Here is a 113,825-nt window from a genome sequence, read left to right as displayed (position 1 = left end):
TTGAGGGTGAGTAAATGATGACAAAATGATTGGGTGAACTATCCCTATACTTTTCCCCCTACTTTGTTGTATTGAGAATATTTCTTCCATATTATAGCAATAGGTTTCCGTATTGAATAAAGGAAACTGCTGCTGAAGTCATAATGAAAGCAGGTCCATACTAAAGACACTTACTGTAAGAGACATCCCCTATAAGGAACAAGAATATTCGTTTCATAATCTCTCACTATAAAGTTTTGTTTCAGAATGAATTGTGTTTTTTTTTTTTGACCATTTATCAACATGTCACAGAGGCTTTCACATTATTAACAGAAACCACAAATGAACCACGTAGGCTACAAATCATGATAGGTTTGCAAACAGCAGAGAATGAGGAAACAACACGATTCACACAAACACTGTGTGAGTCTGAATCATAAGCTAAATTAAATTCAACATTCAACACTTTAACAAAAGGAGAATATAGAAAATAATATAGAGTTTGGCCTCCTGCCAGCATGTTGCTGACAAACTCATTACTGTGAGAGATAAAATAGAGCTAGACTGACACTGTCACTGCGCTTCCGCCCGCGTCAGACCCTGAAACCGAACCTCAGCACTTTCATATCGTCCTACAGCCCCAGACTGCACGCGGCTCAGTCTGTCTCTATCTCAAACACACACACAGTCACATGGTGCCCATTGGTGTACAGGTGGGCTACTGGATCTCTGGCCATTACATAACCATTCGAGTCACATCTGAAGATCCACTGAGGCTTATTGTTCTTAGCAAAGCCTGCATGTGTCCTGCTGTCTTGTTTCCGAGTGCATCTGTATTAGAGCTGCACGATTCTGGATAACGATTTTCTCGTCTAAAATAGAGATTCTCACATGATTCTGAATAGACAAAAAAAATATATATATATATAGAGGTTCCGACAAAATTTTAATTGCTATAAAAAATAAATGGTTTAATTAATTTGAATTATTATTATTTTTAAATCGGGTTGAATGAATGATTCAATGACTTCCCTTGTTTCATTACTGGATAAATCAAGAGTTTTTGAATGAATCTCTTGAATGAATGATTCAATGACATTTTTAACAGTCGCTTGTTGCCACTAACTGCTGTAACAATATAATTAATACAATCTATATTTGAAGCGCAAAGTTACTTTTAAAAAGTGATTTACTCTATTTTGATCACTGCCATTTCAGTGTTTACATCTGAACTATAGACTTTTATCCCAGTACTCCTGTGATAGAAATAATGATACTGTGTGGTTGAAAAGACTGTGTGTGAAGCTGTTTTATAACTATACATGACAACTGTACTTGTCAAAGTATAGCCGAATCGTTGTCATTAAGGAATAAGATTGCGATCTTTAATGATTAATCTTGCAGCTCTAAATCTAATCTGCATCATATTAAACAATGTAGGTTCAAAGTATTGTTGATTTCACACACACTCGATTCCAAACCTGTACGAGTTTCTTTCTTCTGCTGAACACGAAAGAAGACATTTTGAAAAATATGGGTGACCAAACAGTTGATGTGCCACACTGACATCCATAGTATGAAAGAAAAATAAAATAAATTACTATGGAAGTCAATGGGGTCCATAAACTGTTTGGTTACTGACATTCTTAAAAATATCTTCTTTTGTGTTCAGCAGAAGAATGAAATTCATACAGGTTTGGAACAACTTGAGGGTGAGTAAATGATGACAGAATTGATATTTTTGGGTGAACTATCCCTTTAATGAAATCTCTTTAAGCTGTGAGCTGTCTGTGTGGAGCAGGTGGTTGTGTTTGTTCATGTACCATTCTTGCTAAGAAGCAGGCTGTCTGTTCTCCAGCTCGCCTCATCCTGTTGTGTCCTCATAGAAGTCAACATCTCATGTAACGTATACATTATCATGAATGCACTGTACAAAGATTCAAGAGTCGAGACAAAACATGACTAACACCAGCAGGCCACATTCACACTCACTGACTATTGTGTGAGGTTGGCTGGTGCAAAAGAAAGTTCCTGTGAAACTAAAGACTCGATTTTATCCGTTTGTGAGAGTCACGTGGAGGTTTACGGTAAAAAAGGAGAACCCAAAAAATTCAGAAAAAACAAGACAAGAAAGACTGGAATTAAACGTCTGTTTGGTGAGGCAAAAGAAGAAATGAAACTGAAGTCATTCTGTGCATTCCTTGCTTTACACTAGTTGGAGAAGTGCTACCAAAACTCCCAACATAGCCTATATTACAGTTACAACGAATTCATGAAATACTGTAAAGTTCAAGATGAACTATAGTACGCTCTATATTTAGAAAGGAGTTGAGGAAGCCACACATAGAGACTCAGCCAAGTCAACAAAGCAGACGAGGAAGGACAAAACCTTTCCTCAATAAAAAAAGGACATTACGTACATGTAATGTATTTGGATAACTTTGCCCCCCTAAATACGTAAATATGATATATTTAGGATAAATTACGTTCATGTAAATATACAAAGGTACATAGACTAAATATTTAATATTATATACATATTTATATTTAAATTGAAGCTTTTTGCGTCCTGCCTAGTTCAAATTTAATCACTAAAACAAGTTAATCACTATAATTGATTTATATACACACACACACACACACACACACACACACACACACACACACACACACAAAGGTCATTACATAAATGTAATAACATGACTAAATATGTATACATACACACACACACACCTGTCATGTAAACATTTAATATATGCCAAGTTCAATAGTAACTACTAAAACATAAATAAAATCGCCAATGTTTAAAACAACTAGTTTATTCACTATTTATTTATTTATTTGTGTCGCATTACTGCACTTAAAGAAAGGTCTAGCCTACAGTAAAACAAAACAATGTTGATCAGTGGCCTGGGATATGTCCTGATATCAATCACACAATGATCCCAAAACACTTGGTCAACATCATAACATCACTGTATTCTGGAATCATACAGCACAAAATGACTCTAAAAGGATTGTAAAGCGTAACCATGACGACAGATCTGTTGGGCACTTACCGTTCAGATGGATCTGATAGTATTGGAAGCAACTGAAGCAGAATAGGGCGGTACGCAGTGAGCTTCGGTGCTACTGTACACCATGTACATTCAACCAACTGTCCTGTAAATCTGACAAATATCACCCTAGTGCTATCCGCTACAACATTCCCCGAACATCAGCCCGAGGGGAGGATGTCAGTCCTTTTTTGCTGCCCTGTCCGCGATATTGCTCAGATTATGTCCGCAGCTTGATTCTCTTTTCCATTCACGTCACCGAGGAAAGCCCCAGCGTGTGACGACATTCGCATTTCGAGAAGGAAACCCCGCCCACCGACGTCGCTCGAAACGGAAATGACTGCGTGTCACAACGTTTTGACTGTTTAATAAGTCAAGTCTTTTAAACGTATTTTTTTTAAATATTTTGTGTATTATTAGTACAGTTCAGTGTGCAAACACGGAGAATATTTTTAAATAAAGTGATGCAAAACAGTGGTTCTCTCAACCAGGAGCCCATTAGGCCGCTCAGCGAACTTCGAGGGGAGAACAATAACCTTAAAATCTTAATTGCTAAAATAAAATAAAAGTAAAGATGTACTGCATTAAACTGACATCATTTTTTTAGTTCGTCATTATTTCATCATAAGTACCAATGGTCAAATTAGCTTAGACAGGAAGGCCTTTGAACAGCTGGGGGCTTTTGGATTTCTCCTAATACAAACAAAATATGTAAAAAATGCATATGCTTGAAATAGTTTTAATAGTAAGGATCTCACATTTTTGACCAAACGATTATTAATTTCAGTGAATACATCATTTTAATAATGAAATTACAATTACTTTTCCGGCTGTCTGTATTATAGTGCACACATTTTAAAAATGTTTTTGATATGGACATTTCACTGAATCATTGAAACCAGTGCGTCAGCCAGATTGACCGATTTGTAAATATTTTAAAAAGAGCATAACTAGAAAACAAATATAAATATATATATTCTGCCTCACAAACTGTGTTCTCAAAGTAACAAAATTAAGAAGAGAACGAACCATCCAGCATTTGGACAGTAATACAGAAACACAGTGAATTAAAAACCTTCATGTAAGGTAGTACAAAATAGTCTCCCAAGTTTATTGGAGGTAGTCAACTGATTTTCAGTCAAATCTGTGTTCATTACAAAAAAACAATCACAAGGAATGATCAAAATTAACATCAGAGACACTTCCAGCTTCCCCCTTTCCCCCCATCCATTATTTTCACATCTGGATCAACCTGGATGGGAGAAACTGGATTTCATACAGCTGCAGAAAAAAGAAAGAAAAAGGTCCACAAGTAAATGAATGATTCAACGCAGGACATTAATTAAGAGATATTAACTAATAAAGCAATTCATTAAAATGTTTTTTATTATTATTTTACATTCAGCAATCAAACCAAGTATTCACATGACCTCTACTGGATATCAAGCAATACTACAAGATCCAAGTCTACTAGAAAAGTGAATTAGAAATGATTCCTGTTCTTATAAATTATTTTTCACATTTCACTTTGTAAATGGTGCAAATGAAATAACCGTACCTCTTTACAGGTGTCTGGTTTGAACAAAAAGTGCTTAAGAGCCTTCAGTATATCAAGTCTGAACTTGATCATTGAGACTTTACATTTATTCTGGGTTCTACAATCAGTTATATATATTATAGCCTTTTTTTGTCAAGAGCTCTGTTATCCATTGCTCAATAAACAGCAGATGAATCAAAACCGTGTCTAAAGACAAAACATGAGGAATAAAATGAAGTGTTATAATGCATATTATGAAAGAGGGTATGCAGAGATGATTTAGACGAAATAAACGAGATCTTTACAGGTAGCAGCGGAGAAGGCGGCGAGGATGGAGGCAAAGACGAGGTCGGGGGACTGAGAAGCATCGACAGCAGTGTGCAGGCCACGGGTACTGTAGTACTGCACTAGAGGAGACGTCATCCGGTGATACGACTCCAGGCGGGAGCGCAGAGTCGTCTCGTTGTCGTCGCTGCGGCGAATGAGAGGCTCACCGGTCACCTGTGGATGTATGGATCAGAACAAAACTTTATAGCGATGCTCGAAGATGTCATATTAATAAGAATCTGAACAGTTTTGTTTCTCACATCATCTTTCATAGGCTCTTTGGGGGGGTTGAACTCTTCATGGTAAGATCGGCCACTGGGCTGGTGAATGAGCCTGAGGAACGTAATGTTATACATTATATACTTATTAGTTTATGGAATATTGCAGTATTTAGTATAAATGATTTATCCATGCACATCACTATGTGCCCTCAATCTTTAATCAGAATAACTTCTCTCTCTTACAGCGACATCTCTTCTCGTTTCTGATGATGTGTTTACTCGCACAAGGGCGGGACATCCTGTCACTCACATGAGATTGACCAATAGCAAACCACAGCCATCCAATCATTCCAAAATCAAGTCCCGTCCTACATTTTTACTTGTTTGAGAAGCCGTTTCACTTGGATATACATCACAATAGGCAAGAAAAGACTATTACAACTGTGCATGTTTCATTTGTTTTTAAAATTTTTAACTCGTAATGCTTAATTAAAATAAAACTGAACCTTCTGGTGAAACGACTTAAGTCGGCTTAAACTCCGTCCCTGCAAGCTCAAGTTCATCTGCATCTACTTTTGAGTGCAACAGCCACATCTCAAGAACCCAACAACAGATGCATAGAAGAACCAAGTCCCCGCTCTACATTTGTTCTTTTCCGATAATCCGTTACACTTGAATGTACAATATGTCAAAATATGGAGGAAAATATTTAGTCACTACTTCTGTTGTATTGCAGGTTTAAACAAAAGCGTAATTTCCATGCTTTACAATTCTTACTTAAAAAGAAAAAAAGAGGAAGGTGAAATTTCCAATGAAAACTGCATAATGAAAAATTTTCCTGCAACCTCCCTCATTAAATATTACAGAGCCAAAAGTTTTTGACTTCTTGTATGACCTACCAAGAATATGTGTTCTCTTATTCTTGGAATGAGTGTGATGTTCTGTTCAGTGCATTCCCTATTCATTAAACTAAACTGAGCTATTAGACTACATTAGTGATGATGGGCTCCAATACAATGCTTCCAATTTACAGGCCCCTCCATCCTCATACCTCCCACAGATCCTGCGTACTAGCAGGGAGTCATCAACGGAGAATTCAACCACCGAGTCCAGTTTCTCGCTACGCTTCTCCAAGAGGCCGTCCAGCTAGAAATGAGAAAGATGTACAGTACAGGTTGATAGATTGTGGTGGACAAAATCGAGGACTGTATTAAGGTCCGTTCACACCAAGAACGATAGGAGGTGTTGACGCTAGGTGTGGTGCGGATGCTAACTATATAATGCTAACTGAGTTATTCTTTAATATTTAGAACGATTTTTAGAACTATATGTTCATCTTTATTGTTGCGGTTATCGTCATTGGTGTGAACGGGCCTTTATAGACACATACGAAGAGTCAATTGTTCACAGATTGTAGAAGTCCTCACCATTTCTGCCTGTCTGACGGTACGGGGGAAACCGTCCAGCAGGAATCCATTCTTGCATGCAGGAGTGTCCAGATTGTTGTCTATGAGCTCCACCACCATCTCATCACTCACCTAAAGGAAATGTGATGAACAGAGATTCAAGTCTGGGGAAGAACAAATCTAGTAGTGTCAGAATTTAAATATAAAAAAATATATATAATTGTTTACACTGATTATCTATTCATTTTTACCAGTTTGCCAGCATCCATGGTTTCCTTTAGACGCTGACCGAGTTCTGATCCAGATGCCACCATGGCCCTCAGCATGTCCCCAGTAGCTAAATGACACACACAGTACTTGTCTGCAAGCTTGGGTGCCTGTATGGGGATACATATATAAGACAATATTAAGAAATGTTTCTTGAACAGCAAATCAGCATATTAGAATGATTTCTGAAGGATCATGTGACACTGAAGACAGGAGTAATGATGCTGGAAATTCAGCTTATATATATATATATATATATATATATATATATATATATATATATATATATATATATATATATATATATATAATTCAAATATATTCAAATAGAAAAGAGCCATTTTAAATTGTAATAATATTTCACAACATTACTGTTTGTTGATCAAATAAATACAGCCTTGGTGAGCATAAGAGTCTAAAAATATTACCAAACTTTTGAACGGTAGTGTTCATATGATGAAAACTATAAAAATCTCAATCACAATTCTGTTGTAACCACATTCATTAGCCAAGTTTGAACTATTTTACTGGTGTGCAACAATATTGCTCAATATCACCAAGCAGTACTGCAAAGTGCAAACCAATAATGTTTTGCTGATTTATGTGAAAAATGATATTCTACTACATGGTCGTTCAACAGGACAACTTTCCCAGTGGTCACCAAGTTACATGAGTTGATTGTCACATAGATCATTCCACATTTGCACGGAATGAACAGTCTGATAAAGCCCAGGGCAACAGGACACTGCTCTTAAAGAGACAGTAACATGACACATGCTGGTTCCCATGGCATAATGTTGGGTTTAGCTGAGTTCAATGAGTATTTCAACCCAAAAATGTATAACCTGCCGTCATGTTTAGAATAGCATGAGGATATGTAACTGACAACATATATTTTTTGGGGGGGGAGGAGTGAACCTATCAATCCTGCTTCTGCTGAACGGTTAAATCTAAATGAGCCACGCGGCCATTCGCACGAACTCTCACCTGCGTCCCCTTCCCTGCTCCGGGTGGGCCGAGCAGAATGGCTCGAATGCCTTTCCGTATACCGGAGACAGTATCATCCGCTTGCGTGCTGGGGGCCATGGTTACAAGGTGTAAACGAACTAAAGACACTTCTCTCCACCACTACACACTTCACGTCCGCAAACTCACTCAGCCGAGAAAGGAAGTGATAACGCCTCCGATTGCTGACTATGGAATCCAAGACCCGCCTTCTAGGACCAGACCGCCAATCTGATTGGTCAATGGACACGCCGATTATCAAAAGCGCGAGCTCATTGGAAAAAAATCGAATACATCAACATCATCTAACATCCGGGATTTGTCCTGAAGTGACATTTTAAAAGTAGTGATAACATAAGGCTAAAGATATCCGTATCTAAAACGACACGTTATTACTCACATCAGACTGTACAAAGGTTATCATTCCGCTTTTATTCTTCCAGCTTCATTACTAACATTATATTAACCAGACCATAAAAGTACATTGATAACGCTAAAATAAACTAGTAGAACTATTCTTTTACCAGGTCTTTGTTCAATTGTATTATTAATATACTATTTACAATAGTTTGATGGATTTTTTAGTATCATTTGTGTACTGTTATATTATTTATAAATATTTATTTCAGTTTTAGTAAGTATTTTAAATTTCAGTTAGTTAGTTGACCAGGTATTTCTAATTTTCGTTTCAGCTGATGTTCACCTAATATTTATTTTAAACATATTAAGTTTGTTTTGAGTCACAATAACGCTGTGTTCAATAGATCATTGTAATGGCAAGGCTAATGAAAAGTAATGGCAAACATTCAGCAGGTTACTCATACAGTATTTAAAATTATATTTACTAATTCTAAACATTTCTAATCTAACAAAATACATTGAGATGACAGCGAAAAGCCAACATAAGATGGAAAAATCAGCATCAAGATTGACTTGCAAGGTATAAAACATGCATGTCTATTACAATTAAATATCTTTATACTTCAACAATAGTGACAAAAAAACTAAAACACACACACACACAAAAAAAAACTGTAAGAAACAGATGGCATGAATGTTGTCAAAAGCTTGTTTTATTTAAACTGCAGCTCTGTGTGATACATGGAATACACATTTGGAGTGTTTAAGATACATAACACACAAAACAGCCAATTTAAGTCATTACACTAAAGTGCCTTGGGGTTACTACAGTGATAATGGCTGCATTTTGGTATTTTATATGTGGTGCCAATAATAAAAAAAAACCTTTTGTAAATGTCACTTATTCAACAAACACGTATGGATACAAGTTAATAAATCTAGAGCCAGGTATAACAATTTAAAAAGTTATAAAATATTCATATAAAAGTAAAGCAAACACAAAAATATACATATGGTGTAGAGTTCAGAAAATAGGGGATGTGCATGATACATATATTTTAGCTCACACATATTGCAAAGTAATCTAGCAATGGAAAAAAACATGTCTTGGGGCATTTTCCTTTTCAATAAAAAAGGAAAATATCTGACAGATACAGTCTGTATTTGTATTCTTATGAAGGCTCATATCCCTCATCATAGTGTTATTGCAGAAACTTAGACAAAGAGCTGTTATGACGCAAAGATCTAGTTGTGTTTTGAACTGTCTGCTGTGTTTGAACCACATTGCCCATAAATGTCCAAAAAAGAGGAAAAAAAAAAAAAAACCATTCCCTTTGGTTATCCAAGTGTGCTCTCCACTCTGTACTTTAAAGTAAACAAAAATATATAAATATAAATGTTTATAACTCCATAATCCAACCAAACCCTTTAGTTATTAAAAGTCTGATTCCCATGACGGACGAGCAAGAAATTCAAGTCATCCCTATGACAGCATATATATACCTTGCTTACAAAATATCATGGGTTTCTGAAGTTCAACTTAGAATAGGAATCAAATGTGTCACCACAAAATAATGACATTAAGTGTATGGTTCACTAAAAAATTTAGGAAATTGCATCCTGCCGTGCTGGTCTTGAAGAATACAGCAGGTATCTCAGCAGACAGCAGTCATGCAAAACACATTTAAATACACATAAAATCAACAATTTAACAAAGCAAACAAACTTTCATTAGTATTTAAGAAAGCCATGCTAATTTACACAAATATCTAGAACATACCTGAAAACCCTTGTAAGGCAAAGTATTTTGTTCTTTAATATCGAAAAGTCTTTTCATTTATGGCTTTATTGATTTTTTTTTACGCATATACATTTGACTTTTGTCAAATTTATAATGAAGAACTTGTAAAATGTATCTGTAAACGCACTGTAACTGTAATGCCATATTGCACTTCCAAATCAGACATGTACGCAGTCAATGTGAAAGTCAGACGAGGATATGTCTGGGCCTTGGTGTCAGATGAGAGCAGGCTCACATGGGTTTGTAGCATGAATCTGGCTGCCACATGCGCAGGTCCACCAAGATCTGGTTGAGCTTCTGCATCCACAGATTCCTCTCATCCTTAGTGTCAGCGCTCAGCCAGTTCCTGCATATTACAAAGTCATGTTTTGATTTAGGACTTGATCTTCATCAAAGCAGATGAATTCACATTTGTTAATTGGGTCTTACTTTGTAACACACAGTGTGTCCTTGCACTGGCTGACCAGGGTCTCTCTGTCATCTTCCCTCTGTGGTCTCACAGTGATGAGCTCAAAGGTATTGGGCCGGGCACAGAACTCTCTGTTTGCCGGCTCCACTTTACGACTGGTACAGTTGGTAAGGTTAATACGACCAATTGGATTCTGCAAGAGGAAGAACGTGTTCATTTTAATGCTATGTAAAAGAGCATAAAAAAAACAACAACCACATAGTAGGCCTACCTTCCGTTTTTCATCATCAGGGTAGGTCCAATAAGAGATGCAGTATCCTGAAAGGACACACCACCTCCTGTGCCAGGCTCCAAATCCACTGACATCCTCAAACATAGTCTGCAAATAAAAGACAACCTCACTAACAAATCACACAAAACCATCCCAGTATAAACAAGAACTGTTTTGCTATCCAAGATTAGGTAATCCATCTCACTTAAGCGCCAATTTTTCCAAAGCAAAATGGGATTGGATCACCCTGATCCAGATACACACCTTTTCAGATGACCATATCTGGATTACTAGTGCTCCAAATGGGGTTATATTTCACAATGTAGGCTGCTAGCCTACTATAGTAGAAGACTCAATGTGGGGTCAACTTTAAGTGTTTTATTTGAGAAAGAAAGAAAACTAAAACAAACAAACACCCCCTTCCATTTTCAATTTCCTTTAAACAATCAGACCCCTACAGAGTCACTGAAGGGACATGGTGATGGGGGGAATAAAATGAGATATATTTTAATGCTTTTGTGTTCTCTCGTAAACGTTTTTTTTTTTCACCAAGAAACTGCATTAATTCGCAAAGAACTCAAAAGTTTTCAAAAGAAAGTCTCCTAGGGGAACGCAAAACATTTACAAGAGAACGCAAAAGCATTCAAATGAATTTCTTCCATCTCCTAATTAAAATATATTAATAAATACAAAAAAATAAAAATTTATAAAATGTACATACATATTTTTGACCAGTTTTAAAGTTATTACACTTTCTGCAAGGATCAGGAAAATCCTTGAAAATCTTGATGGATTTGATTTTTTTATCTAATCTGATCTCAAAATATTTATTTTTTTATTTAATTATTTTAACACATTTTCAAGATTTGATCCAATCCAATAGCCAATTACTTTTGGACAACTGGGTCCTGGTTATCTACTGATCTAGTTTATCCAGCAATGACTGGATATTTAATGGAAGGAGAACTGTGTTTTTATCATTCTTTGGACTTTCAGAATAAAGACTCACCAGGAAGCCCCTTTCCTCTATCCGTGAGCCAACCTCACAATGCATTTTCAGGTAAACATGCCCCTCCAAAGGACAAAGGAAAGGTACCTGTAGCGAGATAGGACATTAAGAACTGGAGCACAAACATATCCAACAGAAGCATCATTTAAAGCAAGAGAGAGAAAGATACATTAGAGGCTATACATTTGCCTGAAGGAATAAAGAAAACAGAACTAGCACACACACAAATACAAAGACATGGATGTGCACACAGGAAAACAAGCAGCTTAAAGTGACAATGAGTATTACCAAAAAGACACCAAGCCTTGTTAGCTAAATTCTCAGACACATAACAACCCGTGTTACTAAACACAGCAAATATAGCAACCTTGTTGTGAAACATGTCACTGAGCAGCTCTCTTTCACTCCTTTCATATTTGATCTAAAAGAGAGAAATGACTGCATGTGAAAGAGTCTGGCAAATGCAAAAGGCAGCGCTATGCAAGAATAACAAGAGTAGTGTTAACTGTATTAGGCTGGTGTGTGGACACTAGCGCTGTGCTTGAACCTCTCCCTCTCTGACGCCAGCAAGCATTACATCTAGTGTTTCGCCAGGTGGTGGTGGTGTTAGTATTTCATTTGTGCAAGAGTTGATATCAAAAAGGACGCAAAGGGAGGAAAGTACCTTCTCCAACGGAAATTTGTTTTTCCCAATGGAGGCCAGAGTTAGCTTGTGTGATCCAACGAGTACAAAGCTACTGGTGCGCACTGCATTTGGACCACCAGGGCTAGCCATAACTGAAAATAAATACACAAAATAAACAATTTAATAATAACAACCGTTAAAAAGTTAGTTGAATTGAACTACATTTAAATGGAAATTAATACTCACCAGGTGTTTGGAGGTTGCTCTTCTATAATAAATAAATGGAGAAGGCAAACAGTTTCAGAAAAAAAAGAAAGAAAAATAATCATTTAAAACCAAATGTTATGCCACTGCGATATTACATGCTGAACAAAGAACAAATCGTGCACGTGGTGAAATGATTGTTTACAGATAGATGAGGAATTGCAGGCTTATACAAACAGTTATAGATAGTTTCATTGTTTATATTGTTTTTATTTGGCCAAGGGAGAACATTTTTATAAAGAAAACTTATAAAGATTTGGTGCAGTCTAGGTTTCAGAGATTAAATCCCTTAATTAGCCTTAAATCAAGATGAAAGACTGGATTTTTTTTGCCCAGAGAAAGAATGAATTTGGCCTTGAAAACAGATTTTTGATAGTTTTGCAACAGTCTACCGGTTTTTGCTGATTATTGACCAATGCATTTAAAACATGGTTTTCTTTTTCTTTTGAGCATCATGTTTGAGTTTCTTTGTATAAATCACAATGTATATGGAATAATGATTTGGATACTATGAAGTTAGGTGTTGCGAATTAGCCATGGCTATAAACACTGTGATATAGGCATGGGATTGTTCTTTATGTAATAATCTATGTTTTTTGTATCTGTCCCAATTCAAATAAACAAATAAATACTCATGGCATTTACTTTACACTTACAGTACCATTTAAAAGTTCAGGGTTGGTTTGATTTTGTAATGTTTTTGAAATTGAAGTTTTGTGCTGACAAAGACTGCATTTATTTGATTAAAGAAAGTAAAAAAAGTAATATTGTGAAAACAATTATTATAATTTAAAATAACTTTTCTGTTTGAATTCAATTTTAAAATGCAACTTATTCTGTGATGACAAAGCTGAATTTTCATTCAGCCATTACCTGGAGTTTTTTTTTACCAGTTTTACTAGTCATACTACCCCAAACTTTTGACAGGTAGTATGTCTTGAAATTTAAGTGAATTGGCTACTTACAGAGATGGCGAGGAACCTTTTTGGTGTGATAGCCTGGGGAGAGAAGTTTATTTCAATGTAAAATACAGTGAACAATATTTATAAAAGCTCATTATACACAAACATGTCTATAAAGTACAATTAAAAAAAAAAAAAAAAAAGAGGCCTTTTAACGAACACATTAACGAATTAATAAAAATACCCTTCACCGTGCACTGTTTAGACTGACTAGACTAGACTAGATATTAAAACCGTTTGTTTAAAATCTAAATCAACTGCCTGCACACCAGCAAGTGATGATTTTGAAACCGCATACCAACAAGCATGCTTCCATGTCATGGAAATGGCTCAGGAGAATCTGGACACGCTGACCACTGTTCTTTAGAGTAGCGTTCATTAAAACTTAGTAAGTTGTTAAAGTTTTACAAACTAAACTTCCATGTATACTGAGCCACTGTAATATAGTACAACTAAGATCTACCTTTGACTTGGGCTTTTTCCTTTTGTCAGAGTTCAGCTCCCGTTTCTGAACCTAAGAGAAAAACAAACATTTACTAAATCTTTCTGATAAAGGAAGATGATTTGTATTCAAACATGCATTTCACTTGAAAGTACATGAAAAAGCTGTACTTACAAAACAGTAGACCTCAATATCAATCTCAAAGTCATTAGAGACATCAGACCTGCACATTGCGGAAAGTAACATGAAAAACACTACACTGAGATGACAGGGATGTCAAGAGTGGTTTGATAGGAAATGACACTTACAAAGCGAATTTGGTGGTGAAGGTCAAAGCATCGCCACTTAGACCAGAGCGTGTGCTTGCAAGAGGAGTTGCCACCGTGTTCTCGGCTCCAGCACGGATCATCACAAAGAAGTAATGGCTTCCACAATCTTGCATCAAAAAGATGACATGAGTGAGTGTCTGATTTGGCATGAAGACGCAAAACAAAAAGTAGCTATACATAAATACAGAAACTTTCCTACCAGGCTTGTTGGCGGAAGAGCAGATAAAGTCGGCCTTTAGAGGGAGTCGCAGCTCCAGCAGTGAGATGGACCCTTTAGAAGCAGGTATACCCATATCCTGGGCACTGCTTGTGCTTTTCTTCTGGGCCATTGGACCCTCTGCTTTCAGTCTGTCCATCTCAGCCTTGAGGGCGGCCCTCCTTTCAGCTGAGGCCAAGCAAAAGAAGTGATTACTACAAGTCTAAAAAATAATTCTGATATTCACCCGTGGAGTGCAATAAGGAAAGTATCACTTACAGGCAATAAGCAGCAATCTTTCAGCCTCAGCCTCCACCTGAGATCCTTTCCCATGTTCTTCATCTGTGCAGCAGTTGAGAGCCTGACTAGCCTGATGGATCACAGTCTGCTGCAGGTTCATCTCATTGGTCAACATCTGAGAACACAACATGGCATCATAAATTCCCCTCAGATCTAAGGTCAAACTACCAGGTTCCAGCACATACACATTGCATACTTTCTTCCATATATACAAATCCTTTTTCCTTATCTGCAATTCTCTATTCTCTGCCATTGCTTGTTTTCTAATAAAGCAACCATTGTATATACTACAAATATTGCTGGCTCTGACACAAATCGCTTATGTTCCTCTACTTGATTTTGATAAAATCATCTGCTAAAGGCAGTATTGTAAATATATGGTATGCGCAACATAACACATGGTAAAAAAAAAATTAAAAAAAATGCACGTTTTAGTTTTTAATTGATGAAAAAAAAAAAACCTTTACTGAACGGACCTTCATTTTCTGCTTGATGTTGATGTGACTGGGACTCCCATTCATCTCCTTCCTCTGAGAAACATCCTCTTTCCTCACGATCACCTGTTTAACATGAGGCCTCTCAGACTCGGTCTTGACCCTTGTGGATCTGTAGGCATCAATGCTGAAATCAAACAACCACTCATTAAACAACTGGTTATACAACTAATACTGAACAAATCAGTTTGAACGTTGCTTGAAGAGAGACGAGCAGATGCGTACCTGTAAGGAAGGTTCTGGTTTTGCTGCTCATCTATGACATCGACGCTGTCAGATGATCCAGCTCGTAGCATGCGTGTCCTTTGGAACTTACTGGGTCTGGATACATTCTCAGGGGTGGAACTCTTTTCAATGAATGAGCTGGCAGGAGTCGATGTCTGGACCAAAATAAAAGTTAAATTGAGGAATGTAACTCTAGTTATCAGATTATTTGGTGTGATCACTGTTTAACTTAAAACGTAACATCCTCAGGGCTCACCATAGGCTTTCTTTCTGGACTCCTGACCACAGCTGCTACAGTCTCTGCAAGCGGAGCAAGGAGTGACATGGAGGAGATATTCAGAGCATCTTCATCCTCTTCATCACTTTGGTCCTCACTTTCCTCCAGTATTCCATCAAACAGCCCATTTATCACCTCAGAGTTAACAGAGCCATCCACGTTCATCTCAATCTCATGCATTTCCTCTTCTTCTGCAATGACGACAACAAGAACATCCATGATCAAAAACATGTCATGGGAATTATACAATATACAATTTTCACAATATATTTATTCACCATAATTTCAGGGGAAATTCTTTTGTGAATATCAAAATGAAAGTATGAGAGATATAATATAAATTAGAATTCATTCACAATAGATATAAAAACATAATACTTCATGAAAATATGATATCATGATTATTTTTAACTTCATATTAAGTGCATTTAACTTCTAGCATTAAACATCTACTTGGCAATAGCTGTTTGGTTGAAATCTGACTGATACATACATAGAGATATGTAGATTGAATATCTTCAAAGTGCTGAACAAGAACATACATGCGTTTTAGTACCAACATGAATATAGAAAAAATAATAATATTATAATAAAGTAAAAAAGCAAATAATTATTTAATTAGCCTGGTCTTTTGTCACTAAAGAGTGATGAAAACAAAAGTTTAAACAGTTAAAGGGATAATTCACTTTGAAATAAAATGTTGGTATGTTTTAGCTTACCTCAAGGGCATCCAAGATGTAGGTGTCTGTTTCCACAGTAGTTTCAATTTTGATATTTTTAGGTCAAACCGTTCTTGTCTGTGAGTCATATAATGCAGGTCTATGGTCACCACCTCAAAGAGCATGCACAGAGAAGTCCAAATTAAACAATTCCCCATCGTAAGTACACATTGATGGCCTAAGACACGCAACGAGCGGTTTGTGTGAGAAAACGAACAGTATTTATATAGGTTTTACCTCTTGTACACAACCACGTCCAAGTGATCTGAGGGCGCGCGCGCTTCCTGGTGTGTGACGTGTGCGCGCGTTCTGGCTTAGTTTGCGCAAGCGCCGGAAAGCGCTTGGTTGTGTACAAGAGGTATAAACGATATATAAATACTGTTCTTTTTCTCACACAAACCGCTCGTTTCGTGTCTTAGGCCATCAATGTGTACTTACGATGGGGAATTGTTTAATTTGGACTTCTCTGTGCATGCTCTTTGAGGTGGTGACCATAGACCTGCATTATATGACTGACAGACAAGAACGGTTTGACCTAAAAATATCAAAATTGAAACTACTGTGGAAACAAAGACACCTACATCTTGGATGCCCTTGAGGCAAGCTAAAACATACCAAAGTTTTATTTCAAAGTGAACTATCCCTTTAAAGCAAATAATGTCTCAATACGAAGAAAACACAGCATAACCTACACTGCATCTGTCTTATAGACATACCTTTCACTTCCTCTTGCTCTCTCACTTCCTCTTGCTCTTTCACTGTAGGCATCTCTACTAGGAGTTCAACTTTCTTCTTAGGGCTTGGAAGAGCACACTCTATGTCTAAAAGAGGACAGAATGTTTAACTACTCACATTTCAATAAACATGAGGGCCACTAAAGTGTTAACAACAACCAGATGAAAACACAGCATAGGCGGAGTGTGGCTAATTACAGGGTTCCTGCAGGTTTCAGTTAGTCAAATTTAAGACTTTTTTAAGACATTTTAAGACCATAAAGATTGAAATTTAAGACCTACACGACGCATTGCCAAAAAATATACAAATCAAAGAATTCATTTTATTTCAATGAATTCAGTAATTGAAAAAGCATTAACTTAATTTACAGATAAAGCAATCACATTAGTAACCTTCCAGACCCAACAACGCGTCAGAGAAAAGAACAGAATCAGATATAATTTTTTTATAGAAAATTGTACTTTGCATATTATAGGCCTACTGTAAAAACACATAATTATTAGTTGATTTTAGTTGATCATAACTAGAGATGAAATGGCATGAACATTTCATTTAATTATTATAGTGCCAAAAATTATCACTGTTATCACAGAATCCTGTTCAAAAAGTACTAATACTACACAATGAAATCAATTCACCAAGTTTTATGTCGAAAAACAGCAAATAACAAATAAAATTAGCATCAATACGCACTAACATAAACATTAAAATAATACGATTAAAAATGATAGCCAGATTTTATGTGTCTTGCAACATGTTATATACTAACATGTACAAGTTCAAATAAAGTTGACAAAAAAAAGGTTTTTATAAAAAGATAAACCTCACATATTTCAGACTTTAATTTGTTTGACTCATTCTTTTTATAAAAAATGATTTAGTGACATTTACAATACACTTTAGCTTATCTTTTATTATTAATGGTAAAATTCGGTCAGATTTTCCCGTGGCGTCTGTCGTTGCTATGCAACTCCACAATGACAAAAAAGTTTTAGTGGCTAATGGATTTCCACCGCCGAAAAACGCTTGCTGTAGCTCTGTTACAAGATTTATTTACGGAGAAGAGAAAAACACCCGTAGTGTTTGGGTGCACCCGCATCCTTCATGTCTTTTTTCCTGTTGCTGCGCCTGGAAAAAAGCGAGTGCGTCGCTTCAGTTATAAGCGCGCTTACCGCGCGCCTACATTTGAATGAACTTGAGCGCGAAAAAGACGCGATATGAGAACTGCCTCTTGGCGAGCGACTTCGATACTTTTTTGCTACTTTGTAATAACTTTCTGCGGCCAGCGTTTCTGGAAATGAACGAGGGTAAAAAAAAATGAAGACCTGACTAAATGAAATTTAAGACCGCGGATGAAAATCTGGCTGTTTTTAAGACGTTTTAAGGCCTTAAATTTAAAGTTCAGAATTTAAGACATTTTAAGACTTTTTAAGGACCCGCGGGAACCCTGTAATTAACAATTGTCAACAGAACAGTGGCCTGATGCTTTAAGAACAGAGCATTAAATTGTATAAATGTTTATATGATAAAATACCTTTTCCACTAGATTTAGAAGGGCTGTTGAATACTTCAGGCTCTGGTGAAGAAGGTTCATCATCACGCAGTGGCACAGAAGTCTGACTCTGTACAGGCAGTTCAATTGTCTGAGGATAAAAAAAAATGGTAACATTAAGTTCTTCTATCCATTGCTTAAAATTAAAGTACTGGGTTTATAAAGTACAGAAACTCAGTGGTTTCTGGAAAAATAATGAATAGTTCAAATCAAAGTGATAGTTACAATTTCTGCTAAAAGCCTGTTGTATTCAATATTGCTCTTTTAATATTAGCATTTATTTATTTGGTTTTATGCCATGTCAGCTAAATTAATATCTTCATAGCAAGAACAGGGTAAAAATACTGAGTAAAAATAAACAGATAAATAAATTAATAAACATTAAATAGAGAAGGAAATTGTGATTAGTAAAAACATATTTTACCATTACATATAGCTAAAACAGATTTTTTTTTTTTACAATATGTATTATACAACAATATGGACTAATCTCAGATTGTGTGATGCTGTCCTATCTTCAAGCAGCAGCAGCAAACATGATAGCAAACCTCATTTTTAGGGTTATTCTTGACCTCATTGAGATCCTCTTTACTCCTCAACATGTTGCCTTTTTGAAATCGATTACGAATTTGTGCCAGTTCTGCCTCTCGTTCCTATTAATACAAATAAATAAATAGATATAGTGCTAATGTTTCATATGCAATTCAACAAACATGCACTTAAAATTGTTAATACATACCATTTTCTGCTTCTGAGCGAGGACAGCCGTGGTGGAGGTGGCCTGGGCGCCCCCCCCCAGCCTCTCCTGGAGCAGCCTGGACTTAGAGGTGGCAGAGGGAGTAGCCATCGGTGTGTGGCCTTGACTTCCTAAAGTGGAGGGAGAGTTCTGGTTACGCTCCTGGCACTTTTCTCCAAAACGCTCCAAAAATGACTTGACGCCACCTAAAGGTCAACATAAGCAAACATAAGTCCACAGTCATGCACTTCAGTTTAAAGGGATACTCCACTTTTTTTGGAAATAGGCTCATTTTACAACTCCCCCAGAGTTAAACAGTTGAGTTTTACCGTTTTCAAATCCATTCAGCCGATCTCCGGGTCTGGCGGTACCACTTTTAGCATAGATCATTGAATCGGACAAGACCATTAGCATCTCTCTCAAAAAAATTACCAAAGAGTTTAGTTATTTTTCCTATTTAAAACTTGACTCTTCTGTAGTTACATCGTGTACTAAGACCGACGGAAATAGGTCTAATAGGTTAGACAAACTTAGTCCCGGTCACGTTGGAAGTTACTGAGCTGGGGACTATTTTCAGGCGCTGCGTCATATCATTACGCCTGCTGCACTCATGGTATGGCAACAAAGTTTCTTGATTATTACGCAGGAATGATAGTATAGTTCCTAGCCATATCAGCCTACAAAATCGCAACTATTCATTTTCCATCGGTCTTAGTACATGATGTAACAACAGAAGAGTCAAGTTTTAAACAGGAAAAATATCGAAACTCTTTGGTCATTTTTTTGAGAGAGATGCTAATGGTCTTGTCCGATTCAATGATCTATGCTAAGCTATGCTAAAAGTGGTACCGCCAGACCCGGAGTTCGGCTGAATGGATTTGAAAACGGTAAAACTCAACTGTTTAACTCTGGGGGAGTTGTAAAATGAGCCTATTTCCAAAAAAAGTGGAGTATCCCTTTAAACACCAACAATAACGAGCAGAAGAGAAACCCCACTGACCAGGAGTTCCAGCTGGGCCTTTGTGCTGTAAGGGTGTTGTGTCCTTGGTAAACCTCTCACGACCCTGAGGTACCACAGCAGCATCAGCAGTAGAAGAGGGTTTAGGTGTCAAAATTGGTTTTGCAGGGCTTGAATTAAGTGTTGCTCCAGAATTCAACTTAGATGGGCCCTGGTTCTTCAGGGGGCTCTGAGAGATGTAGCCTCTATGGGGACTAGAGGGAGATGCGGTCGAAGATTTAAGTGGACTGGAGGGCTGGGTGGAGGAGTAAATCTTCAATGGGCTGGAAACAGGAGAGGGAACTGCTTGAGCAAGTCTGGGCTGGGGCAACTCGGTCTTCTGAGGACTAGGGGGAACCAATCTGGCCGACTTAACTGGAGAATAAACTGTTGTTGGCTAGAAGAACAAAAATCTCGCATTAGCATTATAACTTTTTACTCATGTAAAAACACCATAATATACTGAAATGCTAGGTCTTAAGAATCTTTCCCCCCCCCTCACCAACAAAAAACATTCAGCAATTGACAGCCCAAATAAAACCATATGTAATAAAAAGCATAGGGTAGGATCTGTTGTTGACTTGACCCACCTGCTGGTCAGACTTGTGTGGAGCTGGCCGGGCAGACTGAAGTCGCTCACTGTTACTCGTTACTTTACTGACTGGTGGGCGCACACAGGCCTGTGCTTGTGCATTGCCCTGGCGAATGGGCGGGTGTCCAAGGTCATCTTCCCAGGTGCTGATTGTGGCGGCAAGGTTTGCAAGCCTACCCTTTCTTCCAACAGAGAACTCAGAGCTTGTTGGAGCAGCAGGAGGGAGATCCACTTTCTGAGACTTCAGAGGAGACATGACTACGCTCTCTGGGACTGTTTCTGACGTCCCTGAAAGCACAATTTTGTTTTTAATAAATAGTTAGATGCTTATTTATCATCCTGAGAGTCATTATTATTCAATACAATCACATATTGTCTAGATTTTTGTCTTCTGAAGAACCTTATAAATGTGTACTTGCATTTTATCCTAATGTTAAAAATTAACGACATTACATTCCATCCCATGGATTTGCAGAAATCTGTGTGAACTTGTGGAATTAAATGTTTAAAGACTTGTTTTAATGATATAAATATGTATTTTCTGAAAGACGACAGTACATTAAAATAATAATATTAGCATTTGCCTTCTATTATTAGACAAAACTTGAACTATCGTCCATTGCTGATAACTAAGAACTGCAACCACTATTAATGGCACAATTGGCTGATGTGATCCCTACATAAAGGCCAAATCCAAAACAATCACCCTGAACCAATATACTGGGCTATCACTTTTACTTCAATATAGTGAATGGTGTATAAATCTGTAAGTAGGTCCTATGCATTCAGGTAGTCAGAGAGAGTTGCCTACCCGCCGAGTCCCAGTACTGCCTCTGTTCAGCCAGTCTCTGTAGACGAGATCTCATGTTGGTTGGTACATCTTTCTGAGTCTCTCTGGCTCCATCTAAAGCAGTGTGCTTCATTGCAGTATTTGTGCTTTTTGCTGGAGACTGTGGAGGGCACACCACCATCTTTTCAGTGTCTGGAGGAGGTCGAGAGGGCAGCACCTCTGGTTCTGGTGTACAACGAGCAGACCTATGCTCCGCGGGCACAGAACGAACAGTGCTCGGTGCCAGGGGTGGCTTCTTGTCTGTCATGGGCTCAGAGGCTGTCGATTTTAGGGCCAGCGGTTGCTTGTTTTCTTCTCCAGTAAGGAGAGTATTTTCATCTGAACAACGACGCTTTGAGGGGGACGGCTTGGAGGAGGGAAGTGCTGTTCAAAAAAAGAAGAAAAACATGTTTTAAGGATTTCAAACGCAAGTAATGAAACATCTGATGTGCATCTACAGCATGCAACAAAAAAGTTCAACAAAACTGAACCTTTTTCAATGGTCGGCTCACTTATGACACTGTTTGTATCTGCAAGAGGATCCCTTGTCCTTTTTGCCATTGGACGGTTGGCCGCCGTTGGTCTGTCAGCCATCTTCCTCTGCAAATTCTCTCTACGAGCTCGTGTGCGCTCTAACAGTTTCTGGGGGAGCAAAATGACATGTATTCACTATATTACTATTACCCATTTGACAGTGCTTATATTTAAACAAACAGACATAAACCTCTTAAGACACATAAAATGAAAGTGTGCAAAGCCATGAACAACTCATTTAATGACCAAAAAAGTCATGACGATACCCAAGAGTTAAAGACTAAAATAACACATTCAAGTATCTAAAGTTTCAAATCCTTTTTTTCATGCACAGCCCCATTTATCTGCACTTCTCATCTTCTAAGTGTGACCAAACCAGCAGCTCATTCTAGCAGAACATCTCACACACACATGATTAACAGCCCAGTTACTGAGCAAGACCAAACACATTCCTGGAGTGTGGCTGTTGGTTGGCCGTCTCCCAGGGAATGAATGGAAATTTCAGTTAGTGAGGATTTCATGTCCATGGAATTTTGTCATGTGACCCAGCAGATGAATCCTATTGGTCAAACCAGGCTTCCTGTATTCAACCAGCCGCAAGTTATGGCCACAGCCCTGACAGCTAATCTTTTTTTCCCTTATTCAAAAACACTGTATATTCGAATGCACGATATTTAAGTGCAGACAGATATTAAATGCAAATATCATAAAGACTGAAAGCACAGTCCTTGTTCAGAGCCTGCTTAGCGTTTTAATACGAAAATGTTTAATAAAAACAATAGGTATCACATTTACAGTCAGTTAACATCGGCTTAGAAGAAAATATACAAAAAAATTAGGCAAAACAACAAGACGTAAAGGATGTTACGTGATTTAAAGTCACACATTATAGAAGTAAAATGTGGAGGCAAGTCTGACAAAAAAAAAAGAAGCTTTTTTTTATTTTACCAACAGTTTGTTTAAATTATATTGCAAGCAAGTAACGTAAAGGTAAGTTAATGTTTATTATATGCTACATTATGACCAAGTAACTTAGACGAGCATTAACTTAGCTTTACACAAACGTTACAACGTAAACAAAACAGCAAACCAAGAAGTTATAGGCGAATACGTAATTTAATTAGTTAATAAAATAATAAGTAACGACAAAAAATAGACCTTTATCGCTAAATAAAGGTAAATGCAGGTCGACTAAGTTAGAGGCGAGCTATTTTAAATCAACACCCTCCCTAATCATCTTAACGATCAAATAAGCTGTCACAAAAGACACTCACCTCAGTGAATGGGTCCATGTTAATATATGCTACAACAAGCTTAAATTAAAGCACAATCCTTTACGTTTTTCTTCTTTATTTGTCTGGCGAGGGAGTAAAAGTCTCTCCGCTTTCTCTCACACGCCACGCGATCCTCAGCTGTTTGAAAATTTTGAATTTAGCGCTTGCTCACTTCGGTGCTGCCAGAGCCATCTCAACGGTCGCGAACACGTCACTGAACGCGAGCTGAACCAATGAGAGTCCAGTCTGTTAACGCAGCCACGCCCACCTAAAAATAACGCCTAGACTCGACAAAACGGCAAGCTCCCATTTAAAATCAACGAAGCTGCACTACAGTTGGATTAATTTAATACAGATTGTATGTAATAGCGCTGTTTAGTGGCATGTAGGTCTATTTTAATTTACCATAAATTGTTACCTTTATATTATATTTTAGCTGCAAGCAATTTTGGCCACAACTAACGTTGGTTGGAGTAATGTACACTATATCATGTTCATAACAATGAAGTAAAAAAGTTTATACATTTTATTTTTCATATAGATAAATCAAGACATCTCATATGTTGTGGCATAAAAAAAAACCATTAACCCATTATCCAAATTTATTAACGCAAGAAAGCCCACTATCGAATTTGCGAACCCATTTCATTTTGTGTTATAAAATTACATTTTAATGTATATATCGCACTTATGTATAGTTTTTTAAATTATGTGGTCCATCTAATGTTACTCTCTGAATAGTATTAATACAAATCAACTAGTACAAAATCAGTTGGAAGACGACAAAAAGGTTAAATGCAATTCTAACTGGTCTTATCCTCAACCTCAACTATGATGTTAGACCATGGATAGACTGTCCAGATCCCAGCACACGAGCCGATCCAGCAGATGGCACTGCTGATAAAGACAAACCAGCCCAGACTTGTACAATCTGGAAAATCTGACTTCCATCTTTGTACTAGTCATTTAAAGCGATAGTTCACCCAAAGTGAAAATTCAGTCATCATTTATTCACCCTTAAGTTGTTCCAAACCTGTATGAATTTCTTTCTTCTGCTGAACACAAAAGATGATATGTTAAACAGCTTCTGGTCCCCATTGACTTCCATATCATGGAGGTCAACGTGGTCCGTTAACTGTTTGGTCTTTTGTGTGCAGCAGAAATAAGAAATTCATACAGGTTTGGAACAACTTGAGGGTTGAGAGACAATTTTAATTTAATTACATTTTTGGGTGAACAATCCCTTTAAGAGGCATATGCTTAGTGCTATGGTTTCCTACATAAATAGATTATGCATTAGAAATGGACTTAATGATCAACAATTAGTCACACATCTGACTCTTTATATTACAGACTCCAGTGGATTATGTCAGCAGGTGTAGAGATGGAAGTAAATAGGTCATTTCCCAACTTCCTGTGGAGTTCTACCATGTGACCGACTTAAATATTTCAAGAGTTTAGTCATCTTCCATCTGCACTATCACTTATCACATTAGAAATGTCACATAGGGGAGCCGTTTCCTTTACGTACATGAGTCACTGATCAGCCAGGAACTTTCTGGACAGAAATCCTGGTGTGGAAAAGCCTCATGAGGTCAAATGAGTCACATTTGGTTTGACTATTGAAAGTCGCAACATTCTGGGTAATTTGCTGTTTGAAGAGAGAGACATCTTTTTGTGTGTCTTTTATAGAATAGAAATCACAAGATTGATTTTTTTTTTCTTCTTTCAGTTGCAGGTGACAGCACGTCATTTTCACCCAATTACTTTTCACATTATCTTCCGCCATAATTTCACATGTTATCTTGAAGGTGGCCGTAAAAATCAGTCATCATGTAGTGACTCATCCACCAAGAACAGTAAATAGCTAACATATTACAGGAAGGAACACACAATGAAAATAGGCCAGAATCAATTTCAATTCATTTATTTGTCTTAAAACCAAGATGAAGTGGGGGTGTTTTCAAAATGGGCACAATGATTAAAAATAAAATAAACCCAGAGCTGACCAGTCTCCCGCCTCTCACTTCCTTCAGTGTCTGAGGGCTGAACAGTAGAGTGACAGATTAAGTGTGTACACATTATGTGTGCGTGTCACAGCCAGGTCAACGGTAAAGCTTTTTTACTGACCAGCCAGCGAAGAGCAGCTATAGAAAGTGAGTACCTAAGACAAGCCAAGTGTCCTCCTGTATTTGAATTTGGATGTAGGACGGTCCTAAGGGTGAGGGCTTTTCTAAGCTGGACAGAATATTGCACTCCCCATAGATTACAAAAACAAGAGAAAATAACATGGCTCCATGAAAGAAAGAAGTGTCCTAACCCCACCCACACTCCTGACAAGACACTAATTATTGTGAATAAATACAGCTGACATATTTAAAACCTAGGCTAACCCTAAATTAAAAGTGATTTCAAGGGGGCAATTGCTGCATTGGAAAGGAACTTCATGAGAAAATATCATATTGCCTTACTTAAGAGTTGTTTCTGTAACAAAATTGGCTATTGTCTGTGGAAATGCTTTAAAAAAAAAAAAGAAAAGAAAAAAAAAGGAACATGCCCACCAATATAAGTCTTAATAAAAATCAACAATGACAGCATTTTACAATTGTAAATCTTTTCATCATGGTTCAAAGTACTCGTTCTGAAATAACACAAAATAAAAAGTCATCCCATGATTGTAAATTTGGGAAATCAGGGGAACTTGTGTATATTCTTGCCCGTGACTGTTAACGCTGGTTAACCAACCAGGTTTACGGGCTGATCTGTGTGCTTTGACCCTTCGCATTGATACTGCTGGTGAATCCATAGATCAGCGTTCATTCATTACATCTCTGTGATCGATTAGCCATGATTCATTTGATTTAAAAAAAATCACCACAATTATAACCCACAGCTTTTGCTCCCCTCTACCCTGGTTGAAATTCCCACTGTTGTTTTGTATGACTGACAGAATGACACACTACTGGACACAGCAGTTGTGACCGTTGGCATCCTTGAACCGCAGACGCATCTTGGGTCTGTATTTTTCAAGGTAAAGAAGCTGTTTGGAGTTGAAGGCTCCACGTCTCTTCCTAAAAATAAAAATAAAAATTAACATGAGAGTGCAGTTTAAAAATCTACTAAAGGCTGGGATACACAACTTTAAACCAAATAAGTTCTTCCTAGATTCGCTAGATGCCAAAAGTCAGAGCAAGTCTGCAGATACACAGTAAGAGTTGACAGACTGTGTAGTGCACGATGGCCATAGGCTCAGATTTTTAAGCTTCAGACTTTGACACATGAATTACCAGATTGACTATTCTGGTAATAACACAAATGTGCTGTTCACGACAAGACTGATGATTGGAAAACTAGGCATAGTTTTGAGCATAAGATGCGGCGCAATGGTCAGATGTCAGTCTAGAGCAAGTTTACAAAGAAAAACTATTAAAAGCAGCAGAGCTTTCTGTAAACAGATCCGACAGGGCTTTATGATTGGCCCAAAGCAAACTTCTTAGGTCAGCATGTCCTGCCCTCGTACGCATCATGCCGGTAATCATATTTTTTGTTCTCACATAGTATCATACTGGTAATTTTCTGGTAATGTTCCAACTTCTCATTCCGGAAATTTGCCAGAACTGATATACTGTAATTTTTTTAAAGTTCCTCTTCACATATGATCTCTAAATGGTAATTTGCCAGTAACTTACCAATAAAAACTGAATGTGTGAAAGGGGTATTTGACTCCATCCAGTCAAAGGATATCAAACTTGTTTGACATTTTGGTCAGTTTTAACTGTCTGTCATGCGTCTCCTAGCAATGAGAAGCATGTTTCTGTGCAAGTTTGTGTTCGGAATGACTTCGGAAAGTCTGGTAGTGTCTGATCCTCCGTCGTTCAGTGTATGATGCTCAGTTTTTTCTGTAACCATTTACAAAGTTGTCAAATGTATGATGCCTAGTGTTTAAAAATGGGTTCAGATATTTAAAAAGTTGTGTAGTGTATCCAACCTTAAAGCAGAAGTTAGAATGTCAGAATTAATGATCAAGGACAAATGATCCGAGCTACTTACTGTCTTATAAACTGCACCGCATCTTCATACTTCATTCCACTCTCAATTAGGGCTAAAGCCACCAGCACAGGTGCTCTATGAAAACAAGACAAAACAGCTTTCAATACAATGCAAGGTTTCACTCAGCTTGAAAACCTGTAGCTTAATGACCAAAAAAAAAAAACCCTACTCAAAATAAACGGAGCAATTCCAATAGGAGCAACAATTCCTAAATATCCATTTTCAGGTCATGATTTTTGCACCTGCATCAACAACAATCAAATCAGAGTGTACCATCTTTGGGAGCTCAAAAACAAGAGAGTGCTTGTGTTCACAGAGAAAACTGTATTCTGAGCTGCTTGTGTGCACAAAGAGGTAAAGAGCTGAGAAGGCAGTCTGTAGTTGAGTTCTCACAAAACAACAACAAAACAACACTTCAACACTTGGAGAGCAGCACGACCACAGGCTCGTTTTAAATGGTGCTGCTGTTTGTCCCTAAAAGAACTGGTGTAAACTGAGCTCAAGAAAATGAATGCAAGATCATTTTTAGAACCACACTAACACCAGCAGGTCACAGACGCTCAACTTCTCAAGTTGAGACACTGGTTTTGTATGTACGTGTGTGTCAGCGGGTTTATGCAAAAGGTGAGAGAGACTAAGTGCTAAATATGCAAAAGTTCACAAGTGTTTGAAGAAAACACAATTGGGTCTCACATGCACTTAATCTTAATACACAACTATGTATTTTTGACTCACATGCACTTAATCTTAATACACAACTATGTATTTTTGACTAGACATGGGTTGCTTAAGCAACTAATCCAACTAATCTAGATGTCCAGTAAAATTAGGCAGGTTTCAAATTCACCTGCGTGTGAATGTGTTTAAGATTTTTTTACTGTTTGCATTTTGCACTGCTTGCAACAATCCAAATGGTGAAGTGCCATTAACAGACATCCCACCTCTCCCAGAAGGTCCGGGAGTCTCCACTCTCGGCTCACAAATTGAATGAATGTACCACTTTAAGGCGGCTTACACAAAATAATATAATATATTTTTTATATATATTATTGTTTGGGGGTGTTGTGCCATCTCCCGGAAATTAGTTTTTGCAGGGTGGGATGTCTGCATTAACCTTGTTTTTTATATTGCTAATTGTCACTTTTCTTTTCTAATTTAAAGAAACTCAACAGCTAATCTTTAGAAATAAAAATACGCCATACACTATTTACACTACAGTTCAAAAGTTTGTGATCAGTTATATATTTTTTAAATAAATCAAGATTTTTAATCAGCAAGGATGCATTAAATTGATCAGAAGTAACAGTAAAGAAAAATATACCAAATAAATGCTTTTGAACTACTTATTCAAAGAATTTTGGAAAAAAATATTTTTTTTTATTATGATTTCCACTGAAATATTATACAGCACTGTTTTCATTTATAATAATAAGACATCCATCTTAAGCACTAAATCAGCATATTATCATGACACTGTAGACTGGAGTAATGGCTGCTAAAAATTCAGCTTTGCCATCAAAAGAATAAATTAGATTTTAAAATGTTAAAATAGAAAACGGTTATTTTAAATTATAATAATATTTCACAATATTTTTTTTTTTAAAGCGCCTTTATTTTTGCATATTCAATATTCCTGTTTTTTTTTTTATCAAATAAACGCAGTTTTTGTCTCTTTCGAGATTAGACATATGTCTTATCACTAGAGCTAATGAAAGAGGGCTTCTCTGAGTTGCAAACATTTCAAGAAGCACTTTTACAACTAGAAGACTGACCGGCCCAACCCTGCAACACAGTGAACGGCGACGCAGCATCCTGGCTCCTCTCGGAACTTAGTCTTCAGCAGGTTTAACCAATCATCTACGATCTGGGTGGGGGGCGGAGCTCCATCATCAAAGGGCCAGTCCTGCAGCCATGAAAAAAAAACAAAAAAAAACAGGTATAAACAAACAGCAGTTTAGATTTTGACAATGCTTTAATGTCTTGTATACATTTCAGAGCATTAAGAGGGAACATGCAAGGTAAAACAGCTGATTAACTTGAGAAGTTTTACATGTGGCCTTGCAGAACTTGCTTGTGGAGCAAAGCATTGTGGAAGAGCAGAACGCTCTCATGAATTGTTTTTAGACAGAAGGCCACAGAGATCTGGACTCCTCCCAGCCAAACCACACAACTAGCAACTAGCTATGTGGAGACAAAGGAGGAGAGGACGGACAGACCTGGGAGATTAAGATATAATGTGAAGCTGGCAAAATGAGATCAATAAGGAGAGCCGTCAGGAGGACAGATGGGAGTTCGGGGCAAGATGTATCAGGTTCACCGAAATGACGCACAAGTCTAATGTCATCCTAAGGGAGTACGGTAGTTTCTGGTGAATCCATTTGCATCACTAAACACAGCTTAGGACTGCATTAATTATCAGCAGTTTTATGTAGTTATCTAGGTCTGCTTTCCATTTCCTCTTTGAATATCCCAAGATCTGAGCGTGTGAAGATTTTTTGTGCTTGGGAATGTTAAAGAGAAAGGGTGTGTGGGCGAGAAAGACAGATAATGGAAACAGACTGGCTGGCAGTTCTGTGTCTGTGCAGCTGTCTGGGCCGCTGCGCTCATGCTGACCCACAGACAGCTTCAGCTTCTCTCTCTTACTATGCTTCTTATACACGCAATCCCTTGTTCCCAATCAAACCTTCTTTCTTTCTTTCTTTAGCCATTCCCCGTCAATTGTGAGTGAGCCACTTCCAAAGAAAAATGTTTATGGTGCAGTGTTGAATAGCAGGGATGTAAATCTTTTCTCAGGTATTGGGTTACAGCTGCAGTTAGACAGATGCCATGGGCCATATATCTCTCACACACACACACACACTGTCTGCTGACTGTTACCACCCTACTGTGACTGTAGAGTTTAAACTGCTCTGTACCTTCTCTTTAAGGAAGTAAGGATATGTGTTCCCCTTCTAACACCTTTCCTTCCTTATTATTTTCAAATAATATTCTGTAGGAGAAAAATGATCAAATACATCAAATGGAACCAAGGCAGGATTGGAAATTTCCTCTTTTACAGAAGAAATGTTTGGCTTGACTTAATCCTCGGATATAGCAGAGATATAGCTGCTTATAAAACATTTGTAGCTGTCAAAATATCTTCTGTTTACCAACTTAGCATGCAGCGTACAGGTGATCAGGGGCTGGATGCACAAGCTGGACGTACACCCAGTTGAAAGACAAGTCTGGACGTAAAATGCGTTTTAAGCCCTAAGTAGAATGAATACCTGTTGCCCCATCAAGGCGTAGCGTACGTCTGAGACTAAATCTTACGCCTAGTCAAAGATAGGTGTAGAGTGAAAAGCCATGACTTTCTCTGTTGATTTTAAACACTCATTTCACGGTACACTACACATGCTTAATAAATTAGCATGCACAAGCTTAAATTATTTTGATAAGAGTGTTTTCAACACGGAAAAGATTAATTGAATGTATGTGAACTAATTGTTACTGTGTGGACGTGAACTAATGTTTGATTAATTCACACAGGATATGAAATATATAGCAATCGTTAAGATGAGTGTGTCTACTACACAATGCCGACACAGGTAACTGACCTAACAACATTTCTGCATGTAATTATGTTGGAAATATTAAATATGAAATTTTTTTGGGGGGTTATTGGCAGAAATTGTATACCATTCATCATTTTGCCGGAGGGACTTGGAAATAATATTTCACCTCTTTAAGACCATTGACTCAAAGTCCAAGACCAAGACCTTTAAGACTCAAAACAACCAGACAATATTATCTAACACATAATTACATGACAGATGTGAATAACTGTAAATTAAGTTTTATGCACATACCTTAAAAACGCACAAGTCTGTATTCAGATTACAGAATGAGAAGCTTCAACATTTGCAGAAGACTTATATGCATCTCTTTCATAATTTTAATGAGCAGAGACAATTCCCGACTTTAAATGCTTTGGACGTTTGCATTGTACAGGGAGTTCAGATATAAAAACGCTGACTCGTTAGGCCATATTTACGCATTGAAATCAGATGGTGCTGTGGCTTCACTTGTTATGATGTCATGAGCAATTCAGTTCTTTATTAATAGCAAACTTTGAATGGCATCTTAATATCTTAATATAATTGCTGTAGAATGTGTCAGCGTGGATGCACATCATCTACGCTGGGCGTAATTGCACCTGGTTTAGTTGGTGCAACAGGTGTAAATATTTATCGGAAGGCTGGGCGTAGCTAAGCCCAGCGTAGAACTTGCACGCAACTTTTTTTTTTGTTTTGCATCCAGCTGGTGCAACCGGCCCCAGAGATGGTAAATAAACTAGGAGGGCTATCTAGGCTTTTCCAGCAGGGTCAGAAAGAGATAATGTCAAGTATAAATATGCAGAGTAAGCTTTTTTGTTTTTTCAGAAGGCACCAAGAAGGTGTTTTTATTACACACACCCACATACAACCCTTGTTAGTGACATCAGTAGGGCTCTGGGTGAAACGACCTACATAATCCAAAAAAGAGAGAAAGGAGCACAGGAGGTTTTGCTTGATCACTCGCCCTTTTGAGAAGAGATCACAGAAAAGACCATTGCAAACAGGACAAAGCAATCAAAAAAATCGTTCCAGAGTTACCACAATCCTCTGCAGGCAAACTGTTTGCGTTAAAGCGGCACTGGAATTGCTCTGGTTACGGTTAATTTACATTTCTTTTGCCACTGTAATTACGTCAATCTAGTAAACAATTATAAAACAGGTAATAAATAGGACTTACTTTATTACACAAGGGACCTCTCAATTAACCCTAACTGCTACCTATATTCAATGGTGATCCGTGAATGTGAATTTCTATTATCAATGTTGAATAGTTGTGCTGCTTATTTTTTGTGAAAACTGTGACTGTGAAAGAACAGCATTCATTTTAAATAGAAATCTTTTGTAACATTACAAATGTCTTTACTGTTTTGATCAATTTAATGCATACTTGCTGAATAAAAGTATTTACATTTTTTTTAAACCTCTTACTAACCCCACACTTTTGAAAGGCAGTGTACGTGAGCTCAATATTTACAATTTAGTAAACATAAAAAGCACAATAAATAAAAATGAACAGGGCTCAACAATAAGGATGACCCAAGGCTATTGTCAGAGTTTTGGATCAGTTGAAGCAACTATTAGTTGCCCTTTAGGTCCAGTGAATTACTACTGGGAGTTCAGTAGTAGCCTTTTTATCAACCATCTTGCAGAAAAGCACTGTCATTCAGTGTGACAAAATGAGCACCTTTTCTTTGCTTCTTCCCTTTTAAACACTGTTCTTCAAATCTTCAATTAGATGTACTCACCAGGACCTGGATGCCCTCCTTCTCCACTGGTGCCTTGTCATAGGTGGCTTCACATACTCTCACCAGTGTGTTCACCTCAAACTTCTTCAGCTCCTAAGGAGGGAGGCAGAGTGAAACGTGTAAGAGAAGATATTTGGGTTTCCCCTTTCGTGACAAGCTCATTCACAAAAGCAGGATTCAGACAGCTCCCTTACCTCAGTGAACTTGTTGAGAGTGGAGTTGGTGGGGTTGTGTGTGATGAGGAATCTCATGCAGTCATAGGAAATCTCAACAGCGGCAGGGCGGTTCATGTTGGCAAGACGTCTTTAAAACAATTACAATGAAGTACTTATAACTCCTGTTCCTTTGTTTCTTTAAAAAAAAATCTTTGGCTCAGATCTCAGCAGTATGAAAAAATAAATAGACAAAAAAATAATATTGGGTGCAATGGTGAGTGGACACTAGACTACTAGAAGTACAAACAAAAGCCAGAAGGAGGGTGATCTAGTCCACGATGCTCAAAGGATGTATATAAAAATAAAAATAAAAAGGATGAGAAACTTGAAAGGAAAATAAAGAAAAAGGGAGACTATCCTTCAGTCATCCAATTGAGACAATTGAGATTACCCCATTCAGGAGAAGAGTTTATGATTGGCTACAGGGAGAAAAAGTTGTAGGAAGGAAGTGAGGCGGGCGCGCTCGAGGACTACACAGGATCCCAAAAGGGTATAGAAGAGACAGACTGGACCCAGTGTGCTGGCTGTCAGGGAGGCTTCTGGGTAGCGTAGTCCCTCGGGCGGCTAACAATTCACTTGTCCACAAAGGTGAGGTGCTGAGCCTGGCAGAACTCTCCGCAGACGGTCACAAACGCCATATATGTGTGATCCGAATCAACACGGAAACACTGGAGAGAGGGAGAAAGAAGACAGTGAGTGCAGAATGAGATATCTTCACAGTTGAACAATCGTTTAGACATCCTTTAAAATCTTAAGAGTAGTACTGCTCAGCTCGGACTGATGATTAACCCTTGTTGCAGCTGCATAAGCCAGTGACTTGTCTCACTGAGGAAGGCAATTTGAAGCAGACAGGTTATAACAGCAAGTCTAAGACATCAAGACACCTACTTCCTGATTTGGCATGGAGCACAATGTCCTGTGTCATGCAAATAGCAGGTTTGCCTCTAAATGCAGTCTCTCTCAAATCAAAAGTAGTGCGCATGGGTGGGGGGGGGCTGGGGGATAGAAGGGTAGAGAGTGAAAGAGAAAGGCTGAGATAAAAAAGGGCACAAAGTGGACAATACAGGGAGGACTTGTTCCTAAGTTTCTGAAAACTCAAAAGGCAGTCGCAAGGATTAAAGTCAGGCAAAGCTTCAAACAGCCTCAACTGTTTCACAGTCCCACGCTTCTCTCCTCGACTCGCCACCCCCATCCACAATAAAAGGACACCCATCAAAGTAACCAAGTCATCTTGGCTCCCTGTTCTGCAATAGATTGAATAACCACATTAAGGAAAAAAACAGCACACACACACACAATGAGAGTCTTCATGATGTGAGACTTGGACATGTTGAGACAGACACGATTTCAAAAAAAGAAACATCAGAAGACTTGGATTGTCAACAAGTTGCAATTCTCAGAAGAAAAGAGGCAGTCTCAAATGCTATATCCAACAGATGAGGCTAAATAGATGGCACAAAAGATAAAGTGGCTTCTTGAAGAAAGTAAAAGTAGCAAGACTAGGAAAGTGGTTATCTTATCAAAAGAGCAGTACAGCTAAAAGCTTGCTCAAGACTAGAAAACCATGAAATGGTTCAGACAGGATAATTGAGCTGCACAAGGAAACAACCACACAAAGGCATAGGACAGGTGGAAAGAGATGGCTATTGTGACATCGAGGTGACGCATTGCCTTGTAGCAAAAGAGACAATGACCCCGTTTACACCTGATATTACCGTATTACTCCGAATATAAGACGGTGTTTTTCCTGAAAAAATGGGGTTGTCTTATATTCGGGTTCTAAACTGTGTGTTAATAATACACCCCAAATATGAGTAAAACGAGCGTTTCCCCCAGGACTCATAAAGGCAAGAGTCAAACAAATCTCATTAAGCAGCCAAATACAGTGTCAGAGTGTAACGGTAAAAGATAGCGAGCCCAAAAAGACCGTTTTAAAAATGCGAAAAGTAAAAAAAAAAGGGGGGTTGTCTTATATTCGGAACAATACGGTAATATAAGTGTTGGTTGATCTGGTCATGTGTTTCTCCTGTGACTACATTAATAGACAGAATTTGGGAGTATTTAAACCGATTCGAAGAGCAAGATTCATGAGAAACACAGCTCTCAAGAGTTTGAGCTTATATAGATGGCCTGCATCTTTACTGTTAGACATGATATGAATGAACAAATTAAATATCTATATAATATCAGGAGGAAAAGTATTGCTAGATAAAAGCACTGCTATTTATCACAAGTCCTTTGTTTCAGTGTTTATTGATATGTGGGTGGATTGTTATCAGGGATGCATCAGAACACATTCATGTCTGTCTACACTACAAATACGACGTGGGACATATTCATTCCACACCGGCTCAGAATGTGATTTCAGAACAAATATTTTGGACACCATTACACCTGTATTCAGTAGGGCTGGGCATTGACAAATGCAAAAACTGGTTTCAACGATTTATTGGATGGAAGGCGCATGACAAAGCTTTGTTCATTCATCAGCTGAAAACAGCATAGACTGAATATATTGGTATATAAGAATCAGTGTCGGTTCTTCCAAATGAGAATCCCAGCCCTTAGTTTTTTAACCCAGCCCTTAGTGCTGGGCGATATACCGGTTCATACCGAATACCAGTGTTTATTTTTGTTATTATATACATTTTTTATAGCGCAATACCGGTATGCCGCTTTAACAACATACGGCACAACACTGTTTGAGAGGGTCCCTTTTCACTGTTGCACTGTGGTGATGCACCACATCCTTAGTAGTGTGGTCCTTATCAAGTCCAATTTTTTTTGTGTGCAAAATGTTAGTGTCTTAACCTCTTAAACTGTTCCTTTTAACTTCAAAATTAGAAATATGCAAAAATGTTGAAAAAAAAGAAGATATTTAGAGGTAGTTCAATCATGTGGAAGATTGCCTATGTTAAGTTGTGCGGCGTTATTGTGATATGCAAGTAATATTAAAAGTTGCTGCAAATGAACTACATTTTATTGAAATCAGAGCAACACTGACATGACAACAATGACAACAATCTAAAAAAAGCACAAAGTTTTCAACAATCCCTCATTTCTGATGCTCAGCAGCCAGTGTTGACTTTCTGCAGTCTGGATAGATCCGTCGGTGATCTTCCACCACATGAAGGAGAAACTGCAATTGTTCTTCAGAGTGTGTGATAGAGCCATTGTATTCTTGAATCAGAGCCTCTCTCGACTACTTTCATTGCACGTATGGTTGCCTGTGCCTCCTGATAATCTGCTTGATTCAAGGAACGTAATGTAATTTTTTTAACCAAAAAATTTGCTCTAAACCCAAACAATAACCAAGGTGATCATCAATAGAAATATGTATTGATTCCACCAGGAAAGGTAAATCTGCTAAAACGGGTCATGGATGGATTAATTTGGATTTAGTTTCTACAATCAGTAAACTGAGATATGCATCTAAAATACATATTTAGGAATATATGGTGCATTAGACGTTTTTATGGAGATTCTTTTGGAATTTTACTAGCCAGGTACAATACCAATTCAAATGATCTGTTTTTACGAAAATCATCAAAATCTCAGAAAGTTTAAAGCTATTGAGCTACCAGGAATTATTATGTTACTGCCATAGAAATTGGCATGCTGTATTTTCTTATATAAAGGAACAATTTAAAGGGTTAAGAGCATGACAATTGGAGACTTTAAAAATAAGGACCACCCTACTGCACAGCTGTATGTTACTAAGCTTGATGGTGAAGATTGACAGGTTAAACTATAATTGATAGCTGTCAAATTATATTACAGTGTTTACCATTACATTGTTTCACATTGGTGATAGCATCTCTCAAAATGCATGCAAATGCCAAGTGTAAACAATGCAAATAAAAAGCCCCATGAGAACCTATACAATCGGGGATGCAGCTGTGTGAAATGGCGTTCCTATAAAGGCTCTACTTCCTCCTGCTCTACTTTTACCAGGAACTCATGCAAATCATAGAACCACATTTGCAAGCCACTCCTGTAATTGCTACTACCAGAACAGATGGGGAAGAAATGAGTGCAAAGTAACAGTGAGACAGGAAGTGACAGAGAGAAAAGAAACGGCAGACGGAAAAAAAAATTACGTTTTTAATACAGATCACAGGGATCTTATCAGGTAATCGCATAGCTGGCAATAATACACTACTCACAATCTTCTTTCACAAGACACATCTAGCGTTTAGAGGTCACACGTTTAAACTAGGCAGAACTGGAACTGTCCGGTAAGACATTCAGTTTCTCTTAACACCGGAGGCGAGCCAGTGTGAAGCCTCTGCTGTGTCACACGTACACCCTGCTCAGTTCCCCTGCCGCATATATAAACACACACACACACACACACACACACACCACACACATCAGCTGCCCTGTGCATGAACGAACAGAGTAGTGGAAAAAGGAAGACTTCTCAGAAATGACAGTTTCATGTAACCCACTGTTTTGTGAAATACTGCTGCATGTTATCTAGACGAGAGGTCACTGGGTCCAGAGCTCTGTCTATCGCTCTCCATTTACTCTCTCTTCCATGAGCCCTCTTTCCCTCGACCCAACACAGCTGGGAAAGTTTGAAAGGCCATTCGTCTGCTCTTGTCATAATCTAGGAGAGTAGTGTACATAGTGATAATGAGCGCTCTATCTGGGAACACAGCAGCCCAAACAGGTGATAGAGGCGGTACGGACTGTTTTACGTAGCGTGACTGAGCGTATCCCATACTGTAAGAGCAGGGGCGAGAATCTACGTGAATGAATTTGGATGAATGAATTCTAGGGATTTAGCAATACTACAAAATGCATTTGCAGTAATTTAGCAGTTGCAGGAAAGGGTGACTCATGTTGTGATGTAAACACCAGTGTAATAGAGGTCCAATGAGTGTGAATGTGTACATATAACTTAACCCAACTATTTGAGGCTTTCAAATAGGGGCATAACAAAAACATCTAAAAGCAGCATCTGAGAACATGCTAACCCTGCCAAAATCATCTGAATGCTCCTCAGCCAGCGAAACAGATTACAGGGCTTTTGAATAGCTAATATGCCAACAGCAAAGCAATGATCCTTCTCAGATCCCTCTGATTTGAGTAACAAATCCAGCTGGGACACTGAGGCTGTGTTTTCATCCTCCATGATAAATCCAGTCAGAAACCTGCGCTAAATATGGGCCAAAGGGTGTGCAGATGCATTGCACAGCATGTCAGAACACACAGAACTAGGCCAAGATTAAAGCAGACTGACTCACTCATGAAAAATGAATGTCATTTGACCAAAAAAGAAAAGAAAATAGAGTAATACTAGAATGTAAAAATACTTGATTTAATTGGTCAATTAATTCTACTTGTTAAAACACTCCCTAAAGTTCTGTCTGAACTACCGACTCAAAGCTTGACCTGTATCAGAGTCTAGGGCTGTACTGTCCTAGTCGATTAGTCGATTAGTTGGTCGATACGTTCTGGTTCGACCAAAATTCTGATTGGTCGATTTTCTGCCGCGTTTATTTCATCAGTTTTGCCGCGCTGAGGCGCGCTCATTTCATCAGGTGGAAAGCACTAACTGCTAATGGGGGTGTTTTCAGAATACCCTTGATTCACTGTAACAGTCTGTCTTCAAAACACCCCCCTTGTTTTCACCTTTTTTGGATTAGTCCAACCCAAGAGAGAGCGTCGAGCGTAGTAGGTTTGATGCTGAATATTATTTATTTAATTGTGAGAGCGTTTAATAGTCAGTCCTCTTCTAACATGTCAACAACAAAGAAATCGACAGTGTGGCAGCATTTTGTTAAAATTGATAACAGGAAAAAGGTCGAATGCAAAGTTTGCAAGCAACAGTTTTCCACAGCTTGACGACAAACATGACATATCATCTACTGTAAAAGTGGTAAGCTCACTTGTCTGCGTTAGCTTGCCCTGTCTGTTTTGAGTAAGCTATGAACATATCAGAATTTGCATATTTCAATGTTTTAGTGTGATAACCTAACTTTTTTATTCTTTATTTGGAGCCTAATGCGCAATTGCGCTGTGCTGTTGGTTGTTAGTTTTGAGCCTAGGATGCTTTATTTTTCAGTTATGCACTTTATTTCGTTTCTGCTCTTGATCTGGTTTGTTTAATAAATATTCTTTTTTTATTAAAGTGGACGTGCCTTTTGTGTTTATTAAGAGTAAAAGCTTTAAGTTAATAGTCTATTCGTGTCTCAGCTGCGAAGCTAACGTTAAGCTCATCAGCCTCGCTCGGTGCGAGGACATGCACGGTGAAATGATAGTGTCTGACTAATAATAACTTATTATTATAACATATGACAAAAATAATTGTCTAAATTATGTTGCATATTCCTCAACAGTTCTTGTGATGATATCACTAGTTGACAACATAGTACTATTTCCGGAAATCATAAGCTATGATATTGCGCAAGTGCAGGTGATGCAGCGCTGCCAGAGCTGACAGACTCAAGTGTCAGACTCATTTCAGTGCAAAATAATTAGGTCAAAAACGATTTAATATACTGCAAATAGCCTACTAGTTGTTTATGTTTATTTATAATTCATTTAGGCGGACAACAAGGCTACCAAGTACTGCGCACAGTGCACATCTAATTAATTTAACGTTTTTTTTTCTAACGTCATTTTTAGTCGAACATTTCAGGACTTCAGTCGACCAAGATTTTCTTTGGTTGAGTACAGCCCTATCAGAGTCAGTTGCAAGGCCTTCCTCTCTCCTTCACAACTGTTCGGGAATGAGTCTGTGAGATCACAGGCCTTGGGTTGAGGGACGGAGAGAGCGATGCAGAGAACAGAGTGCACTAGTTTACGTCGGCTTGATGGCAACAGCGCGCGATCACCGCGATGCAATGAATGGCACAGGCAAGCACCGCATGCGTCGCATGTTCTGTGTAGTGGGAACCGCGCGTTTGGGCCATTCATTGACGCAGAACATCCAGGATTCAAATTTAATAGTCCCTTTGCGGTTTAATATTCTCACTTTGACAACATTTCATTTCAGAAAAACTATCATCATATCACAGAAGAAGGTCTAGACGGCAACCCGTCAAAATAAGTTTGGTTAGAAATATATAGAAATATTACTTATGCACCGTATAGTGTTCATCTTAATGTAATACTACTAGTACTACTACTAATAATAATAATACTACATTATTAAAACAAATTTTCTTCCATGTAATACTTTTTTACAGTAAACCTCTGTTGTGTAGCACTTGTTTGCAAAAAAAAAAGAGCTTGTTTAAATTTTCATTTTAATAAAAGATAAACTAATGTTTTATGCCTTCATTTGATTACCAGAAAAATAAATTAAATGCACACACACAATTTAAAAACATTTCATAGGGCCCTATTATTGTGTACAAATTAATAAATTAAGTTGTTTTTATGAATTTAATTAGATATGATTTTGATTAAACATTAACATGATTAAAATTAAACAGCACAGAACTGGGTAAAAATAAAATGGAATTTGAAAAACAAAAACACAATAAGAAGGTAATTTTTGTTAAACTTAATAAATTGCTGTTAAATTGAACACGTTTCATGATTTAAATTAATTACACATGCTTTTTGATTAATACAATTTAATTCAACCATCCAGAAAAATTTAAACGGGAAAAAAAAAAAAACAGAATCCAGAAGAATTTTAATGAGAAAAACAGAATTAACTCACATCAAACTTTAGGCATTTTGTAAAGTGTGCTTATCCTTAATGTTAGCTACATTACATTAGCCTCTGCTATAACATTATCTGTTCATAAAATTGGTATTGAAAAAAGTACTGTTCAGGAACCGGTATCGGTATCAAATTATTTTTAACGATACCCAGCACTAGTGTGTGTGTGTTTGTGTGTGGGTGTTTGTGTGTGTGGACTTTGTACCACAGTACTGGTACACACTTTCCAGACTTATTCTTTGCTTCAGCACAGACAGTGTCTTTTTAAACTGCAAGTATCCCTTCAACACAGCATAACTGGCACACGCATATGCACTCCACCCTGGTGAGAGCAAACATCCACCCATGCATTGACAATTCACAGAAAAACTCCCCCGACAGCACTGACGCATGCTATTCTCACCCCAATTACACAGAACAGATGTATGCAAGTACAAGAAAAATGTTCTTCAGGTGACGAGCACTCTTTGGAGATTTGCCATTGATTGCGACTTCAGTATGCTTTGCCATTAGAGCGAGCAGCAGAAAACTGATCACATGAATCCTGCATGAGAACGTGCACGTTTGTGTTTTACACAAGAGTTGATGCTCGCCGCACTTTACCACAGAAGTGCAAAGGCTTCCCTTGTCATGTCACTCTCACTAGAACTTCCGGAGCTTTAAACATGCACCGCTGTTACAGACTCTCTACTCCATTTCCACTACAAAGTATGCGGAAGATACCAAGCAGTGAGGGAGCGAAACGTGAGGATACACCTGTTCAGATGTGCCTGACTTCTTGTAATCACCATGCTGTACTGCCGTGGAGGAAGCCACGTGAGAAAGTGCAGCGGCAACTAAAACCACAAGAGCAAACGCCTGAATTCTCCATCTAGATAAGAAAAGATAAGCCCAAGTCTATCCTAAGCAGGACAGGAATGATTTGAGGCCATTAAGCAAATTCCACAAGCAGTAAACTTTACATCAGTTACAGAAAGGTTAATACGCAGCCATGCAGGTTTCCACAGGCCATGCCACAAGCAATCATATAACAGCTCCCAGGATGTTTAATTAAAATGGTATGGGAGAGTATAAGAGAAAAAGCAAGTTGGATCAAGTTGGGCCACCACAAATGCATAACTGAGAAAGGAGGTAAACATTCCTTTACCGATTACTGTAATAAGCAACAACTGATTCTGCATTAAGCGCCCTGAATAGACACCGCCAAAGAGTTTCCGTTTTGTTTGCTGTATTCCAGGGCATTACAGATGAAAAGGGGAGTCGGCTGACACTCATGAGAACAGAAAAAGAGGTTTGGATGGGCAGGTGTCACTGTATTGTTGGCACTGCCATAAAGAGTTTCACATTGTTTAATAAGTAGTAAACGGAATGTTGTTCAGCTGATAGCGTACAGGTAGGGCTGAGCGATACATTAAATAGTCACAATGAATTTTCCAGAGATAAAAAAAAAAAAAAAAAAAAAGCAACATTTGTCATTCTGATCTCATAATATTACATTATTAAAATGTTGAAAAAAAAAAATGAAAAAATGAAATCCATTGTTTGTTGATTGGATGAAAGCAGATGTGAATGAGAGTTCTGAAGTCAAGTGTAAGAAAGGGGCGGGGTGCGTCAGAGTAGTGTTGTCACGATACCAAAATTATTGTTTCGATACCGATACAGTCAAGAATTGCGATTTCGATACTTTTCCTGAAAAGGGAGAAACACTCTCAAATATCATCGCTGTGCTTTATTTTAGCCAGTGTGTCGCCGGCCTTACAAATCTGGAACGCGGTCATTCTTAGAAGTATCGATACTAATAAATTTAGGAATCGTGACGTTTTTCATTTCCGAGAATCGCGATACTTTAAGTATCGGTGCACCGTGCAACACTATGTCAGAGAGAAATCTGTTTCACCAGAAGTAAGTATAGTTTCATTTAAAATTATGCTGTCATTTTTTTAAATTAAATCTATGCATGGATAAATTTACGCATGGATAAATTTACAATAAGATAATTAACATGCATTAAGAAAAATTCTCATTTCATGCTGACATTAAGGTGAGATTTAATCTATATAACAGAGCTCTACCATACAGCCAAAGACCTGGGTTGAAATATTACTCTTTTCCTTTAAACACTGAACGGCTCCTCAGGTAAATGTCTAACTGAGAACTGACTAAAAAAAACACTAGGATTTCACACCTAATGTCACCAGAAGGTGATGAAGTCATGACTCACGTTAAACACTGGAACACCGGACACATGAAGGATGAACTTCGCTCCTTCTGTCTGCTAGAATGGAGGCACCCCAGAGTGTGAATTCTGAGTATTAATAAACATTAAAGAGGCCACCAGTGCCATTCTCAGAAGAGGAGAGGAAATATGGGTCCTGCTTTGAGACAGGATAACACTGTAAGAATGAACGCTCCATCTCTCCAGGTGTTGTTTTAAGTTGCTAAGAGTAGCTCTTTTCGCATAAACACGCCTGAATTACACCATGCAGACAGTAACAAAAGACAAAGGGCATCAAATGACCAATGGACCATAGGGTCATCAAGTTAAAGTAGCTATTAAGCGGTTTAAATAGGACTACCAGTTTAGAAGGCGGCATTCTTTATCTCAAAGACCAAAAATAAAAATCTGTGTAAAGCATACTTAGTGGCCTATAAATACACCTGAGGTACACACTGAATGCCACACACATTCTTGAGGCCCGTCTGTCTGCATTCCTCACTAGTCTCTAAGCAGAGCGAGAGAAGAACTCCCTGAATCATAGATTCATTTACTTTAAATGTTTGTATCTATGGCAGTCATGACATTCAGCCAGCCCATAGCAACAAAAAGGAAACTCCCTTTACATAGAAATGTATTTTATCATGCCCAGGCTTGACTACTGAGCAAAGCCTGATAAACTAATGTTCAAAGTCTGCCGACTAGGGATGCACCGATATAAAAATTTTGGCCGATACCAATCTTTTTTTATTTTTTATTTGAAAGCCAATAACCGGTATATTGACCGATAAATCTAAATCCAAATTTTTATATCATTTTTGAGAGCCTGATTACAAAAACAAGTCTCATTATTAAAAGCCACGTCCCAAGCACACAATTATAATGTTCTTAATATAATTTTATGTAGCCTATATGACAGACTTATGACACTGTTGCACTTAGTGATTCCAATCGTATTTCACGCAATTCAAAATCATCGTGGCAAACAGTGCGCATCTGAAGGAAAAATCCATTATTTATCAGCTTTAATATGTCAGTAGGGATGCTCATATTGACCGTTTAACCGTTAACCGAAAGTAAAAATGTTGACCGATTAATACTATCAGTTAAACGGTTTGAACGTTTTTTTTTTAAGCTTCTTTTTTTTTAGTTTGCTGCATGATAATAAAATACTATATAGCTTATATTTATTAACTCACGGAGACCACACGTGTCTCTAGCGAGACGTTACCTGTGTATTCCCGGGACATCCGTCCCATCGGAGAGGGTGTTTTCTGCCGCGGGTCTAACTGTCAACAGGCTGCGCTCCAGACTGACCCCACATCACGTTGATATGTTGCTTTTTAAAAATAAAAATTAGACAAGGTGTTGAGGTAGGGCTCCTATTTTTATTTAACGAAAAATCTTAGTCTAACGGAAAAAAAAATTGCCGGTTTTTGAAAGCTTTGTTCAAACGGATTCAGTGTTTTCTTTGTCATCTTAATTTGTTAATTATTTAAGTTTAAAAAAATATATTTAGTGTAGGCCTATTTTGTTTTTTATTTGTATTATTTTATTCTGTTTTTCTCTCACTGTCAGAAATGCTGCAAGTGCGTGAAAATTTAAACTGAATCCAGGTTCTGTTGTTGATCTGGTCTGTATGCTGCTGTTTGCACTTTGCATGTAAAATTTTTTTTTTTTTTAAAGGGTCACAGATACGCGTCAATTTTATTTGCATTTAATGCGAATTCAATATTATAATCTTATCAGTTAACGGTTAATAATCGATTAACGAGCGGCGGTTGTCGGTCGGGAAAATTAATCGAAATGAGCATCCCTATATCTCAGCCAAATTTTCTTATTGGGCCGATAACGATAACATTGAAAAGGAACATATATGGCTGATACCGATATGGTGGCCGATATATCGTGCATCCCTACTAGGGTTGGGCCGATAGACGATGCATCCATCATCAGCTCCCTGCACAGATCCAAGGAAGAGGTCAACCATTTTTATGCTGAAAGCAGTTGGTATGAAAATGCGCATCAAAAAGACAACAGCGTAGAAAGGGAGAAATCTGCCGCCAAACCCAGGGGCTCAGCACAGCAGTAATCTCACTCAACAGACAAGGCAATAAGGCACAGCCAGAACAAAGCCATCATCATTCTTGTGCTGTGCTTTGCCATAATCACAATATTCCTCAAAAAAGGATGCCATTTTAAAAGGGAATGAATTCAATAAGGTACGGCAGTATCTCGCACCTGCCTACAGATCTACATTTAAAGGTAATCATTCCTCACAGTAACACAGCTTGTTTTATTAAGTTAGGACCTCTGCCAAACCGTTAGCACGACCGCTGCTCATTAAGCGCACACAAGTTAAGTCCGTTTGAATAACAGCTTGTTCTGCTGAATCTGTTGAGCTTGGCTTTGAAAAAAATAAGTTGGTAACACTTTACAGTAAGGTTCATTCATTAACATTAGTTAATGTATTAACTACTAGGTGTGAAATGATACCCTCATGGTCACGATTCGATACATATCACGATACGATATTATTGCGATACTCCAAGATATATTATAAAAGGTTAACTAAAAATGTACTTTTGATATTACATTGTGGGTGTAAATGAATAGGCTTGGACTTGGTGCTGGTAACCCAATGCACAGGACAATAGTGACACCAGAATAAAAATATTCATGATTCTGAAGCTGAAAATACAGAATTATTTTAGACGAAAATGTTTGCGTTCATTCACTGACTAGATATATAAAATAAATAAAAAAGCAGGCCACTTTTTACTGGTAACAAGACATTTGTCCATAAATATTCCCCCATTGCATTATATTCAACATTATATATACTAGTTTAATGTAGCTCAGCTCTGACACTAAAACTCTGAAAACTTGAATTTTCACCACACAAATGTTAATTTTGGGTAAATTATGCACAATACATATTGTCACTATCCACGATACATATTGATGCATTTTTGTACTGCGATATATTGTTTGTGACATATATATATTGTGATATATATTGTTACACCCCTATTAGCTACCATGAACTAATCATAAGCAATACATTTGCAACTATATTTGTTAATCTTTGTTAAACGTTAGTTGTTAACAAGATTTTAAATAAAGTATTAGTAAATGTTGAAATTAACATTAACAAAGATTAATAGCCTAAATGCTATATAAGTGCAGTTCATTATTAGTTTATGCTAACTAATGTAGTTAACTTAACTAATGTTAACTAATTAACCTTATTGTAAAGTGTTACCAAGAAGTTAATGCTATAAATTTCAGGAATATTCAACCAACCCTATATGGAGTCCTATTAAACATTCCACACACACACGACAATGACAATGTTTTGAAAACTCACTTCATGCATTTTCTGATCGGATAGCTATCAGATTGTGAAAAGACCAGGTGTTTTTGCATTCTAGATGAAACTGGACACTTGTAAATGCACCAGACTGTTGAAGCCACATATGTAAATTTTACTCCTCCAAAAATGGTTAACAAATAAATAAAGCAGTGTCGAGCGCTGCTGCAACACACACGTCGCCAGAGATCAACAAGCAATCTGCGGCAAATTAAACTGAAAGTTTGGCGTCGCATCTTGAAGCTCAACTTGGTTCATTTGGTCAGACTCTGGACAAAAAAAAATAAAATAAATTTAGTCCTGGTCCACTTAGAGTTTAGATTGCCATTTTTATCACCGGACCAAAAGATACCGAACTCAAAGGCATAGGGATACGTTCTCAATCTGATTGGTCGGCTTTTATGACGCATTGCCTATTTTGAGATGGAACTTACCAACATCCAAAACAGTGTGTGTTCTGGGCTAAACACGCCCGGGTTCGGATGGCAGTGCTCACACTTATTCAAATTAACCGCACTAACAGAGCAATTGCACAAGGGTTCGTTTTAATTGAACCAAACCTGCCAAGCGTGAACAACTTAAATGATCTTAACGGTGCTGAAGCCGCTCTCTCTCCTATTGCGGTCTTTGAGCTTGAAATTAGCTGATAATTAAAATAAACCTCATATCTGTAGCTCTTATTGACGTGAACTTGAATTTGCATGTGGTGCAGGAATTGAAGAACAGGTATGTATTTGTTTTTACAGAGACATTTATGTGGCCAAGTGTGAATGGAACAGATCAGATGGCAGAAAAAACACATTAAGAAATCCTATAGGAAATTTGGTATTCGAAGTCTAATATAAATCCGAAAACAAACCAACTAAAGGATTTTGACAAATTTAAAACATATTGGCACACTAACAAACTTAAAAATAGCACTTTTAATAGCACTTTTGAAATCACATGAAAACCAAACACCAGTCGAATGAGGAAAGACAGCTGTCCATCACTGCATTCACAACTGCAGGAAAGCGCAGCTGTACCCAGAGTGAGCCGAGATGATGCCTTGTCAGATAGCAAAATGATTTTGAGACATATATACTTGCTTTAAGTTTCGTTGTCGAGGGACGCAGGATTAAGAACAGAAACGCAAAGTGCTGTTAAAAACTTAGCTTAGCACACCGTTATCTTTGTGTCTCTGCAACGCCTGTCAGCCCAGTGCGTTTTCTCACTCAAGCATGTGGATATTGTTTTTTCTCAACATGAATGTGAAACAATATAAACACGAAAATCATATACGGACTCGTGTATACGATAATTGGCGCAGTCGTTTTTTTTTTTTTTTTTTTTTCATTCGCGCTGCTTGAGCTTAAAGGTATAGTGGAGGATTTTCTTTTTCCGGGTGGATCATCAAGACTATTGGTCCTCCTAATTGTCAATCATTCTGGTGATATGTTTACGTATTCGCGCTGCTTGAGCTTAAATGCTTTTGTTCTTTATATTTTTTTGTTTACACATTGTTTAATGTTTTCAACCACAGACTGTAAAAAAAAAGATGGATGACGGCCCTTCACTCTCTTCCATTGATGAAAAGTGAAGCCACCAAAGTCCTAATATGGTGCGCTTCTAGCATAAAAACGACCTAAAATGACAGAAAACATCTATGGAAAAAAAATTCTTTGAAGTGTAATTTGATTGTTTAGTTTCCATTCCATTAGACTTCATGGGGGAGGCGGGGTTTATGACCTATACTGGGACCAACCAACAGGAGGCCGAACGAGACGCTTTGGCTTCACTTTCCGGCACGCTTGTTTCCAACTTAAAGAAAAGCTTATAAGATATATCGTAAGCTTGTTGTGTATATTGCCTAATCATAAGCTTGTTCAGAAATGGTGAAAAGACGTTATTTTTTCTCGTTAAACGTTATTTAAATAAAATGACTATTCGATTTTTATGAGCCCAAATATTCAAATACAATATATAAAAAAAAAAAGCCCATCCCTAATAGAAAGACAGTTCACTCCTATTACTTTTGAATGGGAGAAACTAGGGCTGGGCGATTTGGCCTAAAATCAAAATCTCGATTAATTGAACATTTTAACTCGATTACGATTAATGAACGATTATTTTATTTATTTTTTATTTTTTTGCCCTCATGGTTCACTGACAAGTTTTTTACAGTAAATATGCTCACATTACAAGTGAGAGATTTTTGAATGAAGGGTGCATTACTTGATTTTAAAATAATTGAAGGAAACACACACTATCTACTATGATTATTTATTGAACATCAATGTTAAACAACTTAAATTAAAGCACACATTGTCAGTTATTTCTTTCCATTTTCTTGAACTCTTCTCATACTGTGTGGCATTTGTGAACGCTTGTGTTAAAGACATCTGCTTTGCGGAGGCACTTGTTGCTGGGCGCTTGTCAGTAGGGCTGTCAATCTTCCTCTATAATACTATTCGAATTCCATTCCTTATTTTATTTAATATTCGAATAATATTCGAATATTAAATGCTCAAATTCATCCTATTATTAATATTTACGACATTACAGTCTTATGGATCGCCAATGCCAATGCGTGATGTTGATCGGTCTCATATCTTCATCGTGTCAGTTTGTCTGTTATTGCCTTTTGGCGAACAGCTGGTAAGCCCCGTGACGAGGAGAGAGGCAGAAAATAAGTAATTCTTGCCTGTTTTAGCGGCGGTTCCTCGGAGAGATCGTCTAGCTTGTTATTATATTCGAATTTCGGAATTCGTTCCAACAGCCCTACTTGTCAGTCTCTTTTTGATTTTTTTGAGCCATGCACTCATTGCACTGTTCATAATCAGTAACGTGATTGTGCTCCAAGTGCTGGAACAAATTGGTGGTGTTACCTTTGGACGTCGAAACTGTTTTTCTACAGTGTCTACATCTGACTTCATTTTGTTCGATGTCATCCTTACTGAAGCCAAAATGTCTCCAAATGACAGAGACTGCGTTTTTTGGGGGGGTACAAGCTGCTCTTGTTGCTCAGTTGTCTCAGTGATGCTCGACATGTCGGCGGAATAACGTACTGTAAGGGAGCGGGGTCACGTGACTCCACACGCGGTAGTGTTTTAAAGGGAAAGTAATCGAAATAATCGACCTGGGAAAATTTGATCGATTATAGGTTCTGAATGTCGATTTCGATTACTTTTCGATTAATCGCCCAGCCCTAGGAGAAACTGCAAGGTGCAATATGGCAGAATACGTCCCTCCTTCTAAATAAAAGAGCCAATCGCTGATTGGTAAGTAATTGCGTCACTGCAGCTGCCGCTATAGAAGCTCCGGTTCCTATAGAACTCATAGATCTACACATTTTAGACCTTTACAAAATGTTTGTTTAAAGCTAGCCAAGGTTTTTTTTTTTTTTAAAGAATGTATTTAAAAATGTCTACTCTGTCAGCTTGTGCAATTTGACTGATGTGATAAAAAAAAAAAAAAACTGCCACCACATTATTGTGTTGAAGAAGCGCTGAGGGAAGACAAGCAGTTGTTCAGTGGAAACTCCGCTAAGAGGGTGGCTCTTGTAAATGCTGCCACAAACCTGCCCACTTCCTGTCAAGTTGAAGCTTACAGCACTGTGACTGTAAACCTAATAGAATGACTCAAACAATAGACAGACAGTTCATGTTATTCAGCACAGAAATCTTGAGGATTGACTGCCTTTTCAAAGGCCACATCATGCAGCTTGCATCGAAGCCATGCAGAGGGAGCAGATGTCTTGCAGGTCAGGATGAGACTGTGGCGAGCAGCACCACACTCATTCATCAAGGGTTAGCCGCGCTCCTGCTGGGTTTGCAATGCTGGCTCAAAGGGTACAACAGTCCTTCAATATTTAAGCAGACAAGCTGAAAAGACAGTGGGAGGAATGGGAGTCATGCTGTTGCCAGTTGTGTAGATGTTTTAAGAAAGCCTGCTGTGAGGCACAACTCGATCCATGTTTGTTAACAAGCTGTGAACTACTGCTACCAGTGACATTTAACATGCTGCCCAGTAAGAGTGGCTACCGACAGCCCAAAATGCCAAACAAGCTATAAATATGGTCCGAACAGGCCTAAAAAAAAAAAGAGACATGTTTGTACTTTAGAGTTTTGAAAGGTTATCAGGCCTTCATATGATAGTCTTTATGTTAGTTAACAGTGAGAAGGGTTTCAGCAGACTTGCCAAAACTAGCACCATGCTGATTAGGCCTATGTCTTTCTACTTATGTACTGCAACAAGTCATGATGATGCATTCAATTATGTATAATATGGGACAGAGATGTGTGGACGTACAAAGCACAGCGATGCCAGAAATCATCACAGAGAGGATCCGCCGTCCTGACTGAACACAGATATGAGTGCATAAAAGATCAGCCCTCAATAAGAAAATAGAATAAGGATGAAATTCACACACAGTTCCATTTAAATGAGGAATGAACAAACATCTCCATTAAGGCAAATGTTTTAGAAAAAAAAAAAGTCAAGGCAAATCTTTGATGGCTTGATGGCCTCAAGTCTAGGCATGAAACGCTACTGAAACTGAATCGACACCTGCAAATGTAACAGATGATACAGCAAAGCAGCAATTTATTATTACTTCTCAAAGTGTTGTGTACTTCCTCCAGGTTCATGAAACTTATACCAGTGTAAAGTTAAACACTGACTGGCTGTTAATGTGATAACATGTAGCCTAGTTACAGAAATAGATCTGCAAGTTTTTTTTATGTAATGATATTTCAATAAAAAAACATAGATATCTCATGTTTACTGAAGTTATTGAGCTCACATTTATTTAAAGCTGTCCTGATGTAGTAAACATAAGAAGTCTGTCAAACTACCAGTACCAATGAAATGCCCATATATGTATAACAATGTTGATTAAATTGTGAAATAAAAGTCACAGTGTTATATTCAGAGGCCGTAAGTTACCTGTCCAATAAATATGTAGATAAGGCAAGGTCAAAGCGATAAAAAGCAACCTTGTCACAGTTTAAGGATTTCAAACATATTTAATGTCCCGTCTCAACCATGTCTTCATCATGCAACAGCAAAAAAAAAAAAAAAACCTTGTCATGTTATTGAAATTTCACTTTATATTACGCAGATACCTTAAGCTCTAAAACATGTCCTGACTTGTTCCCACTTGGCAATTTTACAACTTCCAATGTCCCGTCTCAAAGCCAGTGCATAAACCACTTACACAGTTTCCTTGTGTTGATTACACAGGAGCAAGGTGAGGACAAGTGGAGCATGAAGTCAGGTGACTCATCAAATACTACACATGGCACCTTAATACAACAATCTTGGATCATATCAAGCATACCGGTTTAATTCAGATTCCCCCATGCGTCATCTTACCTGTTCTGTTCTACAGGCATGGCATTTAAAAACTATCGGCTTAGCAGCTAACAGTTAGTTTACTACGCAGTTCAGGTCTCATGCTGGATCATCAGCTTACAGTTTAACCAGGTGCTGGATGCAGTAATGATCAAAGACACGACCCGGCTTTAAAGATTTACCATATGTCAGACTCACAATTAAAATAAAGCAAACACGAATATGAAGAAACCAATTACACACACGTGAACTGGCAAGGTTTGTGGTAACGTTACAGTTAAAAAAAAAGAAAATCTAAAATTAAGGACTCTAATCTTCCACGCTTTGCATAACAATTGAGCCACTGAAATCAGGAACATTCTGGAGTTTGACGATAAAGAGTTATCTGACTGAACTGACAGTTAATAACATTACGTTAGCTCCCAGGCTAACAATTCAATCGCATCCTCTCTGACCCTCACAGCCGGTGAAATAGTGAAAAATGACCAAGTAATCCTTAAATATTATGTTCAGACCCGGAATTAACCATATATCTAAACATAGAGTTGAAAGTGTAGCGGCAAATAAACTGTCCGAGTAACTTCTTGACACGGTCTCTGGCTGATGATGAGACCGCTAGCAAGCGGCTAGCCAGCGCAGTACAAGACAGCCAGACAGCCTGAGGAGAACTCCAGACCCTTCATAAATCAGCAAATATAGGAATGAGCGACAAACCGTCCTTGACCCGGTTAAAACCGTTCAACCGTGAAAACAAATAAAAGACGATTATGGAGTTTCCGTTCAAACGTACGCGGGCAAATGGCTGCCACACTCGCGAGCTCCTTCACCGGCTGAACGCGAGCTTTCACAGCTACACTTGAAACAGGCACACAAACGTCTCGGGTAGTCGTTTTTAACATCGTTCTGCCATATTAGGAGACAGAAAGCCAGTGGTAATAGGTGATACTTACAAAGAACGGGCCAAACATTGAAATCCCTTGGCAATCCCCGGAGAAAGTGCACGTAGAGCCGTAACCGCTTTGAGGGTGAAGTCGTGTTTGTCGTTCTCAGTGAAACTGAATTGAGAGGAACTGAAGGGGAGGAGCCAGTGACTGCGTCATCTTTGCGCAAGAGCCAGCCTGTTGACGTTTTAAGAGGACTTGAGGATTTGATTTACCCATCGAAATGTTGCTTTGTAAAATTTATAGGTAATATTGATTTTAATTGCACTGTTTGTGACAGTTGCCCTGGTTGATTTGTTTTGGTACTGCCCATTCGTAAGACCGTTTTGGCTGAATGTTTGTGATTAGAGAATATTGATTGTCAATTTGATGCAAATAATTATTTGGACGCTTGGACAACTGTACAGAAAAGCCAAACGCAGTCAGTTTTATATAGCCTAATGCATTTTATTCTTTGAATGGAAAAATTTCATGTTCACTAATGTAAGTTTCCTGTAAAAACAAAAAAAACAAAACAAACTGTTTTGTCTTTCAAGAAAGAACTGAAGACGTACATTGACGATTTTTTTATCAAGAAAAAAAGTTTTCTATCAAAGAAAAATATATATATTTTTAAATGCATCCTAATATGTGCAATTGTTTGAGGACCGCATTCCAATTTCCAATACTTTGTGGAAAATTATATATTGTCTATTTAATCCAAGAATATGTATTTGCAAACGCTTTATTCCAATACTTTGTGGAACATTAAACATTGTTTAATTAATCCAAGATCATATATATGAGAACACTTTATTCCAATACTTTGTGGAAAATGAAATATTACTTATATATTATTGTTAAAATATTAGATTTGGAACTGATTTGAATATTAGAAAAAATGTAGACCATGGTGGATGTATGCTTAGTTACAGGTGTGATATTTTGAGCCACCTTTTATCACAGGTGATCCTTGTAAGCAACACTGGAATGGAAGTAAACTCCCCCTAGTGTTAGTCACATCATTTCTTTAGATGGGTGGATGTCTGAAGCAGAACAGCTTCAAGGATGTTTTTGAACATACCGAATGTGTTGATTAAAATGTATAGTATATGAACTAAATTTATGAGATAAAATATCTGAATTGGACCTGTCAACATCCCATCTATAATTACTAGGTTCTTTTGGTCTTAATAGGGAGAAAAAAGAAAAGAAAAAAACACCCTTGATCAAGAAAGTCTTTATTGATGTTGCATCTGTACTGTCAAGTACTTGTAGATTTTGTACGAGCTGACAAAATATGTTCAATCAAAGAGTGCATTTAATACCCAAAATGGATTGCATAACGTGAATGCAATAAGACAAAAATTCTTATAGATTGATAGATACATTATAAAAGAAAGAAAAACAATGGTAGTGTGTATTACAAACTCCTCGATGCTGTTCAATATAAGGTTATTTGTACGTTCACGGTTTCGGTGCTTGGACATCTATCACAAATGTATAAATATGCCTTCATTAAGTTCATGTGCAAATGGGATCGGTTGTTTCTTTTAATTTGATTGATAATGAACAAATATCCCGTGGAACAGAATCAAGGCTTTTTTTTTTCCTAGTTTGCTTTGAACGACAAAAGTAAGACACATAGTCTAAGCAGATTTGAGATATTGCAGCACAACAAATGTTTTAAATCTTCAATCCATTGCACACAAACAATATACACTCATCATAGAAAATAATGGTCACAGTGTAAATATACTGTACAATAAAACGGTCATCAAATACATGCTGAAATAGGAAAGATCTGGTGCCAAAATGAATAATTTCCATTTGAAGAAACAAATGTCATGTAACCGTGTACGGAAAGGACAAGTTCAGCGAGCGAGTGTGTTTAAGTACTGACACTCCTTTAGTCTGTTTCAGGTTTCATCATCCTACATATTGGTCAAACAACCAGAAGCAAGAGAATTTCTTTCTTTTTCAGTCACTTCAGTAAAGAAACAATTTCTTTGTTTGTAACCTTTCATAAACACCACAGGAGCAGTGCTATCATAGTGTGATGTATCCAAATCATGTAACTTCATAAATGTATCATCTTAGGACATGCATTGACTCACGTTAGAGTCGATCACGTCTGTGACATTACAAGTCAATCAGTCCAATGGGAAAATGAATGTGATACAAAACAATCAGTCAAATGTGTCATTGTAAAAGCAGCAATGAGAAAAAGAGTCATAGAATGTAAAACCTTTAGAGTACACAACGCAGTAGTTTGGATTTGTGGTGGAGAATTGATTTATTACAACAACAACAAAAGTCAGAATTATATTTTCATACTCTCAATCTATTAGTAGTCCCTTACTCACCATTGTAGGCTATCCTAAGATTTTGATGAGAAGCTATACATTATGTATTAGCTTTGACATGTCATGATTTTTAAAGTATGAAATTAGTGTCACAGAAATTCCATTTGTTTTTGTTTTGTTTTCTTGTAATGCAGGCACTGTCATACAGCTGTCCTCTTGAGGCCTTCACGATCGCTGCTAATTCAAACTTGGCATGTTTTGAGCAATGAACTCAGTAAATCAAGTAAGTTTCTTCTCAAAGACTCTCAAACACAACGTAGTTGTCGCAGAAACAGACAGATTAGCACATCATTTTTTGCTTTAACAGTAAATCAAACAAAACATATATACCTAATGACTAACGCAGATAGATAATTACCTGTCTGGCATTTAAAAGAAAAAGAAAAAAAACAAACAATATGGAACTGAGGATTATTCTTTAAATTACGAATGTATTTAAACATACAAATACAATAACAATGTTGTATAGAATGTCTGCATTCTAAAATCTGCAATGTGGCACAAATCAAGTAGCCTGTGTTATATTATGGAAAAGATATAGGTGAATTTGACTGCAACCAGGGGAACATACAACCCCAGAGTCAACGTGATGGAGATCAATGGGAGTCAGAACATTTGGCAATGTGTGCAGTCACACGGGTAAGTCTTTAAATGGTTACCTACACATTGCAAAGTAGTTAATAGTCTGATTGCGATACACAACAACAACTACAACAACATCAATAAAATAACACCATTATATCAACATCAACAAAAATAGCATAACAGTTATAATAAAATTATCATATAGGCAGGAAATAACAACACTTAAAAGTAAAACAATGATCAAATCAGACATTTGAAAGAGAGGGTTAAAACAGAGACAGCATGAATTCTCCTTCCTCTGCTTCGAAACTCAGCCTTTCCGTCGTTCAGTAAGTCTTTCTTGTCATCTTAGTTGCTGTTATTACAGATGTTGCTGCAGGGCACTTGAGCAAGCAATTCTCCGCTGAGACGGACCGTTATGTGGGGCACAGGAGGAACCCTGAGAAGGACGAATGGATGTACTCAGTGGAGTAGAGCCCGTTTGCTTGGTCAGAGGGCATTTGCACCCAAACCTGGTCATTCTCCTTCAGCTCCAGTACCGCACTACCTGAAGCCTGGTCCATATAGCCCTTTTTGTATTCATCATAGGTGTATGTAGCTGGCACACTGTTTTTATACAGTGCCACCCACAGGCTGGTTCCCTTTACATGTACATGATAAGCAAAATAGTAGACTCCAGGCAGTGGGCTTGTGAAGATGCCTGTGGCAGGGTTGTAAGCATTTTGCCCATTGTACAGAGTTCTGTCGAATTTGATTGGCATTCCAGATGGTGGAAATGGTGTTGTCAAAATGGCGGTAAAAGCAGGAGCCACGGAGGCAGAGAGCTCGGCCTTACCATAATGCGGTTTCTCACCATTTGGTTTTGAAATTGATTCTCCTAAAATCGTTGGCCCTTGAACTGCTAACTGATTTAAATCACCGTTAGGGGGGCTGGGGGGGCCAGGAGGTCCAGGTGGACCCGGAGGGCCCTGCATACCGTTAAGTCCAGGGGAGCCAGGTTTTCCTGGAGGTCCCTGTGGACCAGACATCCCCTTGTCTCCAGGTTTTCCAATTCCTTGGGGCCCTGGTGGACCTTGTTCGCCTTTCAACCCTGGAACACCCTGAGGTCCCATATGACCAGTGGGGCCTGGGAGTCCAGGAATCCCTGAATTGCCACGTTGCCCAGGGGGGCCTGGAAACCCATTCTCACCTTTTGGACCTGGTCCCCCAATCAAACCAGGATTACCTGGCAGACCGATGTGACCCGGTTCACCTTTAGGTCCAGGTTTGCCTGTGGCCCCGTTGAGACCAGGAGGGCCCTTATCCCCTGGGAAGCCAGGCTTTCCTGCGAGCCCACTGGGACCCTGATCGCCTCTAAGCCCTGGCAAGCCTGGAGGTCCTTGTGGGCCATTATCTCCCTTTATACCAGGCATCCCATGTTTCCCTGGAAGACCCAAAGGACCTTGTGGACCTGGAAGGCCTGGCTGTCCAGATTGCCCTATATCTCCTGGAAGACCTTCCATCCCAGGTTCTCCTTTGTCACCAGGGGCTCCTTGTAATCCAGCAGGCCCTCTGTCTCCTTTTTGTCCTACAAGCCCTGGTTTACCATAGCCAGGGGGTCCAGGAAATCCAGGAGTTCCTCTGGTGCCAGTTTCACCTTTTGGGCCCATCGAGCCTGGAATACCTGGAACACCATCAAGTCCAGGTTTTCCTAAACCAGGTGCCCCCGGCTGCCCTTGTAACCCAGTGGGACCAGCTTCCCCTGGGACACCATGCTCTCCTGTAGCTCCTTTATCTCCTTTTGGCCCCACAGGCCCGGGCAGTCCATCAAACCCTGGTTTACCCAACCCAGGGACACCTGGAGCTCCTGGAGGTCCTTGAAGGCCACTGGGTCCCCTGGGACCTATTGGACCCGGCTTTCCATTGCCATTTTCCCCTTTAAGTCCTTGTTCACCAGGAATACCACGTCCACCTTTAGGCCCCATCTCACCTCTTGACCCTGGTAGGCCTCTAGTCCCAGGTAAACCTGGTTTACCATTCAACGACAGACCTGCTGGCCCAGGTGGTCCTGGCTGACCTGGAAGTCCCCGTGAACCTGGCTCTCCACGAGGCCCAACCTCACCATTGAGTCCTTGAAGTCCTTTAGGTCCTATTTTTCCTGGTAAACCTGGTAGCCCTGGTTTTCCAATCCCAGGGAATCCTGGAGGCCCTTGAGGACCTGTCTGACCATTGAGACCTGGTTTTCCTAAACCTGGTTTCCCTGGTAATCCAGGAGGCCCAGGTTGTCCCCTTGGTCCTGGTTTCCCTTGAGGACCTGGTTCTCCTTTTACGTCCACCATGGGTGGAAACTCTGCAATAAAAAGAAGAAATAGGGACCATGATTAAACTTCATACCTATGATCCTAGAAAAAGAGTTTGTCAATGTGAGAATTTATTGTTAATGACTCTTAACCATCACATAAATGATTGTTTGGAGGGAACCCTAAAGCACTAGTAGGACTACAAATATGCATTGTGTTTTACTCCACATCACGCTCAAGTGTCCTCTAAATGGCAGCTATGCAGGTATGCAATGAAGGCCTACAGGAAAAATGAATGTGTTTACGGACAAAACATAAACAAAGGACAAGGACAAACTTCTCAACAGCATTTGACCTCACTGGAATTTCAGCAAGGGATCTGCAGTGACGATATTTGCCAGCCGTGTTTGGACAAAGAACCACCAAACTATGTAAGTCAGGAAAACACAGTAAAGTTACATTCCCTTCAGTTCTCAACAAATGTTTTGAAAAATGAGTTCACACTTCACAGTACATTAAATTTAGCCTGTAAAATTGTCAATTTCACTGATCTTACAGTGTCCTGACTCCTGACATATTCAAAGGTCAAAGTGACTCAATTCTGAGAGAGAGAGAGATATAGAGAGAGAGAGGGAGAGGGAGAGAGAGAGAGAGGGAGAGAGAGAGAGAGAGAGAGAGAGAGAGAGAGAGAGAGAGAGAGAGAGAGAGAGAGAGAGAGAGAGAGAGAGAGAGATGGATCCACTTTCCTGTAAATATTTGTTTTGTTTACATCCTCATCTGTAAGAGTAATAGAAAGGTGTATTCTGATTATGAAGCGCCCTCAAGTGGTACAATAATTTATAGCATAGTCCTAGGTTAGGAGGAATGATTTAGATCTTTACACTACATTTTACATAAATATATATTTTTTTGTTTGCTATATAAATTATATTCACTTACTACATTTACATAGGTCCCCCTCTAACTCTGTTTCACAATTACACCACAATTACACCCTTTTTATTTCCTATTAGTTATCTATACACCCAGAGCATGTTTTATTTAGAATGTTTGTTTTTTATTTTTTAATGAAAATTGCATTAGGTTTCAACAGAATAAGCACTATGTAATATGACAGGCACTTCTCAAACAAACTCGTTCTTTCAAAAAACCTTTCAGAGCATAAGTGCATGTCTTCCATTGTCCACTAGATGGCAGTGAGCACACAGCTTTTCGTTAGAGGTTTCTTGAGTCCTTTGATTAAGAAGGTCTCCTATACACATCACTTTAGTTAGTTTAAATTCTCCAAACATTAAGTACATGAATGGCAGTTTTCATTACATGTTCCTTGATGCAGTGCAAAAGCATTGGAGTAATTGAATAGAACTGTATTACGGTTACCATGCTACATTTTGGTACTTTTTAAAGAAAAACTATAAAAAAAAAACTGTAACTTGCACTGCATACGTCAAATACACACATACACAGATGCACAAAGCTTACTTTTTAAACAAATTAAAAGAGTTACCATATGCTAAGAGAATCAATCATTCCAAAAAGGCCAATCACAAGCAATCTTTATCAGTATACCACATACATGCCAAGACCTCAATAACAATCAGCGGAGAAATGTACACAGACAACACTGTCTATATCTATAATCACATTTAGTTCACTGATTTTGATAATTTAGCATTCAAGTTACACTATTTATAGCACTTTAAGTGTGTATAACTCACTTTTTAAAAAAACATTTTAACGTTTATCTGATAGATACCAGTCTGTCTATGCTTATACAAGTCATTTGAAGAGTATGACAATTGACCATGTATATCAGATAGGTGAGTCCAGAACTATTCCAATAGACCTTAAAGGGATAGTTCACCCAAAACTACAATTCCCATGTAAATCCAAACATGTATGACTATTCTTTCTGAGGAACACAAAGGAGAATTTTCAACTGTTTTTGTCCACTGGACTTTTATCACCATATTTAGTATGGATAAAAACACATTCTTCAAAATATCTTCTTTTGTGTTCCAAACAACATGAGAGTGAGTAAATGATGACCGAATTGACCTCTTTGTGTAAACTCTCCCAAAGACCTGAACTATCAGAACCTTACACAACTATCTTACTCTGTGCTCTTTTCTTTGCTGTATCTATCCTCCCTTTACCTGTGAATCTTTAGCACATCACAACAAAGAGCTTTCCATCTGACACTTCTCTGGATTTCTCATCAGCCCAAGGTTCTCTTGACCCCTCCTACTTGTTTCTGACACTGTTTTGACACACCCTTTGATTCCCTTTAGGTTTAGACTATATGGACCTGTGATATACTGCTCCGAAGGGAGGTGACTTCACCCCACTCTGTCCCTCTTTCTCCTCCTCTGACACACTCACAATGCCCTCTCGTATATCAGAGAGGAGAAAGGAGTCAGTGAACGGCAAACCGCTCTTGTTCCCTCTCATTGTTCATCTCCAATTCTCTCAGTCTGACAAACGTCTGGCTCCCCGACTCTATTCTGCATGAAGAATCTCAGTTTTTTAGGACTGTAAAAAGTGAATACACTAAACTGTTGCAAAAAATTATAATTCAGCTTTTAATTAAATGGTATTTCGATGCAAAAGTCTTATTCACTAACCTCGTGAAAACCAGCCAAATTCATTCAAGAACGAAACAAGTGTTTATGAGTGAGTCTTTGTTTTTGAATTAATCATAAAGGCAGTAACTTGTTTTGTTCATGAATAAATCAGTATTTCTAACAAATCAGTCTAATGAATTATTGAAGTCACTCATAAAGCCACTTGGTGCCACCTACTGGTGTAATGATGTAACCTGCAGAAAAAGTCACTGAAAAATTCCCACAAATGCACAGACTGACAGTCTGTCCAGAACTAACACTTTCACGCTGAGTGATACAAATAGTAAAAAGTCTCAGTGCTGTCAGACCAGAACTAATCTTATATAAAAAATAAGATATGTGATGCAGTTGAGTGCACACATATTTGTAGGCCTGTTCATGCTTAAAAAAAATAAATAAAAATTTATTCAGACACATTAAATGAATAAATGGGTGGATGGGGAATTTAGATAGATGTAATAATGGATAGAGAGATGATTTTGCTAATTAACAACACTTACCAAGATACTGGCCCTTGCCTTCTCTGAAGGGTGGCCCAACAGGCCCCTTCATCATGGGCTGCACGTATTTCATCTGAGGCAAGGGGGCGTAACCTCCACCCAGGACATGATTCCCCAGCGTTAGCAGGACACACAGCACTGTCAGCATTGTCATCGGCCTCTGAGATCGCGAGCTTCCAAACTGCAAAGAAAGAAAGAAAGATCACTGATTCACTGAATTTGGATGGAGGGGTCATTTTAAATGTAATTTAAAAAATCTAGGGTTTTTCTGCGCTTGTTTGTAGGGCTGCACAATTTGGCCAAATGTTGTGTTTATATATCAATATGGATATAAAATAATAATAATAATAATAATAATATGTCAGATGTAAACGAACAGTGCTGCGCTACACTCTGAAACACGCAGCGCATATATTTATTTAATTAAATCACAGGCTTCTTACTAAGATTTCACTAAGCCATAACATGATTTCGGTTTTATTTAGATTAATTGAGCAGTCCTAGTAGCCTGGTAATACCAAACTCTGCTACTTCGCTTTGCTTCGTAGACTGGAAGGGCAGAATTGAAAAGCGTTTTCTTTCTCGCGGGGGAGGCGCTTGTCTGAAGTTTAAAATCATTGGTTACCCGTAAGCCAATCACATAACGTTTGGTTATGACGTGTGTTATGCGCAGGCTCAGCCGCATCTAACTTCCACTGTAAACACATGTATGATGCGAAAACAAAATCATCGAGCGAAATACCGGCTGTGAACGACTTTTGCAGATTATGTGAAGTAAATCTACGCATCCACGGTACAATCAGCGTCTACGTCACGGCTCTCAGCCCGCCCTCTGTTCGTTGATTGGCCGGCTGTTTTGAGGCCGGAGGAAAACGGGGAGATAGGTCGCTATCTCAGACTGAGTACAGAAGCGAACTGAAATAGCACTTGGGAGCACTTTGACTCGGCGCAGTAAAAAGTCACGCCTGAAAAATCCTCTCCCTCTCACTTCTGTCATTAGAACCAACGTGACTTTTTACTGCGCCGAGTCGAAGTGCTCCCAAGTGCTATTCCGCCATACATTATAGTTATCCTTTTTACCCGCTTAGAAAAGCGCCACGTTTTATTTTGTGTCACCATACTTGGTCGTGTAACTACTCGTGTAACTGTATTTAAATAGGGAAAACGTGGAGGTGTTTGGTCGCTTCTAACTTCATCTCTATTTGGTCCCTAATGAATGAACTGGGCTAAGCTAAAGTGCTATCAAAGTGTCGCCACGCGCCAGAGTGATTGAGTGCATGCATCAACTCGTCTTAGTTAAGGGAATAACATAGTTTAAAATGAAAAAACGGTGGAGTGTTCCTTTAAGGCCCCGATATACTTCAAGCAAAATCGAAGAACGGACTGGTGTGACGTCATTTCGAACAAAATCAGGCCAAAATGAAGTTCGTTTCTGGAGTTCGAAACAGCTTGCCGAAGCGAACTTTCGGGAAAAGTACACTCTGGCTGGTAAACACCTACGAACAACCATTGGTCTGTGGGGATTACGTAATAGGTAGGTGTGCTTTAAGGCTCCGCCTTCTTCGAGGTGGAAATCTTCTCCGGTTCATTTCTTCTGTTCAGTCCATTGAGTTCAGACGCGAGTAAAAACATGAACACACTGAAGAACTGCTTTATAGTAGAAACTGAAGTAACAATTCTAATCGAACACATTGAGACACTGACACTGTTTTTCATGTTTAATACTGTAATGCTGCTTGCTTTTAAACAATCTATTGTACAAAGTGCTATATAAATAAACGTGTCATGACTTTACGGGAGTGCCGAATTGTAGAGCTTCTGCAAATAAATCCACATCGCCATGATCAGATGCTTTCTTAACTGCTGTTTTCTCACCGCTGTCATTTTTGTTGTGTGTTTATTTAGAGAGGAAAGGCCGCAGCACATATTAACATATTCATCTAAACGCCGCTCTCAGCTGCATGGGCGGCGTCAGGATGTTCACTAACATTTTACAGCTGGTCACATATTTCAAACTTCTTTTCACCCCTAAGTGAAGAACGAAAAATAACACCGTGAGTATCGGGGCCTTTACTCATTGCATAATGTTTTCATCCCCTCTTATAGACAGAGTTCTTTACTCCATGTTCTTTACTCCGTGACTCATTTTTGGATACCTTATAGAGCATTTATTTTCTCTTCACTCTCCCGTTTATGTTGGCTTTACCAATGTGCTCGATTGGATTTCAAAGTCCTACGGCAGTCAGCATTACTGCTAGTAGTTGTAACACTGAGTGACAGTGGCATACATAAATGTGCTAGCCTGATCAGTGATGCCTGGCACAGGGACATGGCACATGAAAGTTCTTCTCAGCTTAATAGAAAATAACCCCTAACACCGGTCCAAAAAAAAAAAAAAAAAAAAAGCAAAAGTAAAGCCCATCATATAAAACCTTAGAATGAAATGTTATTTTAGGCCTTGTTTCAGTACTTTGTGGAAAAAAATCACAAAATCTTTGGGTTCAGTTTTTGGGTTTAGACAAGCAGCCTAGGTACACGGTCTCACTCGAGGGCCTGCGGAGATGCTTACAATGAGAGCCAGGAGGATCTTCCTACATGGCTGTCTGTTGGACGGGTCACTGGGTAGTTATTGACCCCATACAAGTTGCGCCTGGGCGATGAGGTACGGATGCCAAAGCCTAGGTAGGGCTCAGTGCCTCAGCGTTTGTTTAACCAGTCATTCCCCAAGACAGCTGCAGCTGTTTGCTTTAATTTACTGCAGGAAGGAATGATAATTTCATCCTCATGTTACTCGCACCAAATATTTATATTTACGCAGGTTTGATCAGGTGCATGGGAGAGACTGGCTGGGAGAAGAGGGTGCTGATGGCATCAAGTTGGGGTTTAACAGTGGGGATATTGAAGATGTCAGATTACTTCGGTCTGTCTGCTGTCTGTTCCTGCATTCTCTTGAGTGCTTGACACAGTTTGAGATTTGGAACAGGGGGGTATAATTCATGATACATTATTAAAGGGATAGTTCCCCAAAACTGAAAATCTATCATCATTGACAAAAAACAACAACAACAACAACAACAAAAATGTCATTCCAAACCTCTATGACTTCCTTTCTTCTCTAGAACATTTTTTTTTTCACTGTAAAATGTGTCAATGGGGTCCAGAGTGTTGTATCGGACCCCCTGATTGTCATTGCATGGGCAAAAACTGTTGATATAACTGTTTTATAACTGTTATAAAAAGTTTTTTTGTGTTCCACAGTGGAAAACAGTTGTACAGGTTTATTAAAGTGAAATATCCCGATTATTACAGAAGAAAGGAAATCACACAGGTTTGGAATAACATAAGATTGAGTAAATTAAGAGAGAATTTAATTTGGGGGAGAATAAAATAATAAATAAATAAACAAACAAACATTTCTTAACTGATATTTTCTTCATATTTTCTAACTTAAGTTACAAATATTTTGTTTCAAAGAATTTTTCTTAAGATTTCGTTTTTAAGACAAAACTTTAGAAGAATTAAAATACTTGAAAAAAAAAATCATAATAATGAACTTTTTAAAGTTATGATAACCTCCGAAGGTAAGATGTTTAATTAATGTATTGGTTTGTTTCAAATATAAAGTATTACAACATAACACTACTATTAATAATACATATTACTATTTAGACTATTTATCTTAAGAATCTGACCTCAGACATATGTATGACCAACTGTCCTGTGCTCTGATTAAATGTTAGATAGTTTATTGATTGAAACATCAACCAATCTTTCACTTTTGTACCCTGTGTTCTCCCAAGAGTGCCTAACCTGTGAAGCTTATGGGACAGAGCTTAAAGTCTGCTGATCTTAAATTCTGTCCAAAAGCACATCGACATCCTATCCATGGCCTTCACAGTTCACAGGTTTTGGTTTGCCGTTCTCAGCGGACCTGGCCAAGCCAAGACACATTCATAACCTACCTCACTTCCTATTTCAATGTGCTGTGACAGCTGAACTCTCTCTCGTAACCGCAGGTTTGAACACAGAAACTCACAGTCAGCCCGACTGCATCTGCAAGCATGAGACTTACAGGTCAGCTCAACTTTCTCCACAGTGCCACAGCTCAGCAAGAGACTCTTTAAATTCAAACCAAAGGTTAATGGTGCCCCTTTCTCAAATATAAACCATTTCCACAATTTGAACAGTAAGAGGCTCCTGTAAGAATCATATCAAAGGTTGTACACATTTGAGGCCCTTTCCATGAATAGGGTACAAAATCATGTCTAAAACTCCTTAAAAAGTTTTTTTTTCTTTTCAACAAATGGTCAGTGAAAGAAGGTGCTTAAGCTTCAGGAAATGTTACATAAACCATTTATTTTATATTGGCTTTACAATTTTTGGAAGGGTTAGTAGTGTTGGATATGTAAATAAATAAAAAAGCTTAAAACATTCATTTGTGTAACTTTTCATTTATTTATTCTCTAATAAAAAATATATACTTTAATCTACTAAATATATGTGCGCACAAACACACACATTGGGTTTCCATAACCCTAACCCTAAACACAACCCTTGCAGAGTATGATTTATAAGCGTTTTTCCTCACACGAAAAAATACAATGAATTAGGCTAAACATCAATTCAGCAAATTATGTCAAAGTATTATGAAAATACTCTTAATTGAACAGTAAAAAAAAGTATTATTTTGATTGTTTGATACTGTCAAGAAGGTGAGGACCTCTGAGGCTGGACAGGCCAAAATCCCACCTTACATAGGGGCTGCTTTTCATGCTAGGCTAATTTTATGTTAAATACTACCTATCATATCGAACTGCAGACTAAAAATGTGCATCTATTCAATCAATCAATCAATCAATCAATCAATCAATCAATCAATCAATCAATCAATCAATCAATCAATTATTTAAAGGAGGGAGACTAAATGTGTATTGTGAAAATTGTCTAAGACAGATACTAGAAATGCCTGTGCTGACCGACAAAGGCAGAATGCAAGTGGAAAGTTAACATTTAGTTTGTGCCTGTGTTGCATCCGTGGAAATCAAAAAAGAAAAGTATGGCAGAGCACATGTCCATCCATGTTAAACCACATCTGCAGGGAACCTGGTCCAACTGCAGCTCCTGCACTAGCTGGCCAGAGAGATGAGAAAACAGCCAGACATGGTCAGACTCGCTGTGTTTTCCCAATCAGCAAGACTCCAAACGGGGCACTCTGCGCCTGTTTGCTTTGCCTAATTCACTGTGGTTCACTGGCGTTTCCCTCTTTTATCATTTTCGATTTTCGTTTTTTTATTGTTATTCTTACTGGAATTTCGGTTCAGGGCTCTGCTGGGCTCCGGCAGGACAATTTGGGGCTTTGCTCCGGCCTTGAAGCCCTCCTACAGTGTGTAGCGTAGTGTTATGCTTTTCTGCCACCGAGAGAGCCGTACAGCGCTGCGGTTGCCATCTTATTTTACTGCCGCGTAAGGATGTGCAGTCCCAAAAACCATGAGTGAGCCTGGGTAATTAGTCACGTCTGTGTGAGCATCTGTATTTCTGCTCGCTAAAAAACTTGCTTCCTCCTAGTTCTCACATGTAGCCGTTTCCCCCTCCAGGAAAAACATGATCACAAGTCAAAGTCACATAAGCAGGGAGGCCAAGAGTAAGAAAGAGAGATTCAGACAAACAGGGCAAAAACAGAAAGCGACTGAGAGCATTGGTGGTATACAGCCAACTTGGTTAGTTGTTGAATAGTTGGCTGTCGTTGGTGGTGGTAGGGGGGTGGATGGCTGAGCCTTTTTTGGGGGTTGTGGTATTGTGGGAAGGATAATTTAAACGTTCTTAACAATGTGCCTCGCTCTGAGCAGGCGTCTTAACACTCAAAACGTTCAGAATCAGACATTACCCCTGTTCCACAGGCCGGTACAATCTGTTTATCTAATGTTTTTCTTGAAAAGCTCTGCAGACGCAGTAAAAAAGTCTCACGCAATCCGTCTGGCCAAGCGCTCAGCCATGCATGCGCACACTCTGTGTTTACAGCGCACAGCTGAGGTCTAAAACATAGATATGCACATAACAATGAGCGACTGCCAAATGTCTATAACACAAAAAATAAGGAGCTTCTGAATAACTAAAGCCAGTCACAAGCATTAAAGGTAAAGCCGTCCGAGAAGGAGACATTTGGCAAAAGGTGGTGATGGTTTATCTAAAGCAGATCTATGAAGAAGCACTTGAGTCAGATGCACATTAGAATTTACCGTAACAGCTAACAAAATTTCAAACAGAAATTGTTTTACGAGCAGAAAGAGAAACAAGGAAGCATTTGCCCCAGACATTACACATTTTATGGCCTTCCCATAGCGAGTCGGCCTCCAAATCAGAAAATAACATTCTTTCACCAAGACCAAAAATGAGCTTTAAAAGCATATCCATGTAATTCACCTCTAATCAGTCCCGTGAAACTCAATCAGAAAGACCTGTTCTTGTGCGAAAACAGGAAAATAAGAAAAACACAACGCATTACTTTTCGCTATACCACTTACGCTTACTGCAAGCTGGCAGAAAATTTGGCAAAACACTGCAGGGGCCAAAACCTACTGGCAGTAATCTCTAAAAACAACATGGCAGCTCAGGTGGTAACCAAGACACCAAAACTGAGTGAGCCACAAGTAAACAGCTCAAAAGGAAGCTATTCCCACTATTCATCACCTTAAACAGATGTCTCTTTCCATGTTTACTCTGGAGCTGTTAGACTTTTGCTGAGAAATAAACGAAAATGTATCAGTCCAAGTAACACGGAGAAGGAGTAAACATTGTTCGTTACATATACTACCGACATTATAACAATAAAGCGGGTTGAAAATCGACAAAGTTATACTTTTTACTAGCCTGGATGCCAGCCGAACTTAGCCCCGCCCACAACATTTGAGGTCGGGAAGTACGGTCTGGACTTGATCCGTTGTGGAGCAACTATGCTCGAACCAGAGCTGTTCGGACCAATCAAATTGTCAGGGCGGGCTTTATACGATTGAATTCATACGGTTATATGGTTGAATTCGTTTACAACAACTGAGAACTGAGATGTGTAGATTCCGCCAACTGTTATTAATACTGCGCATTAATTTTAAAAGAGGAACAGAGAACCACGATCAAGTTGATCTCATCTGGCTGATCGGAAAGATGCAGATCGGAAAGATGGATGAAGAACATACGTCACTTACTCCGTTGCACTGATTGGTTGTAGGTCTATCCAATTGAGTGCAGAGGCATTTTCCTTCCTGGTTCGGTTGAAACACGCCCCTTAATCACAGCCCAATGGAGCAGTATCAGACTCATATTCTGACTAGATTCTGAGTATGACGACGTCAGGCTAACTTTTTAACTTTTTGCTGCTGCGCTGCGGTAAGCTTTCTGCGTGCGCTTGAGCACTTAATTAGCATTTTAAAGGCTCATGTTTAGCTTTTCTCTGTAATGTAGCAGAATATTAGCAACAATGTTTCATATAATATTCTTTCTCAGCCCTGAAACTTAAATATATGAAGAGTTCAGATGCAAAAGCCTCTAAGTGCCATCTGAAATTTTCTTCTAGAATTATAATTTTTATCAAGCTCGTATATTTATGGTCAGTAATTTCACTTAAATGGCAATGAAAATTACTTAATGTGCCATTATAATGCAGAAGTTGCAAGAATATATGAATTGCATTTTTTTATGCATTCATGACATTGGGTCTCAAACCAACACAGTTTCACAGACAAGGCTTAAGCCTAATCCCAGATTAAAATGCACGTTTGTACTGTTTTAACTGACAGCAACTTGCACCAATAATAAAATATGTCAGTGCCATTATTTTGTCTCAAGATTCACACCAGTAATGTTTTTTTTTTCTAAGGCATGAATGTCCTAATTAAAATAAGGCCTGATCCTTAATCTAAACCCTGTCTATGAAACCAGGCCAGTGTTGTAGTGTTTTATGAACGTAAATGAAAGTGTGTCTGTGTGTGGCATGCGAGAGAGCGTGTGTGTTTGCACAGTACAAGCACATGTCTGTTTGAAAGGCACCATGCTTATGGAGTCAGTGAGAAAGGCGGAAATTGGGTCTGAGAGTTTTATTCCATAAATCAACTTTTCACCACGAGTTAAATCTCAGGAGGGGCCGAACGGTGCTTAACCTGTAACGGCCTCCTCGTCTGCCAATCACATATCGCTCTTTTTTCCCCCTATATAAACGATGTAATCGGCTACCCTAGTAACTATACAGCACTGCACAAACATTTAGGAACGCGGAGCTCATTTCCAACACCCTGCACATTTACTTTCTCTGATTGCATGGCATATTAGCGGCCACCGTGACCTAAGCCCAGTGTGGATATTAAAATGGAGGTTTGGCTAAATTGGCTCTCAGAGAGCATTTCTCAGACACGTTGACCTACAGAGCAAGTCTCAGAAGCAGACGGGTAATATGCAGCCGTCCCCCCTCTGTGACAACATTTAACAGAATCGGTCTATAAATCATCTATTTAATGCTGTCAGGGTCCTGCTGAGGTGTGACTTAAGCTGGTGTTTTGTTTTTCGCCCCTTTCCTTTTTTCCATCAGTGGGGCCTCCAGCCTGCCCTAGGGCCCCATAGATGTTATGCAATGGCCCTAAAGCCAATGCTCCTGTCAAGTTAAATGTGACAGATAAACAGTGAATTCAAGTGCCGCACTTCTACGGTTTAACCTCTTAAAATGGGGTTTGTGGATACTGTGGGAACATGTTTTTCTCAGGTAGTTCAGTTGAAGCTCCCTCTATCGTGCCCCTGAGGAAATGTTCTCTTAGACACAGTAAATAACAGACACTGGTCATCTTAGCTGTCTCGACTTCTTGGCTGTGCGAATGATGCACATACCTTTCGCAGTCTCGGGAATACAGCAACGTGTTTTTTTTTTTGCCACATGCCTTCTCAGACACACACATGTAGAATACACAAGAAGTGAGTGTTTAGGTTACACCAGCTGGACCATTAGCACAGGTGCTCCTATAGGTTATTATGGAGAAATTACTTTCTGTTTGGGTTTAATTAGACATTGGCCACTGGGGTGTCACATCTGAGACCATAATGAACATATGTTGTACTACTATCCCTTCTTCATTTTACTCTTTATCACTCATTCTTTTCAGATTTAAAGCTTTATTCGCATGATAAACAAGGGAATGTATTGCTAAAGCACTATATACGCAAAATCAAAAAACTTTTGTTAGTTACTCTGAATGTCGTGTAAATTCAGTGCATAGGCTATATACAAGACTTTCATTTCTAGATTGTAATTCTGGGAAACACTAGCAGCTTGCTATGCTACAAGCATAGTAGCATACACTGGAAGAAGTAGGCTATTACAGCTAAGCTACCCTTTAATAAATTACCAAGCTAAACTATCTAAATACTTAGTTTCTAAAACTACAAAATGTGTGGCAAATAATGACAAAAAAAGTGATGTCTGCTACTCTGCTAATTAAAAAATAGCTTTGGAATAGCAAGACAATTGCATTATTTTGAAAGTGACAAGCCTGTCTTCCTTACCTAGCTAGGTGTGTCTGTTTTTGGCAATGCCCAGTGAGTGGCACAAAAAGAGTGTTCAATTTTATCCAAAACCAATAAATGTGAATGTGTCAGTGTTTTATCTATCATAGTTCGGAAATGAAATATCCGACTAGTGTTCCACCTATACACTAAACACGATGCTAAACCGAACTGATAATGTTAGCAAAAGCAAACGAGAGATAAAACACATTTGCTGAAACAATTTGTATGAAAAGTAATTACATTTTTACTGCCTCTAGTGTTCACTTTACTTACAAACTTTAGTAAATTGTATGAATAGTTACATTTTTGGAGTTTTGCAAAAATATAAGTAGAGGCACGTTTCTCCAATAAGCCTAGGTTGCCCATGTTAGACCCAAGAAGCCCCTGCTGGTAGATGCCGTAGCTACACCATCTGGGACAAAAAGACCCTTTTGTCATTGGCATTCAAAATTAAGAATTTAAGATTAGTCATGGACAGATATTTGGCCTATATTCTTATGGGGAGATAGGGCTCCACTTTACTGTGTTTTGTTAGAACAGCCCACTTTTTAAAGTATTTTTCATTTTGTGTCTTCAGAATTTTATTTAGCCCATCTGAACTCCATTCGCAGGGATCCATCAAATATGTTTTGGTTTGTGAACAAAGCCCTTAGACTAACTGGCTGAGCACATCTCTTCAGGGGCCTGTGGAGGGTCGATGAGTTTAGGTGTGTAAAGAATCTAATGCCCCTCACTTTTTCTCCGCCGCACATTGGCCTGTTGAGTATAAGATGCATTGATATTTTTTCACCTCATCTTCATGAATTAAACTATTCTGTAATTTAGTCATTCATAATGGAAAACAAAGCAGGGCATCTGAGTTGAGCATATTGAACACTTTAAGAGACAGAAAAATGGCTGTGGAGAGAGAGAGAAAAAGTAAAAAGTCTCCAACTGAGAGTCACTTTGTTTTGTTAATTGTGGAGAAATATCCGATTAAGACAGCTGCAAATACAATCCAGGTGTTAGCTTCAGAAAAACGCTTAGCTTACAGGAAAACGCTCACATTCTTTCCTATTCCACATGAATATGAAAAAGAGACTTAAAAACGCTTTAATCAGGACTGATGCCTGGAGGGACAGTTTTCTTAGAGTATGAACAAATACTTGATAAACAGATTGAGGGTGCTGAACGTGTGTATAGTATGTGTAAAGAGACAACTGAGAAACAGCTGATAATTTTAAATCAGATTAGTATAGTATAGTTGTAGTTCTGTTTGTCCCTATGTTGCCTGTTCTCACAGAAAGCAAAATGTTTCTGAATTGACTGCTCTGGGACAAAAAGAATACAAATATGTATAAAATTAGGTTGAAACTCTTAGATACTAAAGGGGTGGTTCGGGATTTTTGACATCGGACCTCATTTTTAAGTCAGCCTGGTTGTTATTCATCAGTGGAGACATTTTTTTTTTTTAATTATCCAGTCCTTATATTTGGATAGTTAGCCGATGCTAGGCTAGCGCGAGTCAATGGTATATGTTAGCCAGCCATTAAAAACCGTTTTACCCACTCCACAGTGCACCAATCGCAAACCAATTATAACACTAGACTATCGATGTATATGTCCGTTGAGAGAATAATGTTAGAAATCAAACTTACCTTTCATCACATTGCATTAGTTATAATTTGTTCCCTGTAATCATAAGCCTTGTCTACAGCAGCAGCGGAGTTATATTGATTACCTAGGCAACCGAGTGAGCCGGTACACACATGACGCAAGTGTATTTACCTGCCGCTGGCACACTAACTGGAGCAAAGTAAAATTCCGCAGCTGCTGAGAAACTAGTTCCTTTGGGATCATTGAGATGAAAGGTAAGTTTGATTTCTAACATTATTCTCTCAACGGACATTTGCATCGATAGTCTAGTGTTATAATTGATTTGCGTTTGGTGCACTGTGGAGTGGGTCAAACGGTTTTTAATGGCTGGCTAACATATACCATTGACTCGCGTTAGCCTAGCATCGGCTAACTATCCAAATATAAGGACTGGATAATTTTTAAAAAAAAATGTCTCCACTGATGAATAACAACCAGGCTGACTTAAAAATGAGGTCCGATGTCAAAAATCCCGAACCACCCCTTTAAGGCTGAGTCTGAAATCACCCCATATACCCTTAAATAGGGCACTATTTGAGGGGAGAGCCATTTGCAGTGGTGCCACCGAAACCATTGTGGACGTTATCGAGTGCATTCATTCAATCACGTTCCCGCGTCTTGCCAGAAGATGCCACCCGCAGCTGAATCATCCATTTTCCAAACCGCTGGTCCAATGTGGGTACAACGTATCCAATATCATACAGGTAAACATCATTTTGAATTGATTATTAATTAAAGGAGCTGTATGTAAGAAATGTATTTCAATTAATCATAAAATGGCCCTGATATGTCACTAGACATTAAGAAATCATGTTCATTTCAAATACTTATATCACTGACAACAGTAGTCCGGCCAGGATATTGTCATTTAAAAAGTGAAGTTGCAGCCCTCAACTGATGTTGATGTTGTCATGTTGTGTTTTGGCCTGAAGCCCCACCCTCCACCTATCTACCAATCACGAAGTCAGTAGTGTTTCGGCATCGGGTTTGCCAGCTCTGCTCTAGTTACCACAGCTACGTAGCAGCCTACGTTCCTGCTGGATTCTGCAGCCTATCTGGCAACCTCGAGTCAGGGGGAGGGGATACACCACTCTACAGTAATTTGAAAGTGATTGCAGTACCAGTTTTGGCCACAATCTTACATACGGCTCCTTTAAGGTTTATAAATGCTAGTTTCCATGATCGAGTTCAAAATAAATCTTTACATTACTACTGGAGCTGCCAGTTTGCTAAGTTTCAAATTATTATTAAACAGCAATGCAAAAGCGGCAGGCCTATATTAGTGGAGTAATGTAGGGAATAGTGAATAAGGGCCTAGGGGGTGACTTCGAACACAGAATAAGATTCCAGTATTTGGGGGGAAAAGAGGTAAAGATAAAGTGTCATTTCATTAAAATCAATTCCTATACAATATCTTGAATATGAGTAGGCAAATTAAATATACAAATTAAATTAAAAATATATATTAGACAGCCACTCCGACAATAAAAATACACTGTAAGTAATAATCCAATAAGGAGCATAGTTTGGTTGACTGGCATGACCTGTGCTATGGCTGTGTTCCTGTTGAGTGTGTCTGGGTCTGACTGCCCTCCTCTCTCCACAGACACAGACACAATCTGATCCCCACGTCCTTCCTCACCTGCCCTGTCAACAGTCTCTGTTTTTCCCCTTACCACTTTTTCTTTCTCGCTTTCTCTCTCCCTTTCCTTTTCTCTCTCACTTCTCACTTTCTCTCTCCCTCTCATTTTCTCAACATCTCTCTCCTCTTTCCATTATATGTCTTTTTTGAGGTTGAGCTGGCAGTCTCTTTCTCTCTACTCATCTTTCTTTTTCACTACAAAATCATTTTAATTAGCATTTTTTTTCTTGTTTTCTTTGTTTTCTGTTAGAAATATCAAAACACCCTTAAACAAAATTAAATTCTATGAGAGAGAAATTTGTGCACACAAGAGACTATAGAAGCTTGTTTCCGCCACAGAATAAAAAAAACACAAACGGTAAATTGCATGTTTACAATATCTCATAATTCTGACATATTTTCATCAGAATTGTGATATAAACTTGCAATTGCAAGTTATAAAGTTCGATTTTTGTCAGATCATTTTTAAAGGTCATTCAAAGAAATAAAGGTCAGAATTGTGAATTGTCACAATTACCTTTTGTATATTTTTTATTCCATGGCATGTTCATGAGAAAAGTAGTTATTTTTATGAATTAATAATCCTTTTGTAACAGATCTTTTCAATTGTTTTGTTTTAACACTTCACAATAAGGTTTCATTAGTTAAAGCTGCAGTCCGTAACTTTTTTGGGTTAAAAATGATCCAAAATAATTTTTTTAGCAAATACATAACCAGCCAGTGTTCAAAATTATCTGCTTGCTTACCAGTGGTACTGGTGGATTTCCACAGGAAATTCGAGCATGTCTTTGAGTCATTACGTCACATCTGTACACTTAAAGGGATACTTTACCTCTGGAAAGATGAATGTATATTTAAATGGGGTCATTTATGTAGTAGAAATGTGAAATTATTTTTTAATTTGGAGCCTTCTAGACTGAGAAAAGCTAGAAAATGTATTTTTGGCTCATGTGGATGAAAGACAACAACTCCCAGAATGCACTTGCTTCGCTGCCCTAGGAGGCCACTCCCAAGCCACGCCTACCGGTAAGAGAGCAGTTAAACAACAAAGCTAAGCTACAAGTGAGTCTCCGTGACGACTCGAGTCTGCCCGGGTTTTTGAGATCACACAAAATGTCCGGGATTCGGCTTTTGCGTTCTACAGTCACCATTCATCATGTTTACTGTGGCCAGCAGGACGAGACTGAGGGCCGCGGGAGAACGACGCGAGGCCGGTGGTGTGATTACTGATGAGCGACACCTGTGAGATGCGTCTGTGAGACGCACCGGTCTCGTATCTCTCACAGAGGAGCGGGTATTTTCTTAGCAATGGTAAAACGCACATCAGCTGATCACTTGTTTAGCGTTCATGTAAACACTACATTCAGATTCACCAATCGGAATGAATTCAGTTAGATTGAAACAAAAGGTGTGCATGTAAACAATGAATGGCGACCGCAGAAAGCAAAAGCTGAATCCCGGACATTTTGGACGATCTCGATGGCCGGACATGTCCGGGAAAAAGAGGATGTACGGTAACCCCTACTACTCAGCTTTCTCCACAGAATAAGAACCCGTTAGCTTAGTTTCCAAATAAAAGATGGCTGACACTGTTTGTACATTCTGTGAGTGAGATCCCACCCTCTATGGGCAGGTTGAAAACATGCAGAACAAGCTACTACTACTACTGGCTGTAGTCTTTAGCCTCTGGCCAGAAAATCCTCCGATGACACAAAATGACGATTTTTGCGTCATCGGAGGATTTTTTCCAGACAAAAAATACATAAATCTCTCGTCTCAGGGGGATATGAGGGAGGAAAGCACGGTAATTCGAAAATACTACAGGTTTTCTACTGATACAAAGCTTAAAGCTAAATCCTGAAGTATCCCTTTTAAGAAGGTGTCCCGGCTAGTAGGCTATATTGCGTGTGAGGATGTTGGAGTTGGAGGATTTATAGCCTTTTCTCACAGCACTTGATATAAATAAACTTAGCAATTTGATGGCGTATCCATAAAGGTTCAAACGACAATCACCAGTGACAACTGGAGATTCACCCATTGTAAAATGCAAAAGCCTTCGGAGTGGCTACAGAAAAAAGAGACTGCAACCGAGCCCATGCAAAAAAGAGAATAATAAATTAGATAATAAACCGAACTACAGGTAGCCCTAATACACATTAAATGTAGTCACGCTATGCTGATGTTGTTAACATTAACAATTTGAGAACAAAGTATAATTTGCACGGTTTGACGTGATATGATAAGTGATCGTTAGATTGAATCAACGCGATTTACTGCAATGCTTTTTTCCCTAGTTGGTCAGGACAAAAGTGGATGTTACTTGCTTGTTCAGATGACATTTTCTGGTGAAAATTCTTATGTTGGTCATACTTCCAAAAAGTAGAATCTGTGATTCCGAATGACAGGATCCACACCGGCGCAGTGACTGACAGCCGCACATTCTCCTCAAAACACTGGATTCATCCGTGCTGTGCCGTGCCGAGGCACAACCCACGTAAAGTTGATAATTCCACTAATAACTACAATAACAAATTTCGAACAGAGATGGCGACAAAGAGGAAAAACTACGGACTGCAGCTTTATAGGGATACTCCACTTTAAAATGAAAATTCTGTCATCATATACTCACCCTCATGTTGTTTCAATCCTTTATGAATTTATTTCTTCTGCTGAACAGAAAGGAAGATATTTAGTCAGTAACCAGACAGTTTCTGGTCTCATTGACTTCCATAGTATATATTTTTTCCTACTATGGAAGTCAATGAGATCAGAAACTGTCTGGTTACTGACATTCTTCTAAATATCTTCCTTTCTGTTCAGCAGAAGAAAGAAATGCATACAGGTTTGAAACAACATGAGGGTGAGTATATGATGACAGTCATTTTACATTGAAACATTTAACATTAGTTAGATACTTTAGTTATCTTGAACTAAGAATGAATACTACTTCTACAGCATTTATTAGGCTTAGTTATTGTTTATTTCAGCATTTACTAATACATTATTAAAATCTTTTTTTTTTTTTTTGTCAACTGACTGTGAACTAACATGAACAAACATTGCATAACAGTTTTTATTATCTAACATTAACAAAGATGAATAAATACTGTAACAAATGTATTGCTCATGGTTAGTTCATGTTAGTTAATACATTAATGTCAACAAATGAGACCTTAGTGTAAAGTGTTACCGACGTGGTTATTCTAGTTTAAAATACCAGTCTTAATGATTTGTTGGACTGAATTGGACTGATCTGGTTCTTGAGAACTCAATCCATTTGAGTTAACAACTAAAATTACCAGTACTTTCAAAAAATGTGTGTTTCACAGAATTAAAAAGGTCATACAGGTTTGAAGGTCACCGTGATTTTGCCAACCAACATATTTTGTTGATCCTGGAACTGGAAAAACATTCCAAAATTAACCCAACCCATAACTTATCCCTAAAATCAAAGGAAAATGAAATGAAATGAATAACACTGATGTAGAAGCACCTAACCCTGGGATTAAGCCTAAACTTGGCATAAACTGTAAACTTGTCGCTCAAATCTGATTGGCTGATCGAAATGTTGTCCCAGGATCAACAAAGAACACTGAAGTGTGTAGTAGCAGCTGGGGCAGAGCGTTCAAACAGCTGGCTGTGTTTTGTCTTCGCAGCCTGTGCCATATATTCAGCCTGGGTGACGAATGGCCCGCTCTACTCCTCCATGTGGGTGGCACTCGTCAGTGGAGCAAGACCTACATGTGTAGGTGAACTCCTAGTACATACCTATGTCTGATGTGAATGTGGGGCCCCAGGATTCTGTCAAGCTAAAATTACTCCGGGATTTCTACAGAACGAGGAACAGTCCGGCTCCAGTGTGCATTGAGAATGATAAATGAGTACTGTACTTAAATCTTGCCCTTCCCTCAGATCATCCAAATATTTTTCATTCAGCTCATCCAGTCACAAAGGATAAGCTTTCCTCTGTACAAATAGGCACAATTACAAGTTTCTGGAACCCAGGCAGATGGCTACATGGATTTAGACTTGTTTTAGCTATACAGGGTGTGAACTTATGGAGTACCAAATAATTGGCATTCACCAGGGAAATCACACTTAATCCAAAGGTTCAATGTTCTCTAGAGCTGGAAAAATTCGGACTTGGTCGCAAGTGAGAATCGCTTCCAGAAGGAAAGCGAGAGACCTGCAGGTTCATTTCTATTATGAAATTCTGATCCACTGCTGACACACCGTTAAAATTCTTGCTAAACTAACATGGCTTGTGTTGGTGCTGGCCAACGCAGTCTGCTTGCAGTCCACGGCAAAATAGAAAAGTGATTGTTGTTCTGAGCACCTCCATCTCCACCCACTGCAGATATCTGACATGCTTATAAGCGATGGTGTGACATAGTTAGCAAAAAAGTTTCTGTAAAGTGCAAGTCATGATCAATCACCATGCCATTGTGCAAGACCCCCGAAAATAAAAGTTCTGTCATCATTCACTCTCCCTCATGTCGTTCTAGAACCGTATGACTTTCTTCAGTGGAACTCAAAAGCATATACACTGTTCACTCTGTACTCTCATAACATACATTGAAAGTGAATGGGGACCAAGAACTGTCAAGCAAGCAAGCAAGTAAATAGTCCAATAGGACTCATCTGAAGTCTTCTGAAGTCATACAATAGCTTTGTGTGAGGAAGAGACTAAATTTGATGTAGTATTCAATGAAAATCTTGCTTGAAAACTACGGTCAGGTTAAATTAAATTAATTATATAGCACTTTTTCAAGATACACATGGTTTCAAAGCAGCTTTACAGAGCATGATGTTAATGTTCATAGTTTGCATTTTGTGATGACATATGTTTATCATTTACTTTCATTATATGAAAAATGGCAGCTTGGACAATCTGCTATAAATATCTATAAAGTATTTTGGAGAAACAAACTGGCTTTTCACCCTGCATATAACCCCAGGTTATCGTCGTTCTTAAACTCGCTTTTAACCCCGGGTAAAGAAGCGTTTCACACTTGTAAATTAGGAGCGGGGTTAGCACCGACTTTTACCCGGGGTTATGAAACCCTGCTCTGGTTAGCAACACTTTTGCGATGTTAACTCCGCATTGCGGTGCCAAACTTGTACACATTGCGGTGTTAGAATGTTACAACTAGATGCTTACAGTAACAACTGACAACCAATCGCGTACCTTATATTCACGTGCTTTGGGCAGTCACGGAAACAACATGCGATATACAGTAATTTCTGCGTATGATAGGAAAAATGTCAAAAGGCGATGGAAAATGTGACAATTGGAGCAAAGAAGAGACCATCATTCTTACCTTTATAGTTCGAAAAGTTCACTCAGAAAAAAAAACTTGATATTACAGTCAGCAATGTGTAATATGAGGACGCGCAATGCTAGAGCGTTTATGTGAACAGGTCACGTGCTGCGTTTGCCCATTCAGAAACACTGACAAATATGCAAATAAGGACTTTAATCGAAGGTTTAGGAATGTGCAGTGTGAAACAGTAGTGTATGAATACCCAGGATTAACTGTTAATGAATAAAGATAACCCAGAATTCAGTTTACCCGGGGTTTAGAATGACCAAGGGTTAACTATTTCAAGTGTGAAAAGCCCTAAAGACAGCCATATAGGGTCTGAAAGACATGAAAACATGAATAATGATTTTTTGATTGAACTATTCCTTCAATCCCAGATTTGCTCAAGGGGGATGGATAAAAACGTCTGCTAAATGACTACTTACAATCACTGTATCACTGTGTCTAATGGGTATCCAAGACACATGGAAATCCTCCATTGTATTATCACAGTCTGGATGGTAGAGAAAAAGATTCAGGCTCTGTGATGAGAGTGAAGGGTGAGAGAGTGTGGGGATTATAATTTAATAAGAGCCAGGAAATCTTTGTCAAACCCCCTCAAGGGGATGAAAAGCTGTGGTGTTCTGTGGCAGACAGCAGGATCTCACACAGTGAGACAGGTCTGCTCCTCTGACACAGGGATGAAAGGCCAGCTATATTAGCATCACAAACCACAGCCAAAGCCACTGTCTGAGGTGGGGATACACTGTTCTGAAGCCTCTTCCATCATTCTAAGAGAGAAAAATATGGGAAACTGCACGTTGCTGGATGCTGACACATCTTACTACTCAACCAATACTTCCTGGAGTCCAAAAGCACATTTTTCAATCTATTCAACTGTTTGTCAACGTACAACACTGTATTAGAAAAAAACTTGGAGAAACACTAAAAGTATATGCCTTTACGAATGAATATATTTACTCCAGAAGCTCAAATTAATTTAGTAAACAGGAATATAATTGCAGTTTGGATTTGAAAGGAAGTGGAATTAAAATGAATAGAATTCAAATAATTTGTCAGAGCCGATGGCCAGTGCTCCAACATGTTGAACGATTGAGCTTTGGTGACCCGAGTCCCGGCTTGTGGTCCCTTCCCTTCCCGACCCCGCCCCCTCTCATTTCCACTTCACTTCCTGTCCTCTCTCCAGCTATACTATCCAAATTAAGGCAAAAAAGCCAAAAATAAATTAAAAAAAGATGATTTATATAGATACAGACAGACCCCTGGACGTGGTATTTTAAGAGAAGCAGAGCTCTGCAGAGAGTGAGTTAACAATGAGCAGCTCACAAGGGTTCATACACACTTGACTGACATCTTCCACCCCACCCATCTGACAGAAACTAATGTATGAAGGATTATTGCACCAGACTGTGAGCTCCATTTCTCAAAGTGTGTGTGTGTGTGTGTGTTGTGGTTTAGGGGTGGGACTCTGTGCATGAGCATTTGGTATGAATTATAGTTTGCTCTCACCTCCGTTGCACACATACACTCTTGACCAAAAGAGCGATCAAAAGAACTTAGGACGTCCATGTCGGACATCTTTCGTTTGAAGCGTGCCTTTTAGTGTTTCCTGCAGAAGGGTTTAGTCATCCATATGTGCCAAAACTTCACATGTTTTCACACATGAGTGTGAATGGTCAAGATTCCATTTTGGGAATCTGATCATTGACAATTTTGTCCGGAGCGGGTGTAAGAGGAAACTTCGAGCCACGGTGTGGGATCAACATCTCATTTCCCCCAGCTTCTGGAAAATGTGCTCTCTACTCCATTTCCTGGAGGTGAGGTTTTCATTCCCTCTCTGCTCTTAAACCTCACCCTTTCACAGGACCTCCAGTTGAGATTAAATAGATGCAATTGAAAAAACAGTGGGTTTGTTACAGGAACAAAAGTCCAACTGCCAGTTGGACCTCGAAAGTGGAACAAATACAGATCCCGAGAGGCCAGTATCCCACACCAGACGTTACTGTTCCAGCTCTTTAATTGTTGTTCTGACTCCCGTTTAGCTTACAAGAACTTGCCATATCAATGCCAGGCTTCTTCATAGACTAACTACTACAATTGTGCAATTTCCTCAAAAGGCTTTAGCTATTTTGACCTACCGTGACACCAATACATCACTTTGGTTCTTCCTAGGGATTCCCCTTGACCGGTCCTGAGATCCCCGATCCCAGTCCAGCCCCCCTCAGAAGATTAAGCTTTGTATTGTCTGAAGCGCACGTTGTGTAAGGCAACACGCCTAGCCCTGGCCTCACCCTGACTCTTAAAGCCCTGTAAAAGCTTTGTGTAAACAGCTAAAGGAATGAAATCTTACCACCATCATTCTCACAAAGAGGGACAGAGACAGTCTAGAGTTAAAGCAAGAGAGAGGGGAAAACATAGGATGGTGTGTGGAGGGGGGTGCATGAGAGATGAAGAGGAGGACAGGGAATGAGAAACATTCAGGGATCATAAAAGGCACTTTGCCATTTTGGTTATTTACTGAATATTGTTATGATGACAGGCGGAACAGAGATGCAATGGGGAGATGTAAAATGTGGAAACATCTTTGCTGGAAAAGGGAAGATGGTGGGATCTTAATCTTTAACAGTCCACTAGGGAGGGAGCAACAATTGTGGGCAATTACTTTGAATGATGGCAGGGTGGCCCAGCCAGCATTGCAGCATGAAAATGAACCATGTGCAGCATGGAAATGTACCATGAAATGGTAAGAAATGTAGTGTTTACACTGTTTAGGCCTTCACAGAGGGAATCTCTACAGGTGTACTGATGATTAGAATGGCTTGTTTTAGAGGTCCACTGCATTCAAAGAGGTACTGATATGAAATAAAATGTAGGGATGCACGTTATATCGGCCAACATATCGGTATCGGTCGATATATGTTCGTTATAAATCAACGTTAACGGCTTTCAAATATAAAGAATTATCGGTTACTGGGCAAAATTTTCATATTGGTGCAATGAAACAGGAAGACAGGGCGGGACATATCGAGCAAAAAGACAAAAAAATGCATCATCTGTGCATGTGTCTTGAACAGACTAAACTGACTGGTGGGTCTACTAGGTGGCAATGCTCACAGAAGACAAGAAATAAGCAAATAAGATGAAAAACCGCATAAAAACAACAGAAAAAAAACAGAAGAAACAACAATCAATGTGCACTTTGATGAGCACTTGTACAAGAAGGTCAGAAGATGCTTGCATTTGTACTGGTTAAGTTTAAAAAAAAAAAAAGTATAAAGACGTCTTCTTTGTCCTTCAAAGCAGGAAGAAAAAACTCCCTACTGTCCTCTGCCGGTCAGGTGGAGTATCACACAACACCTTAGTGTACATAAGGTGTTACAAGAGGAATAGGTACAACATTTAATGAAAAGTCTCTGTAATCTACTACCAGAGACATAACTGACATTTAATATAGCAGTGGACGGCCAGCATATTAATTAAGCTATGACCAAACCAACAAGTATTTTAACTTCAAACACAATATTTAGACAATGTCTCAAACTTCAGATAACAGCAGGGCTATTGGCAGCAGACCCCAGTTTGATTAATCAGACCTTACAGATTTCAGAAGGAAAAACAAACATGGCAAGGCAAGAAGTTGTACATTGCCACTGAACTATGAGTCAAGGCCTCATTACTGACAATCAAAGTCTCTATTGGTAAGTACATGCAAAATAAGATCTTGTTCCTGCTCTACGGCTGGAGGAAGGAAAGAGGGAGCAGGTTTTTCCCTTCACTATCATGTGCAGAGCACCAGATGTGCCAAAACCGTGAAGGAGGAGGAGCATAAATCTAAGTCAGGCCTGGAGTCAGACAGGAGGGGTTAAGACGATACTTCCGCCCATATTTTCATCTGCATCCTGTCCTCCTATTTTCTCACACAACGTTCACATCTTCGTTTCCTGTGCCTTTCTTGTGGCGAGGTCCACTTTTGCCTCCACCTAATGAGGAAATTAATGACGAAACAAGCCTGGAGACACTTTAACATTGGCAGTGCACCATTTCAGTTGTAACTCATAACAAGGAATTTGTGTCGTTCATTGTGGATGAGATATGAAGCGGGAATGTCACAACATGATATGATTCAAATCACAAGTCTGACATCCTGAACGCTGATTCCTTAAGTGAGTTACGATGTAATACGGGACCATTGTTATGAGAGCGGATAGAGAGGGCCAAGCCTGCCAAAAAAGGTGAGAAACAGTCATTCCTAATTGCCACAAAACTCATAAATGTGATTTAATTCGAGGAAGGCAGACATGGAATGATTTTCACATCTGTTCCAGTCGTAAACAGACCAGAATTAAAGCAAATTTAGAGCTAATGAGCTGTTTAAATATCTGGGGCTCTCCCAAACAACCCTGAAAAACAAAACAAAAAATGGATAGATGGACTAAACCCAGACAATTACACCTACAAGAACTAATTTCCACCTGATCCTGCAATCACGCCAAACCATATAAAAGGGCTTGTGTGTCTTGTGTGGCCAGGCTAGACGCATGACTGTCTGATTATTCATGTACTAAATATCCAAAAGTTGCTGACCGGAGGAGAGCACTTCCAATGAATCAGATTGTATCGTACTAACGAGTGCGGGGAGCAAAACTGAGACCGTTAGCTCAATCAAGAATGTAAATTTATCCACACTGATTTGAACAGAAGTCTGGAAGTCTAGCAATGGACATGGGATGTGTAGACGGCTCTCGAGAACTCATTACTTACTTTAACGGGACAGAAAAATGTGGTCAAACACAGCCTTTTAAATCATGAATACACTGTTGAGACTGTTACTAGTGAAAACAAGCGGTAGAGAATGACAGTGAGGAGTGTCCTGGTCATATTTACCAGGTTTCTTGATGTGTTGTTTGTGAAAAATAGTTATAATGCTGCGAGCAATAATGTAAAGACGTACAGACTCATCTGAGGGACCAAATCAGCAACCCTTCTGCAGTAAATCTTATGGTCAAACCCTTATACCCATCCCGTAATATGAATCACGTGTGTCAGCAACCTGGAGCGAACCGTGCAAACCTGATCTTTAATGGCTTTAAATAGCACTTTGTGTTATGTTCTTCTGCTGACGTCCTGTGTCTAGAAAAGGAGGGCACTCTGTACTGACAGACTGAATGAGCAGACTAAAGAAGCATCACATGACAGATTCCCAGTTTTCCATGGAAATTACTCTGGTGCTTGGCCTGTGAGACCTAAGAGCTGAATGATGCTGTAAGTGACTACATTACGTTACAAATTGTGGAGTAAAAAACAGTTGTAACATTATAATACTTGTTAATATCTTTCTTTTACACAACTAAGGCAAATAAAGACTGGCTGAAGTTTTATGAGTTTGGAGAGCATATTTTAACATAGCAATCAATTCAAATATGTGATATTTCTAAATAATATTTCAATTTGGACAGATGGGGGAAATAAAGTGTCTGGAGCTGATGTGCTGTACATAGGAACAGAATGTCTGTAAAATGTATGTGCATCGCATCACCACATCAAGTGTTTCTAGACAAGCCAGCAGCCATATCACCCTGTACCCCAAGACTGGTTGCCCATTGAAGCTAAGCAGGGTTGAGCGTGGTTAGTACCTGGATGGGAGACCTCCTGGGAAATGTAGTTGGCTGCTAGAAGAGGGTATTAGTGATGCCACCAGGGGGTGCTCACTCTGTGCTCTGTGTGGGTCCTAACACCCCAGTGTAGTGACGGTGACACTATACTGTCAAAAAGCACCATCCTTCGGATGAGACGTTAAAGGTGCAGTATGTGAGTTTGACAGTTAGCGGTTGAAATGGGTACTGCAGTCCAAATTCAAAATATTGGAGAGAGCTGTTTCCCTCGCCCACTCCTGCTCAAGACTCGATGCTCACGCGGGTTGCCAGATTGAGGACACGCAACAGGACCAATTGAATGTGAGGAGACTTGTAAGTTGATGAGTTGATTTATGATTAGTTGATATTGCATTTTAATATGCTCCCATTCATAGAGCTTTTTAGATAGGTGCAGAGACCTTTTAGGTCAGGTAGAATCTGCGATCTCTGACCCAGTTTGTTCGCTGGCTTCCATGGCTGCAATATGCTGTGTTTTCCCCCAACTGGCAACCTGTGGTGGCGAAATACTATTGGGTAAATTGGCAATGTGCGGTATCGCACAGACCAAAACAAAAACAGACATTCCACCACGGAACGCACATTTCAAAAAAATGTTTTTCAGAGAAACGAGTATGTGAACTCACCATTTTTCCTAACTATCTGCAAACATATTATGGTATTTTAAGCTCTAGTGCAGTCAGAACCTTACATACAGCACCTTTAAACTCTCTCTGAGTAGGGGTAGGGGTTTAACCCCGGCATCCTGGCCAAATTTGCCCATTTGCCTCTGTCCATCATCATGGCCTCCTAATCATGCCCATACATACTGATTGGCTTCATCACTCTGTCTCTTCTCCACCAATAAGCTGGTGTGTGTGGTGGGCGTTCTGGCGCAATATGGCTGCCGTCTGCATCATCCAGGTGGATGCTGCACATTGGTGGTGGTTGAGGAGATTCCCCCTTCCATGTAAAGCGCTATGAGTGCAGAGAAAAGTATATAAATGTAACAAATTATTATTATTAGACATATTCATTCATTTCAATGGGGAATCCCAAAAGAAAAAAAGCACAGAATGGGTTCTGATTGGGTACCGGCTCCCTGGAAAAGGGGCACATGTTGTCTCTTTCAAATGTGTCCTTTGAGAGAAGCAGCCAGTTATGACTAAAGATAACTAGACAGAAGACAGGACAGTGTGGGTACTGTTGAAACTCAAAAAGCTTGTTGAAGTAGTTCATTTGCCATCAATTTAGTATTTTAAAGAGAAACAGAAGGAAGAAAAAGAGAAACTGTGGCGCATAGCTGACAGTGTGCAGACTGAGTGTGAGAAACACAAGCCTGCTTTTCTGACTGTGGGCAGCGACATGAAAGCCATTTTTATTTGATCTTACAGCTGAATACCTCTCACAACTTCTGCCACCCCTTGCATATACAAAATTCATATCCTTTGATTTGATATAAAGCATTTATACTTTAATACAAAGCCACATTCCTGCTGGCTTCTGAAGATAATTCTGTGGGATGGTAGACCATGTGCAGTGTGACTAACCATCTTGGCTCAGCAGACACTCTGTTGAAACATGTATTATTTTTTTGAAAGGAAATAATACTTTTATTCAACAGGCATGCATTAAAGGGATAGTTCACCCAAAATGAAAACTCTGTCATCTGTCTCACTCTCCAAACCTGTATGAATTTATTTCTTCTGCTGAACACAAAAGATGATATTTTGAAGAATATGGATAACCAAACAGTTGATGGGCCCCAATGACCATAGTGTGGGGAAAAAAAATTTATATGGAAGTCAATGGGGCCCATCAACTTTTGTATTCAGCAGAAGAAAGAAAGTCATACAGGTTTGGAACAACTTGAGGGTGAGTAAAAGATGACAGAATTTTCGTTTTTGGGTGAACTGATCAACTGTTTTTAAACTGATCAAAAGTAATGTGACATTCAGGATTATGTGACATTGTAAAATCTATTAAAATAGAAAGTTATTTTAAATTGTAATAATATTACAAAATATAACTTTTTGCTGTGTTTTTGACCAAATAAATGCAGCCATGGTGAGCATAAGAGACTTTCAAAAACGAAAAATCTTACAGACAACAAACATTTAAATGGTAGTGTAAATGTGCCAAGTTCTTGTAATGTACACTTTGTATTCATGCTTATATATTTAACAATAAAGTTCAAACTATTCTCAAGAAAAGTTTCAATTTAATGTCATGTGGTGTAAGAAAAAAATAATTTAATTAAGCATTTGTATCATCCTCACATTTTGAATTTATGCCTCAAAATTTATTTCTGTTTATTTTTATTCATAAATGAAAAACGTACAAATTAAAAAAGAGGTTTATTCAAGTCATTGTATTTTTAATGCATGTTTTTAATGCAAATTGGTGCGTCACTGCACTTTAATAAATTAAATTCCCTTAGGTATGAAGATATGACAAATTCTTTAGAGTTGTTCATCACTGAATTTCATTTTACATTCCATAATGGCAGGCGAAATATATTACATATGTGGCCTATTTATGCAAGTGTATTTCCCCCCCCATACTGTATTCTCTGAAAACATTTCTGAGAACTGTGTGAGTTTTCTGAGCTTGTGTCGGTCAGAGGAATGTGACCTATAACATCTTGAGAGCTGGAGAGGAGCTAATTTTTTGCACATTATTGGGCCTGGCCTTCACTGTAGATATCACTTCCCAGCCCTCAGTGAATAAAACACCTGTCAACATCAGACCCTCACGACACGGCACCACCCACTGGACGCACTTGTTGACATAAGCCGACCTTGGAAATGGGACTAATTACAAAGCACTTGCAGAGGCCAGCAGGTCAGCTAGCACTGCGGAGGTTCTTCTCCTTAAAAACACTGTTAAAAATCAAGATGTTAGCTGAGAGCAAGTATGATGGGTGACCACACACACACACACATGCGGCGCACACACAAACACATACATAAATCTTTAAATAACAAATTTTAACATTTTAACAGTATCATTTGTAAACCTCCCATGAAGCCAATTGGAGGTAGTATTATATTTAAGATTAATTAAATAAAGATGTCACTCATTTTTTGTCTAAAAATATTACAATTTAAAAAATATATTTTAGAATGCAATTTATACTTAAAAAGACTTGAACACAACTCTTCTATGATGAGCAATTTTTTACATTTTTATTTAAAATCATTTTAATATTTTGGGATTTTTGGGGGGCATATTATATCATATTATATCAGGGCAATACAATGTGTGTGTGTGTGTGTATAGCATATATATTGTCCACCAAATCTAATTCATGTGGTTCAAGAATGAATGAATCAATCAATCAATTAGGAAATTATATCAAAGACTAATGATTGTGTGTCTTGGTCAGTAAGTCTCTAAACTTTCAGATAATTTGACCAGGTTGTATGTTGGTTGGAAAATATGTTGTTACTTTTTACTTTATCGAATGCATTCTTCTTTGTCACTGACCCATGTTCAAGTACTGCAATGTTTCAAAATGTGCAATCAAGACATCTGTTCCAAATACTACTAGATTTTGGCTGTTCTCTGACACTAAAGGCTTAATGACACCTTTCCTTTAGCACTTGTGGTGTCAGCCACTGTTTTATACCCGGTAAAGTGGTCTGGATTCCTCCTCTCACACAGAACAGCTCCATTTGGTTTTCACCTCATCTAGACAGGAGCTTTAAAATAATGAGGCCATAAACGTACCGCCGTTACTCAATGCCGACACCACAGCCAATTAAAAACAAATCAAGCCTCGACTCCTCATGTCAAAAAGCACTCTGTCTTACACAGATCGGCTCCTCTTAAATTCCCTTGAACAGCCTCCTTTCTCTTCCTTACATCTTCCTCCCTTCACTCAGTCTGAGAAGCCAGGTCTAACAATAATCTGAGCTCCTATCACTGCAGAGCAACAATTGATAAGCCAGAAGATAAAATGCCAAAGACACGTTTCCACCCAAATAAAAGCTCCAGCCAAAGCGCGCCTCTCAGGGGAGGGATGAATGATGGCTGTTGTGCAATCTCGGGTGGAGGCAGACTGCCCTAGAATGTGCAGGCCAGTCAGTATTAATGAGATTATGATCAGCCTTATGGACTTCAAAAGGTCCTGGGAAGACCGTGTATCAATGGCTTAATGATTTCCGAGGCATGGCCTGTTTTCATCATAGATGACAAGATCCATTCCAATGTAAGTCAAAGAAAGGCCTCAGCAATTGGAACCATGTAATAGCATGTTCAGGTAGAGAGAGCAGAATTTGGGACATCTTGATTAAACTAGTTTAGATGAATGTAAAATGCAATGTTTATGCTTGTTAGGACGGGTTACCAAGGCTCCGGTTTAAAGGGCTCCTATTCGCAATTTCGCAGTTGTCAAATTACACCAAGAATTGAATTCTCATGCAGTCTTTTCTACCTTTCCCCCCACCGATTAGACCACATTATGCAAAACATCTTAATCTTTTTTTATGATACATTAAATCAGAATCAAACTCATGAGTGCTGTATCATGAATCTTTTTGAATGACTCATTAAAAAAGCACTGGTTCATAAGAGTAATTTGTTCACAAATGGCTGAGCAAGGACATCTTGTTTGTTAAGCTAGCAAGATGAGGGCACACCACAAAATGAACTTCAGCACTTGTTTCAGACTCCTGTTGATGCTGGAAAAACTGACCCAAACTTGTTTCCACATGCTCATAATAAACACAAAATCCCGTGTTTTAACATATAAATGATAGGATATGTATTTCAGGACTCAGTGAATGCCGCTTTATGCTGCAAAGTCTGTTGTATTCGTTCATTAAGGTGTGAAAATGACCTGTGGACTCTCTCCTGCAGCTTTCTGGTTTGGAAGAGGAGAGACAGACCACATATGGGCTGAGAAAGAGAGTTGAGGAGAAAGAGGGGATGAGGAATAGGTGAGAGGGGGTTAGTTCTGCTAGAACAATTATCTTGTTCCTGAAACCTGCTATTTAATGGAAATCATCAGTCCCTGCCAAACTACACGCCTGCATCTTGGTATGAGCCATGGTGCAGACCTTCTCTCACTAACTCCCTTTCTTGCTTTTCATATTTGATTGGACACTTTACTCAGATGGTTGCTTTGTAAGGAGTGGTCATTAGTTTCAGAGATGCAACAAAGGGGAAACTCCATTAAAATTCCTTGCACACATTCCCTCTTTCTCTCTCTTTTCATTCAGTGTATTTGCCCTATCTGTGGACCAGTATTGGGGTCACCCTCATGCTCACCCAAACAGCAGGTGCCTATTGAAGGGAATACGGCTGGTAAAATCTGTTGTCGACACCATATCAGGGGCTTTACTTTGCGCCTTTGATTAGTGAGCCATAGATACATTGTGGCTGCATATCTGGACAATCACTGGATGATCAATTTTCCCAACTATTCATTTGGATTCTTGAATTTTGGGTTTGTAATATTGAATACTGTGCCGCTGGGGTCTCTGGCATCTGTTGCGAATAGTGGCACATTCCTTTAGAAGATTGGGTGGGCACTGCTGGAGCTCCATTAAATAGACAACCCATTGTTTACCAATGGAGCCCAACAGCTAATAGAGAAGCCCTTGATGTGGACTGAAACATGGTGGTGAAAAAGACCACACATAACCTTCCCAAACAGCCTCTGAGATTGAATTCAATCTGCTCTCATGTATCAGTCATAATTATATGCAAGGGGGTAAGTAGGACCCACCATAACAAAATATATGAGTTCTTAAATTCTTTAAGAATTGTATATTTCTATCTCAAGTTATATGTCATAACTCAAAAATAATATACACTACCTTTCAAAAGAGGTTGGTAAGTTTTTTTTTTTTTTTTAGTTAAGACTTTATTTTAAGGTGTCCTTGTTACAGTGGAATTATACATTTAAGTAATTTTAATGCACGTGATTATGCATAATTTACTGTTATTACTAAAGTACAGTAAGTACATGTAACATATGTAACAAGGGTGCTGTAAAATAGTGTTAACAATTTTTTATGCTTTTAATATTATACAATATCAAAAGCATAAAATATCAAATATAATATTGTGAAATATTATTACAGTGTAAAATGACCGTTTTCTACTTTAATATGTTTTTAAAAATGTACTTTAATCCTGTGATGGTAAACCACATGGTTGTTGTTGATTATCTTCCATTCTTAAAAGTTGGGGTCACTATAAACTGTCATTGTATGTAAAAGATCTGCGACAGAAAAAACATTTACAAGTGAACTGTTCCTTTAACATCTGTAGTCAAAAACCTGAAATCACTGCAAACACAGAATGCACATTAGAATATTTAGAGAAAAAAATGAATGTAGGTACTAAGAAACATACGTGCTATGGATTCAAATATATGAAACAAAGCAGAAGGTGAGAACGTGCCACTTCATTGAGTCCAAGGATAATTAATTGGCTGAAGTCAAAGCCACAGCCTATAAACGAGCTCTTTGTGACACACAAAGTAAAGTACATGCAAATTACCCAAACAGCCCTTTCTCTAATCATTCACGAGTTGCTGACCAAGAGCTCTGCTCTTTAGTATGGTTTGGAAAAGACTGTGTTTACTTAGGTTTAGAGAAAGGGAGCTAAAATCAATGGACCACGGCCTCAGAGGAAAAAGCTTTGAGAAAACTACTCCTTGCCACTAAATATGCTGCAATCCGTTTTTACATGCAGATGTTAGAAGAATTAATGAAATGAAACTGCATCTGACAAATTAGCAGTTTTATGGCAAATCAACCATTTACATCATAGCAGAAAATGGAATTTTACACCACAAAGACCTACTTTCAAATGGCAAAAGGGTTGTCAGTAGGCAAATGAATTATAAATCTAAGCGTAACCGTCTAATATTCCTCTTCCTGTTTTAACAATCTGCGGCCTGGAGATAAAAATATAATATTCAATAACACCATTTTCTGCTCTAAAACTCATGAAAGATCATATGAACTGAAATGGCTCCAATCACAGAGAGCTTAATGGTTATAAGCAATTTTTTAGTTACTGCCATGTTTCTGTCTTTCAAGCAAAGCCAATAGTCAAGTCATGGACGAGGCATTCAAATTCACTCCATGCAACCACCATTTTGTGGCTTCTGTGGGGTGGCAGAGGAATGCCGTTTTAATCCTTGTTGGACTCGTGCCCCTTTTCTGGACAAGACAAGGGTTCTTTGGTCCTCTCGTCTGGCTTTGTAGATCTTTTCAGACTGGGCATTTATCCATAGACACCCCGAGCTCAACAAACCTACTATTGAGACGCAGACTAAGGAGCCTCCATGCTTAGACATAATATATCAAAGTAAAGTGGACCACTGCGTGTGTGCGCTAATCTATGGGGCAGATGTTAAGGTGACACCTCACCAAGGACAATGGCTCCAACATAACATTTTGAAGCAAAGCAAAGGAAATTCATGGAAAAGTGTTTGATACAACACAAAATTATGTTTTGAATGTTAGCGTGCATCGTGGGATGCTAGTGTGGTGGTGTCTCCACTAGATTTATAATCTTAAAAGGACAGTGTAGCAAAAAATGAAAATTCGGTCATAATTCACATGACATTCTAAACCTGCATGACTTACTTTCTTCTACAAAATGCTAAATTTCGTCTTTATAATAAAAGTCAATGGGCTCCAAAACACTAGATGCCACTGGCCTTCACTGTACAGAGAATAAAAGACATTCTTTAAAATGTATTTTTAGTTTTCATCAGAAGAAAGTAAGTCACACAGGTTTAGAATAATATGAGGGTAAATGACATGATTTCCATTTTAGGATGAGCTATCCCTTCAATATCATGTCAACTGGGGCGGTACTCTTTTAAAAGGAACTAATGTGAATCATTTAGATACTAATATATACCTTAAGATACTAATAGGCACCCTTTAGGAATAAATAAATACAAATGTGTACCTTTTGAAAGGGTACCGCCCCAGCCTTTAAAAAAAAAAATCTGACAGTGTAAAGACTATATTGTTGAAGTTATGAAGATTAACATTATGGTTACACTGCTAGACCAGCATACTGAAGGACATGATACAGATGAAGTGTGTTATCACTTATCAATAGAAAATTAGTTACCTTCTAATGCATAAATACTGCAAAATGTGATCATCTCAGGCTGACGACAACAGTAGGCTGATTTGTATGGCGTGTGGAGCTAATGGAGCAGATAACTGCCTATGTCTTTCAAGCAATAGGAATATAATGCAAAAATAATAGTGCTGGAATGTTCGGCTCTACAAGTGTGTGTTGTTACTGGGTTTGGAGGAGACTTTGAGGCTATGAATCAAGCAGATGAACCCCACTTGAAAAACGTGCCTGGTCTAGACAAGACTCCTCCATACGGTTTTATTGTCTCTGCTTGAAAAAAAAAGGAGGACAAAAATGATGTTGGTGATACAGCATATTAGTGTTGCCTGAGGGGAAAAAAGCAATAAAGATTGCACTTTTAAGAATGGGGAAAGGATGAACTTTTCACACCCTCCTACGCAGACTAAATCTCTAAATCTAGACAATGACAGTCCAACGCCTTCACAAAACCGACAGGAAATAGACACAAAGGACAGACAAGAAAACAAACACAGTCTAACTCTTTCTTTGCTTTTTCAAAATCTTTTTCTCTTGCTGGGTGCCGTTTGCTGAATCGCAGGCTGCCTAATAAGGAGACTGTGGTTTTTGCTGGAATGACTTAACTAGTGCTTAAAATGCTATTTTAATGATTTGTGTGAGAGTCTGTGATGGGAAAGTGAGAGAGAGGCAGGCGAGAGATGATTGTACTAGTGTCTGTGGGCACCATGGTTCAAGATCTATTTCCATGCTAAATGCCAAAATCACTCTCATCCCCCATATCTCCCCCAAAGATGAATAATTCACTTTAAACGTACTCTAAAGGCCTCATTGAGCGGCCTAGTTCAATAGCACAAGGGTTTGCAAACATGTTAATGCCAAGGACCCCCCAATATATGATAATCCCCTTGTTAGAGACCCCCTTTCTAAAATATAATGGCAGGCAGCTATATATTTTCATGTACTGAATAAAGACCTGTTTATACTGTGTGAAATATAGATATGTTTCCAAAATGAAATGTCACTAAATCCAAAACTAATCATTAAAACACTATCTTGGGAAGACATTTACTGTCTATTAAGTTACAAATGTGACCATTTGTTTCCATCCGACATTTGAACTGAAATGTTTTCAATTCAATTAAATATATTGTAAATAGTGCTGTTAATTTTTTCATCTTACATTTTTCATGGTTCCCCTCGCAAACTGCTGCGGGTCCCACAAATTGAAATTTAACGTCCTATCAAAAAAAAATCACTGAGATTCACTGTGTATCGTATCGAACCACGGTAAATCAAACTACTCATTCTCAGCTTCCTGTGTATGAATTAAATTTGCCCGAGCCTCATTTTGTCTCAACGACTGAAGTTGGAGTTTGTGCGTGACTTAAATTCCAGTATTTTTCAGAAACACATGGCTTTGTTTGTGTTACTGAACTTCATCTTCACCTAAGAGGACACAAGACGGTCATTAATACTGCAGAAGAACATTTGCAGTCCAGTTGATTACCATTTTTATGCAGCAGTATTTCAGTCGAAGGACAGCAGAGGTACTGTTATGTCTATGAAATTATTCAAAACAATTTAGTCAGCAGTACGGCATGTAACCATTTTTTGTTTTGTTTTGTTCTTTTTCAATGAATAATTTAATTGAGTCTTTGGATGGGAAAAGGAGAAGGGGATTTCATGAAGAGCATTTTATCCCTGTCAGATGATCTTCATGGCAGCAATCCTCTTCCCCATGGATGATATTATACAGCTGCAAAAATAATTTTTATTAACATAAACGTGGGGAAAATATCAATACTTTTTTACTATGTGTATTTAAATTTTATATTGTATATTAAAAAGTAGGGTACACAAGTTGGGTTGTTTTAACTCAATTTTGGGTCAAATATGGACAAACCCAAACGTTGGATTAAAAATACAATTTAAAAATGTAACCCAGCGGCTGGGTTTGTCCATATTTCACCCAAAATTGGCTTAAAACAACCCAGCATTTTTTAGAGTGTACATATACCTGACATTTGGAGTCATCCATGTGCGTTCCATCCATCATTCATTTTAAAGTCAATTGATAAAAAAAGTCCCTAATCCGTAACTAAAAGCACTCCCTATTACAGTAATTATATTAAAAATAACATCAACAATAATAAACTGAAGCGCTTTTACTTTCTCTATTTTTTTCTACTTTCCCACATTTATACTTCTGCTATAACTTTTGTACTGTTTTACTCATGAAAGTTTGTACTGTAGTACTGCTGGTATTGTTCATCCTATATGATCGCTTGTGCTTTTCCTTATTTGTAAGTAACTTTGGTTAAAAGTTTTGCTAAATGATATACAAATATATGTTATTCAACATGCAATAATGAGGCTAAATGAAAACATACCCCTGCAGACTAATCTGGATTCCATAAATACCTAATAGAAAGATTTATGCGATGACGCTGCGGGCCGGTGTGACCAATTGCAACCATTTGCAAACAGATACATTCCTAATTCAGTGACTTCTACCCACACACTCATATGAGCTGTAAAATGCATTGCCTAAGCATTCGGTGGCATTTCTGTTCATGCTCACAGCCTGCATTCTGCAGAGCATGATGGGATGCAGGAACTGTGTTTGGTTGCATAAGAACTGCCACACAATACCCTTGTTCTTACTGAGTCTCGGCTGAATGTAAACGGATTAGAAGTTGTTACTTGGACCCAGACACGTGTCCATGACCTACAGTGCACTGGGAGAACTCAAATTCTGCAGGCCTTTATTCGTCCGGATTCACCTACATTTGGTAAAAGCAGGTGGGTTACACCTGCAGGGGTCATACATTGTATTGTTTCGACTGGGCGATCAGTGTAAAGACCCCCATAGGGAGTCTTTGCAAAGTTATGAGTCTATGAAGGCAGGATCATGTTCACAGAAACTTGAGTTCCACCCGAACAAGGTTAATGGCTTGATTCTTTCTAGCTATGCCAGGAAAATAAATCTGTGACAGGGATAACTATGTTTGGACCAAAGGAAATCTTGCATTGTCTTTAGAGTTGGGTCTTCTTCAAAAAGGCCAGTATTCAAGTGAGAGGACAGGACTGTAAGCACCTAGTTTAGAAGATCTGTATTTCAGTGCAGGATAACAGGAACAACTCTGTCTTTGTCTCATTATGGGTTTGTATTACAGGCTGCTTTGAACTCAAGACTCCCCTAGTTTAATTTCTCATGAATTCAATAAGGTTATGATGATGACATCTGCATGTCAGGATTAGTTATCCAATCTAATTACAAGGTAAAGAGACACACAATGTACAAAATGAATAGGACTTCTTCTTGTACTTTTAAAACTGATTATGACTTTCTCTGAATGACCAAAGGGGTTTTGTGAACAGACACTCACTTCATGGCATCATTTAGGTGAAGAAAAGCTAACTCAAACATATTCACACATGTACAAATAGGGGAAACCCTTGGCATCACATGAGTGGATAAGCTGAGGATGATCTTAGCAGGCATGAGTTAGCAAATTTCCCAGACAAGTGGCTCAGACAGGAAGTCCTGAAGAAATCCTCCTGTTATAATTATTTGGAAAAGGTGGCCTCTCACGTCTCACAAACACTTGAAATGAAAAATAAGAGGGATGTATCTAAGCCTGTCTCCACCTCAGAATAATATAACAGAATGAAAAATAAACTGTGACCTAATTATATCTAACAGTTGTGATCTTATTTTTCAGAATTGCAGCTTTTTAAGCCTTTTTGAAAGAAGTCTCTTAAAGGGACAGTTCACCCAAAAATGAAAATTCTGTCAGTAATCACTCACCCTCATGTTGTTCCAACCCCGTAAGGCTTTCGTTCATCTTCGGAAAACAAATTAAGATATTTTTGATGAAATCTGAGAGCTGGTTCACTCCTCCATAGGCTTCTAAGGGATCGAAACTTGCCAGCCCAGAAAAGTTATTAAAAACATTAAAATAGTCCAAGTGACTACAGTGGCTCAACCACAAGTTTATCAAGCGACGAGAATACTTTTTGTGCGCAAAAAACAACAAAAATAACGACTTATATTCAACTATTCATTTTCGTCTGTGTGGGGCTGAATGAATTCACGTAGTGTAACAAGCGCAGCGCGTCTGGGTTGTACGTCACCACGTAGGCTCACTATTGGCCGACGCTGGTCATGTGTGTGATGCGTATGACGTACAACACAGAAGCGCTGCGCTGTTACACAACGTGAATTCATTCAGGCCCACACAGACGAAAATGAATAGTTGAATAAAAGTCGTTATTTTGGCTGTTTCTTGCGCACAAAAAGTATTCTCATCGCTTGATAAACTTGTGGTTGAGCCACTGTAGTCACTTGGACTATTTTAACATATTAAAGACTATTTTGTCTTTAATATCTTTTTCTGGGCCGAAGTAATTTTAATCAAATTAATCAAATTAAACAAGAGCTTCCAAGAAAGAATGTGAAAAAGGATGTGAATGAGGACGGGGCATCTTGGAGAGAGACAAACCCAAATCCTTTCCTCTCTACATTTTCAGTAACTTTAGCCAGGGTAATATGAGATACAGTGTACCTTTTACACGAAGGAAAGAAAGTGGGCCTTTGAGATTTAGACAAATAGCACACCGATCTTGATTGCACAACCAGTGCAAGGCACGGGACATTCTGAGACGAGACAAACAAATTGCAGGAAACAAAGTTTGAAGGTGGGACGGTCATCTTCATTAGGCAAAAATTTACAGCTAGAGGCGAAACTAGTGAGACTAGGGGCCCTATCTTGCACCCAGCACAATTGACTTTGTACACCAACGCATGTATCATTCCTATTTTGCACCCGCGCACAGCGGACTTTTCCCTCCACAGACGCACGTCGGTAAACTAGCAAATGCATTTGCGGTCCCGGGGGCGGTTCAGCGCAAAGAGGAGGCGTGTTCCGGTGCAAACGTATTTTGCAGGTTTAGAAAACAATTCTGCCACTGACCAGGAAAAACCTAGTCTAAAGTCAGTGGCGCGTTGCGCATGTTATTCATATACTATTTTAAGGGCACGTGCTTGGCCATAACCAATGTAGCGTGTGCACAACGCGCATACACTTTGCTTATCTCATCTACACACAGACGTAGCAGTTCTCATTTTTAGAAAACCATACATTATTACAAGGAAAAATATTAACACATGAGGGAAATCATTGTTGTGTCCATGAAGATGTGAAAAAATAGGCATAAATCTAGCTTACACATTTACCCAAATCATTATACGCCTGTTTAACCGAAGCTAATCTGGGTGTGTTTCTGCATCCCCAATGTCACTTCTCTGTGTTTTACGGCTCTGACGAGAACGTCGGTCTCCTCGGCTGTGAACCGCTCCTGGCTGCGCCTGGCAAACCCGCCGTTATAATATCAATCCGCCATTGAACAAGCGCGCCTGCTCTTAAAGGGAATCTGAGATGTCGCTCTGGTTTATTTCACGTTACGCACAAACCACACCTATGAATAATGAAGCTACTTCAGACCAACCCATTTTAGATTTGCATCGGGCGCAAGAGTCATTTATCCCGCCGGTATAATAGCAACAGCGCCCAAGACCCGCCCACAAAGTTACTCGCGTTTCGCGCTTGATACTTGCGTTTCAGATCGTTAAATTAAGGGCCCTATATGTTTCTGTACAAACCTTACACTGATCAAAGCACTAAAGCCACTCCAGCAAAATTATTGCACAGGCATCAAGCCACTTGAAGATGAATTCTCACGCAGTCTCATAAGACATGGGAAGATTTTTTTTCTTACATTTCTGTAAAGAATAAAAAAATACTGACCATGGGGAAGGAAGTGCCGATCTGCACTTGGATCAGGTACGACAGTGGCGTTATTGGAACGCCAGATTTCACAAATGCCCTGGTTTGCATTAGCGAAGCGGCAAAAAACAGGGGTTTGATGACTAAAATTTTATGTAAGAAAAGCGAGAACAAGGACAGAGTGTGCAATCAGTTGTAAATCACATTAAATGAAGAAACTGAAAATATTGTAAAAATGATTGTAGTGATATCAGTCTTTAAATAAACAGCTCAGAAATGACACTGGATGACTTTAGGTCTTGGGAAACTTTTTAAAGGCAACATTGGATGAACATAGTGTGACCAACTTATTTATAATCAACATGTTCCATCCTTCTTCAACAAGTGCTAGCATATGCGAAAGGTCAACCTCGCTGCATCAGGAGCCAGTTCTCCATGCTACCATGAATCTCTTCCTTGCTGTGGTTAGGGAAGAACACAAACGCTCTGTTGTGCTTGGGAGTTGGATGGTGCACGGCCCATTTGAGCGCTCTCATCTATGGCCAGCTTGTCAAGCTCCTCCTTCATTCTGTCACATCAAACCGCCTGGAGATGCTAGGTTTACTGGGCAACGTTAAAGCATGAGGTGAAGAGAAAGGGGGAATTTGAAATTGTCAGCGTTTTGGATGCGTATGAAAGTTGGACATCTAGAACAGGATGCGATAGGATAACATGAAATGAGACTTCACAGCAACTGAGTGGTGACACAAACTAAATAAGTCCGCAGTGAATATGTCCAATTTTAAATACTAAAGGTTTGGGGTCAGTAAGATCTATTAATGCTTCTGAAAGAAGTCACTTATGCTCAGCAAGGATGCATTCATTTGATCAAATATACAGTAAAACAGTAATATTGTGAAATATTATTACCATTTAAAATGACTGTTTTCTATTGTGTAATATATGCTGATTTGCTGCTCCAGAAACATTTCTTATTATTATCAATGTTGAAAACAGTTGTGCTGCTTAATACTTTTTCAGGATTCTTTGATGAATATAAAGTTCAAAAGCATTTATCTGAAATAGAAATCTTTTGTAACATCACTGTTTTTTACTGTCACTCTTGATCAATTTAACGCATCACTGCTGAACAAAAGTTTTCATTTCTTTCAACCAAGGTTTGAAACAGACAGTGCAAGTTATTCAATTTAAAATATGACAAAATAAGCTTTGTCAACAGTCGTCTCTGAACTACCTACACTGGAAGGCACAACCTCAACAATCACCATGACAGAACCACAAATCATGCCTAGAATCATGAGAATCCCATGGAAGCGGGATGGAGACGAGTATGGGTGATGTTACTAATGTATTTCTGGAACAAACTTACTGAAGAGTGCAAGGGTAACAACTGGAGCTGTTGTCGGTAGTACTCTCAATTCCCCTAAGAAGCCGTCGTCGGAAAAACTGGGAACACATGTAAAGAAATATTATCCAAGACTTAAGCTGGAGTAAATAACCTCCAAAGCCCTATTCCCATCTCTGCTCTTGCAGACCATTCATCAAACCCTTCCCATAATGTGAGAAAAGAGGGTAGAAAATCTTGGCCTGGGAGGACAAAGACAAAGTTACAACTGGAGTTTTATTTTAAGGATTTGACCCAGAGAGGAACTGGCCCTGTTCTGCTTCTTTGCTGTAGTCTTGGAGTCCCTCATCAGTTTGGCTCCCAGAGGCTGAACAAGAGACTAATGAGAAAGCCGGTCAAATCAACCAGCATCCAATTAAAAGAAATCAAGTCCCTCTAAACCTCAAAGCCCATCATCCGACGTCCCATTACGATTCAGTTGGGTTCAGTTTTGCAGGTAGGTCTAAACTAAACAAGGCTATAAGTGCCTCCAGCTGGATTCAGCTCTTATTTTGATATTCTGTCAATGGCTCCAAGGGTTTTCTACAGTTTCCTTGGAAAAGCACTGCAAGACATCTTGCATGCAAAAAGAAAATGTATTCTGCAAAACACAAAGCAAAGTTTCGCTATTCTGGCTGCTGTATTAAAACACAGAAAACCAAAGAAATACTTTTGTAAACTCTTCTGTAAAGCCTTCTTTCTTCTTTCCTTGTGTACAAATAATATTTTGAGTAGCAGAATTTGACCAAAGATGTTTTTGTTCTCACTGTGCCAAACCATGCACCACTATGTTTCCATCCAAAGTTGCGAATTTAACTTGTGCGCAAAATTGGAATATTGCATTAAATATTTGTGAATAAAGCAGCGTTTCCATTCCACGTGTTCAAGAGAACAAAATCGTCACTTCCAGTAGCTTCCCCGATTGGAATCGTCTCAGAGCACACAGATGAAACACAATAAACGCTGCATGTTATCTTGCGTTCGGATGCTGGTGTTTGGGAACGCAATCATGTGAGACGCTTCTGGGAGGGAATTAAACCAAATTATTCTGATGACAGACTTTGGCTCAGGCATTTCTGAATGATCAAACCAAAATTTGAGATGCTGTGCAATTGGTCCAATGGTCAGTCCAGTTATCCAATCACATCCATTGTTGAGGCAAAGTCACACCAATTTTTTGTAGCGCATACAGGGATTTATTCAGTAAATGTGTTTCCATTGTAGTTTATGTGCATATCTTCATATCGGATAAAACATGTACCTGCCTAAATTGAGCGCCAAAGTTTTTTATGCACATTTTTATAATTTATGTGCATGTTTGCATTTCCATTCAGAGATTTTGAATGAGAAATCCCAAAATGTGCGTAAAAATAGGTGGATGGAAAGATGGCTACTGTCTCATCACAGACATCAAATACACTGTAGTAAATAGTATTGATTCATACAAAAAAGGGGGTAAGAGTGAAGATCAGACATAAAACTACAGAAAAAAAATATATCTGAGCCAAATAATGGCTCAGATCTTTTTTCTTCAGACTCTTTCATTATTTGTGATCAATGTTTTATTCAAATACATCTGGGGTCCAGCAGAACCATGCCAATCAATAGCTTTCTACCAACAGTATGCACAAACACTGAAAAATTATTTATTGAAACAATGTGAAACAAAACACAGACGAAGATCTTTTTTTTTAATAGTGTTTGCATTTCCCATGTGCTCTGTTGCAAATTGAGAAATATATTCAGATGTTTTTGTATAAAATAATGATAATACAAAAAATCTAAATGTAAACTGCCGTTCAATGTGTAAAGCTGCATTTATTTGATCAAAAATACAGTAAAAAACAATAATATTCCGAAATATTATTACAATTTAAAATAGCTGTTTTCTATTATTTGAAATATATTTTAACATGTAATTTATTCCCGTGATGGCAAAACTAACAGATTTTCTAGCAGCCATTATCATCTGCATCCGCATCCAGTCTTCATTGTCACGACGATCCTTCAGAAATCACTCTAATATGCTGATTTGCTGCTTATGAAACATTTCTTCTCATTATCAATGTTGAAAACAGTTGTGCTACTTCATATTTTTGTGGAAACCGTGATACATTTTTTTTTTTCAGGATTCTTTGAAGAACATAAAGTTCATTTATTTCAAATGTAATTTTTTGTAACATTATTAAAAAAAAAACCTCACTTTTGATCAATTTAACACATCCTTGCATAATAAAAATATTAATTTAAAAATAAATTAATAATTAAATAAATTTTTTTTAAATGGTAGTCTATGTTGGCTGACAAATATAATGAAAATAGGCCCATACAAATATTTTGCTTCTATCCACAATGTTGTTTGCAATTAACATTTGCAACTAATATTCAGTATTGGTGTGAAAAGGATTTACTGTCTCTCTCTCAGTGGGATAAGTCTCTGTCTGAAAGCATGATGCTGATAAGGCAGCTTGAGATTGTGACCGTGGAGATGTTTGCTAGGTCTGAATGACAGAGAAGCTGCTGAAAGAGCTGATACTGTGCAAAAGGAAAAATAATAACAGTTACTTGCCAAGCTTCCCCATTTCCATCTACTGCCAACGGAACGGAAAAACTCGTCCACATCCAGTGCATTTTCAAGAGCCAAGGGAGAGCAAATGAGGGAATGCCGTGAAGAGGGGAATGTGAAAATGAAAGACTAGGAAGACAAGATAGATAGATAGAAAGATAGACAGAGATTTTATTGATCCCTGAGGGGAAATTTAGTAAAACAGCAAGATTACTGGAAAGCCAAAAGGACGACTTAAGTAACAAAGGTCGAGGAGAGAGATGTTTTGTAAGGTTCTGATCACTCGGTGTTGAGACCAAACAAATAACTCTTTACTTAATCAGTATATTTATCTTGTAAAATAAAAATACCTGAACCTCAAGTTGTTATTGCTTGAGCATTAAACAGATTTAAGGGTTAGGTCACCCATAAATTACAATTCTGTCATCATTTACTCATCCTCATGCCGTTTCAAACCCGTAAGACCTTCGTTCATCTTCGAAAAACAAAAACAAATATTTGAATGAAATCTGAGAGATTTCTGTCCCTCCATTTACAGTCCAATTAACTACCACTCTGATGCTTAAAATTGCATTGTAAAACTAATCCATATGAATTGAGCGGTTTAGTCAAAATTTTCTGATAAGACACGATTGCTTTATGTGATAAACAGATTTAATATAAGCTTTTATTCACATATAAACATTCATCAATGCACACATCAGTTGTGGTAAACGGAAGCTCAAGCATGTTTTCTTGATGTGCGAGAACCAATGAGGTTAATTCTCTTGTGTCACGCAGCACGTTTGAGCCTCCACAAGAACCAATGATGTTTGTTCTCGTGCGTCAAAGCAGGTTCAGTTGAGCTTCTGTTTATGTCCGCTGATCAATGTTTAAATGTGAATAAAAGAATATGTTCATCATTTTAAAGTGATCAAGTCTCTTTTTGGACTAAACCGCCCGATTCATATGGATTAGTTTTACGATCTCTTTATGAACTTTTTGAAGCATCAAGGTGGTAGTTGCAGAGATTGTCAATGGAGGGACTGAAAGTTCTCAGATTTCATCAAAAAGATCTTCATTTGTGTTCCGAAGATGAACAAAAGTCTTACGGGTTTAGAACGACATGAGGGTGAATAAATTAAGACAGAATTTTCATTTTTGGGTGAACTATCCCATCAATTCTACTGAGGATTATGCTTAAAATAAGGAAAAGTAAGTAAAAAGTAAATAACGCCAAAATAAATGTTATGTATGTATGTTTTTTTTTTATGTATGTATGCATGTATACACAGAGAGAGAGAAGAGAGATATGGATTAAGATAATTAAGGCCCTTTCATTTCCGCAATTAATTAATTAAGGCCCTTTTAATTTCTGTCCGCATTTTCCAATTTTAATTTAATTGGAAAATGCGGACAGAATCACGGAATCCAGTCCTAAAAACGGAATCTACTGTATAACGTGGAATTTCACGGAATTTGTACAATTTTTGATGAATAAATAAAAAGTAGGTCAGTACACTTAAATCAAATCGCGATACAGACTAGTGTCTGTGAATATTAAACCGCAAAAAGAATATTTAAATATTGATCCTGCATGTTCTGCGTGTCTCTGTGTGAATGAATGTTTTCAGCCTCTGCCCTCTCACTATATGAGGACATGAATACATGAACTTCAGCTCCAGAGCCGCTCTGAGAGTCACTTCATCAGCATTTAACCGTTTCATTTGAGAAAAAAACTATTGTCATATCATAAACACACAGAAACTCAAAGGTCTTTGTGGCAACCCTTCAAAATAAAAGTAAGGTTTAACTTGAAGAAATTGTGACAGAAATATATTACTGTTGTATAGAATAATTTAGCTACGCCTCAATGTAATAATAATACTAACATTAATAATTAGAACTTTATTTTTTTAAGGAATAATTACAATATTTTTTGTTTCATGTTTTAATTTTAACAGTAAAGGTCTTTTGTGCAGCACTTTTCTGGACAAAAAAGTTTGTTTGATTTCATATGATGTTAAACTTGAATGAATTGTTGTTAAATTGTATTAGTTTCATGATTTCAATTAATTGGATGTTTTTGATTGCCAAAACTTAATTTAACCATTAAAATTGAAGTCCCAAAAGATTAACGCGAACAAAACGGAATACAGAAAAATTTGAATGGATTAAATGGAATTTGGAAAAAATAAATAAAAAGGAATTTCAGAGGGCCCTAGAAAATGAGTGCATTCCCATAGTTGGAAGTGATTTGTGATATTACAAATCAGCCCTGAGTCTAAGCCCAGATCTGTGCCGCATTCATCAGACTTAAAGTAAAGCTGTTCATTTCCGTAAGCATGTGTTCATTTGTGTCCTATTGAGAATAACAAAACCGACACATCTGTTCAGGGCAGTACACATTTCCCCTCAATCAATCAAACAGTTGACATCTTTACACCCTAGTGCCCATAGAATAAACCTATTGGCCAACACAGATAACCTCCCCTTTCCTGGATGTGTTTGCACCTCTTTCCTGTCCAGACCAATTCATGCACAACCCACTGGAATGAAGCCTTATGCAACAGGATGTTTGATTGAGCCACCGGCGGCATTTTTCGCTCAGGTCTAAGATGTTCACACACTCCCTCACAAACGCACGCACCCTCATCTAATCGCCGATGCAGGCTAAGCACGTTGCTGATTGCAGAGGAGGCTTATGCCAAAGCTCTGTTTCCAACAGCTTTGAGGGTAATTCCTCATTCGCTGTTTTTCTTTCGTCCGTTATACCTTAAGTGGAGAACGGGCGGAAGGAACGAAGCCTGCAGCCTCCCATCACACAGACTTCGCACAGTTCCTCAAAGGAATGCACCGCTTGCCTTGTAGCACCATTGAACAGGACTGCTTTCCTCTCTCTTATAGTGAGCGAAAAACATCTAGAAGCAAATGGTTATGGCGAGAGATGGGGGCGTGAGTTCCTGGAACGTAACACGGTCAGGCATATGCTTTTCCCAGAGCACGAGTGGTATTCTCCTTCATTTCCTGTTTAAAGTGAACACCAAATAAAAGAGGTATGAAGGTTACCACACGGCTGATGAGAAGCACCTTTTAGCAGAGTATGACATGGTCGTATGCCAAACAAAGCAGGTTAACAGTAGTTAATGCATGATTTAAAGATCATAAACTAACAATGAGCAACAGCATTTATTAACCTTGGTTAATGTTAATTATAAATATACTATTGTTTTATTGTTACATTAATATTCATTTATACAGCGTTTTTTCACAGGCATAGCAAAAACACAAAGTACAAATAAACTTCAAAAACATCCAAAAATAACTCAAATTGTAGGAGAGAAAAAAATTCCTATTCTTAATGGGTATTTTTGTATTATTGTCCAGGAAATATACCAAATATTTGAAGCAAGATCGACTTAAGATTTATTTTGAGAGAATGCATCTGCAATTCAAGTGCATTTAGTTTAACTCCACTTACCATTTTCTCTCACTTGTTTTAATTATAGCAAAGGCATTCAAAATAAAATGTATGGAAACCAATCTTAAAGGGATAGTTCACACAAAACTAGTGTGACTGTCTTTCTTCTGTGGATAACAAAAGATGAGTAAAAAAGTTCTGGTTAACATTGACTAACATTGTGCACTGTAAAAAAAATTATATGATCAATAAGTCATGACAACATATGCTTTTACATTACTTTAGCTCATCAAAATACTTTTTCATATTTATAATATCATAATATTTAAGCAATTTAAATTATTTAATTATTATAAAAAACATTTTTTATATCACTTATATGAGATTCGAAAGTCAGTTTGATATAATTTAAGTTGAAATGATTTGTGCAGCTAACTTTATTTTGCTTAAATTTAAGACAGCAACTGAACTTTGTTTTAAATGAAATAGGTGGACATGTTTAAGTGTATGGACATTCATTAAAACCACTCGAAGAATATCTTATTTTATGTTCAACAGAATGAAGAAAGTAATTTTTTCATTTTTGGTTGAACTATCCCTTTAATAGTCAATTAAATTGAACTTGTTTCAAGATTAGAAAACAAGTCAAGCTGACTAATAAACTTAATAAAGCTCATCACAAAGTCATTTTTTTGCAGTGTACAACTTGCAATGTTAAGAGTATGCAAAATGTACATTAACCAAGATTAATAAATGCTTTGATAAAAAGTATTGTACACCGTTATGTCATGTTATCTAGTATGACTGTTAACACACACATAACCTTATTGTAAAGTGTTACCAATGAACAAATAATTCTGAAGGTACAATAATAAATTGCTAAGATGTACACACAGCACCAGTGGCACAGGCTCACATTCCCATGTAACAGGGTTTGGTTCGTTGCTCAGTCAAGGTCAGCAACTCTGCCCTCTAGTGGCACTCACTGTATTACAAAATCCATGTGGATCACTGGTCTTCTTACCAGTCCAGAACAAAGCTGGAATGCACATCTCAGTTGGCAAACAAACATCTGAAGCACTATGAATAATACAAAAAAGAAGAATCTCTGTGAGACAGTACATGACAATTCAAATACTTTATAAGTTTGACACTCGGTCCTGTCCCATGTTATAAACAGATTAGTTTATTCCTTCACCTTTGGTGAGTGTTCGCTGGCTACAAATACAAGACATCGCCTCTCATAAACCCAAAGTAAAAGTTCAACCTATTGGTGTGTCCAACATTTCCCATATGCTTCTCAGTCTGCATTGGGCCAGGTCCTCTGTCTAGTCTCTCCCACTGATTGAGCATGTGTAATGGATTTCGTATCATTTTCCTCTGTTGCACGGTAAAATAAAATAAAAACTCAAATGGGAATTGAATCTGCAGTAAGCCCTTACACGCTGAATGAAAAGAGACATCCATAATGGTTTGGATACAAGCTTTGCTTCTTTTTATTTCTCAGATATAGCTTCTCCAGGGCAAACATTTACATCCACCTTGAGCTATAGGGATCTAAAGCACAGGGAAATATAGTCTCCCACATCCACGATAGATTTTAATAGCTTCTAAACGAGATTGAGTGAGTGAAGTTGCCCCAGAATTAAAAAGGCAGACGTTTGGACATGAACAAAGGCTTACTGACCAGCACAACCAATGAATGTTAACCCGATTATGAATGGTCCGTATATAAAAGCCTCCATCAGGTTGGTTGGAGTCATGTAATGCAATAAAGAAAAAAATGCATTTCATCAGCCCCAACCTGGCAGCGCTATCTGTCATCATAAAACGCAGTCAGCAGAGTTATTGGGGCATCCCAAAGGTGGGCATCCATGGTTACAACATTGCCTCGCCATTACGACTTCACACTGCCAAACTATTTGCCTTTGTGTACTTTGCCCAAGCGGTCAAAATTTGGCTTAGCATGACCCCATTAGCCCCTGCTGGTAGATGCCATAACTACACTATCTGGACCAGGAAAAATTAAAGCAATAAAGCAAAATATAGTAATTAACACACACACACACACACACGTACGCACACGCGCACGCACGCATGCACGAGATATTTAACTGGAAAAAAAGTTTGTTGAAGTGCTCAAATTACTAAAACTAAAACTAATAAATAAATAAATAAATAAATAAAAATAATAATTAAATCTAAATAGAAGTATTAAAAAACTAAAAATAATCAAAAAACAAAAAAACAAAAGAACATAAAAATAACTAAAACTTAAAATGAAAAAGACTAAATATTAATAAAATCTCTAATATTACATAAATAGTACTAAAATAACACTGGTCCAATGTTGTTTTGGACCCCACTGACTTTCATTGTATGGACAAAAACAGCTAAAAACATTCTTCCAAGTATATTATTTTGTGTTCCACAGAAGAAAGTCAATCATACAGGTTGGGAACGACATGAGGTTGAGTAAATGACAGAATTTTCATTTTTGGGAGAACTATCCCTTTAAAAACCATGAAATGGACTATTCATCATGTCATTTTCAGCTCATGTAATTGGCTGAAAAAGTGCTGTGGTCCCATGAGCAAAAATGGCAGATTTAAAATTGAAAGATAAACTGCTAATGCAAAACGGATCGCTTTCTGCAGGTGTTATAGATCTCCTTGGCTTCACCTAACTGAAATGCACATATGGAGAGAAGGGTCAAAGTGTGTTTGAGGGAGTGAGGTGTTGGGTAGATGGAAGCTATCGCTGTAACTGTACACAGAAAGGTGGGATGCTGTCTGCTGCATCTCCTGATAACAGGACCAGATGAGACGCATCCATCATAAAATCACATCATACTTCACAGCTGACTTTCCCATCCTCTAAACTAAGTACAGACAGCATCCCATCTAGAAGCTTTGGACCATCTCCAGCCGCAGGAATCGGAAGTGTGTGAGGAGGATGATGGGCTCTCGCTCTGTGGAGTGTCTCAGACACTTTTTCTCTAACCTCTTTTTTCCACTCAGGGGTTCAGGTGACCTCGGAGGCTTGTGTAATGTGGTAGCGCTAACGGCACTGATGCACAGGTTTGCAGTCAGACCTAAACCGCTTCTCCTCCTGAAAGCCATCATGCTGAGGCGCCAAATGTTTTTAGAAGAGAGCATGTCGTCTTTTCCAGACTGGGTCTGTTTCAGTTCTGTAGAAGCTGGGCCCTGCTACTCAGACGAGAAAAAAGTATTATTGAATACTATTCCCCAGTGCTCTTGGTGAAGAATGTATTATGAAAGCACATTCCCTTCTCTCTCACAGTTCTCTCTCACTCTCCGTCTGAAATTAAGACTGCAGCATTGAGCTCATGCCATGTGCAGTAGTTGATTATGTGTAGAGAAGCTTAAACATTACAAAGAAGTTCTTTTAGACCTTTTTTGACATATTATGACATAACATCTTGTACAAAACTTGCTGATGTGAGAACATAACCACTGCTGATGAAGCTACATCTAAAGTTGAAAAAACAAGACTTTTCCACTCAAGTCAACAAGAAATGCTGTTTGCAACTCATTTTACTTCCATAACCTGACATATTTTATATTGTTAAGGTTATTTAAAAAGAGAAACAATGTAAGGCGGGACTAATTTTATCCATAAAAACTGATTGGATCGTGAAAAAGTGGGCGTTATATATGAAAACAAACGCAGGTGGTTGGAGAGGAGTGGCTGAGAAAAAAATGGGTATTTGTGACATCAGCAGTGTAGGCGGAGCAAGCCATTACATTTTGTGGAATGATTATGAAGACAATTTTTGTAAAATTCAGAAGAATGGCAAACAAGGAATCGTTCAAAATAGGACAATGAATGTTTGTTAAGTAATAATAAGAAGCATTATTATGAACAAACAACAATAAATCATTTTTGATTATTCAATTTTGGTTTCATGGTGACTTTAAAAGAAACTATTTAATGTGCGATTTTAACCTCTGAAGTGGACTATGTCTGACAGGTCAAAACATGCAACACTTTCATAATAATAATAATAATAAATTCCAATTTGGTTTCATTTTGACTTTCAAACGAGCTGATTGAAAGCGACATTTTAACCTCTGGAGTGGACTGTCTAATAGGTCAAAATGCATCCATTTCTGGAGCTAAAAAGTGGGCAGGGACTTGAGAATCCTGTGGGTGGAGCAAAAATTTAAGCGAGTGGCATTGGTGCGCAACAGAGTGCAGACCAAACAGTCCCAGGTGTCAGTTAGAGCGAGGCTGCTGCAGTTATATAACTCTCTCCCTCTCCAACTTCAAAACAGCTGTGTGACCTACCACACTACCTGAACCACACAACCTATACAGCCACAAGCACACACAAACGCACACACCCAGCATCAGCATAAATGCAAATGGTAGCCACATGGCTCTGTTTAGAAAAATACGCCACATATTTTGCAGAGATTAATGGGGCTAGAGCACTAAAACATTCAGTTAATCTGCCTTGTGTGTAGCAGTGCGCTGAGAATTATGTTGGTCTCATGATTGAGATGTAAACCCGACTGTTTTTCCTCCCTCTCTCTCCGTCTTGCATTTGGATTCAATTGCTGTGAAGCAACGGGATATGAAAAACATTTTCAAAGATGACATATGCCTGCACTCAGAGGGAAGGAAAATGAAAGATTCAGATATGAACTTACCTCACCCTTCTGTTTCACCTCAATTTCTCAGGCAGGTAACTTCTGCAGGTCAGGTGGTTTCTTTTCTGTGTTCCCTCTTCAGACAGTCATCTCTGGAGAAATAACTTGAGAAGATGTGATGGGAACCCAGCAGACAGGGAAGTCTCGGGAATGCCTTGGCACTTGGTCGCAGTCAAACAGTGTTTACATACGAGTAGAAAGGACTAATACAACTCTAGAGAAAGTTCTGGTTCTCAATGGCAGGTGCCAATCTGGTTCTTGTTCTTACTTCTGTCTCTGGAGAAAATTAAGTCCATGTGCTTGTCGCAGTGAAGGAAAAAAAGTCCTTGTGGTGTTGTCTCCAGACTGGATACAAGTAGATTTCAGACGCACCTTCTGAATCTCTGTGCACTCTCACAGGGTGGAAAGTAGGAGGGAGAGAGAGAGAAAGAGAGAGAGGGAGAGGGAGAATGTGAGAGGCAGGGTGCTCGACTAGAAAGTGGCTCTCCTGACTCCAGGCAAGAAGAGGACCTCCTTACAGGGCTTTTAACTGGGGGCAAAGCACCTGGAAGCTCCCAGTCTCTTTTCTTGCAAGTATTTTTTTCCAAACAGAGGGAGTGGATTGTTTCACTGGTACCCTCCATATAAAAGGCAAGTGTCTGCGGCCGGGTAGAATAAGGAAGCAGTATAGAGGATGGGGTGGGGTAGGTGGAGTAAAGGGATGGATCTGCACCCCTCCTCTTTTCCCAGTAACCATTTAAGCCCTTGTTTTCCCACCTCCAACATAAACATCTGCAAACAAATGCTTGCACTCATACAAACAGACAAATCTTTCCCAGAAAGCACCTTTTGGAAAATTCAGGCTGTGCTGGCGCAGCTCGCAGTGCATTGATTTCACCTCAGCGAGAGCATTCTTTCACAAAATGCCTCAAATTTGCTGTCCTAAACGTTCCGGCACAAGATTATAAGCACGTATGCAGCAATAAGTATAGTGGAAGTCTGTTTTTGTGTAATCTTGCCAGACTCTCAGCCAATTAAACCAATCAGTTTTATGAGATGAGATTACATTTCTTGGCTGACTGATTTGGACTGTGAACCACTTAGCAACAGTTCCCAAGTGGAACCTTTCCCGGATGAATTGCTACGATAATATGTACAAATGCTTAATTCAGAATGTGTAAAGCAGCGTTTTGAGGCTACAATTCGAGATACGCATTAACACAGTTAATGGCCCCTATTTTATTCTCCTGGAATAAAAATTCCTTAATTATTTGGGATATTTATGTGAAGAGTGTGTAAGAACAAGCAGTGTTACAGAATATGTTATCTAGACCTAAATTAACCATCATCGCGGTGCTCTGCTCCTAATCTGATCCCAATAACAATGAGCTCATTCAGTTCCAATTAGCCACTGTGCAACGTATACGAACTGTAGATAATTTGCAACACCAACTTTATCATAATATCCAATCAAAAAACCCAAGATTAGATTGAGCGCACATTGAAAAATGGGGGATTTGAAGCCTCGGGTAGGGCCTGATATAGCTTTGGATAATGCCAGAGGAGACGGAGCAACAAGTGGGGCATTGTGCTCGGAGGGAGCTACGGCTAAGACTAGCCACTGGATACCTTCCATCCATGCAGCCCCTGACATGGTTGGATATTAGGTGCGTTATCAGATGCTAATCTGAGTTTGTGTGTCTCGTAAGTAATGGAACAGACAATAAAGAGGCACGCGGCTAATTACTGACCTGTTTATATGCACTACGTTCACATGGTGGGCTTTGAAAGTTGGACCCAAAGGTCAAGAAAACACATTTGTGTTCAGCAATTCATTGGTTTGAACCAACATGACAAACCCTGATAGTGATGAATCAAAATATGGGCTAATTCACACTGCAACAACATTACAGACATACTCTTCAGGTTTTGTTGGATCAGTATGATACCCCTTTCAATGTCTGTTGCCATTGGCAGACACTTGTTTTCGAGTCGCCAGATATTCGTTTGTCGCGTTGTAGAACGTCTAAGAAGTGATAATCTGGCAACTCGAAAACAAGTGTCTACCAACGGCAACAGACATCGAAAGGGGTGACATACTGATCCGACAAAACATGAAGAACGTGTCTGTCCGCGTTGGTTGGTGCAGTGTGAATTAGACTTAAAATGATCGAAAAGTACATACACACTATTTCTTGATTAAAGGAGCATTTCAGGTTCAATACAAGTTAGGCTCAATCAATAACATTTGATAAAATTATAAGCTTCGCATTTATGCTTTTAAATTGGCCCCATTCGCTTCCATTGCAAGCTCATCGACTTTTTTTTTTTAATAAAACGTTTTAATAAATAATATTTTTTGGGCAATCAACATGGAAAAAATGCTGTCAAATGATCTTAACTCGTATTGAACCCAAATATTCCATTAAGAGTAGGCTTAGTGCTTTCGTGTGAATTCAAACCTTTACTAGTGCTGGATAAACATAACCTATTGTGTTCTTGAACCATGTTGTTGGCTACCTCTGAATATGCGTGATTAAAAGGAGTGGGGCGAGACTAAGCTCTTAGTTTTCATGACCAGGTGAACTGTTTCCTATGAGGATAAGCATATTTTTGTAATGACCGCTCTCCTCAGTGGGTTGGGGGCTTTGAAGACCATCATTAGCTACAAACTTTAATAGCAATGGCTTTTCGTGTTCTTTGCCGGTTTGTTTGATCTATCCAAGCAATTTTCTCAATGAGAGTCACTCAAAGATTATCAGATATTGAAATGAGTATGAATAGTGCACTGCAAAGAGAAAACAGACCTCGGTTTTTCTCCTAAACTTACTAATCTTAGCTGCTGATCATGCCATTAACCGATGTAAATAGTCAAGGATCCCTTCAACGAACCACTTCAGGTCTTGATTTCCATCACTTCAATGTCCACAGAAATGTCTGG

General features: G+C 38.5%; 5 protein-coding genes across 12 annotated transcripts in view; all 5 read right to left on the bottom strand.

The window, feature by feature from the left end:
* rnf19b (ring finger protein 19B) overlaps positions 1-3,295 on the bottom strand; it is a 21,057-nt gene extending 17,762 nt beyond the window's left edge. The window contains exon 1 of the mRNA XM_084424130.1: positions 3,039-3,295. The gene's annotated coding sequence lies outside the window, so the exon portion shown is untranslated. The remainder of the gene's footprint in view (positions 1-3,038) is intronic.
* An 822-nt stretch (positions 3,296-4,117) lies between these two features.
* ak2 (adenylate kinase 2) lies at positions 4,118-8,005 on the bottom strand. 2 transcript variants are annotated; one of them, XM_084423420.1, is made up of 7 exons: positions 7,781-8,005; positions 6,778-6,903; positions 6,548-6,658; positions 6,172-6,266; positions 5,160-5,232; positions 4,878-5,073; positions 4,118-4,316 (listed from the first exon to the last, which is right to left on the bottom strand). In XM_084423420.1, the coding sequence occupies exons 1-7, from the start codon at positions 7,877-7,879 to the stop codon at positions 4,309-4,311; spliced, it is 708 nt and encodes a 235-aa protein (XP_084279546.1). In that variant the 5' UTR covers positions 7,880-8,005; the 3' UTR covers positions 4,118-4,308. The 2 variants fall into 2 exon arrangements, with proteins under 2 accessions (XP_084279546.1, XP_084279545.1); XM_084423419.1 differs by lacking the exon at positions 4,118-4,316 and having other exon boundaries at positions 4,400-5,073; positions 7,781-7,971.
* An 848-nt stretch (positions 8,006-8,853) lies between these two features.
* On the bottom strand, positions 8,854-23,954 carry anln (anillin, actin binding protein). 6 transcript variants are annotated; one of them, XM_084423267.1, is made up of 26 exons: positions 23,731-23,911; positions 22,414-22,564; positions 21,905-22,306; positions 21,092-21,381; positions 20,505-20,898; positions 19,508-19,710; positions 19,317-19,421; positions 18,751-18,859; positions 17,198-17,302; positions 15,742-15,953; positions 15,486-15,640; positions 15,243-15,387; positions 14,746-14,881; positions 14,470-14,655; positions 14,250-14,376; positions 14,116-14,164; positions 13,963-14,013; positions 13,798-13,860; positions 13,503-13,535; positions 12,520-12,541; positions 12,313-12,425; positions 12,016-12,069; positions 11,649-11,735; positions 10,640-10,747; positions 10,389-10,561; positions 8,854-10,305 (listed from the first exon to the last, which is right to left on the bottom strand). In XM_084423267.1, the coding sequence occupies exons 1-26, from the start codon at positions 23,746-23,748 to the stop codon at positions 10,191-10,193; spliced, it is 3,606 nt and encodes a 1,201-aa protein (XP_084279393.1). In that variant the 5' UTR covers positions 23,749-23,911; the 3' UTR covers positions 8,854-10,190. The 6 variants fall into 6 exon arrangements, with proteins under 6 accessions (XP_084279393.1, XP_084279394.1, XP_084279396.1 ...); XM_084423268.1 differs by having other exon boundaries at positions 22,435-22,564; positions 23,731-23,877; XM_084423270.1 differs by lacking the exon at positions 13,798-13,860 and having other exon boundaries at positions 23,731-23,954.
* Positions 23,955-25,641: 1,687 nt separating this feature from the next.
* Positions 25,642-53,018, bottom strand: ptp4a2b (protein tyrosine phosphatase 4A2b). The gene is made up of 7 exons (XM_084423266.1): positions 52,893-53,018; positions 33,728-34,004; positions 33,316-33,424; positions 33,122-33,214; positions 29,553-29,683; positions 27,781-27,855; positions 25,642-26,801 (listed from the first exon to the last, which is right to left on the bottom strand). The coding sequence occupies exons 2-7, from the start codon at positions 33,730-33,732 to the stop codon at positions 26,690-26,692; spliced, it is 525 nt and encodes a 174-aa protein (XP_084279392.1). The 5' UTR covers positions 33,733-34,004; positions 52,893-53,018; the 3' UTR covers positions 25,642-26,689.
* Positions 53,019-54,012: 994 nt separating this feature from the next.
* Positions 54,013-111,545, bottom strand: col8a2 (collagen, type VIII, alpha 2). Of its 2 annotated transcripts, none has more exons than XM_084422617.1 (3): positions 110,906-111,545; positions 61,217-61,397; positions 54,013-58,142 (listed from the first exon to the last, which is right to left on the bottom strand). In XM_084422617.1, exons 2-3 carry the CDS (start codon positions 61,368-61,370, stop codon positions 56,230-56,232), a joined length of 2,067 nt encoding a protein of 688 aa, XP_084278743.1. In that variant the 5' UTR covers positions 61,371-61,397; positions 110,906-111,545; the 3' UTR covers positions 54,013-56,229. The 2 variants fall into 2 exon arrangements, with proteins under 2 accessions (XP_084278743.1, XP_084278742.1); XM_084422616.1 differs by having other exon boundaries at positions 110,911-111,464.
* Positions 111,546-113,825: the final 2,280 nt, after the last annotated feature.

The sequence above is a fragment of the Rutilus rutilus genome (assembly GCF_951802725.1).
Source record: "Rutilus rutilus genome assembly, chromosome: 11".
NCBI lineage: Eukaryota > Metazoa > Chordata > Actinopteri > Cypriniformes > Leuciscidae > Rutilus > Rutilus rutilus.
This window is presented reverse-complemented; position numbering and strand designations above follow the sequence as displayed.

Coding starts and splice junctions, on each gene's coding strand:
- ak2 (XM_084423419.1), bottom strand. CDS start 7,879: ATGGCCCCCAGCACGCAAGCGGATGATACTGTCTCCGGTATACGGAAA. Junction 6,659..6,777: donor CCATGGATGCTGGCAAACTG/GTAAAAATGAAT, acceptor CATTTCCTTTAG/GTGAGTGATGAGATGGTGGT. Junction 5,233..6,171: donor GTACGCAGGATCTGTGGGAG/GTATGAGGATGG, acceptor TACGTTCCTCAG/GCTCATTCACCAGCCCAGTG.
- anln (XM_084423267.1), bottom strand. Junction 20,899..21,091: donor CACACAAGTCTGACCAGCAG/GTGGGTCAAGTC, acceptor TTGTTCTTCTAG/CCAACAACAGTTTATTCTCC. Junction 14,656..14,745: donor AAGATTGCTGCTTATTGCCT/GTAAGTGATACT, acceptor GCTTGGCCTCAG/CTGAAAGGAGGGCCGCCCTC.
- ptp4a2b (XM_084423266.1), bottom strand. Junction 33,215..33,315: donor CTCTCAACAAGTTCACTGAG/GTAAGGGAGCTG, acceptor CTCCCTCCTTAG/GAGCTGAAGAAGTTTGAGGT. Junction 26,802..27,780: donor GCGGTGCAGTTTATAAGACA/GTAAGTAGCTCG, acceptor TTTTATTTTTAG/GAAGAGACGTGGAGCCTTCA.
- col8a2 (XM_084422617.1), bottom strand. CDS start 61,370: ATGACAATGCTGACAGTGCTGTGTGTCCTGCTAACGCTGGGGAATCAT. Junction 58,143..61,216: donor AGGCAAGGGCCAGTATCTTG/GTAAGTGTTGTT, acceptor TTTTTATTGCAG/AGTTTCCACCCATGGTGGAC.